This window comes from Phlebotomus papatasi, chromosome 3 (assembly GCF_024763615.1).
Source record: "Phlebotomus papatasi isolate M1 chromosome 3, Ppap_2.1, whole genome shotgun sequence".
Taxonomy (NCBI): Eukaryota; Metazoa; Arthropoda; class Insecta; order Diptera; family Psychodidae; genus Phlebotomus; species Phlebotomus papatasi.
In genome coordinates this window covers 72866342-73010520 of record NC_077224.1, presented here as the reverse complement: position 1 = coordinate 73010520, position 144179 = coordinate 72866342, and the positions used below count along the sequence as shown (strand labels likewise).

At 33.7% G+C, this 144179-nt stretch overlaps 3 protein-coding genes across 11 annotated transcripts in view; 2 read left to right on the top strand and 1 right to left on the bottom strand.

Annotated features, from left to right (window-relative positions):
• Positions 1–35015, top strand: part of LOC129807309 (uncharacterized) — a 352121-nt gene extending 317106 nt beyond the window's left edge. For both annotated transcript variants that reach the window (XM_055856497.1, XM_055856496.1), the window contains 2 exons: positions 27857–29620; positions 32124–35015. In XM_055856497.1, coding sequence (XP_055712472.1) covers positions 27996–29620; positions 32124–33135 — 2637 coding nt within the window. In that variant the 5' untranslated portion in view covers positions 27857–27995 and the 3' untranslated portion in view covers positions 33136–35015. The remainder of the gene's footprint in view (positions 1–27856; positions 29621–32123) is intronic.
• A 53997-nt stretch (positions 35016–89012) lies between these two features.
• LOC129807307 (synaptotagmin 1) lies at positions 89013–133544 on the top strand. 8 transcript variants are annotated; one of them, XM_055856491.1, is made up of 10 exons: positions 89013–89294; positions 89426–89585; positions 103263–103413; positions 107258–107538; positions 107773–107871; positions 112072–112266; positions 112336–112512; positions 122591–122699; positions 122881–123014; positions 129424–133544. In XM_055856491.1, exons 3-10 carry the CDS (start codon positions 103272–103274, stop codon positions 129619–129621), a joined length of 1335 nt encoding a protein of 444 aa, XP_055712466.1. In that variant the 5' UTR covers positions 89013–89294; positions 89426–89585; positions 103263–103271; the 3' UTR covers positions 129622–133544. The 8 variants fall into 8 exon arrangements, with proteins under 8 accessions (XP_055712466.1, XP_055712462.1, XP_055712464.1 ...); XM_055856489.1 differs by having other exon boundaries at positions 89179–89294; positions 107779–107871; positions 122582–122699; positions 129424–129903; XM_055856486.1 differs by having other exon boundaries at positions 89195–89294; positions 122582–122699.
• LOC129807308 (electron transfer flavoprotein regulatory factor 1) lies at positions 132866–134078 on the bottom strand. Its single transcript, XM_055856495.1, has 2 exons — positions 133870–134078; positions 132866–133803 (listed from the first exon to the last, which is right to left on the bottom strand). Exons 1-2 carry the CDS (start codon positions 133912–133914, stop codon positions 133594–133596), a joined length of 255 nt encoding a protein of 84 aa, XP_055712470.1. The 5' UTR covers positions 133915–134078; the 3' UTR covers positions 132866–133593.
• Positions 134079–144179: the final 10101 nt, after the last annotated feature.

The following is a 144179-nucleotide window of genomic DNA, read 5'->3' as shown; positions in this document are numbered from 1 at the left end:
CACAGTCACAGAGCCACTGCTCTATCCACTGATCCACTGAAGCCCCGTGTATCATGGTTAATATTGGCTAAATACAAAAAAAAAGACGTATTTAACAAAAGGTTCCTAAAATATGTTTCTGTTTTGTTTTTCTAGAAATATTTGTTTCTGGATTAAAAACATTGAAATACTTGCGGTTTGTATTCGAAACATCAAATTTCCGAGGCTTTTGAAAGAAAGTGAGGGCTTGTTTTAATATTGTTCAACTAATAATGGTGCTATTTCAAAAAATGAATAGGGGAAATCGTTCTCCTGAACATTTTTTTTTTGTACATGACTGTTCTCACTGTTTATTTTGGTTGCTGCCACAAATGTTTGGTGGTTTTGGATCATAACAAAGACTTGGGAAAACAGCCGTGGCAGGAATCTTCGCAAAGTCGTTATAGGTTTTACTTTGTGATGGTGTCTGTCACGACGAGTAATCGTCGTATTCAAGAAGCACCAAACAGTCGTGATAGGAACGATTCCAAAGAGAAGTCGATAACGCAGAAGCACATGAGAACAGTCATATACTAGAATATGTTTAGAAGACAGATTTCTCCTTTTCATTTCTCAATGGTATAGCATCGTCATAAACTTTGATTCTATTCTTTATTCTGGCCTCAAAATTGAATTCACTCTGAGATATTAAATGGGATTGTAAAAAATCTTAGCTAAAAGAGTAGGTCAAACCTATCAAAAAAAGTTTGGTTTGTGTCTTTGCTAAACGGTACAGATTTTCTCAGCATTTTTTTTTAAAGTTTTCTTTTATAATAATTATCAATTATTATCTTAAAAAAAACCCAAAATTTGCAGACATTTTAAAATAATTATAATAGTAAATTGAAAAATAATTAGACATTATGTATTGTTTAATATATTGTTGGGTTACATCGTCGAAACGGATTGAGATTGAATTGTCCCAAAATCCAAATATAGTCTTGTATTTAAAAGCGTTAAATTGAATTATTATTTAATTTACAGTTAGTAAAAAAATTTCAGGTAAATTATTACCATTTAGTAATACAAATGCTTCCGGATTCTTTTATATAATCTAAACAGTCTATCATCAGAAATATTTCATTTATGCAAACTTCATTTTAGCCTTTTCGGTTCTTATTGTTTTTTAAAGCTAAGAAAAGTCATAAGTTATTTCTATCGCTTTGCTACCAACAGCACTTTATAAACTTTTTAGCACTTTCAAACAGCCTAATGACTTCTCTAAATTACTTTTTTTCTGTGTTAATACAAATATTTATATTCCTTATTCTACCCAGAATAAGATTCTTATGCCCAACGCACAATAACTTTTGTTTAGTAAACATGTTTTTGACATTTCAGTGAGAGTGAGTGAGATCTAGATCTAGTCATCTCACTCATTCTCATAGGCAATTTTGAAAACATGTTTACAAACAAAAGTTATTGTGCGCTAGTCATTATCGAAAAATGTTGAAAATGCATAATTTTTTATTCAAAATAGCAAAAAATGTAAAGAAGTAAGAATATGGTGTATTTCGGGGCAATTGGGTATTTCGTGACAGACAAAAATCGCTATTAAACAAATAAATATCACTGAGCCGACAGAAAACAGCTAATAAAGCCAAAAGTTTTTTCGGCGCACTAGAAACATATGCGAAACAGGAAATGTCATACCCCTGACTGAGCCTGACTATTTACCTTTAAGTAGAAGGTCTAAACTTCACTCTTTCATTTTTTTTTTTTTTTGAATTTCACTTGTGAAGTGGCTTAAATCGAAGAAAAACTCAGCACTGTTTCTGATACTCACAATTCACTCTAAATTAAATAAAATTTCAGAAGTTTTATGTTTGTCTGATACGTAAAGAGCCTAATATTTCATATAGAACTTAAAAATAATAAGAAAACAAATATTTAGAGGATTTTTGATGTGTCCAGAAAGACCCATATTATGTCCCAAAAAGCACCTTGTCCAGAAAAACCACACATTACCCTATACAAAGAATCTCTTTTCGCGCGCTCTGATTTTTTTTTGGGACGAATGTGACAGTTTGTGTCCAGTAAAGTTTGATACGAACGAGAGATGATAATGGATTTACGGTTTACTTTGACGAAATCAAAGTAAATCTCAATCTAACTCAATTGTCCAAATATCGAATTTTGGGACAATTTATTCTTAATCCAATTCAGTAGTCTAACTTGCTTCAATATGAATGGCCTCATTTTAATCTTTCCAAAACTGTCCCAAAATTAGTGCTGCGCGCAGCGAAGTTTTCTGACAGCTTTCTTCAGTCGTAACATTACATTTTATTTTATGTTTAAGACATGTTCAATTAATAACTCTACCCAAAATGGAAAGCACAATATTCAGAACTTTAGTAACTATAACAGAGACGTCACAAAAAATTCACACCGCACTTAAGTGAAATTTTGGGACAGTTAATAAAGAATTTGTAACCTAAACGACCCTCATAGCCATTATATGCAAACTTTAAAGAGTGTTAGTGAAAGAATCCACGTTGGAAAAATAATTTTCTAAATTTCTGGTTATTTGGTGTTTTTCTGCAAGTGCAAACACTTTCATTTGTGTAATGACAAACACTGAAGAAGTCATTTAAATAAGCGCTTAATGTCCAAATAAAAAAAAGAATGAGCAAATGAAGGGCAATAGAACCAACACTCAACCAACTATTATATGTTATTAATTTGCATTCTTTATGGGAGCTTTTATTTGCAAACAGAATTTCATTGTTTGTATTTTTTTGCAAGAGTTGACTGTAATTTTTTTGTAAAGCTGTTGACCTGAATTATAGCACAAACTTTAATTAACTTTTTGTCAAGAATGATGGAGAAACCTAGGGTATAATTTTGAATTCTTTTTTTATAAAAGGACGCGTTTTTACGGGCCTTTAAAATCTCATAAAATATTTGCTGGAGAAAGAGCTCCAATTAAGGTGAAAAGTTAATTTGAGATTAAGACATAAGCGAGAAAGTGATTCACTTTCTTTACTTTTCAAACTTAACGTTCTGAATTGAAATATAAGAAAGCGTTTTACAACGAAAGAAATTACTTTCTTTTTTGTTTTGTCCTTTTCTCGTATTTAATTGACGCATTGTTTTTCTATCCCGCTATTCAATATGCAAATTATTGTGTAGGACATTCATTGTGGCAATTGTGATTGTGCATTGAACAATGAATTAATTTAACATTCCCTGTTAGGGGTGAATTTATTGCCAAAAAAATTGGGTGATTTGTGACAATAAAATCAATGTACTTAAAACCTCAACGAAACCCCAAAAGCCTCTAAATGACATTGAATCCCATGAAGGAAATCCAATTAAATTCCAATGAATGATATTTTCAGAGAATTATCCTCATAGGGTGGAATCACCACTTCTCGCCAGTGCCCCACTTCTCGCCACTTATATTAAAAATCGCTTATTTTCACAATTTATGAAATAAATGAGCCGCAAAGTTATTTGTATTTTTATTATTGCTACGTATAGAGTCGAAAAACAATAATTATTCGTTTTGGATTTCAAATTTTGAACATTTTTTAGAGCAATATTTTAAGCAAGTGCATCGAATCCAATATTTTTTACCAAATACAACAAGTACCATCAAATTTTCATCAAATAATATTTGCGTTTTTGGATAAATAATCTGCCTGTTGAATATTTAATTACATTCGTACACTGAGAAAAAAAACGGGGGTGCGATTAACTTTTTGTCCTCATAAATTTAACACTTTTTAGGTGTAAAAATATTTCAACATTTTTTAATGTTAATTTTACACCTGTTCAAGGGTAAAATTAACATGGAAAAGGGTAACTTTAACCCCTAATACACCTGAAAAGCATAATATTTACACCGATTTCGGATCAATACTGCAGGGTAAAAGAAACATTTCCAGAATGTTATTTTAACTTTTTCGGATTTCTCTCAGTGTACAATACATAAAATTTGCATCTAAGTTATTAATATTTCATTAAATATTATTTTTATGTAAAAATGTGGCATGGCGGAAAGTGGTAATGTTTTGAATTGATTTTACCACCTGTCGCCATTGCTTTTTAATAGGCGACGCTAACTTCACTTCGTAGATTCTCAGTTGTCAAATCTGCTTTTTTTTATTTTCTGCAACAGTCTAATAATTTAATTTCCGAAGTAAAACTGAAGAAAATTCATTTAAAGTGAGTAATACTAATGTGGTCATGAGGAAAAAGAAATGCTGAACGTATTCTTTGTATAATGTTGCCCAAAATAATCGAGTTTGGACGTTTATAAGAGGGTGGCGAGAAGTGGTTACAAAACTGGCGAAAAGTGGTAAAAGGTGACGACGAAGTAGTTATTTTTGCATTGTTAATAAAAATCAGTTTTTTTAAGTAGTCCAGCATTAAATTGGAGTACTACTTTTATGACGAATCTAGAGTCAATACATCCCAGTACCTTTATGCCAAATTTGAGATATCTTACAATAAGGGGTCAAAAGTAATAATCAAATTAATTTTACATTTTTCTAAAAGTGGCGATAAGTGGTTACACCACCCTAACGCTGATGTAGGAATATTCTTTAGATAATTATTCGAAAAATATGCCCTGCTAAAATGTAGAATATTCTTTTTGTATTTTTTGCTGTAGTTGTTCGTCAAAAAGAATTTGCATTATTTCTCATTGTGTAATTTAGAGAATCCAAATTAAAAATGTATCTCAACGTGAAAATATTCCTGCATTCGATTTGACCTGGTTTTTTCCAGTTCCATGGATTTCCATTCCCAAGCCCCCGGAAAACCAATATTGCCGTCGTGACTTCCCATTCTGAACTTCAATGTCAAATTTCTGGGTGGAGAGAAAGCAATATTGAATTTAATTTTGAACTACAAGAATTAAAGTTTAAAAAAAATTAAATTGTAGAATTTAAGCTTTAAATTGACTAAATTCTTGAGCAAATACTTTGCAGATTTATTGTAAATTCTTAAATGCATTCCGATAAGAACTACACGTCTTATATGCTTCAAAATGTATCGCATGAGAACAATTTCTTTGCAAAAATAATCACGCAGCCTATTAAAGTGTAAATATTATACGGTAAGTCTTTGAGGTTTCGAACATACTCTTTAAGGTTCGAACGGTTCGACCACTTTATATTTTCCTATACACACAATGGAAATGTGTTTCATTAGCTAGTTTTAAGTCACACATTTCGTAAAAAAATAAGTCAGATTCCTTAAAAGAACAATGGAAAAATTTGAAGTGTTCGAAACCAGAGTGTGTACGAAGCCTCAAAGTCTTCCTCTACCTATTTTGTTTCCACCAAAGTTTAGGCTTAAAAGGAATCTAGCAATTCTATTTCCCTTTAATTGAATCAATAATTTTTTAAATCTGTTTTATATTACGTTTTTATTTTTTTTCATTTATTATAATTTTTGACTTAAAGCTCAAGTTGCACGGCAAGTCTAAGGACGTAGCATTAAGTCCTGGATACGATGTTGAAACGCCTTCAATTTTACGTCAATAGAATGACTGAAATTATACTATTTTAACGGTATTTAAAATGGATGTAAGTTTAGTATCGAAATAAATATAAATTTCCAAATAGGAATAAGTCCATTTTGATTATATCGCACTTTGGGAGTTCAAGAGGCATTTGAGGATTTTTCAAAAAAAACTTAGGGAGATAACCTTCTTCTGGATGCATCAATATGGTGTTTCCCTTTTCAAGAACAAGAAAAAGCCAAAGCTTTCGGCACTGCAGTGCGGTTTCTTCAGTGGTCAAATTGTGATATTGTCTTTGAAAATTGTTCAAATACCCAAAATACAGGAAATTTTGCTCTGCAGGAGCACTACACTGGACATCGGTCAGATCAACCAACATTTCGATATCGAGTTTTCGAAGGTCAAAGTTTAACCACTTTGGAGGGCATATTTTTCATCCGTTTTGCTTAAATTTGGATTTTTTTTAAAAATCTTCAAATTTCCAACCCAGTCGCATCGGGCTTAGTCGGTAGTGAATCGCTATATACCCGGAAATTACTTATTTTTCTCGATTTTTTTTTTATTTTTTGGTATGCTTATTACTCTTGCTAAAATATTCTAAAAGCTACTTTTTTATCAATGTCTTGTTTTGGAAAAGTTTTTTTTTTAAATTTGTCAATCAATTAAATCGGTAAAGTGGTATGTAACCAAAAACCATGCGAGAAGATAATACACGCATAGTTCTTTATCGTGAGTTCGAGCACTCCGCTAGACTGAGTTACTTTGTCATTTCTTTTTATTTAAATAATTTGAATACAATTCTCACTTAAAATAATTTTACTAAAAAAAAAGACAAAATAAAATAAATTAGAAGAATATTCCAACAGACTTTGCTTGACAATTTTTTATTTGACAATATGTAAATCTTCGGTAGGGATTGGTTAGAATTTGGAATTAAGGTGCCAAATATACTTAAACAGCTCGTCGAGATGGTTGTCTGATACTTTAGTGTTGAAACGGACCCAGAAGGCTTGAAATATTTCTGGTTCATTCAGGAATTTTGTCCATTGTTGTACAATTTAAATTTAACACTAAACCTTACCAACCGTTTTTTTGTCGTTTTTCGGTCAAATGACAAACCACGGTAGGGTAGGATGTTCAAGAGATAAGATAAGATAAGAGATTCATAAAGTTTGACAGTGACATTGTACTATTTAAACATGTGTTAATTTTAAACCGGTCAATTTGACCGGGTTTTGCTAGGTTTAGTGTTAATGGCACAGCAATTGTGAACTATACCAAGTCCTATACACATCTTCAAAGCGGTGGCAGCCAATATCCCGAAAGCCAAAATCCCGAACGCCAAAATCCCGAAAAGGCCAAAATCCCGAAAGCCAAAATCCCGAAAGCCAAAATCCTGATAGGAATGAAATTATATGGAGGAAAATGTTTAGAATAATTTCCCAAGACACAGAAGATTTCCTTTTGCCTCCAGCAAGCTCGGGTACAATCGTGGGAGTAGCTATAACACTTTTAAGAATTCGGGATTTTGGCTTTCGGGATTTTGGCCCTTCTGGGATTTTGGTTTTCGGGATTTTGGCGTTCGGGATTTTGGCTTTCGGGATTTTGACCGGAACCCCTTCAAAGATATCTGATCTGTCAAATTTGGCAATAAAAGGTTAAGGTGAAGGAAATTTATACAAGAGATCTCTAAGCAATGATCCTTATGGCCTAGACCGACTTACAGCTTAAGCCGAGAGGCAGCTTAATGGGAAATTGATGTTAATGAGGTTTAATCATTATTCTGGTTGTAATTACGTTAAATTATCTATCGGTTTAAGTCCTAAGTGTGTTCAGATAGGTCTATCAGTTAGTGTCCCTGAAGACTAAATACCAGAAGGTGTAGTAATTTGTTGCCTTAGGGGAGCTTGTGATCCTATTAGTTGGGCTGATCTTCGACAGTACATGTCGTCGGCACGGCTCCAAAGAAGACAATTCTTGGTCTACTTACAACCTATAGAAAACTTTTAGAAAACTTCTCTGTAAAAACTTATAATAGTGAAAAAAAAATGTAGCTTGGATTGTATATTGCATGGCTACAAAATAATATTTTAAAATAAAATTTAGTTATTTCTTATTTTTTCAATATCATTTAAATAAAAAACATTGACTGTGAGAAAAAGAATTTCTTCTTCATTTGCATTCCTAATTGGTCTGAATGATCTATACCAATTATGCAATATCACTTTTAGTACAGGGGTTTAGCAGTAAAGTTTCGATTTGGAGCATTCAAGTTATATCTTTTTGACCGAACTTTTTTCAAGACTCTTACACAAAACATCTGTTGCACTTACTTTCAAACAATTATTTAGCTTCAAGGTGGGTTTGTTTAAAAATGTTATAGCTTTATTGAGGTTTAAAACTTTTACAATATTTGAGGGGTATTCTGGGTATATTCTAATAAATTGTCTGGAAAGAATAATTTTAGTATAATTTTAGTTCGTGATGTATGATTTGTAGTTTCATGCAAATTGGTTTTATTACTATTTCTGCTGACATTAGGCACCGTTTCGACTTTTTCTTTTCTTGAATAAATCTCCTGTAACCACGAAGCTCCATGAATGAATAAAAGCGTAATGAATCAATAGACCATACAAGACAATGAAATATCTAAAAACAAATCGTTGCACACTATTGAATTTCTTCAAGGATGAAAAATATTACATTTTTGTTAAGGTTTTGCATGCAAAACCTTAGCATAACAATTTTGGAATATACTTAGAAAATCATACTCCTTGTAGGGTAAGTGTGCCAAATTTCGGCATAGTTGCATGCAAGTGGCAAAGTCTCAAATTTGAAATGTAATATTTTTAATACAAATTGATTTTTTTATTCCTTTTTCTTAAAGAGTGTTGCTTGGAACCTTGTAGATAATTTATCGTCTTTATTTACTCTAAAATCATTCTTGATACATTTTAAAATGAATAAAAATTTAAACATAACTTTCGTGCCCTATTTCGGCCACCTTCATTCTCATAGTTCCTTGCCCTTCGAGAATTCTTCCAATGTTTTTCTCGCGTCATCTCGCTTGTCCAAGCTACATTTTTGTTATTCTTTTGCATTTTATAATCTTAAGAGTTAGTAAAAACTTGAAATTCATGGAAATTAGAGAAACAAAAAAGGTGGCCGGAATTGCAAACTGGCCGGAATTTGGCACACTTACCCTATAGCTTTTTCTACATTTTCTATTTTAGAATTCTCATGACAAAGTTTTCAGATAAAATATAGGGAACATCCTTTTTAAATCAATATCAATTACAAGTTCCATAAGTTATAATGTAAATAATCTGCCACTTCTTCCGAGTGACTTGACATTGTTGCTTTAATTTTGTATAAACTTTATCAACATGGATATCAATTATGCAAAGTGAGCAGCAACGACAAAAGCTGAGAATGATGCAATTCTCTGTGTGAAAATGAATTGACAAGGAACATGACTAGAAGGAATGCTAAAATTCTCCCGGATTTTCTTTTCCATCCTGTCAGATTCTATTGAATTCAATTAACATGAGACAGCATGAGCTAGATTCCCATTCAATTTCTAAGGCACATATCCAGAGTGGATGAACGAAAATTCTCATATTCACAAACAATGTACATATGTGGGTATAGTATAATAATAAATGTCATGTCGAATAGGATGTCCACATCTCTGCACATTCAACAACATCACAGGATTTTGGAGATTATTGTTGTTGCTCTTGTATCTCTCACAACCACCCGCTAGTTTTGATCGGCCATAGATTGTGTCTGGGGGGAGGCGATAGATGGGCCAGCGACCACCAACGGTGCTTCATACAAAAGCACGCAGAGTTCACATAACTTCTCATACCTTTCCAACACCATCCCAATGATGTACTTAAACACACCCCATCTTCTGCTATTTAAATGTGATTATTGATGTTAATCAATGATTTGATTTGAGGTCAATTTATCCCAACACTAATTGTTTGAGTTCAAGATAATAAAACACACACCGTTATTTTTAAACCAGTATTAAGCTTAAATTAGTCTGTTGTAGGTGATATTTTTATTGTGAACTTACTCGAAATGGATGCAAATTATATTTGAAGATGAAGTTGAAGAATGTTATGAATTAATCCTTAGTCAATTCCATTTAAAAGTTGATAGGGGAAAGTGGGGCAAATGGAAGAACCTCAAGATTCTTTTAACCCTTTAAGTACGAGAAGGTCAAAAATTGGGGGTTGGAAAAAAACTATTTTTTTCTGACTTTTTAGAGCAAAACACAACCTTAAAAGTCCGTAGAAAAAATTTCATTTTTGGGTCACCAGTGACCCAATCGTCCTTAAAGGGTTAAGGAAACATTTATAGGAAAAGTTTATGACTTTTAATCAATGATGATGGACTGGCGTAATGTACTTTGAGAGGGACTTTCCGGTGTTCGCCAGTGAAAAAGGTCACCCTAAGATGAAAACACTTTTTTCGTCTTGCCCAGAGCTTTCGGTTCCGATGTGGACCTTCTTCAGTGGCTAAAATTTGTAATTTTTAAAAATAATCTGTTGTAAAATAAAAACTATGGGAAATGAAATTCATGTTAAGGAATTTAAAAAGTTTAGGGAACACATTGCAAGCTAGAACTCTGTATTATGGGCGGTAGCAACTCAAGCTAAAAATTGTACATATAGTTTTAAGGAAGGGTCGTTGGATCCAAAAAGCAGGAAATAAAGTGAAATCTAATCTAAAATAAAAATTCATGCCCTTTTTTAGCCACTGAAGAAGGTCCACATCGGGACCGAAAGCTCTGGGCAAGACGAAAAAAGTGTTTTCCTCTTAGGGTGACATTTTCACTGGCGAACACAGGAAAGTCCCTCCTTTATGACTTTTATTCATACTAACTAATAAAACGATAGACACTTTTCAAATACTAAAACTTTCTAATTTCCACTCACTAAAAAAGACCCACTCAAGGATTGAAAGCTTGAGAGAAAAAATTAAACTTTTATTTTGAGAGGAATAAATTGTAACGACCACAGGAAGATTAGACTGACCATAGAGTTTCCGTCAGATCTCAGAAACAGAACAGACTAATTCAGTTTAATAAATTTCCCTTGGATGTTGACTTCTTTAGGAATCTACAATACATTTCTTATAAAAGAAATATTACCATTCATCTTATAATTTTCAAAATCGTTCGAATGTAAAACTACCCAGCCTTTTAAAAAGTAATGCTGGCCTGAATATCTTTTACAATTCAGCTTTATGACTTGATCTGGCTGGTTTTTTTTTAGAAACTGGGTAGTTTCATGCATGAATTGCAAATTTGATGTAAAATGCAAATTTTACAAATCCCCACCTGCCGATCCTCCACCACTTCAGGGTGGCGTTCGCGGTCAATCCCAAGGCGTTGCCATGCAAGATCCTCAATTTGATTCAATACCTTGTCCTAAGTCTGCCCCGAGGTCGACGCTTGTTCAAAATGGCTTGCATAACTTTTCTAAGGAAGCTTTTTCAAATTAAGAATATTTTGATTTTAATTTGGAAACCCTAGCGATGGTTTTACTAATATTATTTGTTCAAGGAAGTTGAGATATTTCATGAAAGCTTTTATTAAGGGGGTAAACGGGTTTGAAGGCTTCAAAAAATCGATTTTTTTATTTGCTTATTAAATAGGATAATAAAAACGTTTTCTGAAAATCTCAAGTCAATCGAAGTAAAACTCTTGGAGGTAGAGCAGTTTTAGTTACGCATTACGCCCACGCGCGGATTTTGTTGTAAAACTTTAAACACATTTTTCTCAAAACACCTTTTTTTCTCAAAATCGATTGTCAAGGTATATCGATAACGCCTGAGCCGATTTTTCTGAAACGTTGCACACTTTTTTCTAGATATACTTGGCTCGTGCTTAACAAGAGGGTTTTTAGAAATTGATCTTGACGTATTTTATAGTATAAATAAAACATGTTAAAAAGCGGCTGAAAATAATCATTTTTTTTAAGTTGTGCCAAAAATCGAAAAAAGAAAATACTAGTTTTTTGGATTTAAGATTAAGCTGCTAGAAAAAAGTAACAACGGAAAAAGTGAGGATGTGATCATACCATTTCTCAAAAGTTCAATTTTAAAAATTTTCCAAAAATTTTTCGGTGAAATTATCTGTCAAGTCCTACTCTATCAAATAGACGAAAATCTGAATTTAAGAAATTTAATAGTTCAAAAATAAAATATGGACAAAATTATAATTTTTTCCTATGTCAAACTCGCTGACCCCTTCAAGGGGTTACATGGGTCTATCAAGTCAAAAAATCATTTTTTTTTTTATTTTATAGTATAAAATTTTAAAAATATTTTCTGAAAATTTCAAGTCAATTGGAGTAAAACTCTCAGAGGTAAAGGAGTTTTAGTTATGCATTCCGCCCGCGCGCGCATATTTACAACGCGGTTTACAATGCGGTTTTACGATGCGGTGGTCAAGATTACTCAGAGTCTACTGAACCGATATTTCTAAAATTTTGCATACATGTTTTGAGAAGTATTATCTAGTGTTTGAACGAAGAATTTTTACGTCCTTTAATCAGAACCATTTTTACAATACAAAATGTGTTGAAAAATTGGTAATTTTTTATAAAAACTTTTGCCAAAAATCCAAATTTTGTTTTTTTTTTCAAAAATCCTTCGTTCATCCACTGGTCCAACTAATCCTCTAACAGAGTATGTTCGGTTTTTTGATTTCAGATGAACCTACCGGGAGAAGTTTTGTCTACCGCAAGGTCTGCTTTTCGAGGAATGGTTCCGAAAATCAGCTACCAAACAGTCGAATTTTCAAAATTTTTCTATTTCTTTTTAAATTTTGTTCTAAACTTAATCTTTGATATCAGAAAAGTTGGAATTTCTAGAATATTTTCGACACAATAAATTGTAATCAGAAAAAGGCCTATTTTTTGACCTGAGAGACCCATGTAACCCCTTAATTTGTGCCAGAAAATTTTCTGCCTTTTGTCTCTGGCCAGGAGGGTCCGGATGGGTTAAATATTTTTGACTGATAGTTTAATTTAAAGATCAAGCTTTAACAAATTAAAATTTAAGTTCAATATTTATTATTATTAATCGTGTCGAGGCCTATAATTAAGTTTGTCTTGCCCAAAAACGGGCTAAGTAAATGGCAAGCGGACTTGCTGACATAAAATCCTCTGTTCCGCATAATGGCCTCTACACATTGGGAGAAATTTTTGTCAAAAATTGCTTTTTTGAAGAGAATTCCCTGCAGCGTTTTAGGGGGAAACGTCAAATTTTTGTCAAAAACGCAATTTTTGACGAAAATTGCTCCCAATGTGTAGACGCCTTAAGGCAGGGGACAACGGACAAACTCACAAGTGGGGAGGGGGTGTTTCGGATCACTCCACAGTACACAAACATCACAAAGAAGATCTTCTTTGCTCCTCGACAGGCCCTCAATAGTCATTGAAATGATACTAAGGGCCAATGGTGAAAAAGACCTTTTTGTGTTAAGTCATTACCGCAAGATCGAATCCGCGATTTTTCACTCGCTTTGTGGTCGAGGTATTCGCGTGTTCTTTCGACACTCAATTTAAACCTCATGGTCAAAGGATCAGTCAGTCCCCGGGGACGCCGGAGACTGTCCAAGAGGGGAATTCTGTAACGCTCTGGCAATGCCATATGGCAAATTGGGTTCGAATCTTAGGAGAACTTTATCGAAAATGCGATTCTGTAGCCGTGACATTGCCATTTCAGCTCACATGGCATTGTCGTCAGAAGTCACATATTTGAGATTTCTGGCATTCAAATGACAATGAATTTTGTTAAACAAATCAACCAAGACGTACTGTATTTTCATAAAATCATCAAGTAAAGGGATTTCATTAAAAATTCAATTGCATTTTCGAACTCATATGATATGACAAAAAAAGCTCGAATGGCATTGTAAGGTGTCGAATTTTTCGGATTTCTCTCAGTGTGACTAAAAATATATTATATTTAATAAAATTCTATAACCTTAGCAACATATATATAAGTCAACACTTAAGAATACCATAACGTATTGGAGTTTTCAAGATTTTCGAGTTATTGCACTTCAGCTATTTCTTTGAATTGCTTTATGCAACTTGAATGTTTCCCTGAAAACTCCATAAAGCATCGAAAAGCATGGTACATGCTAAAATTGGCTGCTTTTTCCTGCGGCCACAAAATGAGTTTTGGAGTGCACCATTGTTTTCCTCCAAGTTTCTTTTGTGATTGCCACCGTGAGGGTTCCGCACCTTCAAAAGAGTGATGAAAATTTCACGTATTTTTACTGTGAAAAAAAGACTGCAAAGATCTAAACTGGAACTTTCAGTCAAGGACCCCATCTATAGCTCAATGAAATCCATCCCATATGGAAACAATTGGGAAAATTCCCGTGGAAATAGTCTATAAATTGAAAATTTCACAAAAGGGCTGAGAAGTGCTGGGGATTTATTGGCAAAGAGTATGGGAGAAGTGAAAGAAGAACTTGTGGGATTTTTGGTGAATTCATCTTAAATAAAGTGACGGCATGTTGGGAGAGCTTTTTATTGTGGCGATGTATATAAAAGTTTTACGGTGAAAATTCTATTATACTTTTTAGGGGAGTTGAAAAGCGGGGATTCTTGTTGCTTGCCAGAAGTCAAACAGAGAAAGAGGTTGAACGCGGGGTGTAAAAAGATTGGTCTTTCCCAGAAATGTTTGTCATGATGTGATGCTAAAATACATATAATTGTTTACATTATTTTTAAAAACACACATTGACATGTGGATGTGATCTCTGTTATATATTAAATATTATTTGATTATAACAATTATTAAATATTTATAACATCCTTTCAACAAAGAGTTTTTTTTGTTGAATATTCATTTTTTAACCAACCTTCACAAAGTTTTACAAACTACTTTTTCATGGTTATTTTTGTACAAAATTAAACTATCATTCATATTTATTTAAAAAAAAACATAAACCACGTAATCCAACATAGGTGCAAGGAAGAAAAATATTCAATAAAGTTCAGTGAGCTTTTTAGAGGGGAATGGAGCTTTTGTCTGGTGTCTAGAGGTGAGTGGGTTGAGATTTTTCAAAGGACCAGGCTCTGAGGTGGAGTGTGCATTGTGTTCTAAGAATTTGTGGGTGAGACTGGGAATCTTGTGTGTGTGTAGTTGAAATAACAGAGATTAATGTTCATGAATGCTAATGGGAAGTTGATACCACTGCAGCCGGAAAGATAAATGTCTGAAGATGGCAGAATCTCCCAACGTCTTTAGTCAGTGGACGGAAATGGATATATAAACTAAATGAAATCTATGCATGAATGAGTTAAAAGCAGCCAATCCTAAATCCACCGAAACCCTCTCAACTCTGAATAAATAACAAAGATAAGTCATTCACGGACTTGAAGTTACATCTATAAGACCAAAACAACTTTATGCTCATGATCTCCACACCCTTGCCTCTAAAACAATAAGTCAGGGAGTCGAATTTTCATCACGATGGCAGGCCATTTGGAGCTCAAGATCTGTGTTTTAGAACCACATGAAAAATCACACAAATGCCTCACCCAACCATTAGAATGGGGTAAAAGAAGAACATTATGCTAATTCTTGTGAGATTTCAACATATTTCTCTGCACAAGCAGAAAAAAATGTTACATATGACCTAAATAGACTTCTAAGAATTTTCTCAAGTAAAGTGTTTTATTATCTAGGTCAGAAATATTACAATGTAGAATCAATAGTCAATATTAGTTTGCTTTTAACATTATGCATACGAACTGATAAAATATGCATCTGAACATCGGGAACTTTTTAGAGCAGTAAAGGGCAAAATATTTGAGAAGATTTTTTTTTTTAATTTGACTTACTAGAATACCATTACACTAATAAAGAGACGGCTTTCAGGCTTCCCTTATGGCCTCTACACATTGGGAGCAATTTCTGTCAAAAATTGCTTTTTTGAAGGAAATTCCCTGCAGCGTTGTAGGGGGAAAAGTCAAATTTCTGTCAAAAACGCAATTTTTGACGAAAATTGCTCCCAATGTGTAGACGCCTTTAGGGGGAAACGTCAAATTTCTGTCAAAAACGCAATTTTTGACGAAAATTGCTCCCACTGTGTAGACGCCTTTATATAAAGCGTGTGCACGACAAGATTGTTCCAAATGATTTGATATTTTTATGACAGATGTCACTAGCTCCGCATTTTCGTTGTTTGTAAACATTGTAACATGTGTTTTTACCTTTCTTTTAGTGAAACTCTCATTAAATTCTGTTCATTTTTCACTGAGATACGAAATAATAATGGAAAAGAGAAGGGAACTGATCGTGTACACGTATCTAAAAAATCCTGGAATCAATTACGCGGATCTTGGAATACTCACACATACCTCACGCCAAACCGTCCGGAAGGTGATTCTTTGATTCCTCGACAGTAAAACCACTACCCAGAAACCTGGGTGTGGAAAAAATCGGGGTAATGAAGATCGAGATTTGGAGAAAAAGGGTGATCATGCATGCGCTACAAAAACAATCCTTCGACATCTGTGAGGGATATGGGTAAAAAACTTAAATGTTCTCCCAGTCTTGTGCACAAAATCAAACAGAGGAGTGGACTAAAGACTTTTAAGGCCCAAGCAGCCCTCATCGCACGGATGCACAAAGTCAGTCAGCTAAAACACGATCTCGAAGTCTGCACGATAAGATGATGTCTGGCTTTACTGGGTGCATCTTGATGGATGATGAAACATACGTCAAAGGAGATTCAAACAATTACCAGGCAGGAAGAAGAAGCACAGGAACAAAAATTATGAAAAGTTTCCAAAAAAAATACATGTTTTGGATGGTGATCTGCTCATGTGGACGTCACAGCAAGGCGTTCTTCATGCAGGGCAACATGAACTCGTCAATTTACATCACGGAGTGCCTCCAAAAACGCCTGTTGCCTCTGTACAGATGCCATGAAATACCTCCGATCTTCTGGTCAGATTTGGCGTAGTGCCATTACTCAAAAGCAACCAAAGAATGGTACGAGGAGAACGACGTCCGTTATGTACCCATCAAGGAGATGAATCCACCAAACACTCCAAATCTCCGTCCAGTTGAAACATATTGGGCTATTATCAAATACGATCTGAAGAAGAAGGCTAAACGCGTCGAGAACATCGAGGACTTCAAGAAAAAATGGAATGAAACAACCCAATAACCACGGTGATGATCTTGTACAGACCTTGATGGGAGAACTCAAGAAGAAGGTTCGAGATTTCGCCAATCAAATACTTGAATAAAAAAAACTAATATATCTAATAAATCTACAATGAATTAATTAAAAAAAATATTTTTCTTTTCTTCATTTTCAAAGCATTATTCTTGGGAACAATCTTATCGTGCACACGCTTTACTTTAACTGAAATTAAAAAGATGTAAAGTGTTTATCGTCGAAGTTTTACAATTAACTGGAATCTTCTCCTTGTAAAATTGAGGGGGAAATGGGGCATATTTGAAATTGGGGCACCTTTAAAATTGGGATTTTTCACCTATTTTTAAATAAAATTGAGCCTTATCGATGATATAATTTAGCTGTACAAACAAATTAAGAAACTAAATTATATCACGATAATGCTCAATTTTATTAAAAAAATATGTGAAGAATCCCAATTTCAAAGGGGCCCAATTTTCAAGTGTGCCCCATTTCCCCCTAATCCTTTATCCTAATCACATTTTACGTTTCTGTTCTTCATTAGATAACATATTCATTACTGTAGTTTAATTTTCCTAATGTCTGTGCTGTCTTGTTCAAATACTTCTAATTGTAGACACTATTAAATGAACCTTAATGCCACCAAAGTAATCAAAGATTTTATTTTACACCATGGTACCACTTAATTTACTTGGGTACTATGAAGAAAACCGCAACGTTCTGAAATACACCTACAAAAGATAAAGAACCCTATGAGAGATCTTCGTCAGAATGTGTCATTTTGAAATAAATTGCTCGCTTGTGCATGTCAATATTGTGAAAATGATCTATTTTGAAAAAAAATTTCATAGCTATGCATCGTGTAAGTAAACGTACTTTCAATGAATTGTATACGTTTGTAATCGGAAAAGGAACATCATCTCTACGAACGAGATGTAATGAGAAAAGCCTTGAAAGGCTCCCGGAAAGGCCAGGGAATGAGCGAATCCGCACGTACTTGGAGTACCGAAGTCAACTCACTTTATTGAATGATATGGAAAGTTTCCGGGCTTCTTGTCACATTCTACGTTTCCCTTAGGCCCTTAACACACTTACGACTTAAGCCTAGATATAGCTTAGTGGAAAATGATAGAAATGTTGTTTAATCATTATTTACAATATAATTACACTAAGCCGTCTCTCGGCTAACTAATCCTCGGTCAGTCAAGGCCCTTACATAAACAGGGAGAGGACTTGGTAAGATTGGTTCATGAAATGAAGAACAATGGGCATCCTGTTGAGGCGGATTAGCTGTCCAAATTTACAGCCAAGTTGTCCAAATTAATAACAAAGTTGTCCAAAATTCGAGACAAATTCACCTCTACATATCAATTCATTTTTAAACGTATTAAGACTAATTTTAGTAAAAACAAAGACAATAAACCCTTGCCAAGTTTCTGAACAACCAATTCAATTGGTCAATTTGTATTGAAAATATCGCACTTAAAACTTGGAATATCGATGCTTATAAGCAGATTGTACAAAATTATGAGCCCTTATCCTATATATTATAAAATTGTAATTATTAAATGATTACAAGATTATCAAAATTCAAACTTCCAAATTATTTTGTCTAGAATTTCACATTGTCCAGTATTTCATATTCCACCTCAATGAATATCGTGTTTTAATTATTTTTCTTTCATAAAATAATTTATAGTGCAAGTTTTGATTTTTCCACTCACGCATATTATGCTAAAGGGTTAATTGTTGCAAGAAACTTTGGATCCTAGAGTTTATTAACCATAAAATCTACGTGAAAGTATGGCGACAATTTATATCTCAATTTTACAATCCTTACAACTCTCTTTCTGAATGACTTCTGTTTGAATGAACAAGAATCGGCCACGTGGAAAATCAGCCTTAGAATGATTATCTACACTTCCCTTCAAAAAATCCGTGCAAATGCTGCAAAATAGAATCTAGGGTATACTTTTTCATCAAAATCCGCATTTTCCGCCCACAAATATCACGAAAATTTAAATCCCTGCGTGAATAAATGCTTCTTCTTGGCTCGGCATTTTTCTTTTCTCAAGAGAAGATTCGTTATATTTAACTTAATCAGCATAACTGTGACGGTTTGTTTGCCAATTTTGATCATTTATTCTCTTCTTCTTTAGAGCAATGCTCTTTTGCTTCGTAGAACCTGTCATAACGAAAAAAATGTATTCTGTGGGAATTTCACTTAAAAAAAGAAGCCACTACTATGGGGACGAGGAAGAAAAAAAATTTAATAAGAAGGGCAAACAAAAGTTATAAATTTATAATTTTAGAGTGCAGAGAGATTCTTCTTGTCTTTTTGTTCTATGGCTCTTTATGAATTCTTTCCTGAAGAATGTCTCTAAAGTTTTTTTTGTCTTCCCCTGAAAATTAAATGAAAATTCTGCAATTTTAAAAATTGTCACATCTCTGAAAATTTTTCAGCTGTATTCACCTCTATCAATAAATTTTCACACAAGAAGAGGTCACACTGTGAGTTTGAGGAGGAAATTGAGAATCCCTCGGAAAAGCCATTGAGTCCAGGAAATAAACATAAAGTCTGAAATGTGGTTTGATCACTGAAGCGATGATGGTTTTGCTAACCGCAACTGCCTTGTATTCTATTCTTAGATTTCATCCTTGGGTCTGTTTGTCAGAATATTTCAGTCAATTTTGAGGGGGAATCAGTGCCAAACCCTCTGGCCAATTTCAGAGTAAAACTTATTCATAAAGCCATCCCCCCTTATCCCACTCAAAAACATACACCGGAGACCAAGTGAAAATTTAGTGCATTTGCATTTGGAGTGCAAGTGGAAATTTTGGGGGTAGTTTGTAGGTGCTTTTCCAGGGAGGATGCATGAGATGACCATTAATTCTAATTGGATCTCTAAATACGAATTTCGTACAAACTGTAATTCACCCGTAATTACATGAATAATTAAAATGAGCCATAAATGAAATTGCCAAAAGAGCAAATTAGTTTATATACTGAATGTGTTGAACTTACTCATTCCCTCAAGCATGATATTCCTCCTACGATATTTTCATCATGAGAAAATTCATTTGGTGTTTATTAATGTTGTCGGTTGGATGAACACGTTTTCTAACATTCACAGGTGGAAAATTTAAATAAGATGTGCAAATTTTGCTAAGCAAAGTCATAAGCCTACGTCTGCATATGGTAGGTAAGATTCGAGATTATCAATCTGATTTAAATTAAAAAAGAACGTTTTTAGGGGAAAGTGTCCATACTTTGTACGATCTCAAGTTTCGTGTAATGACTAAATGATTCCCTTAACTCTTTAACGACGAGACAGTTTTCGCTGACCGAAAATCAGCAATAAAAATTAAACCAATAAACAGAACTTGTAATGCCCAACGCACAATAACTTTTGTTTAGTAAACATGTTTTTGACATTTCAATGAGAGTGAATGAAATTTAGATCTAGTCATCTCGCTCATTCTCATGGGAAATTTTGAAAACATGTTTACAAACAAAAGTTATTGTGCGTTGGGCGTAAAACGTCTTACATCTATACTTCGAAAAGCAAACAGAGTGTGATTTGGTGTATTTTTTGTCTCTATGAACGATAGGGACAAAAATAGCCCAAAAAATTAAATAATTTTTTCTGACGATACCTATGACTGATAATTTTCACAATGACGAAAATTTTTATGTTTGAGTATTGTAGTTTCCTTTTCCAAAACAGTTCTGCTTAAAAAAAAACTGGAAGTATAAAAAGTAATTAAAATTAAATTTTCAATATGAGAATTTAAAAATTTGTCATTTTTTGAGCTTAAATATTTATCATATAGCAAATAGGTGGAGACTTGCAAAAAATATCCTAGATTCCTTCAACCTTCTATTTTGCAATTACATATAAATACAAGAAAAAAATAACTTTAGGTAGTCAGGAAAAATTATTTTCTTTATGGGACATCGGTGTTCCAATAGTCCTTAAAGGGTTAACCGTCAGGAGCAAGACAGTATTAATTAAATATTGAAAGTAAATTCCTTAATTTTAATCAATTTATTCGTAGTGTCCAAATTTACCCTCAAAGTGTCCAAAATTAGAAATTGTCCCAAATTATGAGCGCTTCCCTATGCATAAATCCTCCATATTCTTAAAATTTATCTCATCAAACTTTGCTGATATTCAACCTCGAATATGTAGTTTGCTGTTACAAATCTTAATGAAAAGTTAAAGAATTCCGATCATGAAATATCCTTTTATCAAATTGAGAAAAAGCAAAATTTCAGGAACTACTCAGACGCTTTCAGACACAAAAATCCTGAGAGCTTTTCTACACTCAAAAGCTTTCAGTAAGAATTTTTAAAATACCTTCCACATCTCCCCCTTTGGAGTGCTCTTTTCTAGGAATGACTTGAAGGTGTTTGCGGTCTGAGTTTCGTACATTCCATGGTTTTCTTCATCATTTCCCACTTGAGCATTCCTTTTTCTCCCAGTGTCTCATCTTATGTCACATCATAGCCATTTACCTCGCCAACAACGTCACAGAGCGGAAATTGAGGGTGTCTCGATGCATTTCAATTGAGAGCTCCCTGTCCTGTATAAGAGTGAAAATTGAAATGGTTCTCTGGATAAATTCATTTCTTGGGAAATCCATGAAATTTTCTCTTTGTTATTCAAATACTCAACTTCACCAATAATTTGGTCTCCTTCGTTATTCTTCTTAATTAACATTGTTTGTATTTACTTATAATTATGCAAAGTCAACTCCAATTGTGAAAATTATTATCCAAAATCAGGTACAATTTTTGGAATAAGTTCTCTACACTGAGAAAAAAGGGGGTGCGATTAACTTTTCTTCCTCGTAACTTTAACACTTTTTAGGTGTAGAAATATATCAACATTTTTTAATGTTAATTTTACACCTTTCTAAGTGTAAAATTAACATGAATAAGAGTAACTTTAAACCATAATACACCTAAATAGCATAATATTTACACCAATTTCGGATCAATAATACAGGGTAAAATAAACATTTCCGGAATGTTATTTTAACTTTTTCGGATTTCTCTCAGTGTAAGAGTGGTGGAAAAATTTAACTTCGGTGACGTGGTAAAGTAAATTGGGATAGATCTGCTTAGGGACAATTTCGAACACTGCTATTTTTTTCATGTGATGTAATACTATAATTTTAAAAGCTCTAAAATTAATCAAGGGCAATGTATAGTGTCTATACCCCAAAATGTAAAGACAAGATTGCAAAAGACAAAACTGCTCCTTTTCGAACTGCCCCACTTGTCGCTATTAGCTGTTAGTACACTGAGAAAAACAGGAGGTGCGATTAACTTTTTTTCCTCGTAATTTTAACACTTTTTAGGTGTAAAATTATATTAATATTTTTATATTAATTTTACACCTTTTTAAGTGTAAAATTAACATGAAAAAGGGTAACTTCAACCCACACACAGAAAAATGAAAAATTCTTAAACAGAAACACCCAGGAATTTAATTTCAAATCCCATCGAATGAATGCCAATGCCCTAATTCTAAATCCTTGATCATTTAGTTTTAATTGCAATTTGCAAATCTGTAGACATTTTTCATTTTCCAGCTAATGCTGAACTTAAGTTCCCAATCTCTTAATTTGAAAGAGCTAGGGATTCTAGCTCATTTCTTTCGCTCAGAGCTTCTAAACTTAAACACCTCGGGGATTCACGTCCAATTTAAGTTCCCAGGATCTTATATATTCTTAAATTTAGAGTCAAAATTTTTCTGTGTGCATAATACACCTAAAAAGCATAATATTAACACCAATTTCGGATCAATAATGCAGGGTAAAATTAACATTTCCGGAATGTTATTTTAACTTTTTCGGATTTCTCTCAGTGTATCATTCCTTGGAAATAATTTTTAGGAAAAAACTGCAAATATTAATTAGTCGAATGTATGTAAATTTCTGAAGCACCTCAGTTTCGCTTTACCGATTTGGCATTTGCAATGGAAAATTGTTGAAATGAGAGGCAGAATTTCGAAAATGAATTCATTTGCTAAAATGATCAAAAGTGTCCCAACCACAAATTTTCCAACTATTCCCATTTGGATTTTTGCTCACCAAATGAGCTTTCTTCGTATCCCACGAGCCGTGAATTTTCCAATGCTAAAACTGATGCAAAACCTGCAAAACACGTGCTCTATTGTGTGGTTTTTGGATTAACTCCGAAAGCTCACCCATACCATCACAAAAATTTGCAAATGATCTACCCGTTTTTGGGGTTTTCCTCTATCTGAAAATGTGTAATATAATTTCAGCAGGGTGCACTCCAATTACACCACAAATGAAATCACATTCCATTGATGGACACTCTCTCTCCATGTCAACAAACATTCACAAAATATTGCAATGGAATTTGTCAAAAAGGAAAATTTCAGCAAAATACTAAAAAACCGCATTTTAATCTTTTGGTACATTCAATGGCCAATTCTGAGCTGAAAAACTGTGAGAAAAATTAAACTCTGGAGGTTATTAAAATGTCATCCCAATATCTCTGTTTGCCTTTGGAAGAGCTGATGAAGCCACAAAATGCGTAAACAACCTAATCCTATGCATAATCCTGAATTTATTGAATATTTATAATCAATATCTCCGTGATTGAGCTGGAGAAAATATGGAAAAGACTCTGTCAACAGAATAATATGCGGGGAGAGTGATTCATGGCATCCGAAAGAATCTCTTTAAACTGAGGGAGGCATGCTCAAGAGGACGGAGAAGCCACAATGAACTAGAGCAAGGAAGGATAAGGGAAGGCTTTGGATACGAAATTAAATTTAATTAGTTTTCCATTTGTTCTGACAAGACTTTAATTAGTGGAAAAATGGAGGGAAAACTATTAAAAACTGTGTGCATACGAAATCCCCAGAGACTCAGGAAAAAAACTCCATGTGAATAAAATGGAGAGATCCTTCAATGTGGTACCCATTTTGGAATGTAATTTGTGTTACACGTCGAAGGACCAGGGAGAAATTGAGAATGATAGAGTTGCTAAAGTTATAGATTCTGGGCATTCCCAGCTCAAATTTATCTAAGAGAAAAGAAAATCGAAGATCGGTTTTGAAAAAAAAAAGAAAATATATTTTACTTCTCGTTTCATCCATAGGGGAAAGGCTCATAATTTTGTCCAGTTTCTTATTTTGGACACTTTGAGGATAAAATTGGACACTAAAAATAAATTGATTAAAATTATGGATTTTTATTCCAATATTTGATGAATAATGAATTCTATCTAAATATTTGTTCTTTTTGGAAGATTTTGACACTAAATACGTTAAATTTTGAATATGATTTGAGTTGAAATTGCTTTGTTGAAAATTCAGTGTGAGCAATTGCTTACGAGAAATATGACAGAACTTCGTGTTTACTTCAGATCTTATTTAGCTGTGGTAAAGTACTAACAATGTTTCTTCGTTTTTTTTTTTTGAGAGATATTATTGAATATTCATTGAATCTTGTGTTGATTCACGTTAGTGGTGATTTGTACATTTGATCTGAAGTGAGATTTGCCTTGTGAATTAGATTTTTCGTGTGAAAAATGGGAAATGTTTTAAGACATTTACCAGTGAGGTGATGGCTCTTATTTTGGACAGGTGTTTTTCTCACGAAATTTCGTGAAGTTTTGGCTTTTGTGATGACTAGGTTGGACAAATGCCTGGAAAAACAAGGGAGCATGATCTCTACGAACGAGATGTAGCAAGAAAAACCTTGAAAGTCTCCCGAAAAGGCCAGGGAATGAGCGAATCCGCAAGTACTTGGAGTACCGAAGTCAACTCACTTTAGTGAATGATATGGAAAGTTTCCGGGCTTCTGTGACATTCTACGTTTCCCTTACATGAACAGGAAGAGGACTTGGTAAGATTGGTTCATAAAATGAAGAACAATGGGCATCCTGTTGAGGCGGATTATCTGTCCAAATTTACAGACAAGTTGGCCAAATTAATAAACAAGTTGTCCAAAATTCGAGTCAAATTCACCTCTACATATCAATTCATTTTTAAACGTATTAAAACTAATTTTAGTAAAAATAAGACGATAAATAGCATGCTAAGTTTCTAAACAACCCTTCTGAAAAGAGAGTAACAAAAAAAGTAAATTAGTATTGAAAATATCGCACTTCAAACTTGGAACATCGATGCTTATAAGCAGACTGTCCAAAATTATGAGCCCTTACCCTATGGTGGCTAAAGTACTTCCTTTTCGATTTTCAAAGTGTTTTGAGTGTCTGTTTAGTTTTTTTTTATGTGTGCAAGCGAAGCTTCTAATATATCTATTCCATTATAATTCCCATTGAAATAGCTGAACAACATTTTAACAGCTTCTTAGCATAGTAGGGGAATCCTTGCGACTTTGCACATACTCTGGCTTTGAGCAATTCATATACAGTAGGTGTCAAAAGTTTGTTGCCTCATGTATGTTCGGGAAATCAGGTGCAAAAAAATGATAGACAAACTTAAGGCACTTTTTAAAATTTTTCCTTTTGCGAATTAGTTGTCTGTAATCCGTAGATCTTATTTATGTATTTCGAAAAAAATATTTCATTTTATTTCATATAAAAAAAATTTTGTTTTTTAAAATTTGTTCATTTTTCGTGCGTCCATAGTTTGTTACCTCATTTGAAAATTTACTCAACATAGTTAAAAACATGCAACTAACTTAAAATAAACCGGCTATATTTTATGCTAATGTCATTTAAGAGGCTAATGGTGGATTTAGACATTTCTAAAGTTACATGTGTATAAGAGTGATGATAAATAACAAGAAATAATCTCTTTTTTTTTGATAATTCATAATTTAGGTTAAAATGGCATGTTAGAAGGAGTTAAAAGGTGGGAAATCGTACAGAGATACTGCCGGAATGAATCTGCGTCGTTAATTGCCAAATTGTATAGAAAATCACTAAAGGTTATACATAAAATATTCAAATATTATATACTTAGGAGAAAAATTCCAATTTCAAAGCTGCCCTCCATTCAAATGTGTCCCACTTCCCCTTATGGGAAAAATAAGAAATGTTCGAAGCCAGACTATGTTAGAAGCCAGAATGTGTTCGAAGCCTAAAAGCCTTGCCCTATTTCGTAGGTTTTTCTAATTTTTGTGTAAAAGTTTTGTTTCAAAATTTGATTTTGTTTCAAAGATATTTCGTTCAAATAAAGTTCCATTTACTTTGTATTGAATACACTGTTGGAGAATAGTACTATAGCTGTGAATGGTCAAATTGAGTGGTTATCGGTTTAAAACTGAGAATCAAAACTGTTTGAAAATCTCGTAAATGTGTAATAAATCTATCGCTTTATGATCCATATCTCCTGAGTTAAAATAAAAGACGGTTTCTGAATGTTCTGAATTCTGAATTCTGAAATTAATATACCAACATTACAATTAAAAAGAAAACTAATTTTCCTATTTTTGCCTAGTGTTTTGAATTTTTCTGGACTTTACAAACTGGAAATAAGTTTTTTAAGTAACTGGAATAAGTTTTTTTTTCCATATTTTAAAGGCCGAGTTAAATATCAAAAGCATAAATATTTATCTGAAAGTTAATAAAACATCCTGAATTTTCGATCAAATAAAAAAAGGAAAAATTGAAAATTTTATTTTTCAACAAGGGCTCAGCAATTTTGAAAAACGGTTGATTTTTAAGTACTTGGAATATTATAAATCTTAATATCAAAAAATTGATAAGCCGTAACACAACCCAAATAGTTATAAAAGTTACAGTCACTCTTATAAATTCTTTTTTAATTTCTTAACACGTAAAAAGAAAATTACAAACTGTTGTGAAATTTTAGTTCTTTCAAATCAATGGAAAATGCTTATTGATGGCGAGAATTCACTGATGTGCTAATGTCCTAAAAGTCTTAATTCTAAGCGCTACTGTTTTATTCGTTTTATTAAATCTGAGTGCTCACAGGCGCAGTTTTCCCAAATGAAAAGGCCTTCGGAGATTATTTTCGAAAGTCAAATAAAAGATATTTTTACCTTACATTCGGTCTGTGTGATGGCAGAATTATTTTTCATTCGAATTTCGGAATGTTTCGAGCGTAAACGTGTCAGTTTCCTCAGCAGTTAATTCTTTTAAAAATTCCGCATTTGAGCACATTTATTGAGCCATTTTCTCACCATATTATTTTGTTGTTATTTAGTATTTTACTGTTTGATCACTTGTAACCCTTCTGAAGCTTAAACTGTAAGAGATATAAATTTCCGGTCTTTATGGACCCCCCAAAAGAAACATTATCTAGAGACGCTTTTTCCGTTTTTATCGAACAGAATAATAAATTGTTAATTTTTTTGTAAATTATAAAAAGTAATTTTTTATTAACTTCAGATAAACTTTTCAACTGAAAGCTTACCCAAGAAGCAACACAGCTTATAGAAAGCTGCCTTATAGAACCAAGTATTAGACAAGTCTTTTTGTACAGTTTTAAAAGGCTTTAAGTGAGAATTTTCTGTTGAAATTCCTATAGAAGTTCTTAAGATCCTTAAGAGTGCGTCACTTTACTTATAGTAATCTCAGTGATGGAACCAAGAGCGTTATAAGTGAATAAAAAGATTTTTGGTTCTATAATGCGTTACTTAGGGAATTCTACAAGACTGTATTAAAAAAATATTGCTTCTTGGGTATGAAGTGAAAATTAAGAACATTTGCCAACGTCACTAGTGAGAGAATAAAGTGCCCTCATGCGGAGAAAATGGTTTCTAGCTTAGTGTTCGATTCTCGCAATATTTCTAACTAGCATTATTTCTAACTCTGATTTGAGTATTTTAAAAATAACAAATAATTAAAAAGAAAAACTATCACTCTAAGATTCTTCAACTCTGCTGAACCTGCTCAAAGTTCCTGAATAGTAAAGAGTGAATGAGTCAATGAAAAAAGGGATAAAATGAGGAACTTGATGTTACATACGAGATATACATGACACATCCAAATTTGCATGAAAATAGGCGAAGCAGGAGGCATTCTATGTCCTTTTCGTATAGAGTATGAACTACTTCCTGACCAAAAGATAATTAGATTTTTTTCACCAAATTTTTCTGTGTTCGATTTGTTAACAGCAATTACACTCTTAATTTTGGAGGCAACCTCTAACTATTCCTCTTTCTGCTCGTTGCAGATATGTGTCCAGCCTGGCGAGTCTGACTGAGAATGATCCTGAGATGATCAGTGTGGCCAGGTATGAAGTGGCTGGCGTCTTCCTGGTACCGAGTGTCTTGAATGCATCGTGGTGAAGAAGCTGAGAGACATCTTTGGGAATGGACCCGGCTCACCTGGCGACACCAATTGTCCTGATTATCATCCTGCTGGGCGGCACAGCCGGCGATTGTCCCCACTTGTGCGAGTGCAAGTGGAAGAGCGGCAAGGAGTCGGTGTCCTGTATCAATGCCAATCTCACGTTTATCCCTGCAAAGCTGGACGCTGGGACTCAGGTGTTGGATCTCACAGGCAATGAAATCACTTCCATTGAGCGGGATGCCTTTAGTCGGGTCAATTTGCTCAATCTGCAGCGGTTGTTTGTGGTGAAGTGTCGTCTGAAGACATTGGATAAGCATGCCTTTCGGGATATCATCAATCTCGTGGAACTAGACATGAGCCATAACGCTCTTACGAGTGTACCGTCGCATGTATTTAGTGGGATTCCAGAACTCCGGGAGCTTAAACTCAATGGAAATCCCATACAAAGGGTAGCTGTGGATGCTTTTAGTAGTCTCAAACAACTGGTCAGGCTGGAACTATCTGATTGTCGGATCAGCAATATTGATCCTAAGGCTTTTCTGAGTCTGGAGAGTACGCTGGAGTGGCTGCATTTAGATGGGAATCGCCTGGCGGACGTTCGATCTTCCACCTTTACAATTCTGTTAAATCTGCATGGCCTGGAACTGGGTAGGAATTCATGGAACTGCTCATGTTCACTCAGACCGCTAAGGGAGTGGATGTTGCGCCAAAAAGTCCCCTCAGCCGTTGTGCCTATTTGTCGGCATCCGCCGCGGCTGACGGGAAAGCCGTGGGATCGCCTAGACCTAGATGACTTTGCCTGCACACCAAACATCGTGGCCACCAGAACCAGCGCCGATGCCACTGAGGGCAAGAATATCACAATGAGCTGTTACGTTGATGGAATCCCCGAACCCAGTGTTAAATGGATCTTGAGGAATCGAGTGCTAGGGAATGCCACAGGTGGACTGCCATTGGCACCACCTACTCGGAGAATGTATGTCTTGCAGGGCAGAAAGAATGTCAGCAATCTAACAATCATGTCCACGGAGATTCAGGATGCTGGGACGTATGTCTGCATGGCTGAAAATAAGGCTGGCAGAGCTGAAGCCTCGGTAACTCTGACAGTCACCCGCCGGCCGCCGGAGAATTCCCTCTCAGGGAAAATTCTTCTGGCCAGTGTAGTGGTAGCTATTCTCTTTGTGATCACCTCCCTACTATTGGCTGTGTGTCTATTTGCTGTTCGTCGCAGTCGCAAATTAAAATCCTGGGGCCATCATTCCGCCGGCCGCCGTGAAAGTTACGAGAAAATTGAGATGAAGGCCAAAACCTCCAATCTCAACAATCCCAGTCAGCACAAAAGCCCTCGCGCTGGGGAGACTCTCAATATGATGGCGGCTAAACTTACAGGGGCTGAAAATGGCATAGCCTTCGTGGGAACTGCCACCGCGGCGGCTCAGAGGCGTCATGGAGATTATCGGAATGTGCCGAGCGAAGACGATGGCACAGGATATGAAGATAATTGTGACATCCCAACGCGGAGGGAGATGCACGCGGCGCCAAAATGGAAAATTATCAGTCAGCACGATGCTCCGCCACTTTCAGCCGCCTTTTCTGCGGCTGGCGCAGATGACACCGACTTGCACATACCACGAATTGACTGTCGGTAAATACACAGAAAAATTCCAACAAGATCAAAATTAATAGATAACTTGAGATTTTTGTTGACCGGTAGATTCTTTTGGCTATTTACACATTTTTTCAAATTTATTTATTTAATTTGTTTTTTTTTTGTAATTTTTTAAGGGTGCACTTTAGAGATTTTTCTTCTTCGTCAAGTTGCATTTTGCACGTATTCTATTGCAGTATAAAATTTTATTGGCAAATTTTAAAAATTTTACTCAATTTTAAGGACTTTTTTGCATTAAGGTTTTTCCTGTGGAAGTTCTGTTGTAATAGCAATAACTTAAGGTGCTTGAAAGTAATGCTTTTGTTGCGAAATTTATAGCAATACAAAGTTGCAATATTTCATCCTCAGGTAGGTTTACCTTGTACAAAAAAAAAGAACAGGGCGTAATCAATACAGATCTACGAAAGAGTAGATTAGGGGTTCTACAATTGAATTTCGAATAAAAATTATTTATCGGTTTATTACCGATTCATAACTGATTGGAACCAGTTTAGGCATATCTGAGATTCAAAGACCTTTCCAACAAACCCAAATATGAATCAATTTGGTTGACAAATAGGCTCTTCAGACCTGTTTTAACTTAGGAACTTGGAAAATTTTTAAGAACGATTTTTTAAATCTGTATGAAATATCCACTAAGGCAACCTCTAAAAGATAACCAAATGTGAAAAATATGGTTTGGAAACAGAAAGGGAGATGTGGGAGAAAACGGAAGTTTGATTGTAATTATCAGAAACGTGTAATGAAGGGTGACCAATTGATGACCAATTGATGTAGCCATTATATTTGTAACGCAATTCAGAGAACAAAATTGTTTCAGTCAGTAAGTGTACAAAAATTTGCTCACCTCGATTTTTCATTTTTTTTGTACAATGTAATTTATGTAATAAAAATCCCCTCTGTAGCCACTGAGGAAGGCGTTCAGTACGCCGAAAGCTTTGGGAAACTGAGTATTTTTACACTGAATGGAATCCATTACCACTGACGCTTCCGGAAGGAACATTTGTGTCCTGCTTTCAAGTTTAATTTACTACATGACTTTTCATACTTCATCGTAATGAAGGGGGTTCTCGAAAACCCTAAATTGCTATCTCCGCCCCGTATTATTTTGGGTAACTATTTCTTCATTTGGCATACAGTGCGTCAATTGTAACAATTAAAAAAATATTCAAATTCTGTAGCAAATTCTGAATATCGTTATTTTGATCAACAATTGTCGTAACTTTTCCGATATCTACCTCGGCAATTCTAATAATACTATTGAGATTAGATTTGACAATCTTATTCTCTTTTTTTGACTAACCTAGCCCTATTGCAATGTAAAAAATATTTTAAGTCCACAACATATAGCTACAAAATGGATATTTCCACCGTTTGGTCCTGGAGTTGCAAACAACGCTGAGACGGCAATGGACCCATGAGAAATGGGGAAAAACTAAAATGAGATAAAAATAATTTGAAGTACAAGTTCTAGTTCTTGTAACAGTATGGGAATGCACACACTAAGTATACACTCGCTGCTGATTTAATTGACAAGTCAGTTATGACAATTGCTCATCCTACAAACGACATGATGAAAATCGGTAATTTATCGTAATAAATTCATTTGTCATTAAAAATTGTTTAACGCCAATCTTTAATCAAGTGTAATATCGATACACTTGATTAAAGTCTCCTTTTGTTGAAAGTAAATATAGGAAAATCCTGTCCTGAGAATAGACCACTCCTTTTTTCTAGAATACTTAATAAATATGGGAAAGCATTTTAATGCTTTTCTGTTGCATTGTGAAGCCCTGCCACTTAAATCTATTTTACAAGAAAGCGAGTTAAATTTAAAGGGCGTGGTTTTGGTAAATAAACAAAACTATTGGGCGTGACTTTGATGGGACGTGGCCCTCGTGACATTCACTACATTCTTTTTCGACCAGAACTTTTGACAATCTTACGAGAATATGTATTTGAAGATAAAAACCAAAATGTTAAACATTAAATTACCGGAATTATTCTAAAGGCGCGTAATTAGTTTAAAATAGACACGTCTTTTAGGCTCCTCCCACCAATGTAGTATGGAATATTCTTGTTTATATGATAATGTGTTCCATTATCGACAGGATGTCAACTTGAAAAAAAAAGTTTATTTTACCATATCTCTACAAGGAAGTCTTTTAGTAGAATTTTTGTGGGCGGGGCTTATCCTGCAATCAAAACAATGCCTTCTGTATTTCTCAACCAATTTTTTACCACAATTTATCGAAGAGTTCTTATCTCTAAACTCATCCAGAACAGCACACCAATTATCACCTCACAAGACATCTCACAAAACACAATTCTTTTTTAATTCGTTTAATTTTGCTACTGAACTGCATCTGCATCATTATTTACGAGCAAGCACTGTAGTTAGAACGTGAGAAGCACGATTCCCAAGTGCAAGAGAACACTACAGTCTACATGATTTTCATTGTTGTCTCTCCCTCCGCAGGAATGATGGACAATTTTCCGGCGGTGCTACGAGTACCGCTTCCGGATCTGCCTCTCACATGATCCCCTATGGGAATGTTCCGGCACCCGGGAATAGCTTTAAGCCCACGTGGTCGCAGCACGTGATGAAAAAGCAACAGCTGTTTCCGGATCCTCAGCACCGGAGGAGTCCGTCGGGGGCAGAGAATGTGGAGATTGAGGTTGAAAAGGGCTATCCGGACTTATTGGACATCACGAGATCCAAGAGTCCATCCTCTTCCACCAATTTCTGTACTCTTCCACGAAAAAGATTGAGTGGGAATGCGAAATATTTCCCACGGAATTCCTCCACGGACAGTCAATCACCGCTCCTTCCGGAGTGTCCAAGTCGATATGGGAGTGAGACTCTGGATGATGCTGCGATGCCTGGGAGTAGGAGACTTTCGGCGGAATACCAACAGATTGGGGGACGATATCCCCAACAGAGATCTAGCAGTTTTCTGAATTTGGTATCTCCAGGAACAGCCAAACAGTACCCGAGTTTGCCCACATCTCCCGCCAAGGAAGCCACCAAGCGAATGCTGTCTCCAGTAGCCACTCCATTGCTGGACTTCTCTGCCTTACCGGCCAGAAGTCCTCTTGTTCAGACTCCTTCATCCTCCTCCACAGCTGCCACTTCCAGCGCCTATGACTACCATGCAGCCCAGCTGGAGCGTTTCCTGGAGGAGTATCGGAATCTTCAAGAGCAACTGTGCAAGATGAAAGAAACTTGTGAGACAATTCGTCGGAAGGAGATGCCCCCAAAAGCTGCTGCTGCAAAATTGGCCGATCCACTGATGTACAATGCAGCTGTTCTCCATCAAAATGCCCCAAGTAATCTCCTGGGCGAAGAAACATCCACCAAAAGCATCCTCAAGAATAAATCGCTGCTGCCTGGACAACCACCTGAACCACCACCATACTGGCTACATCGCAACGCCCTCCTCAAAAAGCTCAATGATCCCAATGCAGATCAGCACCTTTTCAAGAGCTGAACATCATCAGCTCCTGGACTGAAGTCCCAGCGGCACGAGGAGAGATACTAGGCTTAAGTTTTCGAAGGACAAAACACAATTTACTAAATTAAAATAATTCCCTATCTTCGTAAATTAAGTCATTTAGAACAATTTTATATCCACCTGATATCCAATGTTATTTAATATCAATTGACACATATTTTCTTCAAGTCTGTGAATTTTTGGAACTTCTTGAGATGACAAGAGAGGTAAGTGGCATGTTCTTTTTAATGAGAATTGTCTTCTGAAAAATTTATATACTAGGGTTCTCTAAAAGCCTTTGCTGAGGTTTCTTGCAAGAAGGACCTTAAAGAAAATTTATAATTTTAACAGTGCTCTTTATATCTTTTTCTATTCTTATATAAATTTTTTTTACATAAATAATCAGGTTTACTAAAACGTAATGCAGTTGTAGAAGCCTCGCATATGTAAAAATAGACCACGCCCCTTGTAGAATTCACATAACTTCTGAGCAATATTTCCAAGATTCCCAATATCTCCTAAATGGGAGGATCTTTCAAATAGGCGTGGCACCACTATACTTTCCCTTAATCCTTTAACGACGAGACACTTTTCACGGACTGAAAATCAACAAACAAAAATTAAACTGAGAAACATAATTAATGATAATTCTTACATCTAACCTTGGAAAGTCCAACAGAGTCTGATTTGGTGTATTTTGTGCTTCTATGAACGATAGGGACAAAAATAGCCCAAAAATTTGAGTAATTTTTGTGACAATACCAATAAATAATATTTTTCGCTTTAATGAAAAATATTACGTATGAGTATATTGTAATTTTTAATGTCATAAAAAAAATTGGAAATATAAAAAATAAATAAAATCAATTATGAATTTGAAAATTTAAAAACTCGTCATTTTTCGATCTTAAATATTTACTACATAGCAAATAGCTAGAGACTTGCAAAAAATATTCTAGATTTCTTCAATCTTCTACTTTACAATTATGTACAGACATAAAAAAAAATTAGATAGTCAGGAAAAATTATTTTCTTTATGGGACAGCGGTGTTCTAATCGTCATTAAAGGGTTAATCCAAAAGTACCTAATAAATTATTTGATATAAAAATTGTTTTCTTTGACTCGAAAAAAGAAGAAATTGTTTTATTTTAATAAGATCTTATCGAGGGTGTGGTTTATTTTTCCATGGGGGAGCTTTATTGACAATTCAATTAAGCAAAGTATTACATCTATTTATTGAATATTGGAATTTTGACATCAATTGGTCTTAGGTCTTGAAGGAAGCATGTTGATCTAAAAGGAGGAAATAACCATATTATTTTTTTTTAATAAAATTAGAATTAATTTGGAACTTTCCAAATTATTCGCAGTATTAAGTATTCAAGTAATATCTCGATATATTTTATTAAAATCTCGATATTAAAACTTTATTGATATACAACTTTTTTCCATTTTGTTTTAAAAACAACAGCAGAATAATTTCTCTAAAAAAGAACATCCCCAAATACCTCTACTACTGCTTAATTTAAAACTGCCCTCCCCTTACAAAGCAACTTTAAAATGTACACAATAATTCCTTTAGTTTTTTATACACATTCTAATATTTAGAAAAAAAGGTAAAGGGAATTTTTTCTGCAATTATGTATATTCAGAGGAAGGAGAAAAAAAATTATTTAAAGTGAAAGAAAATGTATCAGAATGAAGAAAATATCATGTATAAAATTAAGGATAATATAGTGATTAAGTGATGCAAAAGGCATTGAAATGTAAGTGAACAATTGGTTGAAAAAAAATATGAAACTGATAGTGAAATGGAAGTAATTGTCCTGAATAACGTTGTTAATAAATCATGAGAAGATGAAAAATGACAAGAAAATAGTTTTATTCTAAGTTGGTCTTTTGAAAATTCTTGAAAGGATAAATTGAGCTGCAGTGTAGCAAGGAATCACAGAGTCTCATTCCCTCGAGATATGCTTGGCCAATCTTTCATGCTAGCAATGTCAACAAAAAACACGGTAGGTACTCATCAGTCTGGCGTCTTAATTGAATTTAAACATTTATGAAATTGTTTTATTTTTATCACAAGGCAGAATAAATACTCTTATTAATTAGGTTTTTCTTGCATCAGTGAAAATGTTTAATTATGGAAATTATTCTTTTGAAGTATCCTCACTTATCTGATAAATTCTCGTTCTTCACTTTAATCATTTTCTTTCTCTCTTACATAAGCAATGAGAAAATGAATGATAAGATTGTAGCTTATGTAATATCTGTGATTCTTTCAATTAGAATTTGGTTTAACTCTTTCGCGTCTTTAGGGTCATATATGACCCGGAGAAAAAAGTTTCTTTTTGGCTATTTACATTAATTGAAATCTAACTGGAGTCTTGAGAAAATGAGCCAAGAATCTTACATCCTTCTATTATGATGTCGTGCACGAACAGATAGATTTCAATTAATGTAAATACCAAAAAAAAACTTTTTTCCCCGAGTCATGACATTACCCTAAAGACGCGAAAGAGTTAATATGTTAATTGAAAATTTATTTATATTTCAAAAATCAACTGATGAAAATTTAAAAAAAATTTTTAGAAATACATAGGGTAAGTGTGCCAAATTTCGGCATAGTTGCATGCAAGCGCCAAAGTCTCAAGTTTGAAATGTAATATCTTTAATAGAAATTGATTTTTTTCATTCCTTCTACTTTAGGAGTGTTGCTTAGAACCTTGAAGACAGTATATCGTCTTTATTTACTTTAAAATTGTTCTTAATACATTTTAAAATGAATAAAAATGTAGACATGGCTTTGGTGCCCTATTCCGGCCACCTTCATTCTCATAGTTCCTTGCCCTTCGGGAATTCTTCCAATATCTTTTCACGTCATCTCGTTTGTCAAAGGTACATTTTTTGTTATTCTTTTGCATTGTATAATCTCTAGAGTACGTAAAATCTAAAAGTTCATGGAAATTCGAGGAACAAAAAAGGTGGCCGAAATTGCAAGCTGGACGGACTTTGGCACACTTACTCTAGTATATGCATATACAAATCCATATATTCCTTTCTACACAACAATACCAAAATTTTTGCCACGAGGATTTAGATGCTAAAAAGCATAGTTCTTATTTTTTCTTTATTTGTTTTTTTTTAATTAATTTAGCTAATTACTTAACGTCAAGTTTAAAGACCAACATTTAAAGAAATGCATACATTTTTCAAAATTTACATAGTGGATTTTAGGAAATTCCCTCGAAAAACTGAGAATTTCAATTGAATCCTGTTGCAGGACGAGATGTAGAAACTTTTAGACGGACTTGTAAAAAAAATAAATTTTCTAATTAAATTTTGTATAGATTGAAAAAAGGAATATTGACGAGATATAACCCTCAATGTTTTATATAATCTTATCATAAGGGACTTTGTTTGATCCGATTGGTGAATAAACGAGCTATTTCCAATTACAGACGAACCTCTATTGATCATTAACCGAACCTGCAATATTTAGAAGAATTATTAAATTTTGTGAGAACTTATTTGACTTAAGAAGAATTATTGAATTTTGTAATAGGGAGTGTATCCGGTGTTCGCCAGTGAAAAGTGGTCACCCCAAAAAGAAAACATTTTTTGGTCTTGCCCAGACCTTTCGGTCCCGATATAGACCTTCTTCAGTGGTCGAATAAATTGTATTTTCGCAGCTTTTCTCAGGGATCGGTCAATTTTTGTTGGTCAGGAAGATCATCACCAGCAAATCGACAAATCGCTGACTGTGAAAACATGATTTAGGTGAGTGGGTGTTGAAATTATCCAAAATTGACCTTTGTAAAAACAAGAAAATGACAAAAAAATTTGCAAAATAAATTTTGATGCCCTTCCAGCCACTGAAAAAGGTCCATGTCGGGACCGAAAGCTCTGGACAAGACCAAAAAAGTATTTTCCTCTTAGGGTGATCACTTTTCCACTGGCGAACACAGGATACACTCCCTATCAAGATAATCGCGCCAGTTCCCATTATTAGATTGAACTTTCTTCTGGTTGTCCCCTCACCGTAGAGTAGAAACTCTACGTGAGTAGAAACTCACGAGTCCTTTAAGAAAAATACTATAAATGAATCCACCATTTCCAGATGGCCCACACTACGAATCCCACCTACAATAAGCTAATTTAGACGAATCGCTGTTTTTTTTTTACCCACAGAAACTGCTCAAGAATTCCACAAATAACCCCCAAGTGTAAGATTATCCTCGAAAAAAGTGTGATCAAAAGAATACTTTAGAGTTAAAGTAAAATCCATGAAGAATTGTCGTTGCGCGGATTGTTAGAATAAAATATTATTCCCCAAATGTTCATATTATTCTGGTATATTTTTTGGTGTGTCATTCTTCATGGATTTTACTTTTTTTCCACCAACAGACAGGAATGCTTTTTCTCCAGAAAAAAAAACCTCAGCATCAACTTTCACCAGCGACAAGACACAATTTCACTTTTGCTGGAAAAATACCAAAGGGACAGAGATTGAAGATGGGAGATGGATGTAATAAAAAGAGAGAGAAAGTAAGCGTAAAAGAATTTTCATCGTTGATGTTGTGTGAATTTATTTGAAAATTATTCAAACTGCTTTTCACCCTCCAAAGAGCCCTCTGGCAGCAAGAAAAAAATCACCCAAAAGATGATGATTCCTGGGAAAAAAAACAGGAGGCAGAAATCTCTGCCAGTTATTTTTGATGATTTTTCCCAAACCCCTTTCCCATTTTTATTTCTTTTTCATGAAGAAAAGCACCATATCGACCCTTGAGGCCGCAATCCATATCATAAAGCTAAAGGATGGTAAAGTTAAAACACTTTTCACCATGACTTTCATGAATCATCAAGCACTTTTCATTAATACGCGCCAACGACCTCTTGGCCTTTTTCCTTCTAGGAAACTCTTCAACTTTGACACCATTTTCTTCTATTGATACTTCAGCAGCTTTTTGCGGAAATTAATTTGAGACAACAACAACTTATTCTTCAGCAATATTCATTACCCTTTCTCTTGCAATATAATGCTACAATATGTTGCTTTCATAAATTTAGAAAGAAAATATTTATAATATCAAGGGCTTAGGACCTATGACAAAACAGAGTTACGGTCTATAATATCAAATAAAGTTACTTCTTTTATTAATAAATCTATTTTTGAGGATATTCCTAAAATATAGTAATGTAATTTAGGTGCTATTCTCAAGTTTTAGCAAATTTTTAGTTAAGGAAACTTTTTCAATACAATCATTAATCTGGTAAAAAAGTAAACAAGAATATATAAGATTTGGAGCCCTTCCAAATTCAATGGGAATTGCAGAAAAATATTAGTAATATTTCAAAAAATCAAAATCCTATTTTTCCCAAAATGAAATATTTACAAAAAGAATGATGGCATCTCTTAATTCACCCCACTTGATGGATTTCTTAAGTCACAAAGACTAGAAAAGAGTATACCTTTTGTTACTCAAACTCAAAGAGAAAGCATTTATATAAGGTAAAGTACCCTTACTCGACCGGGTTCCTCTATTCGACCGGTGGGTCAATTTTTGAATATTTGATGGTGAATTTCATCAATTTCTATGAATTTGTCACTGATTCGTATTATTTAAAGAATAATTGACCTATTAATGTTAGATCATACACAAAATATTATAGCAAATATAATTAAATTGAATAAATAAATCTACCGGTCGAATAGAGGAACCGGTCGAATTAAGGGTACTTTACCTTAATCCACTTTTTTTTGAACGTGTGACACGGCTAGAGACCAAGCACTAAAAGATATAGACTTCCAGTCTCCGACGACCCCCCTATAAGTTAACATTGTCTAAGACACTTTTTTTTTCTTTCCCCCCGCACCCTCCCTCCACCGCAAAACTATGTTATTGATTTACTTCGAAAACGGTTCCTGCGATTTCTTTTATTTTTGAATATGTTTTAGAGGTAGTCAAGGCGAATACTACATCCTAAGACACCTATGTTCGAAAACCATTTCGATATAGAATTTTCGAAGATCAAAATTTAACCACATTCACAGGAAATAGACTGGGCTTTTTGCTCTTTTTATCGTTTTTCGAAGAAGCAGTGGAAAAGTCAATCGACGCCTTCATTGCTTTCGAATCCATCACTCACTGAGTACAGCACCCTCTAATGTAAGCAAAACGTCGAAAGCAGGAAATATTTTCAGGTCTTCAAAAGCAATGTAGTTCACTTCACGTGTATTTTATACTAAACTTTAATTTCACTAATGCCTAGACTCATTTTAAATATATTTTAAAAGTTATCACAAGAGTTTTACGAGTAAAAATTCCTTTGTTTTGATTTTTCCTGGCATCAGCTGATTTCGATGGTGGTTGATGAAATTTCGAACTTTCTTCGAACACTGAACTGTCAAGAAAAGAACAATAAGAAAGAAGCCTTAGAAGCCACAATAGTGAGAACTTAAAAAAAAATTAAATTGTGGAAACTGCTATCTTGTGGAGTTCGAGCAGTTGAAATTATGATTCCGTTGAAATCCGATACAGTCAGATAAGATCCAAACCCTTTATCTTCTGTACACGTTTCGTTAGTCATAAATCACCAATGATACTCGCTAAAAATCAATTTTCGAAGCCGAATGTTCCATCTGTTCAATTTTTAATTGATTTATTTAAATATAAGTAGAGACTTGTATAAATAATATAGTTTAAAAAAATCTATTTTAATAGCTGAGAAAGTAACATTTAATTGTCAATGTCATCTCGAGGGGAAAATAAGCCACACCCACTCTAAAATCATGCCACTTCTGAACAATTTAATCACATATAGGTTTTAATTTTGATTTGCTATTCAGCTAAATTTGTAAATAGACCTACAAAATTTTAAATATTTTACAAAGTTTTTTTTCTTTCTGGGCGTGGTGTATCATCTTCCTTGATGAAAATTGGTAGTGATACTTAGGACTTTTCTGAGGCGATGGTATTCTCCTGTCTTTAATCTAATGTTTACTAAATTGTTCAGGTAAGAAGTAGGTCTCACAAATTGCTAGATATATGACCATGATCCTTCTATAGAGGATCTAATCTAATTGGAGCATAAGCAAAAAAATATACTCATTGTCCTGTCAAATATGAAAATTTTCCATAAAATATCAGTCAATTTTTATTATGCTAATTTTCCCAAATTTTGCAATTATTTTAAGATCCTTTAAATGTCTACTCAAATTTAATTAAATTTTTCAAATTACAAAAAATATGGTTTTTAATGTATATCTTATGGTAGATGCAGGTGAATTGTTCTCCGTGATTGACTTTGATTTCCTCCTGTTCGTAAGCTTTTCTTTAATTCTAGCACTTAATGATGGTCTTTACCGATCCAATCTACCATGTCTAATCGGTGAGGACCATTCTTAAACATTAGGATTAGAATTAAAGAAAAGCTTACAAACAGTAGGGGGTCAAACTCATTCTCACCTTACGGTACCCGTGATAGAGAAGATTCAGATACAAGTTACCTATCACAATTAATGACTTTGAGTTATTTTTATAGTGATTTGCTAAGGTTAAATGTTATAAATTAACACATTAGAGAAAATTATGGCATTACTGAAGATTAGGTGGAACGGAACATTTATTATTTATATTTAAATTACTCAAGCTATGACGATAATTTTTTTAGTGGACAAGTATCTCTAAAGTTTCTATGAATTCATACAGATCTCTTTCTCTAAAGTCTAACATATAATTTAAAATTCGCAGTGTTCGGTACAACCCCGTGTTGGGTAGTGTCCCAGTTTCCCCTATGTGTTTCTAAACTAATTCCTTAAGATCTATTTGAAAGGTTTCCTGTAGGGTAATTCTGTAATTTTCGTGGCATTGTCACGCGTGAGTTCGAAACCTGACAATGCCATTCGATATTTTTTGTCATATCATATGAGTTCGAAAATACAATTCATTGAATTTTAAATGAAATCCCTTTCCGTGATAATTTTATGAAAATACAGTACGTCTTGGTTGATTTATTTAACAAAATTCATTGACATTTGAGTTGCCAGAAATCTCAAATATGTGACTTCTGGCAATGCCACTTGAGCTGAAATGGCAATGTCACGGCTACAGAATCGCATTTTCGAAAAAGCTCTCCTGAGATTCAAACCCAATTTGTTATATGGCATTGCCAGAGCGTTTCAGAATTCCCCTCTTGATCTAGTTTTAATCAGTTTAAATAAGTAAACTCTTAAATAAAATTCATTACTTGAATCAACAATTTTAGTAACTTTCTCAGTATTCAAATCAGCAATTCTTATAACAACATGCAATGAATTCTAGCTTAGGAGAAATTTTTATGAAGCTGTTTAAATCTGTTATAAAATGATAAACGTAACATGAACACTTTGACAGGTTCTCAAAATCATGACTTTACTCTAATTTATCACAAGTTGTAGATACACTGTGTATTAGTTTCTCAAGAGCAAAATGATCAAACTAACCTTATGACAAAGACTTAGTTAGTCAATAGAACCCTAAGAAGATTTCACACCATCAATAGAGCTAATCACATGGTGTTTTTGTCAAAGAGAATTAACACTTGAGACTCCACCACAGACTCGAGAAATTTCCATTGGAAGAGCTTCCCAGTAAACAACAGAGTCACCTGAATTGACAATCAGACAGATGTGTATGCTCCAGTAAATTATCATCAGCATTTAATTTAATTAAGCAATTAGTATAATTATTCCCTGGAAGTGATGAATGTGTGAAACCCACGGGATGATGCTCAAAACTCCTTAAGCGCCACCCACGTTAGTATCTTCCATCGGAGTATTTTACCCCAAAGTGGGAGCAAACTTAATAACTCCTGAATTGACTTCCAATGCTTTTCTTGCACTTTTCCCCATAGCCACAATTTTCCACCATGGAAATTACTTACAAACATCCATCGCTTAAAAAAATAAATTTCCCACTTCATAGTGCGATCCGATACCTTCGTCGGGAGCTTTTGGAGCTTTCACGAGGGGTGGTAAACTTTAGCCATTTGAGAAGTACTTTCACTGTGAACATTCTCAGCATTATTCTCCCATTACACCTCATTATCGGTTGTGAATTTTCACGAGTTTTGAATTTGCAGACACATAAAAATAAATATTCCTGAACTTTCCGGGCACAACTCCAAAGACGAATTTACTTAATGGAGCGATATTTGCTAGAGAGGTGTTTATAGTAAATTTTCAGATGTGCCATAAATTGTATGTAGTTTTTCGAGTTTTTCTCATAAATTTTCTATTTCAGAGAGAAAATTCCTAAAATAGTACATACATTGCTTTGTATATTTATTTTGCATGTCATATTTTCTTTTTAGAAAAATCTATCTTTATAGTTTTTTATGGTAGTTTATTAGTTATTAAGTTTATTGGACAGTTATTTGAAAATATCACACTACATAATTATATTTAATAACTGGTTACTTGGAATAGAAAATATCATAAAAGTTTTAGCAAACACTTCGCCTAAAGTACTTAAAATTTTAAACAATAAAACAAAAAAGCGGCGACACAATAATATCTTTTTGCTAAAAATTGAGAATAAAATTTAAAAATATAAAATTGATTATTCAAAATGATCAATATAATTATAATTTAGACAGTAATACCAGAGGCCTCTCGACATTTTTGCATAGAGGCACTAAAGACTATTGGCAAGTTTTTTCCTAAAGAGAATTGACTTATTAAGTCTGATATCTTTCGAAATCTATCTTCGAAAGCTATCTAAAAATACATATTTCATAATGTTCACCGAAATAATACAAGGACTACGAGCAAATTTGTTTAAGTCGTGGTGCAATATCTGCAACATTTTTACAAGGAAAACTGAAAAATAGCTTCACTTTTTATTAGGCTTGATGGGTCCCTGGTAATACCTTCGACACTTCTTTTATATCAGAAAATTTGGCACTCAAAAATGAATTCAACCAAAATTGAATTTGTTGTGATAATCAATAGAAGAAGACGCAAGAAGCAAAACAGCTGCCTTATAGAACCAAGTATTAAACAAGTCTTTTAGTGCACTTTTAAAAGACTTAAAGTGAGAATTTTCTGTAGAAATTTCTATAGGAGCTCTTAAGGTCCTAAAGAGTGCGCCACTTTACTTATAGTAATCTCAGTAATGGGACCAAGAGAGTTATAAGCAAATAAAAAGATTTATGGTTCTACAGTGCCTTTTAAGGAATTCTACAAGACTGTATTAAGAAAAACTTGTTTCTTGGGGTAGAGTCTAAAAAATGTAAAGTATTCGAAAACTAAACGGTAGTGAATTTTGATCTCATGAACTTTTCCTGATCTAAATCTAAAGTGTGGAAAAGCAATAAAAAATTAAAAAAGTTTTTATTTCGCTCAGTAAGAAAGTCAGTCAGAAAATTAACTAACTTACTGACCAAATCCGATTATATAACTGGACAAATTTAAATTGTGTACTTGTCAAATTCCATTTTTCCTATTGATCAAAATTGATTTTCTATAGAACTAGCACACTTTTTAGATTATTAAAATTTCATGAAATCAAAATTCATATATTTTTCTTTCTCAAACAATTTGCATATGTCTAACCCATTCTTTCATACTCAAAAATAGATTGAACTAATTTCAATTTGCTGTGATGTTTCAAAAGAAGAAGAAGAAAGAGATGTGTTCGAAAAAGTTAGACAGACATATGCAAAACCTTTAAAACAGAAAGGGATGTGAATTTTGATTTAATGAATTCTTCCTAACCTAAAAGATCTACTGGAAGCATTACAGATCAAATCAATTTTTTTTAATATCTTCGCTAGATAATTTAGATCAGGAAAATTTCATGAAGAAAATCACATCCTCTTCTTCTCTATCGTTTTGTATATGTTAATCCACTCCTTCGCACTCTTCTTCTTTTACTTCATTTGAACACCACAATAAAATTGAATTTTAGTTTAGTGGAATAGATGTAAAACCGATGACGGCCAAAATCCAATTTTTGACTTTCTAGATTTTGGCTTTCGGAATTTCGGTTATTTGGGATATCGTCCCATTCAGGATTTTGACTTTTGGGATTTTGTTTCTTTGGATTTCAGCCGGTATACATTCATAAAATTTCAGGAAAAAGAATTTGAATTTCGATTTCGAAAAATTTCCTGATTTAAAGGATATGTCACTTTCCGAAAGAAAATTCAATTTTTACTGACCGAAATTCAGTTTAATAGTAATTGTGATTTTCTTTTGATAAAATTTTTAACAATACACATTTAAAAAAATTGTTTTTAATAATTAAAAGAAAGCATGTACCGTCGTTGCGGGTGACTTTGCACGTTTTTTCGCTGTTTTTCAACTTTACCCTCTAAAAGTGGACAGTTAAAGTGAAGGGAGGGGGGTGAATGGGTAAAATTATTTGTATTCAATTGTTAATGAATGGATTTTGTGCCACTAACATTAATTTTATAAAATTTTACTATGTTTAAAAAAATCAAGAAAAAAGGCTTGCACTGGGGATAAGGTGCGGGTGACTTTGCACTTTTTAATAAATACTAAAAAATCATCAATTTCTGATAATAAACGACAATGAAGATCTTCAGTTCTAAGGGTAAGATGCACGAGATCTACAAGATGACGTAGTCGCCATCTTGATTTGACGTTTCTGTCCGCCATTTTGAATAACTATCAAAACCTAAAACTAGTCCGATTGGGTTGAAATTTTAGTATGTTGTAGCTGACATCAAGACTTTTTCAAAACGTATCTATGTTCCAGTCTACGTCAAGTATTTACCTAGATACAGAGGCTCAAAGTTTAAAATTTTGTAATACTCATATTTGGCGGTCTTTATTTTTTAATATTCAATATTTGAAACCTAAACGAAATGCCTCAGTAACTATTAAAAATGGTTGAGACTTTTATTTTATATATTTATTTACTCTAACATAATTGAAAAAAATAAACGAAAAGCGCATTTAATTAATTTTTTATTTTTCATCTTTGCGAAAACAGTTTTTAAGATTCTCAAATAATGCACTGTTATAAACAAAAACATTACTTTTCTTTTTGTTTGTTTGTTAGATCTCATTGCCTAACGATAGCGCTGTCTTTTTTGTGATGGTTTTGATAAAAGAAGCTCCCTGTAGTTCTGTATTCATGAAAATGTCAAAATTTTGAACTTGGAGCCCCTATATCCAGACAATCACTTGACCTAGGTCGGATTTTATATATGTTCTGAAAAGGCCTTGACATCAGCTAGAACATACTAAAATTGCAGCTCAATCGGATGAGATTTTTGTTTTGACAGTTATTCAAAATGGCGGACAGAAACGTCAAATCAAGATGGCGACCATACCATCTTGTAGATCTCGGTCACTTTATATTAAATTCCCACAAAATTGGATAATTTTTAACCAAATACTTCTATAATAAAGCTTAAGAAAGACCATTACATGCAATTTTATAACATAAATCATGCGTTCTTAGGAAGATAATAGAGAAAAAAAATATTTTAATAGAAATAATCAACAAAATCGAAGTGGATTATTCTAGCCAGATAAATTTAGATTGGATTTGGGCAATTTACTATTCTGAAATCGATTTCGGAATTGCACCTTCAGATAACTTTTTCACGGAGCCGTTTTTTGACAAAATTCCTATATTTGCATTTCATTGACTATTACTGAAACTACAAGAATCCTTTTGAGGATCATTGTACCTTATTTGGTACATAACATATCACTATATAGTTTGACATGGTAGACCGGATCGGCGAAGACCATCAGTAAGTGCTAGAATTTGTGAAAGTCTTACGGACAGCAGAGTGCAAAGTCACCCCCCGAGTGCAAAGTCACCCGCAACGACGGTACTACAAAATCCTTAAGTAAATATCAATATACACATTAACATGTCAAGCTCTACCGTTTAGCTGTTTCAATCGCGAGAAGAAACCCCTCGGAAAATTCCGCGAAAATGTTTGTTGAATGTGTCTGCGATAAATAATAAAAAGAGAGACGCCCACAAATCGAATAGAAATGAGGGATTAAAGTGCTTCCCAGTCTCCTTGAAGATTTGAATTAAATTCTGAAATGCATTCCCAGCAAATTTTCTTCAACACTTTTCCCATCGTGGAATTTTCTTACACCATGAGTAGCAAGGGTAATTGAATAAGGCACCATACGATATTGAAATTTAATAAGAAATTCGTTTTTTTTTTCTTTCCATGGCAATTCAATAAGAAATTCGCTGAAACACAACAGCAAAGTATTGGTTGTCATCATAAAGTATAGCATTTGAATAAATCTCTCAGGCCTGTCTCATTTCTCTAAATTGGACAGAAATTCTCTTCCTCTTGAAAATGCAATAATTTAAAATGCTGGCACCAAAACGCGCCAGATATCAGTAAATCTCTGCTGTTGCACAGAAAGAATTGTGTCTGACCAAGAGTAATTTATATCACTTCTTGTACACTCGTCTTTAGTCCTTTTTACCGTGGAAAACAATTGAATAAAAGGTTCTCAATGAACGCTATTTCTGAGGTATATTTTTTACAAGGTCGTTGTTTTAAATTACTATTTTGTCTGTAAAAAATATTTCATGGTGTAAAAAATATAATAAAACATAAAATAAAACTAAACAAAAAATGCTCGTCAAGTGATCATCTTACAAACAATGTTTGTGGAAAAGCAAAAACTTTTACGAACTTGTTTGTCGATTTATACAATTTACGAACATTTTGTAAGTGTCCGAAAGGAATTCAAAAACATTTACGAACGATTTCAAAAATTACTTTCTTCAATGTAGGAATTTAAATTAATCAAAGTGCAGCTTATCTTAGGTCAAATATTTTTTGTAAATTCTGCATAGTAAGATGGCTCTTAGAAAAGCCAAAAAATACTACGTTAATAAAAGAACTGTACTAAATTTCGTAGTTTCAGTTGTAGGTCTTCCTCAGGGTCGAAAGCTTTGGCAAAAATTCGAAGTTTTTCATTTTGAAAAGAAACGAATTCTCTGGCAAACACCGGAAGAGTTACAACTACATAGAACTCGTTAGATACATATTGAATAGAATGCACTAAATTTCGGACATGCTGCATATTAATCTGAAAGGCCTAATCTTGTATATTTTAAAATAAATTGGAATTATTAGTTTCTCTTTTTCTAGGAGAGTTCTTTAGAACCTAGGGAAGTAGTATATTGTCGGTTGCATCGACCGTTGGCCTATCTGCATTTATTTTGTGTAAGCGTTTCACGCAAGAGGCAAAGTAATGTATCGTATCTTGCGCTAAATGCAAGTGCAAGACAGATACAGATACGACAACGATCGTTACTACCGACGACGATATATTCTTTGCTTTCTCCTAAAATTATTCTAACAATAAATTGGAACTGATACAGACATTGTTTTGTATGCAATATCGTACACAAAGTTTTTCGATATTTCTTTTTTCACCCAAAGCCTTCCAATGCTTTTTTACAGCATCTTCTTTCATAGAGGCTACGCTTTTCTGTATCATTCACATTGTACAAACTCTAGAAAATGGAATTTCAAGAAGCAAAAGCATTGTCCAATAATGCAAGCTGCCCAAAAATATGGCACAGTGCATTTCTGAACCTTACTTAAAGAAAGTAAAAAAAAAACCTAAAAATTTATAGAATGTTGAGAAACAAAGGACATATTCGATATTGGCAGCTGTCCGAAATTTGGCACATTTCCCTTAACCCAATCTTTTAATATAGAAAGTATAAAAATTTTCAAAATCTGCAATTTTTTGGACGTCTCAAATAATTCACGATTCAAGTTCCAGTTTTGCTTAGGCGAAAGTGCTCTCCCTTCGAACGTTCATGCCTTCGAATAATGTGAATTTCTTTTGTTTTTTGTAAGAGATTTTTACTAAATTATCATGGCATTATCAACGATTAATGATAATCCAACTACTATTTAATGGAAATGTGTGAGTATCTTAGGAAAACCAAAAGAAAATTCACATTATTCGAAGGCATGAACGTTCGAAGGAAGAGTAACTTTCCCCTATTTGTTTAAATTCGTACATTATATAAATTAAGGTTTATAAAAAGTATAAATTATAGTTTAAATTCGTATACATAAAAACTTTACCGAAAATTTGATCCATTCTGACTTAGTTCTCCAAAATTTCTTCAACTTTGTTCTCCAAATGTGACAGACCTAGCTCATTCTTCTCGCCCAGATAGAGGCCTCAATGTCAGTCTCCCGATAAAGCTTCTCCAGTTTGTGGGTCATACTTTTTTGGAATTCCCCTGTAGTTTCCACATGGAAAGGCCCATAAATTCGTTGTAGGACCCGTCGCTCAAAGATCATCAATTTTCTTTCTTCTGCACGGGTCAATGGTACTGTTTCCAGTAAGGGAATTCTGTATTTTCTGGCAATGTCACACATGATTCCGAAACCTGACAATGACAATCTAGCTTCTATCATCATCACATGAGATCGAAAATGCGATTTATTGATATTTTAATGAAATTACGTATGTAACTGTGATATTTTCCAAATACAGTCCATCTTGATTGATTTATTTTATAAAATTCATTTTGAATTGCCAGAAATCCCAAATATGTGACTTCTGACTGTCACGGTTACATAATCTCATTTTCGAAAAAGCTCTCCTGAAATTCGAAAATAAGGAAAATTCAAGGGAAAATTGTATTGGGTCTAATGGTGGAGCAAGATACACCAGATAATGGAAGTTTAAGTAAGGTATTTTTGATTTTTTCCTGATAGTAACGACTACAATCTGTAACAAACATTTTCAAATACTTTAATTTGAGACACTTTGGAACAATTTAATTGTGAGATTTTTCTCTTACTTAACACAAAATCAGATTACTTTCAGATTTAAGTATTTTAATACCACTGCTGTGCTGAAAGAATAAATTCTCCCGCACTTGCAGTCTAAGCAGAATCGCACTTTTTTGGCACCATATCCAAAACCATTTTTCTTATCCTCTTTTGGTTCCATTTGTCGTTCACGTCTTCCGTTTTTGGACTTCAATTGACAATAATGGTGGCAATAGAATGGAAATTGTTGGAAATTGACAGAGAAGGAGATTGTTCCAATGGACAAATGCTCCCCAAATCGACATATTATATGGAATTTCCTTTTCCAATTGCCACACACGAGAACATATCATCATCATCGTGACGGTCTGTTGCTCTTGCTCCTTCCTGGATCGCATACACGGTGCTCAAGAGGACTCCATTTCATTTATATTGAACGGGAGAATTTTCCTCTTTTTATTGTTATTCACTCTTGCTGTTTCACTGAACATCTTATACCAAAATCGATGAAGAAGTAGTGTATTGGAATTATTCTAAAAAAGTCCAAAATGCATCTCCAAATGGTCAATCTTGACTGTGTTGTTGTTCTCAATGGATATCATAGTCAATTGTACTGTCTCAGAATTCTTGATAGGATGCATCAGCAATTCAGACGATTGTTGAATAAATAAGATTCTCTGTCACTGAGAGATGAGGAATATTGCTTATGAAAGACACTGAGAGAAAATTAAGTTTTTGATTGTATTAAGAAGGGATAGGTAAGTGTTTCAGTTTCGATAAGTACTCGAACTTGTGACATAATATAGATGATTACTTCAAAAGTGATCCAGTATTGATTATTTAGATAGATAGACTTGTTGTGCGGTCCAACACTCATAGCAGAAGCATTGTACTCACGAATCCGTATTTCGAAAACTGCATCAATTTTGTGATTAATGGTTTCTTATCTGTTAGCCGTTTTATAATAGAAAACTTGAAAAGTTCTCTAAAATTGCGTAGCAGTAATGTGTTTCTGTGTATAACTTCATAAACGGAACTAAGCGGGTTCTTTACCGATTCATAAACTATTAGAGTCAGTTATGAATTATTTTAGACTTTAACGAACTTAAATTTGCCGCAATCGGTTAAGAAATATAGTTTCAAATTTTTTTTCAAACTGTGATATAGTAAAGAGAGGTAATCCGGATACTTTTCATAGAGTGCGACTTTAATGCTTGTTTTTGGACTGATGAAATATTTTTTTCGCCATTCCAAATCAATAGAATTATTCTTTGTTTAATTTAGAATCATAATAGAAATAGAATTTTAGCAATAATATTGATGAAAATTAATAAAATTACGATAATATTAATATATGCGCAAGAATGTTACTGCGATGCTTTTTTGTAACTCCGTTGAATTCGATGAAACTCGGATGCTCATTTTAAGGAAAAGTTTAATGCATAAAAATGAGAAAATATTATTTCAAAAACATTTTTTTAGAGTTTTATTCCATCAATTTATTTCATTAATTTATTATTTAATTATATATATTTTTATTTATTTTAAGATTGCACTCAATTCTTTGATTTTTCCTCGGTTTTCTTGGCTGACTTCCTTCCACGTTTTTTCTTTTCAGCTTCAATTGGCATTTGAGCCTTTTCCTTTACCATGTGTTTCTCCTTTAGTTTTATCTCCTTTTCTTCTGCCCTTATTTTTTTGTTCCTCTCTCTGGTCAACTTCCGTTCAGCAATTTCTTTCTTTTTTTGTAAATCCTGCCTCAATTTTTCCTCCTGTTCCGCGATAATTTCCTCGGAAGATACAATATACTGGTGTTTCACATTGCTGGCTCTGACCCTCTTCTTCTGACGACGTTTTGGAATTTCTCCTGGCCAGAAATAGCATTGTTTTAGTGTGTCGAAGATCGGTTGAGTCTCAGAAGTTGCAGAGAGTTGGTTTCCAGGGATGACTGGATCATTTGAAGGATTATTGTCGGTGGCCTGATCGTGCTGGTTATTGATAATGGACTCCTCTGAATGTTGGAAAACAATTTTCGGGAAATAAAGACCAGCATAGAAAAGTGGCCCATCCATCCAGCCACTCTGTGGTGACGTTCCCATTTTCCATCCTTCTGCGTTGTGAATGGCAATTTTTGGAGTAATGTCAGTTTTATGAACAGCCATTGGAGGAGCAAGTTCGCCAGTAGCTGACATCATGAAGAGTACTGTGATACATTGCTTTGGTCCTGAATTTTTAAGAGATGGAACTACACGTGAACCTCTCCTGGACAGGACATTTCCATCTTCCGGTGTCAAAAAGAAGGCACTTTCGTTGCAATTAAAAACACGGTCTGGTGAAATGCTCAGAAGGTTGTGTTCTGTGAAATATCCAAGACAATTCTGAAACCATTCCGTGAGGTCTTCAGCAGTAACAGTAGCTCTTTCCAATGAGAAGGATTTTGGCTTGCGCATGCTGAGCTCTGGATGACGCTTAAGAAAATTCCTGAACTAAACGTCTCCGGGTCTTCCAGCTGTAAAATGGTTTGGAATTTTGTAGACCTCACAGATGAGTTTAACGCTGTCCAGAACTTGTTCCTTCCCGATGGGATGCCAGCCATCCGCACATCCCAGGATCCATTTGACAAGCTCTTCTTCTTGTTCTTTTGTAAGCGTCGTTTGGCCTGCCATTGGGGCACTCTTCCGGGTATCTGCCAGTCAATTTGTTGTGCAGTGTTGTTCTTGGGACATTAAATGTTTTGGATGCATATGCTATGGTAGAACCATCTCGTACACACTGCAAGGCATTCCTAAGACCTTCCTTAGAGTAGGGCTTGTCCTTATAGGTCTTTTCTTTTGTTCCCTTTGGCATATGAAACAGAAAAAAGAGTCCTGAACAATGCAAATTCTGAACCAAAACATTGACTTTCACCGCATCCGACTTGCATCGAAATGTAAACATTCACAAAAATCACTTATTTCTGTATGAATTATTAATATATTATCAATAAACTCTTACTCACCTTGTAGATCAATAACTACACTAACTTTTATTAATAATTTTGATTGCAAATAATGTTTTATTATATAGAAAAAACACTAAACTTTTTCCAGCGACGAGCTGTCAACAGCAAAATTTTCTCAGAAATTAAATTTTTAGTACACAACCCAGCTGACCCGAGCTTAAAAAATATTTCTTTTACCCACTTATTAAACCGATAAAAATATAATTTTTGGTTTTTCTTAAAGTAGAATAGTTATATTATGATACTTCAGTAATTAATTACAGAAATAAAAATATAAATTATATTTTAAGTGGATGTATCCGAGTTAAATCGGTCGCGGCATCCGAGTTTTGCAATCGTCGGAGTTACATGGCCTTACTATATATTTAAAATATCCATTATTGAGAATGATGCTACCATATTTTCGTATTTGGACGAAGTGTCAGCTTAGACAATTTATAAAAAATATCCAAATTTAAAAAAAGGGTGGCAAAGTGTCCCAGACTTTGCTAAGTGCTCAAACTCGTGACTTAGATGCTATACTTCAAGAGCACTTTCGCATCATTTACCACTTACCGGTTTTCAACCAATTTAAATCGATTTGTAAATCACCCGAAAGATCCCCCAAAATAATTTTAAGAGTAATAAAATTAATTTTCGACCAAAAATTACTTATCGGTTCATAACTGGTTCATTACTGGTTCAAAACTAATTGGAACTGGTTCGGTTTTGTCGGAAATCCCAAGATCTTTCCAACAAGCCCAAACATGATTCCATTCGCTTGATAAATGCGATCTCTAAAGCCTTAACCTTTGACCTTGAGAAACCGTTATTAGGAATGATTCAGCGAAAGCCAGACAGAACGAGAAAGAGGGGCGTCCCGGACGTGGTGGAAAAATATAATGGACGATATCCTCAAAACCCTGGGGATATTGAAAAGGGACATAAGAGCAACCTCTAAAAAGTAAGTAAATAATTAAGAAAACTACTTGATTCAGAAACAATAGTCATTCTACATAAGTCCGTTATTTAAAAAATCGGTATTATTCACAAATAGTTCTCATATGACGAAACTCACTCTGTATAACTCGCCTCTTGGTTACAGGATTAAATGTCATTACCTGAATATTATTTCATTGCGATGTTACAAACCCATGTAATTTCCGTGTAGTATCAAATAGGTCATAAAAACGTAGAGCTACAAAATATTATTTTTGAAAGCCATCACATCATCCCAACTACATAATCCTTACGTTCAGTAATAACCTTCCCGATTTGAAAGCTGTTTCTGGTTCAAAGTTATACTGTACCGATTCGAAGGTCAGAGAGAGCTTACCTAAATAACCGTTGGGAATTCGAGAATTTAAACCAGAGTTACACAAAATTGCATAAGTTCATGAAAAGCACGTTCATATTAGTGAAATTGAAATCCAAACGATCTGCTATCTTGAAATTTCACAAAATTGCGCAAAAATCACTTTTTGCAATAAAGATTCGCTGACCGTTGTTAACGATTGAAGTGTCAAGAATTCCGAAAATTTGAAATTGATAAACAGCCAGCGCTAAAGTGGCGAATATGCGAACATGCAGTTTTCACTTCCGGTAGATTGCCGAATTGGCTTGTCTTTGCAGTAGCTTTGTCTCTTTGAAGGGTTATTACTCGACAGAACCATTGCATCTTATCGTTCTGAATTACTTACAAGGAAAGTGTCTTCAAAAATCATCATTACCTTTTAAAATTTTTAAAAGGTAATTCTTAAATTTATAAGCGCATAGACCGCATAAAAAAAATAATAATACCAAAAGAGAAAGCAGTAGGGGAAAGTACTCTCCCTTCGAACGTTCATGCCTTTGAATAATGTGAATTTCTTTTAGTTTTCCAAAGAGATTTACAAAAAGTTATCACGTAGGGTAAGTGTGCCAAATTTCGGCATAGTTGCATGCAAGCGTCAAAGTCTCATGTTTGAAATGTAATATTTTAAATACAAATTGATTATTTTTATTCTTTTTTTATGTAAGAGTGTTTCTTGGAACCCTTTGTAAAGAGTTTACCGTCTTTATTTATTCTGAAATCATTCTTAATACATTTTAAAATGAATAAAAATATAGACATAGCTTTGGTGCCCTATTTCGACCACCCGCATTCTCATAGTTCCTTGCCCTTCGGGAATTCTTCCAATATCTTTTTCACGTCATCTTGTTTGTCGAAGCTACATTTTTTTGTTATTCTTTTTCATTGTATAATCTCTAGAGTATGTAAAAACTAAAAATTCATGGAAATTCGAGGAACAAAAAAGGTGGCCGGAATTTCAAACTGGTCGGAATTTGGTACACTTACCCTAATTGTCAATAATTGATGATAGTCTAACTAATATTTAATAGAAATATGTAAGTCTCTTAGGGAAAGTGAAAGAAAATTTTGATTATTCGAAGGCATAAACGTTCCAAGGGAGAGTATTTTCCCCTACATTTCGCTAAAAATGACTAAATTCGTAAAGCAAATAAATTAAAATATCAAACAACACTCTGAATGAATTTCACATGTAGAAACAATTTTATTTTGAATTTCTAATTAAATTCCCTCTGTGACACTTAATTAAATTGAAAATAAATTCTTTAAATTGGTATCTCTAAAAGTTATCTATCAATATGAAAAAAGTCTTAATTAAAATTGTTTGTATTTAACGATCAGACAGAGGATAAAATATAAATTAAATTGGTGTTGAAAACCCTTGAAAATGATGAAACATTTTTGGTGACTATTGATTTTTGTGGTAATATAAGCAATTCAATAATCCAATATTGTATCCGGAAGTAATTCTGCATGTTGAAATTCAATTTATCTGTCCAATTGAGTGATAGGGACTCTTGTTTGTCCTGTTCAATTTATGTAAATTGAATGTGTTTTTACTGACGGTCACTTGTTGAGAATCCTAACGTTGATAGTCACTTAAGAGCTGACTTACGTATTCCGAATATTAACCAATCAATGTTGAATTTGAAGAGAATTCACCCTAAAGCACCTTTCACCCCTGAATATCAATTGAAATTCTTTGAGAATAAACTTTTAGAAATATGTACACCTTCTGAATCCACAGTTAAATAAAAAGGTGCTCTTGAAAGATGCTAAGTTTACTCAATAAGAAAGTCAATTAATCAAAATTTAATTAAAATGAGAAAATGGCATATGCACAAGGGTCTCTTGGCGAAATATAACCAACTCCTGTCATTATGCAAGTGACTTCTTTGGCATCAATTGGCCAAACCATTCAACTTTCATGACAACTTTTCCCCAGGAAAAACCCTTTTTCCTCAGTAACTTTTTTCCGCAAATGAATGGAAAAAGCAACGTGAAAAGAAGTCAGAAAACTTATATGGCAGTCTTTTACACAGCATTTATAGAAAATTTTATTCACAACAAGTTCCTCACAATTTTCCATACTCCTGAAAACTTTTCCACATACACAATATTCTTCCTGGTATTGTAAGTAATACTATCGGTTCTCCCCTTTAATAGCAATATATTCGAGTGTTGCGAATAAAGGTAAGGAAAAAGGAAACTTTTCTCCAAGTATTTATTTGTATAGGACGTTCAATTGCAATCAAATTGGTTGTTTTGTAGCATTGTAGATAAATACCAAGCCTCAAATCATCAAATATTATGTGCAGAGTTAATTTCCTTGTCACATCAGATTGTACTTAAAGCTTCGTTTACATCCAACATCATGATACATGCGTCGTTCTGCACTCAGTACATCTGATTTGTGGTGACAATCATTCAGAGTATGACTAATTTCTCTACAACACAAACACTCAAAATTATATTTTTCTTAGAGCGGAAAATTATCAACTCTGGAGTACGGATCTCATTCGCACCCCCTAGGTGTTTTCCAGCGATGATTTGTTGAGTGAATGAAACGGTTTTCTACTCCTTCCCTGTATGCGAAGAGCTTATAAAAGGCTCTTAACATTACACATATTTTCTCAACCAAGAAAACCTTCAAAAATAGGAGGAAACCCAAGCAACATTCTTTACTTCTCATAGTGTAGATTCGAGCCCTGACCGGTTCTAAGAATGGCAAATCTGGAAAGAAATATTTTTTATATAAACGTATTAAAAAATCGTCTTTGCTCAAAAAGCATCCGGAAGCATTGAAGAAACATCGAATTTGTCGAAAAGTGGTCCTGGCAGGACTGTGTATGAATAGCAGATAATTTTAATACAGGAACAGTTTAATAATGCAGGATTCAGAGAAAAGCGCGTTACGTTCGGACAGCTAAACCTTCGGACAACTCAATTTTTGTAAGTTTCTAATGGATTTAACCCAAGGCTCTTTTCAGGGAACTTGAGGTATTAGACTAGCTTAATTACAATATTAGAATGGGTCAAACTAATTCAAAACATAATGAAAAAAATAGTTCATGAAAACTTTAGTCGTTCGAAGGTAATAGCCAGAGCACAATAACTTTTGTTTTGTAAACATGTTTTTGACATTTCAATGAGAGTGAGCGAGATCTAGATCTAGTCATCTCGCTCACTCTTATATAAAATTTTGAAAACATGTTTACAAACAAAAGTTATTGTGCGGTGGTCATAACGCACTTTCTTCTAATACACGATCGATAAAAACAATCCTCTAGCGAAATCTCTTGAACAATGGGTGACATCCATAAAATTCTCTAATAGAATTTTCGACAAAGTAGTCAAAGCATTATACAGAATAAATAAATAAATATTAAAAAATGCATTTCCTTAAGCACAAAAAAGACTGCACTCATCCAAACTGATGAATTCTATTTGTGAATTTCAAGGCCTTTTCATAAAATTTAAAGGAGAATGGTCAAAACTATATGGACGCTGGTCCCGGAATCGCCACAAACGAGAGTAGGCGCATTTTGTAGGTACTGATATAAGATTTAAAAATTGCCGGGACCCAGGACGGTAAACGCTGGGAGTCCTTGTAAAAATGCCTTTATCCTTTCGATAAATCGCTGTTTTGACAACGAATTACGCAAGAACGGATAAAGTGATCTTGATGAAATTCGGTATAGGGTAAGTGTATGACTTAAAGTTTTTATCCATGCATACCACCCCCTCCCCCCACCCTCCATTCTGATAGCCCCCATACAAAATGGGGGCACTTTACCTTATAACTCCTTCCTAAGAGGAGGTAGAAAGCTGAAATTCGACAAGGGAACAAAGCTTAGGGAAGACTTTTAAACCATGTATAATATCTCCCTCCTCTGTCCCCCTTTCTGGTAGCCCTCATACAAAATGAGAGCATTTCACCTTATAACTCCTTTCTGAGTAAAGATAGAAAGTTGAAATACAGCATAGTAACAAGGCTTAAAGAAGACTTTTTAACCATACTGTCCAAACTCTTCCTCCATCACCCCTTCTGGTAGCCCCCATACAAATATAGACTATTTTACCTTCTAACTCCTTTCTAAGAGGAGGCAGAAAGCTGTAATTCGACTAGATGTCTATAAATGCATATAAAATCTAGAAAATTATTGTTAACGTTATTAGTTATTCATTTTTTTTTTCATTCTTTTACCAACAAACTACTTCTTCTCAGAAAAGAGGTCAAAATGTTCTCATTTTGTATAGGATTACTAGAAAGGGTGGTGGAGGAGGGGATTAACATGCATGGTTGAAGTGTCTTCCATAAGCTTTTGTTCCCTGTCAGCTTTCTACATCCTCTTAGAAAGGAGTTATAAGGTAAAGTGCCCCCATTTTGTATGAGGGCTATCAGAACGGAGGGTGGAGGGAGGGGGTGGTATGCATAAATAAAAAGTTTAAAACATACACTGACCCTATACCGAATTTCATTAAGATCATTTTAGCGGTTCTTGTATAATTCGTAGTCAAAACAACAGTTTTTCGGAAGGATAAATGCCTTTTTTACAAGGACTCTCAGCATTTATCGTCCTGGGTCCCGGCATTTTTCTCAACCTTATATCAATATCTTCAAAATGCGTCTACTCTAATCTTTGTATGAGATGAACCAACGTCCATATTCTTTTGATCATTCTTCATCATTCTAAGAAATAGTTTTTATGCTCTAGAACTGTTCCTCCATGGTTTAGAACATTGATCACAGAACAAAAGTTGTTACCTATACTAATGTCTATCCAATTAAATAAGTACCATTCGTGGCGATTCCGGGACCGGATTTGACCATTCTCCTTTGACCAAATCGGTTAAGAAAATAATCCCTCTATAGTGGTTAAGTTTGATTTCTAAATATTCAAAATAGCGATTTTTAAAACGTAGAAACAATGGACGAAATGTTAGACCGATTTTTTCCAAAACATAGCTAAATATAAAAGAAATCAAATTTCACAAAAAAACACTGTTTTAGTTTGGTAAGTTGGGAAGGGGGAGAGAAAAAAGAAAAATACTTCTTGATGAAACTTTTATGACCAACGCACAATAACTTTTGTTTGTAAACATTTTTTCAAAATTTTCTATGGGAATGAGCGAGACGACTAGATCTAGATCTCACTCACTCTCATTGAAAAGACAAAAATATGTTTACTATAGAAAAGTTATTGTGCGCTGGGCATTAGGAGGGTTTACCGAAGACCGGTAAATGTATATCTGATATAGTTTTATTTCTATACGGTCAAAAAAGGAATTTTTCCCTAATATATTTTTGTAGAATTCTCTAAATAAGACTGTTTTTAAGGATGTTAAGGTGATCCCAAAGCACGCTCAGGCATTGCAATTGTAACCATCATTCTTTATTTGTTATTAGAGCTTTCTTTTAGAATACTCAAGAAATTTACGTCATGACAACTAGTCTGTGCTACTTGGGTTTGCTTCCTGAACCAGAAAGAAGCTGTAGAGGAAAGTACTCTGTCTTCGAACGTTCATGCCTTCGAATAATATGAATTTTCTTTTATTTTCTTAAGAGATTTACACATAATTATCTTGTAATTATCAATATAATAATCTAATTAATATTTAATAGAAATGTGTAAGTCTTTTAGGAAAAAACAAAAGAAAATTCACATTATTCGAAGGCATATAAATCATATAATAATAATAATTGAGTTAAAATAAAATAAAAGTAAATTTAATCAAAATAACCATATAATAGCTTATTTTCCTTATAGAAAATATAAATATTGACCATCTTGATGAAAGCACATACATATCTCACTGATATAGAAAAACATAAAATAAGGGAATAATTTTTTTATCAAAATTTGTCATTACTCCAAGTCTCGCAAACTCCGCTCAAGTATGTTTGTGAATCTTCACAAAATCTACCCTTAGAAAATCACTCGGAAAGTACATTTTCTTTCGAGAAACCGGAATATAATCTTTAGAAGAGTTAAAGAGCGGTATTTTTTTTATAAAAATGCACGCTAGTCATAAATTTATGCAGTTTTCGACAAGCTCATACAAAATTAAAATATTCGTTTTGACAAATCCTCAAAAGTCTTGTACTATTATTGTCTTTTTGAGTTCGATCAGTAAAAGACGTACTTATAATTTTTCACCTTCAAGTCGTCACTAATCATCAAATTTTAATCCTTATTCCATGGTCCATTTAAACCAGGGTATTTAGGCTCAAAATCTGCTTTTGAAACTAAAAATCTTCCACTGAACTATAACCTGATTAAATTTGGTTGTTTTTTTGCACATAAAAACTCCTTTGCAAAAGCTCATTATTGGAAATAATTTTGAAAATTGTAAAATGATACATTTTCAACAAAATAAATGGAAAATTCGTGGTGTCACAATGTGTGATATGGCAATGATTTCATTATTTTATGTGTAAAATTATTGCCTCTGTGGGTATATTTCCTGCTTATTTATGTAATAATAAAGTACAAATGATGCAAAGAATATTTAATTCGGGTATTCAATCAATTTAATTTGGTGATTGTAGGTTGTGATGGTGTGAAAAGTAGAGCAGTGCATTCATTAATGGGAAAATTTTTCATGCTTACCGATGTGATTGATTTAGAATGTTTTGATAAAAATAGTAGTTTATCCAAAAACAAAAGTCATAAAATCTTTCTATTTTAGCCGAGACATTATTGGAAAAATTAAGGCAAATGAAAAATATTTAGCTGAGAAACGAACCACTGAGGGAGATTTTCCAAGACGCATCAATTGACAGCCAATGAGATCGATCGTGGTAAGTCAGAGGCAACGAGGCAGTAGATGAGATAAAATAAAATTGAATAAAATTTGTAGTTCAATAAAACTTCTTGTTTCTTGGGTACCTTGTAAATGTCTGATTCTCTTCGTTTTATTGGCTACATACTCAATATATTGACAGATTGAGGTGGTTCTCAAGATTGTTTCCAATCTTTCCCATTTAGCTATTTCTGGTGGTTCTTCATGAAGTGAAATCCTTTCGGATGGAAATGGAAGACCTTTTGCTTATTGCTTGACCACACACTATAAACCATTGTTGGAGACATCCAACTAACACGCCAAGTGAGCTCTCAGGAGATACAAGGCAGAAAGGAATTAGAGGTAGAAATTGAAACCAAGGGATATTTGGAAAAGCTCGAGGGGGTTTCATCTTACAAAAGCCCTTTGTCACACATACACATAAATCAACCTACAAAATCTCATGAAACATTTAAAGTTTCCAAACACCATATTCTTCGTCTTATGAGAACTTCTCAAGTTTCTAAATAGTAATTTGAATTTGATTAAATCATGTGACTTTGCCTCGAATTTCATCTAAAATTTAATTTAACATTCAAACACGCGTTAAAGTGTCATCAAAGTGTTTAATTATCATGTAACCTCAAATAACACATCGCTTAGTTTTTTTTCTTAAGTATTTTACAATCAAACTTATCTCAATTTAAAATAATAGTACGCACTAGAGCTACCGAAAGAACGCAATGGAAAGATCAAAAATTGCCTTAATTTTTGCGCAAATTGAGCAATTTGTTTTCCTCACAAAGGTTCACAATAAAAAATAATGAGTCTAAAAGATGCGAAAGGAGACTCTCAATTAATAAAGAAATTAATTAAATGCGAAATTAATTTTTGAACATGAAAACAAATCTACTGAAGATTTTTCTCATCTTTGTTGTGACTAAACAAAAAATCTATGTGAATTGCTGGAGGGTGGAAAAAAAATCTTGATTAAGCTGCTTCCCTTTTGGGAAAGACAGTTTAATTCTAATATCATCAACAATTGTCATTTAAAAAAAAATCAAGAGGGTCTATTTTATAAGCCTCAGTGATTGATAATTGAAGTCAAGGTTTATGAGTTGATAGTCTCAATATGAAATATTTAAAATAAAACAATAATTTAATATACAGCGGAACTTTCACAATATCCTAATAATTTTAAAATTTATTTGCGATAATCATAATAATATGATACAGCATCTCTTTCCAAATAATCGTAATACTCACTACTTCTTGAATATTTCTTAAACTCATTTGCAAAGTATTCGCAGAATATTCGCACAATATTCTTTCAGTATTTCCTTAGTAATTCTCTTAATATTCGTATAATATTTTTTTCAGTATTTGCTAAATGTTCTTAGAATATTTTTCATTATCTTCTCAATATTTGCTCAATAGTCGCACAATATTCTTCCAGTATTTGATCAATATTCGCACAATATTCTTTCAATATTCGCACATTTTTTTCCAATATTTGCTCATTGTTGAAATGATATTCGAACATTATTCGTCCAGTTATTACTCAATATTCGCACAATATTTTTTCAATATTTGTTCAATATATGCGATATTCGCACAGTATTTTTACAAAGTTTGTTCAATATTCGCGCAATATTCTTCCCACATTTGCTCAGTATTTGATTGATATTCGAACAATATTCTTTCAGTATTCGCTCTATAATCGCAGAATAGTCTATTATTATTTCTTAAATAGTCACACAATATTCTTCCAGTATTTGCTCAATATTCGCACAATATTCTTTCAATATTTCCTCAATATTAGCACATAATTCTTACAGTATTCACTCAATATTCGTTCAATATTCTTTCTATATTTGCTTAATATTCGTACAATATTCTTCCAGTATTTGCTCAATATTCGAACAATATTCTTTTAATATTTGCTCAATATTCGCACATTTTTTTCCAATATTTGCTCAGTATTCAAATGATATTCGAACAAGGCTCGTCCAGTTATTACTCAATATTCGCACAATATTCTTTCAATATTGTTCAATATTCGCGATATTCGTACAGAATTTTTACAGAGTTTGTTCAATATTCGCGCAATATTCTTCCCATATTTGCTCAGTATTTGATTGAAATTCGAACAATATTCTTTCAGTATTTGCTCAATAGTCACACAATATTCTTCCAGTATTTGCTAAGTATATTCTATTGATATTCGAACAATATGCATTCAGTATTTACTCAATATTCTCAGAATATTTGAACAATAATATCAAAAGTAATTACAATGACTATTTTTTCGGTGGTAGATGTAATATAACATACCTGTTTCCTATTCAAATAGATCATAAACAAATATTAATACATTTTTATATTTTTAATTCGTTAATCTGCTGGATCTTATGACCATGAATAGTGCTTTCAGGCCAAAAGGCGGTCAGGTTCTATTCAAAACATAATATATGATATCTAACGAAAAATCACACCCCCTTGCCGACTGCCGTGAAATGTGGAAATCCCCGTAAAATGAACAATCTGCAAATATTATTCAAGGCACGAACATATTCGCTTGAATGCGCCAACTTTTTGAGCTCTTTCTCTTACAATCGCTAAGAATTTTGTATCCTGCAGGAATCAACAAGAGCTAAAGAGAGGGTAGAATCTCAAGAAAGACACAGTTTTCGGCGTGTGAAAGTTATATTTAAGAAGTTAGAGTTTAGCGAGAAATCGAACGACTTACAAACACAAGCCCTAGAGGGAGATTCACTTTTCCAAACTCTCCTGTTTACCGGAAGAACGTTTAGGACAAGACGCTCTCACACACATATGAGCTTCTGGGGGATGAATCTCGATGAGTTCTTGGAAGACCATTCAGCATTAAAGACTCAATTGTGAGCGATGAGTCTCAAGGATGCTTTTTTTGTAGAATTCTTTATAAACCCAGCTTTTGCAGTCTAAGGCAAAGCCTAGTACCAACCAGGCGACATAAAATTTAACAGGGCTGCGCTTTTATACTTGCAGATTACTAATATTTGTTAGATCCTTCATGGAATCTGTAAGAGCGGAGCCCTTAACCCTTTAAGGACGACTGGGTCACCCGTGACCCATATAATTTTTCCTGACTATCTGAAATTATTTGTATCTAATGTTTGTACCTAATCACAAAGTAGAAAGATGTAGGAATCTAGAATATTTTTTGCAAATCTCTAGCTACTTGCTATATAAAAAATATTTAAGCTCAAAAATGACGAATTTTCAAATTTTCACATTGGTGCTTGAATTTTAATATTTTTAATATTTCTAATTTTTTTAAGCAAAAACCTCTTGGGACTAGAAACTATAATAACTATACATAATATTCCTCAACAAAGTAAAAATTAGAGTTTATTGGTATTTTCAGGACAGCTTTATAATTTTTATGGGTCATATATGACCCAATCGTCCATAAAGGTAAAAAAATACCGAATGGATTTTCCAAGTTTTGAGGTCAGAATGTTTCATGTTTTTGTTTATGTGTGCGCAAAATAGTCAATTATTCGTGTAATATTGTGTGATAATATCACTTAGCTGAGATTTCCCAGTGAAATACTGACTGAAGCAAGTAATATTATATTTTGATAATTTATAAAATACTTCTATGTAAATGTTGTAAATTCATAACTTTTTACTCTTGTAGATGACTTCAAAAATGGAAAAAAAATTTCAAGATCAATAACCACGAAATCATCCACATAATGCACAGACAACAATTTTATTTTGAACGAAAGCGACAAAATATACTTGGAACAAGACGTGGATGAAGTGGACTTTGAAGTTTCATCGAGAACGTATCAACGCCAGAAGAACTCCCAGATTCACAGCAATATGCAACTACGTCTAAAATTCGCAAAGACAACTAACATTGCACCTACCTATTACCATGAAACATGTTTTGAAGAAAACTGAAGAAAGGCGCAGGTGCGCATAATACTATTAGAAAAAAAGGATTATAAGACCAATTGTATTTGCGAGGCATACATTTATCTCTGTGTTACCAGTACTCGAAATTGTTTTGATTAATATCATAAAAATAAAAAATTAAGCAAACATTAATACATTTTTTATGATAAAAATTATTGTTTTTGTGTACCACTCTTCAAGATTCTTTGAGACCAAAAATTGAATGAGATATTTTTTTAATTAATTTTTGATCGTTTTAATTTTTACTCGTACTCTAAAATAACTCTTTTTATTATCACAAAAATATTCAATTATTCCACCTACAAAAATAACAGAGCGAACGAGTAAACAAGTCGTCTGAAAAATTTTGTGTTTTTTTACCTTTATGGACGATTGGGTCATATATGACCCATAGTTTTCCAGGATTTCTAGGTATAGGAAAATTTTTTTCTAACCATAAATCTGTTATTTAGGCTAAAATATCGAGAGAAAATTGATTTCATTGAATTTCGCTCAGCGGAAAGCTTCTTGTCCTTAAAGGGTTAAAGTGAAAACGTTAAATTCTAAACAACTGGTTTAAAATCTTATGGCATCTTCGGAATTCCCCTCCATTTCGAATTGTATTACATAACCTATACTTTGTGTTTCACTATGTAATTTTCAGATGTCTCAGGGTTCGCGAAGCGTTACCTAGACAATTGACAAGGGTTTATTAGTTCTCTTCTAAGAATCCCATCTGTCCTAAGCTTTTCATGACTTTTCTGACTGGACTATTTGAAAGTGTTTCGAGGGGTGCTGTGCGAAAAAAGTTTCATGTGTACTTTGGAGAATGGGATTTCTACTTTGCAGACACCACCCTCAAAAAGTAGCCAACAATCACCGTGGGGGGATTTGCAGAAACCGAGAAAACGTGGTGGATTGAATTTCTCACTTGGCTTCTCAGCATCAAATAGTTTTACTGAGGTTTTTGCTCCTGAAGGAAAATCGATTTCAATAGTTGAAGTATATTGCAGAAATTTCTCATTAAAGGCCCCAAGAAGAAGTTTCTGATTGAAAATATACACGATTAGGAAAACAATAGCATTGACATAGGCACTTACCGTCGCCATCGAAAAACCCCACACTTTTCTTTAATTAACGCATTGTTTATCGTAATTAACAGACGAATAGATAAACCTAAAAATTGACATTTATCAAGAAATTATGATAAAATTGCATGAATCTTGAGGAAAGTTGTGTAGTCTTTATCGGAAAGAATTTGACGGTTAATGTGATTCTACTCTTAATAGAAAACGTCCTTTTTTTCAAAGGATAAATACTTTTAAATGCAATTTTAAAAATTGTTGGAAATATTAATAGAGATTAAGAAAATATTATAAAATTCATAAGAAATTTATCTACAACCTTTTTCTATTCGCAGTAGAGTAATACCGTAAATGCAGATGATTTCTCACCTAAAAAAATGTATTTGAATCTTTGAAGAAAGTGTAGAGAAATTTTCAAAAATCAAACAACTGAAACGTAAAGAATAAAAAACGAAGCTTTCAACTCTTTGTTTTTTTTTCAATATATTTTTTAAAGACTATACGTTGTAAGAAATTTATGTTAAATAATGGCATTTTTTTTAATAAATTTTGTTTTAATACCAAACTTAAGGTCCCCCGACCCTCCTGACCCGAGCTATAAGGGTCCAAAAAAAATTCTTAAAATGGCCATAACTCCGGTTCTAATTGTCAGAATTTAAAAAGTGAGGGCTTTTTGGAAAGCTCTCGTGAAATGCCACTTCCCCTTCTAACATCGCAAGTTCATAAAACCACCGCTAGGGGCGCTTTTTTTAAAAAGAAAATTTTTAAATCTTAAAAGTTAAATAACTCAAAAATTCCATTGTGCATCGGGCTGAAAATTTAGTATGTTGTAGCCGTTGATTATACCTATCAAACAAAAAAAACCTTAAGTCGATCCATAACCCCTGACCCGAGCTATAAGGAGTCAAAGTTCGAACATTGACCGGCCTCTATCTCCGGTTCTAATTAACATAGCGACCTAAATTTTACCTTTTTGGTTTCGTCTCGATGAGCACTTTCAGATGGAAGTTCAAAAAGTCACCACAGGTGGCGCTGTGATAGCGTCAAAATTCATCGAAATTCAAAGTAATTTTTCTCAAAAACGGCATTGTGCAAGTTAATGAAATTTTAGTATGTTGTAGTCCAGTCTAGGACGTTTCCAAAATGGTGCGTATGTGCGCTGTGGTTTCAATAGAACCGGAGATATGAGGGGTCAAAGTTCACGAAATTCAAAAAATCATATCTCCGGTTCTATGTGACCGATTTTGATGAGTGAGGGCTTAAACGAAAGATCTCACCAAATTCTACAACTTTCTAGAATATTTGAACTTTGTGGGACCAACACCAGGGGCGCCACAGTCGAAAAACCAATTTCAATATCACATAACCTCAATTATCTCGACTGTCGCTGAACCGATTTTGATGATACTTCAACATAATTATAGAGCACATTTGTTTCTACATTTCGTCCATACATCATTTTCCGCTCAGACTACGCTATCACTCCGATTTTGCCGTTTAAGTGTGAAAAAATTGATTTTTCCCATAATAACGCTTTGAAATCACTCAGATGCCAATTTGACTGCCTCTACTCCACCAAGACACTTAAAATAGGGTTTTAAATGGAAAGTCCCGCAAAATACAACAATTCTTTGATATAGTTGAAGTTCAACAAATGAACACTTGGGGCACTCTGGATGAAAAAACGAGTTAAGAAACAAAAAACCTCGCTTATCTTGGCTTCTGAGTAGTCGATGAGTTCAAGTTCTACGGCAAAATTATAGAGAACATTCTAGTCTACATTTCACCCATATAACACTTTTCTGTCAGTTCATCCAAAACCTTGACATTTTGGTTCAAATACAAAACTTGTATAATTTCACGAATTTGATTCAAGATAACTGAATGGCGTCTCCCAACTTCAGCTCTGAATCGAATTTGCATGCACTCCGAGTTAGCTCACGTTAAGAATCTCACCTACATAAGCCGGTTAGGATTATCTGTCCCTTTTTCAACTGAATTGAGTCATGTTTGGGCTCGTTGGAAAGGTCTTAGAATACGTGAAAATCAAAATCGGTTTAAACCGTTAAGCTTAATACTGGAATTGTACTAACTTTGAGAAATCTTTCAATTTGAGAGACTTGTAATGTTTCTCAAAATTTCGTACATGTTTAGGTTTTTTTTTTTATTTTCTTCAGATTGTCCAGAAAAGTTTAGCCACTCAAACGAGATGCTGTGAAAAATGCTTTGAAAGATTTCTAGAAATTTTGAAAAACTTCAACCAACAGTACTGATAAAAATGTAATTAAAAATTTCAATTTGAATTAAAAATATGACTTTTCGAACTTCGAACATGAGTGCTGAAACGCAACCTGTCCCGAATTTGGTACAAAGTCTTCTATACCTTCGTAATTTCAAGATGATTTTAAAGCCTTTATAAATCGATTCCAATATCGGTTTTAAACTGATAAACATTAAATAAGTGGTGGCAGTGGTGGAATAAAAAAGAACCTTGCAAAGCACCTAAACTTATTTAGATGTATTGAGCTTTTTCTCATAAGTCTGGTTGATAAACTATTTTATTAATTTAAACAAATAATAGCAAACGATAATACTCTTAGAATAGAAGATCTTTGTTTATTGAGTCTGCATTGCTGGGATGTTTTTTTCTGATCGGTAAAACTTTTTATTTCCTCAAATACATTGAATTTGTTCAGTTTTCTTTAATAGCCTCAGCCAGTAATAAAAATGCGGAAAAAAAGCTTTTAGTTGCAGCTACTTTCACGCTCTCCACCAATTAGTTTATTGATTTTTATATTGCGCTTTTAAATGGTTTCTATCCAAATTAAAAAAAAAGACTGCCAGAACAAGTGCATCGCACAGACTTTCAATATGGCAGAGATATTAAAAGTTTAGAAAGTAGAATGAGAGTATGAAAATGGGTTTGGGATGAGATCTGCTATATCCTCCGTTCAAATTTTTCCACAAAACCCCTAGGATTTTTTTTACCAGTTCCACCAGAGGGAAAACTCACCCCTTTTTTTCGAAAGCTCACGAAGCTACCCCTTGAATGTGGCACTTATTCAAACAACTCCAATAATTAAACCACTTGGCACTGGCACTCTGGGGCTTGTTAGCTTTTCAACTCTCCTCATCCTCGATTCCCCATTTGGGGCTCCTTTTTGTCTTTATAGTTGAGTATTGAACCACCCTCAAGGCAGACCGCCTCCCGAACAGACGACACCACGCAGCAATAATGTCAAGATTCTTAATTATGATAGTGGAATAAATTTAATTAACTCTGGAGCAAATGACGAAGAAATCAACGACAAAAAGGATTACTTCTTCTTCTTTGGCCTGTTTAAACAGCATCAACCCTTTTCTTATGGAAGAATTTTTATAAGGCAAAGTTTGGGAAGTATTTTTCCTCTCTTAATTTTGTCCTCCCCAAAAACCCATTAGAATTCAATATGAGAGTCCCCCCAAATGGTGCCCATTTAAATGTTGCCCCCGCTAAATCACCACAAATGACTCAAGCCATTTCACAATTTCTCCTTCATTTTCCAACGATAATTTTCTCGTGAGATGCTTCATTCACCCCCGCAGTAAGTGAATTTCAATTTGGGCAACGTGATTCACTTTCCCCAACTACCATTTTGGAGTCAGTTACGAGCTAGAATCATTGAGTTGTTGATTATATTCTCAAGGCATAAATCATCCAAGAACGACAAGATTTTTAGGGAATTACATTGAATGGTTTCTGAAGAGGTCGAACTTAAGAACGTGCTATTTTTTGATAATTAAATCTAAGAATATGGTGAAATTACGTTTTTGGAAATATACTTTAAATAAATCCTTTACAGAAAAACTATGCTAGCCGTTGTGAGGAGGCTTCGGCTTCGAACTGACCAAGGTGTGCGAACTAAGTTCATGATCCTGCGTTGGAGCCTCTTGGGATTAACCGGAGGATCGGCAGGCTTGGGCCGCTAACCTGGATATCCTTGGTCCGCTACCCCGATAAGGGCAAGCGGCAGAAGATAATGATGATGATGATGAAAAATATAAAGAACACAATCAAATTTGTCTACTATCTCAGTATTATGGAGCTTCCCTGAATCTAGCCGAAAGGATACTTGTATTTCAAAATACAATATTTTCTGTGGACCCTTAGAGTTGTCAATAGGATTGGCAATGACTTTAAAAAGAAATTATATTTTTTTCATATAAAGTTAAAAAAATATATGGGCCATAAATTGTCACCCTAAAATAAAATGGTTTTTTAATGATTCGTTGCTTTTTATTGTTACTTTTTTCAAAATGTATTGCAGTAGTTAATTATGGAGCATGTTGCTTAGGATAATGCATTAAAAGCGACGCATGATTTTCAAAAAAATAAATTAATTAATTAATTAAATAAAATATTTTGAGGTGACTGACGATTCAACCTGGTCAATACATGCTTCACGTACCTTACAACCACTACAATTTCTGAAATTTATCATAAACTGGCTTAAAGTTAATAGCCGAATGTGATTTTGTATGTAATAGACAAATATTTAGTACAATATGATAGTGTTCAAGGGTATTTTTCTGAATTAAGAAGCAAATAATTACAGGGGGTGCCGGGATTATGCACATTTTTTGGACTGAAGAAACCCGTATGAAATAAACGTTATGCGTAGAGAGAACTTGTGCAGCTTCGTACGCAAAATGGTATCAAAGATCCAGATTTTTTTTTAGGAAAATTAAAATTTAGTGGAGATTTTTGAACAGTTACCCTGGCTTGCACAGCCATGTACAAAATTTTTTCACTTATGTGCGCCTCATTTTCTCCGGGAACGTTACACGTGACACAAAAATTTGCACATCACTGTTTAGATGGAACTTTCATCTACTTCTTTCAACCATTTGTAGGAGGTATTATGCGTTTTAACACCACTTTTATGCATATTTTCTGACAGATATTTTTGTGATACTCGAAAAACGTTTTTTCACAACATTCTAACAGTCAGTTAGGTTTGATTCTTTCATAATCACACTTATTGTAATCCTCGAATTTTCTCTAACGCCTCCAATTCGTCTTACAGAACATATATCAGACATCAAAGACTCTGAAAATTACCAGTGCAGTGACCAATTTAAAGTAAAATGTGGAAAATTCCGTTTTAAAATAAGGCAAATTGGATGAGAAATGTTTAAAATGCACGTAAATGTATTTAAGAGAACCACATATCGATTGTGCAGCTCGTATCGTCGAATTTACAGAGTGGATTGTCTCCCAAGATAAAATGGTTTTTTTTTAAATTAATAAATGTATTACCATTATCTTGCCTAAAATATGCTAAATTTGTTCATATTCAGCCTACATAATTAATTTTGTCGTCGACTTTTACAATTTTTATTAAACTCCCATTTACTATTTTCACTCCCGAATGGTCAATTCTTTTACCTTAATTAATATGAACGATGCGACGTTAACAGTAAGGGTTCAGACGGTTCAGAGTTCGTACACACTCTGGCTTAGAATACTTCATATTAGGCGAAATTATGAATACTCTCACTTATTTCCCATATTTCCCATACCTATTTTTTTCAGGAAATGTGTTGCTGAAGTGGTCTTAAGACTCTAACTATTAAAATATACCGCCATCGGTGGCAGCCAAAATCCCGAAAGCCAAAATCCCGAACCCCAAAATCCCGAAAAGGCCAAAATCCCGAAAGTTCAAAATCGCGAAATGGATAAAATTATATGGAGGAAAATGTTCAGGATAATTTCCCAAGACACAGAAAATTTCCCTTTGTCTCCAGCAAGCGCGGATGCAATTGTGGGAGTAGCTATGACACTTTTAAAAATTCGGGATTTTGCCTTTGGTAATTTCGTTCGGGATTTTGGCTTTCAGGATTTTGTCTTTCGGTATTTTGACCGGGACCCACTGCTATAGATAGGGTAACGTGTGGTATTTCGGGACACTTTTTAGCACTTTCAAGTTTCAAACAGCTTAACGACTTCTCAAATTATTTTTTTCTTTGTTGATATTTATGTTCCTTATGCTATCCAGAATAAGATTCTGATAGAAAAATGTTGAAAAATTCATCATTTTTTTTTAATAGAAAATAGCAAAAATGTAAAGAAGTAAGAGTGATATTTTAGTAAAATTGGTCAAATATAAATACCTTGAACAAAAAGCAAAAATCAATTGCCCGGTCAATTGTTCTTTGCTTGACAGTTCCGTATCACATAGTCCGTTAACATTCTCTATTTAAATTCTGTGTTCGAACAAAGTTCGAAATTTCATCTACCACCATCGAAATCAGCTGATGCCAAGAAAAATCGAAAACAAAAGAATTTTTATTTATAAAACTCCTGTGAAAATTTTTGAAATATATTTAAAATGAGTCTAGGCATTAGTTCAATTAAAGTTTTGTATAAAATACATATCGTCAGTTAAATCAGCATTTGTCGTAACTTCCTTTTGACAACTTTTCAGGAGACGAAATTTTCAGTTCAATATTATTTTTCTTAAAAATGAGCCCCGAATGAGATACTTTTGAGTCAAAATAATGAAAGTGGCACTAATAAATTGTAAGTTAACTCGAGAAAATCTTTATAAAATTATTTAAAAGCTGCAATATTGAGAAATATGTTATAAGAAACACAATAATATTTTATCGTAACTTCCATCATTTACAAAGCCGTAACTTCCAATGTATGGAGATTCTGGAAGTTACGACAATTTTCAAAAATGCATTGTAACAATTTCAATGACTCAAGTGATAATAAGCGCCTTTATTTGACTAAATTAGTCAATAATACTGTTATCCCTGTCCCTAATAGCTTTTATTTCATAAGTTTTATTGAATAAATTTTGTGCGCCACGTCGCTTGTTTTGTTTTGAATTAATGACAGATGAGTAGGGATTTTTTCTCACTTTTTTCTCGCAAATATTGAATTAAAATGATTTCATGTTACAATATTCGCACTGTCTTTGGATATTTGGAAGAGTTTATAAACGTTTTATTGAGAAATATTGCAATTTTGCTGCAAATTACAAGCCACGCAAGTAAGCAAAAGAAGTTACGGCAAATGCTGATTATTGAAAATTTTGTATGGAAATTTGTCGTAACTTCCCCAAAAATGGAAGTTACGACAAATTCTGATAAATTTTTGTTAATTAAGGGCACTTACGATAATTTTTATTTAAAATAATTTTTATTGGGCTTATAAAAGTTTCTTTTTCACAAGTGCGTTTAATAAACAAAATTACGCTGATTCCAAATATGTATATATCGCAAAATGGCAAAAATGAAGTTACGACAAATGCTGATTTAACTGACGATATGAATAACGTGAACTACATTGCTTTTGAAGATCTGAAAATATTTCCCGCTTTCGACATTTTTTTTTACACAAGGGAGTGCTGTGTTCAGTGAGTCATGGATTCGAAAGCAATGAAGGTGTCGATTGACTTTTCCATTGCTTCTTTGAAAAACGATGAAAAGAGCAAAAAGCCCAGTCTGTTTCCTGTGAATGATGGGCTTTAACGATCCGATCTACCGTGTCGAATCGGTGAGGAACATTTTTAAATATTAGGATTAAAGAAAAGCTTACGAACAGTAGGGGGTCAAAGTCACCCATGGAGGAAAATTCACCCGTATCTACGGTACCTTAAGCAAAATACGGAGCATTTTTGTTAACCGGACGATTTCTACTCTCTTACCTTACGTGCACTTAAAGTTTTTTTTATGTTTTATCAAATTCAAAAATTTGTATCTTAAATCCTAAATATCAAATCTAATTAATCCTGAGATTCAAAAAAATGATTGATTTCATTCTTTACAACTTTTTAAGGACCTATAAAAAATTAGGGGTGCGGAATTGGAGAACAGTGGCGCGTAACAGGCTCGAGTGACGACGGGTCCTGAGTCAGGCCAAGATCAGTAATTGGTTATAGCGCCGGATAAGTAAGTAAGTATTATAAAAAAATAGAAAGACTCTTTCTTTAAAGACCTTTCGAATGTTTAACATTGCCAATAAAATGCAGATTCTTAAGTATATGAACCTCAGGGATTAAATGTTCAAAGTACCTGATATTGTTTCTCTCATAGATAATGTTTTGTTGTCCAAATCATCATGGATGTTCCATTGGAATTCCCGGAATTCCCTTGAGCAATATAATCTTACAAATTATAGGTACCTTATGAATAGTGCAATGTTCTGGTCCTTTGTTCAGGGGCCTGATTCTCGATACCTATCGTAATACGCGGAAGGGTATATTGAACAGTGCAAATGGTGAAACAGAGTGCCAAATCAACCTCAATTCTGTGGACTCAGTTGCGTTCAGGAGGGTCAACGGATCTCTGGGGGCTTGTCACCTTTTGCCACCCACCCTGGAACAACACCACAGTTCTCCAGAGTCATCATAATCGCACCCAAATAGCCATGTGATTGCAAATGATGTGCTTGCTGTCCAATATTGTGTGTGTCCCCCATTCTCATTTGTCCATCGCGAGCCACCCACAATTGCCCATTCAAATACCCTATATAGCCCAGGGTGAGGGTATATGGCTCAGTTGCAATGGGCAATTTAGTGGTGACACCAATGGGGGCTGAAATGAAATAATATGAGTTGGAGAGTGTGTATAATGAATTTATGACAAATGAATTTGATTATATTTAGATCTTTGGTAGCATACGAGACTTCCTATTCTGAGTGACATAAACGAATATGACTTGATGCAGTAATTGACGTGCTGTAAATGCTTGTAATCGAAACCCAATTTAAGCGGTGATTCATGTGGGAAGATGTAAATTCAATTTTTACATCAGTTGCGAAACACAGAAAAAATTTATGGGATTTTCCGAAAAATGTGACAAGTGCTAAATGGTAGAAATTTTTGGGGAGTTGATGATTTTATTAATCGATGATATGGATGACTGTCTCTATAAGCCTCCAATGGTTTAGAAATTAATCCCTTCTAGGATGCTTGTGTACTTCATCAATCATTCTCGATAGCTTTGTCCATGAGAGCTCTCTTGTCTTTTTTGCCACAGCAGCAAGATTGAGAACACATTGGAGGCATCATGGATAAATTGAGATGAACTTTGAGGGATAAATTTGGCTTCTATCTTTATTTACTAATAAATCAAGAACAATCGGTTAAAGAAATTGATACACTACTTTAAAAAAGCTTAGCAACAGCATTTAGAATAACACTCAATTAAAGTTTTTTTTTAACGCAAGGAATTAAAATTGAATATTTTATCCAATTTTTTAAATTCAGATTTTTAATGCTAAAACATTTATGTTTAGTTGAAGATAATCAGTATAGGATGTGTTCTATTTTTGAAGGAAATTGATAGTTCTCAAGCATAAAAGGGCACCTTTGTGCTTACAAAGTTACGTAAAAAGTTAAAATAAATATTTTATACAAAATTAATGCAATTTTTTAATGGTAAAATAGTAAGACTAAGATAATTTGCTGAAGATTATTAGTACAGGATCTGTTCTGGGTTATTAAGACTACTACTACTTCTCAAGAATAAGTAAGCACTTTAGTGCAAAAAAAAGTTACACAGGGAATTAAAATAAAATATTTTATCCAATTTTTTATCTTGTATTTTTAATTATAAAATTCCGATAATTTGTTGATGATAATTAGTACAGGTTGCTTTTTAATTTATTAGACCATTACTACTTCTCTGTAAGTATGCACTTTAGTGCAAAGTTATCCAAAAAATTAAAGCGACATTCTTTATCCAATTTTTATCTAAATTTCTTAATGGCAATATCTAATATATTGTCACATTGCTAAAGATATTTAGAATAAAGTATGTTCAGATTTTTTAGGACAATTGTTTCTCATCAAGAATGAGTAAGCACTTAAGCACTTTATTGCAAATCAAGTTACGTAAGAATTAAAATGTAATATTTAATCCAATTTTTAATCAGTTTTCTTAATAGTAGGACCTTGATATTTTGCTGAAATTACAGCAAAATATCAGAATTATCAGGTACAGGATGTGTTCTAATTTTCTATAATCAATTGTTGAAAATTTTATTGGTTCTTAAGAATTTACTTTTGGTCAATTGCTATCAACAAGTGATTATTTAGTTGGTTTTTATAATTGATAAATTTTATAAACAATTTTATCAGTAAGTTGGTTTCGATATTTACTAATCAATAGTTGATAGAAATGCATGTAAAACAGATCAACTGTTGATCAAAAAATCGGAAAATCAACATTTTTACCAGCTTAGTTGATCAAACTATCAACTGTTGATATAAATTACCAACCTTTCTATCGGATTATTGATAAATTGTCAGATTAATCAACTATTTTGTTCAACACGGTCGATCTGATTTATCAACTATTTTTCTCTGTGTAAGACCATTGCATTGCTTCTTTTCAAGAACAAGTAAGCGCTTTAGTTCAAATAGGTATGATTATGAAGGAATCACATCTAAAAAGAAAATTGAGGAGAAATGAAATGAGGTATTTTATCCAACTATTTATCCGACTTTATAAATGGGAAGACTCCGATGTTTTGTAGAAGAAAATTAATATAGAATGTATTCTAATTTTCTAAGACCTGCTACTTCTTAAGAAAAAGTCAGCTGCGAACAAACATAGACAAAAAATTAAAATGAAATATTTTATCCAATATTTTATCCGGCTTTCTTAACGGTACTTAATAAACATTGAAATTTTTCTGAATGTAAAATAAAATTTCAAGATTATTAGGTACAGGATGTGTTCTAAGTTTCTAAGGCCTTTACTACTTTTCAAGAATAAGTAAACACGTGTAAACGATAAAAACGCAAAAAGTTATAATGAAGTATCTTATCCAATTTTTTATCCGATTTTGGTAATGATAAGACTCCGATTTTTTTGTTAAAGATAGTTAGTGTATGATTCTCGCAGTCCTCGCCTTATTTATATTAATTAATTTTTAATTACGTATTTTTGGGATACTTAAAAATTATAGATTTAATCCATTAAAAACTGCAACTACTAATTTTCTTCATCTTTTAAGGAAAAGTCTTTAAACTTTTTCCAGCGACTGTACCCAACGATATATTTTGAGAAATTTTCTGATAATAGATTGAATCGAGATAATACTTGAAGGGGTTCATTCACCGTCACATGCGTGATTGTTATAGGTTTATTTGAGAGAAGATGAGTCTCTTAAAATTCTACTCAAAATTTTAACTTTGCCAAAATTTATCTTGAGATTTACCATCAAAGATTGTTATGTAGAGAATTTTGGGTGCGAGTGAACGATAATACCCATTCCCAAATATAATCATAAATTTTATGTATCACCCCAAAAACTAATTTACTGATTGTATCAATGTTTGAATATTATTCACTATATGATTCCTTCCTTTGCCTTAGGTGATATACAGGCTCCAAGGACTTTAACTTAATCGGTTCCGCAAGAAGTGCTCAATTGAAGTTGTTGGATGCCAGGGGAGGATTTAGCGGATTTTTTTCACTGTCAACACTCAATTTGTCACAATTTACTGCAACATGTCTCCAGCTGGGCTTGTTACACAAATGACAGCGGATGTCTTAAGATGAAATAATTACTCTAACATCTCATAATTCACCACTAAATGCGTCATCATTCATTTTCCATTTCCAGGAGTGTGAATATTAAATACGTGGGATTGATGATGATGTGGGTAGATTTAAAGGCTCTGCTGTAGAGCAAATTCAAAAATGTTTAATAAAATTATAAATCAGAAATTTAAATTAGACCTTAAAATAATCATCATTTTATTAAATTTATTTAAATAAATTAAAACAAGCATTAAATATTCAATATTCATGTTTTATTGGGTATTTACGAGGTTAAAATAAAACAGAATACCTAAATTACAAGAAAATTTATATAAAATCCCTCTCTTTTGATTCACCTCCCGTGCGACCATTGCCGTCGTAACGTCGAGATCAAACTTCATCAGCATCAGCTACGCAGGGTTGACAAAAAAGGAACTGCTTTTTGGTTTCTATCATAAGAAAACAATGTGAATTGTGCATCCACACAAGTATTATCTGTAAATCAAACACTGCAAGATAGTCACACTGGACTTACTAGGGCACCCCTTTTTTCAATTCAATTTTTATTATTATTTATTTATTTATTTTTTTTGAGAAGTCAAACTTTCGATTTTCTAAACGCTTCTTGTCCAAAAAAATATTTCTGTATTTATTTGTTAATTATAGTGTTATAGGACATGGATCTCTTAAATTATAATATTCGTGAATAATAAAAGTTGTTTATTAATATTCTAAAACTGAAAAAGAAGACAATGAATCTTTTTGTTTAGTAATCTATTTATAATAGGTCTAATATCAATTAGTTAAGGAAACAGATCACTTAGCGTTAGTGACTAACTGAAAGAGCATCATGAACCGACCTTTCGGACCGACCTTTTGGAATTAATTGCACAACATTAATCGACAAAACGGCAAGTTTTATTTTACACTATTGAAAGTTTTCTAAGTAATAAGAATTTATTTTGGGAACCATCAGTAGCCCAGTATACCCATTGAGCAGGAATAGGCGCTTAGGTAGGGAACCTAGGTATCCGGGCATCTCTAGTTAAATCTTGAATAGTGCTTGGAATTCTTCGTGTCTCTGGTAGCTCTTCTAATGCCCTAGACACACTTACGACATAAGCCGAGAGAAGGCTTATCGTAATTATAATCAAAATATTGATTTGACTAAATTCCCATCACTTTCCCACTAACTAAACCGTTTTACGAGTCATGTCCAGAGATAGATTAGTCAAAAACTGATGAAAATATAATGTGATCATTACCTTGATTACAATTAAGTTAAGCCGTTTGTCGGATTAATTAAGATCGCGCGATCAGTCAACGAAATCGCACTGATCGCCGATCAGTCTCCAAGATCGCGCTGATTGCACTGAAAGTGTACCGTGAGTGGAAGACTTATTTACCCCCTGGATTAATTCGTAAGTGTGTCTAAGCAGGGCATAAACTAGTTCTAATTGAGTTGTGTTATGGTGCTATTCCAATGAAAAAAATGAACATGTTTTTTTTAGAACATTACTGTTCTAAAGTAATAAAAAGACCATGACTGTTCCCACATGTTATTTCAATTAATGTCAGGTGACATTATGATCGAGTGAAAGCTTGCTCGGCAGGAATATTCGAATTCGGATTTCGGTTGAGAAATCGACAAGATTAATTTAATGTTTTCACTTTCATAGTATTTTCTACATTTTCTTTATCATGATTGACAAGATGTAAGGTTCTTCTCTCTACACAAAAACTTCATATTTTCTCCAGTTCTCGTCGCATTTCAAAATCACCAAATAGTCATGACATGAATTCGAATATTCCCTCCGAGCAATTTTTAACCCGATCACAATGCCATCTGACATTTAGTTAGTGTGGAGTAACCTGCCATGTCAACTTGGTGGCGTGATGTAGTTGTCAACTTTAGCCTCAACCGCGGATTTTCCCAGGTTTTCCATGAGTTTTCCCGTGAGTTCTCAATGGTGAAAAGTCGGCGAGCAGCATTAATATTCTCTACTCATTATTTTTCTTGAAATGACGTACGGGAACAGACATGGTCTTTTTTAGTACTTTAGAACAGTAATGTGCTAAAAAAAAACATGGTCAATTTTTCATTAGAGTAGCACCATTAGCCCTTTTTCTTAAGTTGCATGAAAAACATCGTACAAAAATTAAATTTCCGTATCATAAGATGCTCCATCTCCCCTATATCAATTTTCCACTTAATATCAGTCCCTTAATTCACTATTTCGACTCTGGATGCACATTTAGTAGACAAAATGTGAATTGTATCGAAGAGGATGCTTCCAACTGGGTGAGTGGTTTGGAGGGGAAATGTTGGTGAAATTTATAAATTTCTTCCATTCTGCCTCAGAGATGGAATAGGAGAGTGCAAGACCTTCTAACATTTTGCCAAAGAGTGAGAATGGAGAAAATGGTCCCTTGGGGTATCAAATTTGCAAACATCACAGCATTGTAAACAAGCCCTAGCAACACTCCAACATCTCTATATATAAATGATTGTGGAGAGAAATATGGATGGTACCATCGTTCACAGAATGCCACCCTTCTCTGATCATCACCTCCAGGGAGATTTCTCTGTATCACAACCTACACCCTCAAAATTTTCCGCACACTCACCCTCATCTCCAGGGGCAGAAAATCTCTTTGGACTGCCGTATCCCGCATCGAAAGTGTCTATTGATGGCTGTGGCTGGGAAATTGCCTCACTTTCTCTGCTTTGGCTATAACTTTTTGGGGGTTGCCTGATTTCGAGGTATGGTCTGTTTGTTGTTTCAAGCCGTGTCACCACCTGAATTGTTTTTCATCGTCTCCCTTTACCAGATTTCCATTCGCATATCCCCCTTGTATTCAGATCTGAATTGAAAATGATAATTCCACGTGACTCCATGAGAGTTACCTCCATCCAATTATTTTCCCGTGAAGGTAATTTTGCCAATATAGGGGGTACTAAAGTCTTTAGAGCTGTGCCTTTGTCAATTGTGGTTTTGTCCCGATTTTGGGATGTTTTTGGGAAGTTTAAATCTGTTTCAAAATTTAAAAAAAAATACAGAAATATCGTACATAAAAAAATAAAGTCAAAAATAAAACGAAAGTTTTTTGATTCTGGGAAATTAGATTGAAAAAAAAATGTCGTTTCTAATAGGGCAAGTGGAAGAATACTGGCTCTATGAAGGAAGTGCTCCGGGTTTGAATCCCCTTTAGGCCAAGTGAGCTTCACTGCACTTAAGTTCCTCGGGGCATAAAAAGAAGAAGAAAAGATAATAATTCATGTTCCGAACTCCCATCGTGGGAAAGCCTAGGTTCTCTATGCAATGTTGTACCACCATTTACGATTGTGGGTTTTTCCGTTCACTTTTGAGTCACCTATCACAACTGATAGAAGCATATCAACCAAAATTCTTGTACGGTTAGTAAAAGGTAACGGAGTTTACCTTTGTCTCTAACTAAGACGTATTTCAATTCAGATAATTGAGCATGAAATCATAACTCATGCCCTAGACAGACTTACGGCTTAAACCGAGAGACTGCTTAGTGGGAAACTGATGCGAATTCATTCTTTCATTCATTTTCTTTCAACCGCTTATCCCTATTGGGGTTGCGGGCCCATGACATCCAAATTAGCAGCCCACGTTTGTCGATCCTCCGCCACTTCAGGAAGATGTTCGGGTTCGATCCCGAGGCGCTCCCACGCAAGATCCTGAATTTTATTCAGCCACCTTGTCCTAGGTCTGCCTCGAGGTCGAGGTCTCCTCACAATGGCTTGCATAGCTTTTCTGGGGACTAATGCGAATGTAGTCTAATAATTATTTAGACCAAATACGTTTATACGTCTCTCGGTTTAAGCCGTAAGTGTATCCAATACGTCCATCACCACATTACTTTACTGGATTACGCTCTTATGTGTTTCCACGTATTCGTCCTAAACATGAAAAAAAACCGCAACCGACGACATGGTCTGGGACGTCGCGTCGGTTAAAGGTTGCTGAACTGTGGAATTGTGATGCGTAATTGGCTCAAGACTCATTTCCAAATCAGACCAAGACTTCTAGAAGCGTATAAAGCCGGTTAAGCAAGTAAATTGGAAACAAGGTTTGGCTCTCAGTTGAAACTGATTTGGTAAAATAGTTGACTTATTGAAATTGAGCTATAAATCAAAATCATCATAAAAATTAATCGATGGGATATCTTATGGCCTCTATAAGAAGGATTTTAACCTCTGTTGAGCGAATTCAATGAGGGACCTTGGCACTGAACTTGATAAACTTCAAGAATTTTACGTAATCCAGGGATCTTGTGGAGTAATAGGTAAGACGAACATTAGTCAGCCCTTTGGTTCCAAAATTCCTGAATTCCTGGCTCAAATCTCGCAGTTATGACTTATGAGTTCTAAGTTTTGTCCGGGCAAAGAACTGGATATCTGGAAAGAAGACATTTTCACATGTAATAAAACGTAATGAAGCGCACTTCTTATGGCTCAAAAAATTTTAAAGGTCGGGACAAGTTTGCGTGCATTGCGGGAAACAGCTTTCAAATGATTTACAACATTGGACTTAACCGATTCTTCCACTACGGGATACGATTATTGTAAATACGGTTAACCTCGGTTTTTGTTATGACCTCCTTAACTAGCGTAGAAGTTATCGTCGACCCAAACATTGCACATCGATTGGGTTGACCCTTGCGATTATACCTAATGTACCGACACTGTTCCAATTTTTTTCTTATCACAGTTCTACATGGAAAAGACTTTCCTCTTTAGTTTCTTCTGCAAGTCTGAAGCCTATAACCTTATTTAGACGGAAAACCGAAATTAAAACGACTTAAATAAATTGACCAATCTTGAAGTAAATACATAGCTGAAACTAAACACTTACAACACACATTTATAAGCTAGCTTACGAGATTACCTTGTAATACAAATATTCTTGATAAAATTTACAATTATTTATTCGATTTTTTTTTATTTTCAAATGTCATGAATGTCTGAAATTGCTCCTTCTCTTTTCCATGTACAACATTATGATTCAATAGGAGTGATTGGAATAGTCCACTAAGGCCAAACTGATCGAGTGTGAGTTGCTTAACAACCTCCTTTTCAGTTTAATTTTGACTTTTCTCAGAGAGAGGGTGATACTAGTCTCATGGCGTTGCTCGCATGAAGTTTATTTCTGTGGTAAAATATCTTATTTCGTATTTTTCTCTTGGATTTTCTCAAGCAAATTTTGGTAATGATCATTGGAGAAAATCTACAACAGAAAAGAAATGTTGAACGAAATATATTAATTTAAATTAGAGATATAATCCGATCAATTTTGACCGTTTGAAATCCGGTCAAAGCACAGTGAAAAAGAGTTTAACGATTTTATCCTATATTTTGGAACATTGTAATCTCTATTTTAACCTAGTAATATTTGATATGGTAACTATTTTATTGAAATTCCTAAGGCTATTTCTAAGTTACTGCGGTCTCATTACAGAGAGTCTATTATCCTAAAGTTGGGGAGCCGAGAAAAGCTGCTACTTATGTTAATTATTTGATATTAGATAGCTAATTTGATGCATTTCTATTCTATTGTTTATAGATAGGTTTAAGATAATAACAATTCACAATTCAATCGACGTATATTGTTGTTATACATTTTTTTTACAATGCAATATCAAAGGAAAATGAATAAAATACCTATTGACGTTATTATAATTTTATTTCACATTTCACTGAGTCAATGGGTCATTAGGTATCTAACTGAATGTTGAATTGCGAGACCTTGTAATTATAACAATATGCAACAGTTTTTAGAGAACATTCTCTGACAGACATTTAAAAAAAAATAGTCCTTCATGGAGAAAATAAGAATGGTAAAAACTTTATTGGAATCACGGCATAAGATATATTCATATGAATTTCACTAACACCAAAGAGATTATTGCCAAATTCACCCAAATATATTCTCTGGCTGAATTTGCCTCTGGGCACCAAAAACAGCCACAACAACATATTACAACAATGCACAAAAGTCCATAAAGTTCACAGAGGGTCAGAGGAAACTACCCTCAGTGTGTTCTCCTCCAACGCACACCAAATGTGTGATGTGACTGTCAAATTGAATTCAGGCACTCGACACTAAATCTAGATGAGATTGTACCACACCATATCCGGCTGTTACTTCACTTCATCCCCCAGTGGGGACTCCCTCTGCATGGGAATTTCTCACACACCATCAACTGACATCCAGATGCAGCATCACCCAAACCCATCCACAAAAAGTAACCGTATGTAATTGTGCATTTTCCGGCCGGGAACACTGCATGAACACAATGTGCCCTCTATTTTACACAACCCCAATATTCTATTCCCCACTACCCTTGAAGTTGAATTTAGCTTTGGGGGAGAGACTGGAGATAATCAACTGAATAGGGTGTTGGAATCCTCTATACTGACACTTTAGGATGCAGAAAAAAAAACTTCACGAAATACTGCCAATTTTAGAAAATTGGAAGCTACTGCGTGGGCTCAAATTTAAGAGTTTAATCCCGAACACGAATAGCTTCTAGACCAATTTTGTCGGGGTGCAAAAAAATATTGCGTGAATTGCCCAGAGCATGGTCACACTGCTAACACTTGCAACTACAGAGCTCGATTAAAAAAAATGCACAAATAATTTACATAAAGAAAACATCTGCACAGAAGACAAATATATGGAAATTTAATCAATTTTCTGAAGAAATTCTGATCAAATCCAAATAGTTGTCCTCTCTCCACATTCAATGGAATAAAGAAAAAATAACACATATATTATATTTTTTTTCATAAATGTGTGCTTTCATCCAGAGACAATTATGATGCAAACGCTCGCATTGGATTGAATTGCATACTAATCGCTTTGGTGGAAAATGATTGTTGCTGCAGGGAAATGAATTTCCACAAGGGGTTAGTTTTAGGGCTGGAGAAGTTGGATTCATGGAGATTTTCAGCAAATCGGTTCCCCTATTTTGCATATTGCATGGTTAAACATATTTTTTTATGCTACCCAATTTGCTCTTCGGCCTTCAGTAATTTTTGACGAGTATCTCAGTATCTCGTCACATTTTCTGATTTGTTACGGTCACCATCCACCGAAAGCTCTCGAAAGAGCTTTTGTGTTTGAATATTGGATGCGAGAACTTTCTCACAGAAGCTCAAATACAACACTGTGAAAAATCGGAATGCAAAAAATTTACTTAGTCATTTTACCTTATCAAATAGAAAATTTAGAAGTTTGAGTTTCTCTTTAAGTTTCTGTATAAAAACGGCTTGTACTACTTCAAGCATTGATAAATATTTTTAAAAAAAATCAAAATGCACTGAATTTGACTATAAAAATCTAAATAATCATAAATTGCTTTTGTTATAGTTTTTTAGAATCCGAGCAGTAAAATAGAATTAAAAATTAGTCTAACCAGTTTTTAACCCTTTAAGGACGATAGGAAAACCGGTTTCCCATAGAGGAAATTATTTTTCCTGGCTATTTAAAGTTACTTTTTTCCAATATTTGTGCATAATCACAATGTAGAAGGATGTAGGAATCTAGGATATTTTTTGCAAATCTCCAGCTATTTGCTAAATATTAAATATTGAAGCTCAAAAATGTGGAATTTTCAAATTCTCGCATTTGTCAATGAATTTTATTTTTTTTTATATTTAGAATTTTTTTAAAGCAAAACCCTCTTGGAACTAGAAACTACAATAACTGTATATAATATTTTTATTCAGAATGAAAATTATCATGCATTAGTATTTTCAAAAAAACTTCTTATATTTTATGGAAAATATATTTTCCAATCGTCCATAAAGATAAAAAACACCGAATTCGCCTCTGTTGGATTTTCCAAGGTTTGAGGTTAGGATACTTTATTGTTTTCTTTTATTGGTGCACACAATAATCAATTATTTGTGAAAATTTGTGTTATAATATCAATTTCCCGAGTGTAATATTAGTTGAAAAAGGTAATATTGCAATAATTTATAAAATATTTCTTCGTAAAAGTTAAAATTCTTATGTATTTATCTTTTAGATGACTTCGCGGAGAGAAAGGATTTTTGTGATCAACGAGAATGAAGTGATCCACATTTTATGTCCTGAAGACAGCGATGAGGAGGACAATATTGTTCTAGATGAGAATAATATTATAATTTTGGAATAAAACGCTGATGAAATGGACTGTGAAGTCCTCCTACAAAGTTCCTCCTCGCCGGTGCAACTCACGGTTCCAGAGGGATGTTCATCTGGTTCTGAGGCTTGCAATCGCAAGGGCATGAAGCGGAAGGCAACAAGCGCCAATGCTGTTGAAAACATTTGTACAAAAGCACAAAGGATTGACCATGATGTTGTGGCCGATACAATGAAGAATGAACCTCGCCTGAGATGGTCTAAAGATTTCACCCCAATTGAGCAGGAGGAATCTAGGTATCCTTTCGGAGATGTGAAAGCTAAGTTCGATGATGTAGAATTGACGCCTTACAACGTTATTCTTGAGACCATTTACTTCTCGGAGCTTTCTGCAATAATCCTTGAACAGACACATATTTACACCAGTTTTGGGATAAACTTGATAATGGGATACCACATTTTACCCCATATTTGCGACTACTGGTCCACTTCTCCTGACATGGGCGTCCCTTTCATCTCATCGACCATGACTAGGGACAGATTTGAAAGCATTAGAAGTGCTCTCCATTTCAGCAACAATGCCACGGCAGATAAAAACGATCGAGCTCGCAAAGTACGCTCTTTGATTTCCCATTTCAATAAAAGTTTCCAAGACGCCCGTGAACCTTCGAAGAGGCAATCTTCTGATTTTTTATATTTATTTATATTATATTTATATTATTTACAAAAAATAATAAAGAAAAATAGTAATTTAAGTATTTGGAAAATTTTGTGTTCTTTTACCTTTATGGACGATTGGAAAATATATTTCCCATAGTTTTCCAGGACTCCTAGGTATTGGAAAATTTTTTTCTAAACATGAATTTCTTATTTAGGGCAAAATATTAGGGGAAACTCGATTTCACTGAATTTGGCCCAGCGGAACGCTTCTCGTCCTTAAAGGGTTAACCAAGGTGTAGTACTATCACTTGTCAAATGTTGACAAATGTGTTGTTAACTAATGCGGATAGAGGCGCTAGTAACTCCATCTTCGGCTCGCCGAAAACTTTCTGAGCACCTCTCGCTCATTCACTGTCAGTTGGCTTTCAGCAGCCAAGCGAGCGATGTTTACTCTTGTTTTGCTTATCTCAAGATGAAGGAATGCTCCTCTATTTGGCCTGCCTTGGTTGCAACTAAGGGCCAATACCCGAAAACTACCTATTAAAGCCAAGTGACAGTGAGTGAGTAAGAGGTGCTCAGAAAATTTTCGGCTCGTCGAAAATTTTCTGAGCACCTCTCGCTCAGTCACTGTCAGTTCGCTTTCGCCAGCCAAGCGAGCAAAATTTACTCCTGTTTTACTCCTTTACTCCTATCTACGCTCCTCTATGAGCCCCCAATTCATTCTGGGGTTCCATGTCATCAAAATAAAGAAAAATTGGCAATATATATGCTTGTCTTTAAAATGATTTTCTACTTTACAAAGTTTCCTTTAAACAAAAAGTTGAACGATGAAAAAGACACGAATTGACCTTACTGCTTTTCACTCCTTTACTTTCCTTACAACGTTTCGGAGGCTTGTTTCCTTCTTCCTCAAGTATGGAAGGAATTCATATGGAAGGAGGAAGCAAGCCTCCGAATCCGAAACGTTGTAAGGAAGGTAAAGGAGTGAAAAGCAGTAAGGTCAATCCGTGTCTTTTTCATCGTTTACAACCCAAAGTGACCGAATTTCCCCAATTAAAAAGTTGAACTACTTGATTTAAAAGTTTCTCTGCGTGATTCGAAACGTCATCTAATAGACCAGGTAGACTAAACAACTTCTTTAAGGTTTCTTTCATTGGGATAAATTGAAAATTTACATCTCTAATTTCTTTTACCATACTTGACTTTCTAACGATACTGTCCACTCTTGATCCAATTACATATACTTTTCATTTTTGATCAATAAATCTTTCTTTTTTAACATTTTAGTAAATTTATATTCATTATTAATTTCTTCAAACGACTCATTCACATAGTTTAACTTTTCGGTTATAGTGCTAATAGAATTTTCAGACAATAATGTTGAGAAAGTGTTTCTATTCCATTAATGATGTCCCCTTCCATGGCTTCTTGGAAATTTTCTTTCTCCTTACAGCGTTGTGCAAAATAATAAAATAAATTGTTTTACTAATCCCAAGATGCGGAACGCGTTTCTGTTTGGGCTACCTTGGTTGCAGCTAAGGGCCAATACCTGAAAACCTAACCTATTGAAGCCAAGCGTGCAAAGTTTACTCCAGTTTTGCTTATCCCAAGATGCGGAATGCGTTTTTGTGCCCAACGCACAATAACATTTGTTTGTAAACATGTTTTCAAAATTTCTCATGAGAATGAGCGAGTTGACTAGATCTAGATCCCACTCACTCTCATTGAAATGTCAAAAACATATTTACTGAACAAAAGTTATTGTGCATTGGGCATTATTCGGGCTGCCTTGGTTAAGGTAAGGGCCAATACCCGAAAACCTATTACCTAGTGAAGCCAAGCGTTTTGCTCCTATTTTGCTTATACCAGGATGCGAAATGCGCTCCTATTTGGGCTGCCTTGGTTGCAGCTAAGGGCCGATACATGAAAACCTAGCCTAGGTCTTAAGGACAACCAAGGTTATAATGCGAAGGCTTGTTTATAATATTTCTGTACTCCTGATCTCGTGTACTGAAAATCATTCCGTAATCTGAAATTGCGTTTCGCATTCCAAGTTCGCCTAAATCCGTGTAGCCATGGATGAACTTATCTTAGTTATGCTGAGTCAACTTCATCTCATCGAATATGACAATGCACTTCTTATCCATTTCTGAAAGTTCTCTGCACTTTTGTTTATAGGCCTCTTCATATTGGAAACAATTTTCGTCAAAAATTGCATTTTTGACGTTTCCACTTATAGCAGTGCAGGGATTTCCCTCAAAAAGCAGTTTTTAACGAAAATTGTTCCCAATTTATTGAAGCCATATGTTCTTTCTTTTTCATTTCTTCTGAAAAAACGATTGGTAAGCGAAATTCGGAATGCCACTTGTAAATATTATTAGACTCTGAAGAGAACCTAAATCTCCTTCGTTATTTATACCAAAAATTTTAGAGCAATACCTCTCACATGTTTCCAATGTTGATTTTTTGTGGAATACTTGAGAACAGATAAAAGTTGACACTTCAACATTTTTTTCGGTCAACTTTTCCTTAAGGCGTTTTTTGAAACACTAGGAGGAAGTGGAACACCTTTAAATTGGGATACCTTTGAAATTGGACTTTTTTCTCCTATTTTTAAATGGGATTGAAGCTTTTCGTAATGTTCAAATTTTAAACTTTATTTTTGATTTTTCTCTATTGTGCTAAATTATTAATTTATATGAAAATTTTGTAATTAATTTAGTACATGTTCTAAATTTTTAAATCTACCTCAATTTTTTTGACTCAATTTTGACAAGTGATTAAAAAATAATTGCTCTGTAACATCGGTAGTTTTTTTTTGTTAACCCTTCAAAAACGATTGGGTCATCGGTGACCTAAAAATGAAATTTTTCCTACAATCATCTAGAGTTGTGTATTTCTCTAAAAAGTCAGAAAAAGTGATTTTTTCTTACCCTCGATTTTTGACTCCGTCCTTAAAGGGTTAATGAAATTTTAGATGAGCAAAAAACAAGATTCGGTTTGAGGAAGTGTACTTGAAATGTAATATTCCGCATTTTCTGTTCTAAAATACAGAACGCTAACGCGAAAGATGGTAAGGATTCGTAGCACGTGGAGGGATTATTGCCATCATTCTCTAATTTATTTAATCTGATCTAATCTAAAACATAGAAAAAAAGAACTAAGAACTCAGGTTATCATTGCGTTGTTTTGTTCAACAAAAGATAACAATTGTAGACAATGGTTTGGGAAACCCTTTGACCGATTTTTAGCCAGACCCCCTGATAAGATTACCATTTCTCATCAGAGTTTATCGAAATGGTTGAGCCACATGGAATACGCTAAAATTAATTAAATAATGCTCAATTCATGATAAATCCTCCATCAACGATCAAATCTTATCATTTTTCCATTTCTCTGTTCCACAATCTAAAGCATTAACTGGAGGAAATGATAAGGAATATCGACTGATTTCACATTTAGACTTCTGTTGTGGGAATTGCGATAACGATTAAATGGAAAATAGAAGCCCCAAAATTTCTTAGCAGTAAGACAAAGGTTTGCGATTTGGATGCTTTTGGGGTTATAATTGGTGCTTGATGGTTGGGTTCAGTGGTCAATTTTCCCGGCGAAGTGCTGGCTGGAGCTTTTGGGAGCTTTTGCGTGCGCATAAAGCTCGTCAGGACCATGTTCTCAGCGCTAAAAGGGCGCATGCTATACATTTTTTTCCATCATCGTCAGTGAATCGATTTTGTGGCTCTACACCATTTTGTGTGATATTGTGGATGGTGTTTGGTGTTACTGCTTTATGGAGCAGCAGAAAATTCTGCTGGAAAAGTCCTTAAGTACACAAATGTACGTGATTTTGTGCTAAAAGTGCTCCCAAGTGTCCCAAGCATCCACTGAACTATGAATATTCTGTGATTTGTGCTGGGATTAACCACAGAATAGAAAGAAAATTTTGACTAGTGAATTTTCCTCTGCAGAAGAACGAAGGGTATCGGAAAAGCTCCCAATTCTTTCAACCCTCAAGGAGACCCTCACCATCCCAAAGGAAAACGTCTCAGAAATTGTTCTTGCAAGGGATAAGTGCAAAAGAACCAGAAGGAACTTGAGACTCCAGCAGAAATTTTTGGAATAGAAGAGGTGAGTTTCTGCACGAAAAGTCCTTTTGCCCCTAAAGTCCATTTTGTAGTGGAAAATTATGCGCCGAGAATTTGCTTCAATTATTTGTTCATTGAGACGGAGTGTTCTCTTTTTTTTTCTGCCCTCGAAGCACATGAACCCTCCCTGGCTATTCTACAAGAAGTTCTTGGCTCCCTCGAAGTCCACCCTTACCCCCAGAGGCATCAAATGACCTTAAACGGAGTCTAGAGCTCTCCCATCGCATTCCTCAAGAGTCACACAACGCCTCAAATTTCAATGCTCAAATCAATATTTTATTTGAACTCCAACCATCTCCTTATTTTCTCATCCCTTACACACGCACTTCTTGGAGAAATTGCTGGAATAAAAAAATAAATAAAAGAAAATCGAACCACCCCTCAATGCTTCTCAATGAAACCATCCCTCCTGGACCACTCCTAATAAAATCGCAAACCCTTTTGTATTGAAATTCCATTGATGAATGGTATGTCTGAGTTCAATTGACCTCAATGGGTGAACATTAAAATCCAGACGCCCCCGCAACGCAATTTAATGCGTATCTCATGACCATTCTATCGTCATATTTATTAATTGAATGAATTGCACGTCATTCGCGTACTTTTACCCAAAAAAAGACCTTTTCTATCTTCCCAAAAAAAAAAGCCATAAATGTTACAAAAAAAGACTCGATAAAATCAGAAAAATGTCCTCACATGACATTATCCTTTTTCCACTGATTTTTCATTCACATTCAGCACTTTTTCTCTCCATCTTTTGTGTGTCTCCTTCTGGTAACTTCTCTCGTGGCACGGTAATGTGGATAATTCGATTGTGGAGGCGGTGAGACATTGTGAAATTGCCACCCTTACAGAGAAAACACAAACAATTCGAGGGAAAGTTGGGAGTAGCAGAAAAAAAAAGATTCTCAGGATGAGTAGGAGATACTGAAGGGAGTGGTGTACTGGGAATAGAAAGTTGTGGTCAATGGAGTTCTAAACACAAACCACAAAGAGCAAATAACTAAAGGGTAGTGAACGTTTAAATTTAACTGAAATTTAAAGTCGTGATTTTCGAGGAGAATGCTCGTAAATTTGATTCTACGGCTTCAGGGGCTTCAGGATTGGCTGCGCATTATTTATTTCGATGAATAAAGTAGTTGAACGATCCAACTCACGAGGAAAGCTTTTCGATAATTTCTTTTACATTGAAGTTTTGTTTTTACTGATTGATAATCGATTTCACCCTTTAAGGACCAAGGGTCACCGACCGAAAAAAAATTCTTCCTGACTCAGACGATAAGATAACTGTCTATAGTTATAATAAGAGTTAAATCGGTTGTGAATCGTTTGTGAACTTATCGAACGTTCGAATTCGTAAGCAGAGTTAACCCTTTAAGGACGATTGGGTCACCGGTGACCTAAAAATGAAATTTTTCTTACGGTCATCTAAAGTTGTATTTTGCTCTAAAAAGTCAGAAAAAGTGATTTTTTTCTGACCTCCGATTTTTGATGCTCTCGTCCTTAAATGGTTAAACCTTTAAGGAAGGAAGGATAGGATATCTGTGTTCCAAAAACAAAAACAATTTCGTCTGATTATTTAGAGAGCAACTCTCAGGAGCAATTGGCGGGCCCTTTAATTATTGCTTTAATAGCAATGACCAACGTTAGAATATAACTAATATTGATAGATTTTTTTATTAAGGATATTTACTTAATTTCAAACTATTAAATATTTCTGTTAGTAATGGAGTATTGGTCATTATAAGCAGATAGGCTTCAGATCTATATCAAAGGTAAGGGTTGGATAAAAAAAGAGGAAATGGTTTTTTTTTATGGGAAGAGTGTTCCACTCGCCCTGAAGGGGTTCTGTAAACCACAAAGAGTAAAAAAATCATATTTCTTCAATATATTTCAACAGAATAAAAAAACATATTTAATTCATTCAGCATACTAATGCCTAGCGCACAATAACATTTGTTTGTCAACATGTTTTCATAATTTCCTATGAGAGAGCGAGATAAGTAGATGTCTGTTTCATTCACTCTGGAACCTCAGTGGATCAGTTGGTTGAGTAGTGTCTCTATGACTGTGAGGTCTCGGGTTCGAAACTCGGCAGCTGAAGATTCTTCAGCAGCCGTATCGAATTAGTCCAGTGAATGGATGGAAAAGTAATGCCTAATGTCGACTTCAGACCTGAGGTTTAGCCCAGTTCTCGAAAGTCTCAAATTTCAAAATAGTAACTAAATTTTATTGATTTTTCAGAATTAACCAGATCATTTATCCATAATATTCAAACCTAAGTCATATTTTCTCAAAAAATCTTGACTGATAAGAAATAAGAGGCTAAGAGAAATAATAAGGCTAAGCCTTAAGTCTGAAGCCCGTATAATGCATTGACAATAACCCGTCTAAACAAGAGAGGCTGGTGCAGAAACGAATTCGGCGTAAAGAGATCTGTCGATACAAGTACACATTCACTGCAACTGATCCAGCTAAAGCTGGTCTACCGCAATTAGAAGCGGCACTGCGTGTGTACCTCAAGCATACAAAAGCCGAGATATGGAGCTTGAGGACCGCCTTGGGGGTTAAGATAGAATGGAGTAATGGAGAGTACATAATATGCCCAAATAACTAGCCTAGATGCAGCGGAACCGATAAAGGTTTAATTAAGCCGACCCATAGACAAATCTTAATCTTCATTCACTCTCATTAATATGTCAAAAATATGTTTATAAGCCAAAGTTATTGTGCGTTCTGTATACAGTCCAATATTTTAGCTACATTTTCCAAAACTTTTATTAAAATAAATTTTAAAATTCAGCCGTTGAGATCTGACTTACGGAGACCTTTTTTGAAATAAAAAAAGCTAAAACGAATTGTCAGTGTATAACGGAATTAATACCGGCTCAATAGCCGTTGGACTCAGTTCTACTTGTCTGAAGGTCAAAAACCTTTTAAAAAGCTTCAGAAGTGCCTCAATCTGTTCATAAACAATTTTCCATTCTTTAAAGTAACTTCTTAATTTGAAAACATGTTGAATGAAAATCGACTAGAATTTCTTGCGAGACTTTTTATAGCATTCAAATGCACAAGTTAAATATTTAAGAATTTTAATCACAAGAATATTATTTGAGTAAACTATGTTTGAAAAATTATTTTACTTTGGAGCTTGGAATACGGTAAATATCTTTTTTTATTAAAAAAAAAAAAAACAAATTTGGAAAATTACTAAATTTGCTAAATTTGACTTTTGAAGTGAAATACTTTAGTTATGTCATGTCATTATTTCTTTAATTCTATGCACGGATGCTTTCAATATCAAGTTCAGAATTACTAAAACTATTATAATATTATACGTTATAATTATGACTAATTTTTAAAACATAATTTGTTCAATCCAACGCAACATTAAACCTTTTAATGTTCCCATTATAAATGTTTTATTAAGAGGGAATTTTGAAATTATTTTCAAACTATTATATTTTTTTGAATAATTTTTAAAATATTACCCAAAACTGTCTATTAAGTCCACCATGTCTAACACTTATTCCGTAACAATTCTTATGGTATTGTAAAGCCACAGTTGAGTAACTAAAGTTTAGTTTTGAATTTAATTAATTATTTAAAGCATTTTTTGTCCCTCAGTAAAATTAATAAAAAATTAAAGATTTAAGATAATTTCTATGTTCCTTAGTACACTATAATGCAACTATTTAGCATCTTTAATTATAGATTATTTACCGCTCTACAACTATGCTGCAAATCATTTTCTTTTAACTCTAAAATCAAGTTTAAGAAGTTGGATAAATTTTGGCAAACAATGGAAAATTTTTGAAATTTTATTCATTTTATTATGGACTGGCGTAAAGATAAGAAATATCCAATTGACATACTATTATAGGAAATTTATGCTTTAACAACTTTACCTTTAGAATCTTGTAGTTTTATGGTAGTGTAGAAAAAGCGAACAATTACTTGAGTAATTGTCATTTTGTTTTGGATTTTCTCCGGTTCATACTACTAAAAATAACTTTAAAAATCAATAGAGAACATAGAATTTGTATTCAGAGAATTCAGGCTATTCTTAAGCTGCTTACCAATTCACAATGTTTACATTTTCGAAAATAAGTTTATCACAATTGATATCTTCAGCAGAGAAAATATTTTAAAGTGAGAGTTAAAAATTTCGAAAATTTTAATACTTTTTCATTCCATATTCCTTGTTCTAATCTTGCAAAATTTTAGTTGTATAAGAAGGTTCGTGGAGATTGTTTTAGTCTCTCTTTTAGTTTAGGCGTGTGGTAGCTCCCCCGCCACCTAAAGCTTAAAATCACCCGCTTGTGGCATTCTTCTCTTTTGTGATGTTATCATCACCGGCTAGCGCCGCTTGCTCGGTTTGATCCTCGCTCACCCTTAGGCAGTCGGTCTTTAGACAGTGAAAGAAGAAGACACTCTCTCACAAGAAGTGGTAGAAAGAAATTCTATTACTGTCCCTTCAGTCATATTAGTTCCGGGAACAAGCGAGGTGGGGTTGCGAGCGAGTGAGAGCAAGCCCTAAGCCCACCTCCACGGAGGGCAAAGTGGAACATATCTCCACATATCAGAAGTGGGATTCGCCCATATCCCCAAAAGTGGATTGTGAGTAAAAGGGAAAAGTCAATAAAGTGAAAAAGTGCGCGAATTTATCTACGCATTAAGTGATAAGAGGTGGCATCATGCTCCGACGGAAGCCCAACGATAGGGAAGAAGCATCGTAGTGCAGAGCAATTTGAGTTGGAGCCCAGGAGGATCACAAAAAAAGGGAATGCTTAACCAGGAGAGATGGTTTAAAAGGAGATCAACGGATATACAGATAAGTTGTAAATTAACGATAGATCAAATAAATTAACAATACAATTAGGTCGGAAAGAAAGGGGCATTCCCAATAGGATAAAAAGAAGAGATTTTTATGAAATAAATAACTTATTTCCTGATTAATCATTCCGCAATAGAGGCAAACAGTGGGAGAAAAATGCGAACAATATAAAACAAGATCATGTGAAAACAATTATCTTGTCGCGACGGTTCAAAGAATCCTCGGTAGGTCCTAACCCAAGCAATTAGTAGCATTAGCATTTATGGCTGGGCAAGAATGTATTACTCATAGGACTAATGGAATGTACATCCTCAATAAAACGGGTGTATCATTGTCGGCAGAACCTTAGGAATTGGATGGGTAATGTTTAACAACCTTAAAAAAAAATCCTCCAAAGTAAAGAAAAGAATAGCAATATAATTTATCCTTTCGAGTGGGTATGAAAATCTTTAAAATTTCAGTGTACTCCTAATGTGGTAGACAAGCTTTGTGGGTTACAAAGAGTACGCAGTAAACTTTGCATTTTTACCAGCTTTCTTTATGAGGATCGCATTTACTCGAGCTCATTATCGGTAAAAAATTCTCAGTGGACTAACATCTGACAAACACATGGTTGGAATGAAGGGAAATTCCGAATGAAATGCTTAGGTAGATCTCAGTAAGGCAATTATGAATGAAGATAAGGATAGTTGAAAAGTATTAACAGAAAGTGTTAGGAAAAGAAAACCATAAATTCCTGAAAAATAAAAACAAACGGAGGTATCTGACCATGAAAAACAATTTGTCTAAATAACCGGGGAAAGCCCAACATTAGAAGCCAGTCAGACATTATGTCTATTGCAATCTTAGGTAAATTTAAGGAAAAGGGTAAAAAAAAAAATGCTAAGTTCGCAGAAGACGAATGAACACGAATGATTATCACAGGGGTTAAAAAGAGGAGGAGCAAATGTTATAGAATGACATAGGAAAGAAAAGAAGTGGGCCAAGAGAAAAAAAAATGAAAGAGCCCCCCTGACCAAATATATTATAAAGAATACCCGGGGAGGGGAATAAGAAAATACTTATAATGGAAAATAATACACCTCAATACCTTATTATACTGACTTATTATACTGACATTATAGAAGGAATACGATATCTTGATCCAGCAACAAATAAGACTTTCAAAGCTACTGAAGTTTCAAGGGAAGATTCCCAGGGCAGGAAGGACAGATGGCGCAGAAAGAATCAGCAGGAATCCAAATTCGGACGCAAAGATTTCCGCAATGGATCCAAGAGGAATAGAGAGGATGGAGAAAATCAGGAGAAAAACGAGGACACGGATGAAAAGCCACGTGGGAAAAAAGGAAAATATGACAAGGACTCCAAATTTCCACCAAGAAAGGATCGTCGGTGTTTCGTGTGTCATGCGAAAGATCATCTGGCTGCCGAATGCCCCAAGAAGAAAAAGGATTTTCGGACTAGACTGGTGGAGCAACCCACCAGTCGTAAAATAAATAAAACGTTGCAAACAACAGCGTACATCAACAGCATCCCCATTTTGGCAATGGTAGACACAGGAAGTGATCTTTCTCTCATCCAGGAGACACAGGCTAGAAAATGCAATTTGAAGGAAAATGGTAAGGGGATCAAGCTAAAAACTTATGGGGGGTATTCAAGTTATACTTTAGGATCGGTAAAAAAATAACATAACTATAGACAATGTAACTTGTAACGTAAGGTAAAGTACCCTTTATTCGACCGGTTCCTCTATTCGACCGGTAGATTTATTTATTCAATTTAATTATATTTGCTATAATATTTTGTGTATGATCTAACATTAATAGATCAATTATTCTTTAAATAATACGAATCAGTGACAAATTCATAGAAATTGATGAAATTGACCATCAAATATTCAAAAATTGACCCACCGGTCGAATAGAGGAACCCGGTCGAGTAAGGGTACTTTACCTTAGAATTGCAAATTGTGCCAGATTACTTTCAAGATTGCCCATTGCTGATAGGTAAAGATTTTTTGGAAAAGGAGGGAGTTATTGGGGTGATCTCAAGCGGAAACATTACCATACAGGAAATTCCAAATCGAAAATCTAACGTCATGATGGTCGAGATACCCTCTCAAAATTCAGTTCGGAAAATGCTTTACGAATCAGATGTAAATATCGGGGACAAAGCAACAAATCACGACAAGAAAAGCCTTTTATCGATACTTAATAAATTTCGTGAAAGCGTCGCGATCGACGCATCCGAATTGGGAAGAACGAATACAGTGACCATGGAAATAGAATTGAGAGAAGATAAAGCTATTCGTTATGCTCCATATCGCATACCATATCACTATAAGAATCTAGTAAAATCAGAAATTCAATCCCTCTTAAATCAAGACATTATCGAAGAATCTACATCTGAGTATTCGAGTCCAATGATAGTTCAAAAGAAAAAGGGGGGTGAACTCAGGATCTGTGTCGATTATCGGTTATTAAATTCCATAGTCAAGAAAGAGTATCATCCGGTTCCCAATATTGAAGAAGAACTGCACAAAATTCAGAAAAGTAAAGTTTTCACTTCACTGGATCTGATGATGGGTTATCATCAGATTCCTGTGCATCCGGATTCTCGAAAGTACACTTCCTTCGTGACTCCGGATCCGGATGCTCAGTATCAGTATAAAAGAGTGCCGTTTGGACTAGCAAATTCCCCGGCTCTCTTCATGAGACTAATGGATAAAGTCATAGGTCCTATTAAAGATGATAGAATTTCATGTTTCGTAGATGACATCCTCATAGCCACCGAAAGCACGGATGATAATCTGCATGTGTTAGAAAAACTCCTAGAGGAACTAATAAAGCACAATCTGACATTGAAAATAAAGAAATGTAAGTTTCTCTATTCTACGGTATCATATTTGGGACATGAAATATCGGAAGGAAAAATGAGTCCCGGATCGTTCAAAATTGAAGCCGTAGCTCAATTCCCTCGCCCAAAAGATCTTAAGGGGGTACGTCAGTTCTTAGGACTTACTGGGTATTTCCGGCAATTCGTTCCCGGGTATGCTAATATATCATTGCCACTACGAAAATTAATGAGGAAAAATATAGACTTTGAATGGAAGGAAGAGCAACAGGTAGCTTTTAACAAGTTGAAATCTCATTTAACTGAACGGCCTTTTCTCAAAATATACGATCCCAATGCTGAATCTGAATTACATTGCGATGCTTGTAAATTGGGACTAGCTGCGGTATTGATGCAAAGGGACACAAAAGGGAAATTACATCCTATTGCATATTTCAGTCGAGCTACTACAGATACCGAAGCACGATATGATAGTTACGAATTGGAAACTCTAGCAGTAGTTGAAGCTATGGCAAGGTTTAAATATTTTTTTAATGGGAAAACATTTCACAGTGGTAACAGATTGTCATTCATTAAAACATTCGTTGACTACTAAACACCTAATTTCGCGTATAGCTAGATGGTGGATGAGAATGTTGCCCTTTGATTTCAACATTGAGCATAGAGTGGGATCCAAAATGGCTCACGCTGATAGCCTTAGTAGGAATCCTGTCGGACCGCCCGTTCATCGACACATACCAAACGTGCTCACGATAGGAATCGCAGATGAAGATTGGGTAGCCGCCCTTCAAAGTGGGGACGAAACTATACAGAGGATTCGTACGGTTCTGGAGGAAAATGCCAAAGGACATCCAGATTTATAGTCTTTCCGCAAGTGTTATGACGTCAAAGATGACCGAGTATACCGAAAAACGGATAAAGGAAACAAATTCGTAGTGCTTAGGGGATTAAGATCCTACATCTTATGTAATGCACATGATGAAATGGGTCATCCAGGACTTAACAGGACAATAGAAAATATCGAGAGGGAATACTGGTTTCCTAGGATAAGACCTATGGTCAAGAAATATGTTGAAGCGTGCGTGAGATGTTTAATGCACGAAGGTGCAAAAGACAAATACCATCATACGTGGTAGGTAACCGAGAAGAAGCATATTCCATTTTTCGTAGTTCATATCGATTTCTATGGGCCTTTTCCGATGGCTGCAGGACGGAAAGAATATATAATGGGGTTGCTAGATGCTTTTACTCGGTTTACAATATTACGTGGAGTTACTGGGCCAACTTCTAAAAATGCTATTAAAGTTATAACGGAAGTCTCGCAGTTTTTCGGACTTCCGGCTGTAGTAGTCAGTGATAATAGCACTGCATTCAGTTCTAAAGAGTTTCAAAATTTTTGTAATGACAATGGAATCCGTCATTCCCCGGTAGCTGTAGCAACTCCCCGTGCAAATGGGCAGATCGAGAAAGTATTTAAGATTGTTAAAGATTCTCTGAAATGCTTATCTAACTCTGAAAATGGAGGGGATTGGGACAAAATTCTCCCAACAGTCCAGTGGGCAATTAATTCTAGTGAAAATAGGGTCACTAACGAAACACCCCATAAGTTATTGATGAGCTATGATCCTCGAAATGCAATAGTAAATGTCTTAGTGAATGTCGTGTCATCCGCTATAGAAACGGAGATCGAAGATATAATATAATTCCTCTACCAGATATACGAGAAGCAGCAGCCAGGAGAATGAAAGGCCATCAAGAAACACAGGCCGCTGCTCATAATAACAGGGCCATAGCACCTCATAAATTTAAGGTGGAAGACCTCGTCCTCATACGTTCTAATCCTCCGGCTACAGAGGGAGTGAAGAAATTGATGCCCAAATACATAGGTCCCTATATAATAGACGAGATCAAAGGTCATGACCGATATCTTGTGAAGAGCGTTTCTTCATATCAAATTAGCCGGAAACCATTCAGAGCAATATATGCAGCCGACAATTTGAAGAGTTGTGCAGTAAACGAAGCTCTCGGGGAACTCGAAAGATGTTAATGGAAAAAGACGAGGTTGCTGATTGATGCCTAGATGGGAAGATGTATCACTTAAGAGTCGTAGGACGTTGAAGACTTAAATAGAACAGTATATTGATGTTCTCGTACTACAATTTCAGTTGGGGCTCCAGACTTGTTTTCTTCAACCCTGCGGGCAGGAGAACCCTATGGGAGTCCACGGATGATGCATACTCTGGGAAAAGAAAAGTACGAGAGTGAAAACGTTCTGGGAAATTTTAGTACAAGAACGGTGCATCTCCTGGTAAATCACCTTGTACGAGTGACCTAAGGACGATGGATACCCCGGGAAGGGTAAGGATGATGCATACTCTGGAAAAAGGAAAAGTACGAGAGTGAAAACGTTCTGGGAAATTACAGTACAAGAACGGTGCATCTCCCTACAAATCAACTTACACAAAGGACCAGAGGATCATGGATCCTCTGGGGCATTCGAGGATGATGCATACTCTGGGAAAAGGAAAGTACAAGAGTGAAAACGTTCTGGGAAATTACAGTACAAGAACGGTGCATCTCCCTACAAATCAACTTACACAAAGGACCAGAGGATCATGGATCCTCTGGGGCATTCGAGGATGATGCATACTCTGGGAAAAGGAAAGTACAAGAGTGAAAACGTTCTGGGAAATTACAGTACAAGAACGGTGCATCTCCCTACAAATCAACTTACACAAAGGACCAGAGGATTATGGATCCTTTGGGGCGTTCGAGGATGATGTATACTCTGGGAAAAGGAAAGTACAAGAGTGAAAACGTTCTGGGAAATTCTAGTACAAGAACGGTACATCTCCTGAACGTGCAAGAAATTTCAGTCTGCAGGAATGCTTGCATGTCTGATTTTCATGTTCCCCGTCTTGGTAAGGGCAATAGAATAAATTTTCAGGAAAACAATCTACTATAAGAAAATTAGAACAAGAATCCAACTAGAAAACTGGGCTTTGGAAATCTATTTTTCCCTATTTGACACCAGGTAATAAGATCTGGTTAGGAGTTCATTTACAAGAACGGTAGTCATACTCGGCAAATATTTGGTTCAACTTTAGCCAATAATGCACTTGGAATCATGATCTTAATCGTGAGCAATCTCCCAATCAGGCTGCAGACTGCTTGGGTAGAGAAGTTTGCTTTTAGGGACCATGAATATCTTGCGTGCTCTTTGCCTAAAACTGTGGTATGATAACCTTAACTTTCAAATAGTAGTTGGTTTCTTTTTCTTTGATTTTCCTGAAATTCAATCTTAAAACGGCCAGTGGATGTGAAAGAAAAGAAGCATGAACAGGTTCTCATGACCTCTTTCGCACCCTTCCAATTTAACTCTGTCTCCGCCGAGGACGACGGAATGTCAGGATTGGCCGCATGTGGTAGCTCCCCCGCCACCTAAAGCTTAAAATCACCCGCTTGTGGCATTCTTCTCTTTTGTGATGTTATCATCACCGGCTAGCGCCGCTTGCTCGGTTTGATCCTCGCTCACCCTTAGGCAGTCGGTCTTTAGACAGTGAAAGAAGAAGACACTCTCTCACAAGAAGTGGTAGAAAGAAATTCTATTACTGTCCCTTCAGTCATATTAGTTCCGGGAACAAGCGAGGTGGGGTTGCGAGCGAGTGAGAGCAAGCCCTAAGCCCACCTCCACGGAGGGCAAAGTGGAACATATCTCCACAGGCGCTAGGTGAGAAAATATAAAAAAAAAATTTTGAAAGTCTGTTGGTTTCTAAAATTCACATTTTAACTTTTTTCAAACTTTTTAAATAAAATACACAAAGTAGAACGACATATTTTTTCAGTAAAAAAAAAATTTATTTGAGTCAGATAACTTTAAATCGGTATTTTTCTTGAAACTGGAAATGAGTTTTTTTTGCACAAATATTTTTTGTTGCCTTTTCTCTAACCTGTCACACAAAACTGGGTATAGAAATTAAACGAAGAGTCATAATGAGTTCAAACTTTCTAAAGATGTTAGTAAGACTATTACCGTGGACACTATAATACTTTTAAATAAACAAAAAATTTTGTAATCGCAGTAAATGTGATTTTTGTGAAGACCGTTTTGAGATGGTCTTATCTAATAAAGGGTTAAAAAATATATATAGGAGAAACTGAGGCACTATCAAACACGGTTTAGCACCAGAGGACAAGACTTATAGAAATTTATAGGCATTATTGGGATGATTGTTAAGTAGTTTAGAAATAAAAATTAGTGTTTGGTGCTACCCGGTATTTGGTGGTACCCATGCCCAGTTTCCCTTATTGCCATTGATGCGGGTGACCTTACACTCCTGCTCTTTACAAGCTTTTTTAATTCTGGCTCGTAAGATTATCTTTAGACCATCTGTACGAGTCCCTATGGTCACTGGACCATCTTTAAGTTCTAAAATTAAAGCAAAGTTTGCAAAGCAGGGGTGTAGCGTCTCCAGCATCTGCGGTTTGTTAGGATAAGAAGTAGCATAGGGGAAGTCTTTCAGGATTCTTACATAGTCTGTCATCAAACATTTAATATTTTTCTAAATTCTTTTAATAAATCTGACCTAGAAGAAATATATTTAATTAAATATATATTTTGAAAACTTTTGAAAAATACAAATACGATTAAAATTGGAACGTGAAAAAATAATGTTTGAAGCCAGAGTATGTGCAAATTCTGAAAGCTGTCCCTTATATAGGAAATTGTATAAGTGTAATTAGCTAGACTTAGTTTTCTTCCAGATAGTTCATAAAGATCTGGTAAATGAGACTCAAAAAAAAAACTTTAACTGCTTAAACTACCCCTTCTTGCTCCATTCCTATTGCTAACATTAAAAATCAATAATTTGTTTTAAATGGAACATTAAAGCATCTCTCATTTGGATTAAGTTATAAACTTGAATGCATAATTATTGATTATTTAATTCAGTAAGCTTTACTTGTTTGTGTTTAGTTTATTGCACCTTGTTTTTCACCTTCAATTCAACTTTAACTTAAATTCTCATGCATATTCGTGCTATTGAATCGTCATTGACGCCGAAAATGAGCAACAGGATTGATATTGAATCCTTCAGGCTTCAGTTTGGAAAAGGTCACACAATTGCTGATGGAGCAGCAAAATATACATGGCTGACAAATAATACAGTTCCTAGTAAATCTCTATGCCTGGAATTCTAGGAAAACCCTTTGAAAATGCCACAGTGTTCGACCTTGATTTTCATAAAGCTCCCTCAAAGGCTTGACACAATGTGGGAAAATTCAATTAATGCTCTTATTAAAAGCGAATTGCAATACTAATTAACTGGGAATTTACTGGTGAATTGTTTGGGTGGAATTAACCCTGAAATTCTGTACAAATCACTGAGAAAAATCCCTGCTTTATCAATCAATTTAGGGGATGGAAAATGACACAGAACGGAAGGAATTTCTCAGAGCATTAGTCAGAAGAAATGTGAGAAGAAGTGGGCTAAGAAGTGGGTGGGCGTTGGAAGCGCAGAAAAAAAGGCTAGGAGCTAAAGAAAATGCTCGTAGATATAATTTTTTGCTCCCTGTCTCTCTTAAAGGAAAATCCATTGAGTGCCAAAGAGAATCCGAGTGAGAGAGGAAGAAAATTCAATTGATGCGCGTAAATGTGTTGAGCTGTTCCTTTCCTCTAAATTTCCTCCATGTGGGATGCTGAAATGAAAGGGAATTTCTCTCTTATCACTTACACATTGAGATTTCCATTGAGCAGGTTGGATAAAAATAGCCCTCATCTCTAGCGCATTGTCTTCTGAAATCAATTGTCTAATTCCGTACAAACCCAAATCACTCCAATTCCTACCCTTCAGAATATATTTCCAGCATTTTAACTCTGACATTTAATCGATAGGAATTAATTTTCTTGAGTTGCTATGCGTTTAAGAGAATCACAAACTGATGATAATTTTTCTGCATTTGCATTTATAGCTTTGAATTATGGCGCCAAAGGCACAAATGTGGAAGAGGGAGGCTGCAGCTGAAGAAGCTGCAGAAGCAGCCCCGGAATTGACTACCCTCGCAACTCACATCTTTGGACACAAACACCATAAGCACACAACCACGACGGAGGCGGATTTTGGTGAGTTAAACAGCAAAATTCGACGCAATTCAAAGAGAGATATTTTTTAGTCGCCAAAGGGAAGCTTTTTCAACACGCTCGATAGCAGAGTTGATCTGTGCTACTTTGGATTTTTTATAGATTAAAGATAAAGAAAAATCAATATTAAGAAATGATAGAATCCTCTTGTTCAGTACTAATCTTCCCGATTTGAGAGCCATATCCGGTGGAGATTTTTTTTTACCAATTCGAAAGTAGAGAGAACTTACCTAAAAACCTGTTGGAAGTTTGACCATGTAAACAGTTTAAACCGACGTGTTACACAAAAGTGAGCAAATTCACCAAAAGACATTTATTTTAATAAAATTGCAAATGTTCTGCCATCTTAAAATTCCACAAAACTACACAAAAACTCACGTTTTCTTCAAACTGTTTGCTGCAAACTGTTTTGCTCAAACTTTGCTCAAATTGTTGCTGACATAGTTAACGATTGAAGTGTCAGGAATACCGAAATTTGAAATTGCAGATATTTTAAAAACCATTCCGGATTCAGATTACTTTGCTTTATACTTGAAATAAACAATGTGGATATCATTTTTATTGTTCTAAGTAATGTCAAAATTCTAAAAATTATCGATCGATATTTCGTGCAATTAGGTAATTAAACAAAATTTATTGATTTCTATTTAGATCATATTTCTATATACGTCACAAAAGGTAATTCATTCTAAAGGCCTCCAAACAATAAGAGCAAATTTTTTAAAAAGTTCTTTTTTAAAAGAAAATATTCCTTATCTTTATAGGCAAAAACGTTAAAAAATTTTAGAAAAGCAATTATATTTGTCGAAAATTACTTCTAATTTGTAGACTCCATAAGTGTAGGTGGTTTATTTAACGATTATTGCTATTTAAAACATAGAAAAGTTTCATGCATTGCAATCTTTAATGATAAATGACAAAATCGATATTCTGATAGAATGTAGACTAGGGCGTTTCAACTAGGAAAAAAAATTTTTGGCACTATTCTGAGGGTGCTCTACATGATGAGACAAGAAAGTTTTTCTTCTACGACCATATGATCAGACGCTGTTTAGAGGTGGCTGAACGAACCTCTCTGTAGAACAAATTTCTGATTTTACCGGATTTTACACTACAGAGAGGGTCGTTCAGCCACCTCTAAACAGCGTCTGATCATATGGTCGTAGAAGAAAAACTTTCTTGTCTCATCATGTAGAGCACCCTCAGAATAGTGCCAAAAAATTTTTTCCTAGTTGAAACGCCCTAATGTAGACCCACATATAGTAGACGCAGTAGACTAAAGTTATCAATTAGGCGTATGCTCGAATGGCTCACAGCTCAGTTTGAGCTAGCCATTCTCATTTTCTCTCACAATGCTTAAAACCGCGCAAGTTAGACAGATCAGTGTTTTTCCTGTTTCTTTTTCTTTACGACTTTATGTGAAAAGATTTTTTTACAAGGTGTTTTTTATCATACATTTGATGAATAATTTACCATGGCATATACAACCTACGAAAGAGCCTTTCCACCGTTTTGCTCTGGAGGTTGGGCACCAACACTAAGACGGCGGTGGATGCAAACTCACAAACATCTCACAAAAATCGTATTGTAACGCACTATTAAGACATTGTTGATGAAATAAATTATCTATCTAACATTTTAAGGACCAAACATTTTTCACAGATCGAAAATTAACATAAAAATGAAAACGAATAGCAAAATCAATGAAAAGGCTAACATTTAATCTTGGAAAATCCAACAAAGTCGGATTTTGTGTACATTTTACCTGTATGGACGATTGACCAAGAATTTATCTCAAAAGAAGAAGAATTTTTCCCAAGATTATCAATGAATGATAACTTTTGTTTTTAGGGAAAATATTATATATAGGTTTTGTAGTTCTAGTTCCAAGATATGTCTGTTTTAAAATTTAAAAATTCAAAAAAAATATTAAAATTAATTGGTCAATGCGGTAATTGAAAATTCCTCTCTCTTGAGCTTAAATACTTACTGTGATACCTGTTCCAAATTCAATTTTTTGGGTTTAAATTGAATTTATTATTTTTTAACACAAATATAATTTTTTGTTACTTTTTGAAGGAGTGTTGCTTACCTTATAGATAGTTTATCGTTCTTGTCTACAATCTTTTACGTTGTGATTACTTAAGAACTTTAGGAGAAATTCACTTAATCTTAAATAGAGAATTACTTTATATAAAAAAATACATACAAAAAAATTGAACTCTGTTTTAAACTTCCCAACCGATCTTGAACATTACTAATTATAAAGCCGTAATCTTTAATTAAAATTAAATTTCCGGACTTTGAGAGTTAAAGAAAACTATGAATATTGAAATTTTAAACATTTAAATTAAAGAATGAATTTCTAATATCTTTTTTCTTAAATCTATATAAAATTGGCCGTTTAAATTCTTTTTTAAAATTTCAGTATTTATGCTTGCACATTTGACAAAAATTTGTTGGATACCAAACTTCATACATTTTAGTAATTTTATTTCAAATAAAATTGTTTTACAGAGTAATGTTTTTTTTTAAAATGAAATATGCTCATGTCTTTTTTGAAACTTCTCTGTTCTCAAATGCTTCTGCATTATCGACTTCTCTACAAGTCGGTTCCTGTTTCGACTGCTTTCCCCAGTCCTACTCACGCTCTAACACGGAGACTAGACACAGAGACTTCGAATCTTACATTTTCAATATGAATTTTACTGACATCTCTGTTTTATATTTTATGGACTACACATTGGGAGCAATTTTTGTCAAAAATTGCTTTTTTGAAGGAAATTCCCTGCAGCGTTGTAGGAGGAAACGTCAAATTTCTGTCAAAAACGCAATTTTTGACGAAAATAGCTCCCAATGTGTAGACGCCTTTAAGCCGATACTCAGGCAGAAGGAAGCAGTTTTGAAATGATAGTTCTCTCATTTTAAGCCATGTACACTCTTAGAAAAAATTAGTTAGGAGAAGCTCATATGCAGTTATTAGAACTATAAAATATAGTAAATATAGACCCAACTTTATATGTAGTTCGGGTAACTAAATGAAATAGTTGACCAGAATTAGTTGAATAACCCTGCGTAACTCTTGCAAAAGTTGACAGAACTATATAAAAATATAGGCTCATGTATTTATATTGGTAGTTATGACTAAATGAAATTCGTTACTGATATTAGTTGCAATTATCAATTTCATTTAATTAACACAACCATGTAATATTTTGTGAAATCTATATGAAATAATTGCTATAACTTATCTACCTAAATATTGCCTTTCGTGCTTATTACTAATAAAATTGTTATGAAAAAAATATTTTATGATTATTGTAATCATTTTAAATTAATATGGCAATAATATCCCATTCTACTATTATACATTAGTAATCATGTCTAAACTTTTCTAGGAGTGTATATGTAATATAAAAATCGATAAATATAACTAATTTTGCACATGATACCATGTCTAAAGCAAGGAAATAGACTCCATTTTAAGCATTTCATTCTTAATTTGCTTGACATCATGCATAGGGGAAACTGGGGCACCATTAAACTCGAGGTAGCACCAAACACTGCGATTTTTTAATCAGATATTCGACCTCAGAGGACAAGACTAGTGTTACTAGTCTTGTCCTCTAGTGACTGGATTAGTGTTTGGTGCTACCCCGTGATTGGTGGTGCCCCAATTTCCCCTATATGTGTACCTTTAGTCTTTGTAAATTTAAATGATCTCTATCTACCAATAAATAGACGCATCAACTCTGTTCTGATGAAAGTGGTTTGAGTTGGAAAATGAGGAGTAAAATAACAGAGAAAATTTGCTAAATACTTACAGAGGTTGAAGACACCAGCACAGCCCCGACTCCTACGAAAGGTGAGGCCGAGAAAATGGGCGAGCAAGCGGTTGAGATGGCAACGAAATTTGCTCATGACATGGGAATTCCGACGTGGGGTCTTGTGGCAATCCTCATTGGCGTTGGCGTAGTGATTCTGGGCATCTGCTTTTGCTGCATCCGCCGGTGCTTCCGGAAGCGCCGCTCCAAGGATGGCAAGAAGGGCATGAAGGGTGTCGATCTAAAATCTGTCCAACTTCTTGGGTCCGCCTACAAAGAAAAGGTAATGCTACTCGGTGTCATGCTCAAAATTACTGTAAGATGTGTGGGCAGAAAGAACTTCAGCCCGAGAATCTGGGAGACATTTGACACAGCCTCAAGATCATTTTCTTGTTTTTTTCTTCTTTCTTTTTAACCAAAAAAAAACATTGGCCTTGTTCAACAAAAAAAACTCCATCTTTGTCTCATACTCCCATCATCATCTATCCGTTGGATATTTACTCTGACGCAAATGTAGGTACAGCCTGACATGGAAGAGCTGACTGAAAACGCTGAAGAACCCGACGAAGGTGAAAGTAAACAGAGTGAACAGAAGCTCGGAAAGCTCAACTACAAAGTGAGTTAAAAGGAGTTCTTATTTTTCCTACCACCCCCCTTAAGAGTATTTTCTCAATCAACCAATTACTTTTGCGGGCGGGAAATAAAAATGGCTTAAGTAAGCACTTTAAAGGTCAGATAGCATCTCAATTCAGTAGAAATCATTGAGATAGATTGAAAAAGATAGGGTTGGAAAAGCTCTTCATCGAGAAATATAATCTCTCTAAAGAAAATACTGAAGTACCTTACTTGGAAAATAAATTACCTGAAAGTTTACAGAGCAATTTTATTTGTTCTGCGTTGCATCGGTATCGACTGTCGCCACAATCGTTCTTTTAGAAAGTTATAATAATAAATTGTAGTGAATTTTCTTTTATCAATCTGTTGCTAACTTTGCTATCAATCTTTCCTCAGAACAACGGAAAACTAGAGAAATTAACTCAAATGTTTATAATCAAGCAACTATCTTTGCGATATTTATTAGAATAACTCATGACCAAGAAAACAACCAAATTCGAAAATTCTAAGAATTCGAAATATATATATGTGCTTTTCTTAAAAACTAAACGCGGTATTCCGTAATTTCCGAATATTGCATTTATGATTTTCTTTATTCCCGTGTTCGAAGTTCGAATACTCGATCGTCAATAACTGATCGGTAGTAGGGGGCTCTACCGTTCCATTAAAAAGTCTATAAGAATCCTTCAAATGATTCCATTGATTTTGAAAGAGAAATTAGTCAGTATTCCTAACTTCGATAATCCCTTTCCTACCATGGACTTTCATTTAGGTCATGACCAAAGAGTTATCAAATTTATGGAATTGCAACAGATATTTCTGTTTTAGAATCCAATTTACGTCACACAGCCATACATAGTGCTAGAATTGCCTACGGTTATCCATGGTTCCGATTTGGCTGTTCATAAATGGTGACATCATTCCAAAAAGTGATGTATAAAGTCCAAATGTTTGTCCAAGTAATCTCCTAAAAACCTAACAAGAATATCCCCATACCTGTCCTGATTTCAAAAGAGTTTCTGTAACGGATATTCGCCAATCCAACCGCGATCCCCTTCATAAACTGAAAATCTTCTACAACTGCGATAAACTGCAAAACCGGTGGAGCTCAAGGTGAGTCTCTTATACTTACGGTGATTCCAAATCGTTTATAGGGGTCGTCAACGCTCAGAATTTACGTCTTGAATGGCCAGAACTGAAACTGCTCCACAAGGAGTAAAACACTTTTAGTCTGCTCCAATTATATTTAATGCTTATTCATTAAAGGACTGATCCAAACTCGTCCGAATTTGGTTATAATTCCCGAAATCCTGGAAGCCCTTACTTTGAAATCAAAATTGATCTTTGTCGGTCCAAGAGACCATACACCATCGTTCTCCTTAAACGGTTTTCGCACCTAAATTTTAGCCTTAAGACTGAACTTATCTAATAATCTTAGTTTAACTCACAGCTATAATATCAAACACAGTTGTTCTAAATAGTTTTGAAAAACGGAGTATTGCAATTTTCTGCCATTTACGCATTTGAGATCTTCAAGCTAAATATCGAGCATTAAATCCGTGTTTAAAGAAATAATTTGATTTGAAAAAAATAAAAATGAGTTTGTTGAGTTTTTTATGATAGAGACCAAACGGTTATAGATATCAACTTTATATCTTCCTTAGCTTTCCCATAAATTCGTGATGTATATTTTGCTATGCATCTAACAATTTTCCAAAACTAAAGAACTAAGCAAAAAGGAGTTGGGAAAGTGTACCAGCTTTGTGAAGTGTTCGAACCCACAAGATAGAACTCTTCATGAATTACATTTTTCACATAATTTTTTTGTCTATAGAGATTGACTATCGATTTAAACTGGGCCATAATTTGCCTAAAAATCATCTCAGAATTGTCGATTGATAATGAATAGCAGTTTTTGGTTTGGAATTTCACTTCAAGCAAGTAACTTTAATCTTTACTGAGTTATGAAACAATTTTGCAATATTTCAACATTTAGCTTTCGAAAATTCGGTTCCGGAACCTTTTTCGGTCACAGATAAGGGTCATGGCAAAATTAGCCATCGAATGAAATTTGTTTTTGCTTTTCTTTCGAAAAGGGCACGCAATGGGTCTGGTGGTAGAGCACTCGCTCTATAATAATGCAAGTGTCTGGCGTTAAAGGTGTTCGGATTGCATCCAGTGAGCTTCACTGCATTTAATAAAAATTAATTAGTAAAAAAATAAAAACGCATGTCTAGAAATCCCCTTTCGGGAAGGCCTTGTTCCTTCATGGAATGTTGTGCAAGCAATATTATTATAATTATTATTATTTCTTTCGAAAAACTTGTTTTAATTATACTCATAACAATTTCAATCGGGAGACAAGGTGTTAATTACTTTGAATAGTTGATCTACTTTTTCTCTAACAAAAACTATGACACTTCTGTACCTAATTTTACTCCTGGTTAATGCTACCCCGGTGTCCCTTATATATAGTTGAAATGTTCACTTAGACTACCTTCACAACATTTCCGAAAATAAAAGAAATACTAAGAGTCGTATTCGATATAAAACAAAAAAAACTTGGTTTGGTTTTAGGAAAAAGAGGAAAAAACGTCTCGAGGAAATAATTTACTTATGTGGTGAGGGTCAACGAAGACCGAGAGTTGATATATGTTACCGTTTGAGTTCAAGCTCAATAATAAACTTTCGGACAAGTAATTATAAAATATTTAAAAAGGGGTGACAAAGCGTCTGAATCCTTGCAAGCTGCTCGAACTCCCGAGAAGGAGCTCTGCCTTATATTCCTTTTCGCAAATTTTTCTGGTGTATATAAAATTATTGTCGAATTAAATTTGTCTATAAATCACCACAAAACCATCTTGAAGTTGAAAATTGTTCAAAAGAAGAGTTTCAGATAATCATTAACCTTATTAATTAATTAATTGAACAAATCCGGTGAAAAATATGCTTTTGACCTTAAATAATTCAGGATGGCGATTTAACCAGTGAAAGGTGTCTAAGGACAAAATGTTTAGCTGGAGTAACTACAAAACATATCCGAAAATTATTGAAATCGCTAGGGCCAATTTTTTGCAATGCGGGAAAAACCTAATGTTTTTTTTCAAAAATCATGTTTTTGGAGGGGATGAAAGGGTGGAGGGTGATTTGGGTAAGTTAGTTCGCTAGAGAATGTTACCTTAAGACCAGAAGTCAATATCTCTTATCGTTTAGCAGCCATGATGGTAAGAATTAAAAAAAAATGGATTGTGAAAACTGCTCTCTCTTGGAGTTCGAGCAGTTAAAAAAGACACATCAATTAGCACTTAATTGATTAATTTCCTATTAAAACCGATATAACAGTTGGACTGGAAATTTCAAAACCTTTCTAAATAATTAAAGTTTGAGCAAATCGGTTGAAAATGGGCTTCCCGGACTGGTTAAACTTTAACCCTCAAAATTCGATGTCGAATATTTTTTCGGTCATAGGTTTGTATGGATGAAATGTTCCACCTAGGCTACCTCCAAAATGTACCACAAAATAAAAGAAAAGTGGATCACTGAAAGAAATCCGAAAAAGTTAAAATAACATTCCGGAAATGTTAATTTTACCCTGCATCTTTGATCCGAAATCGGTGTAAATATTATACTTTTTAGGTGTATTATGGGTTAAAGTTACCTTTTTTCATGTTAATTTTACACTTAAAAAGGTGTAAAATTAACATTAAAAAATGTTGATATATTTTTACACCTTTTAAAGTGTTAAAGTTATGAGGAAAAAAAGTTAATCGCACCCTCTTTTTTCTCAATGATTGTATACTGCTACCTTTTTAAATTTGACCAGTAAAATAATGTATTAAAGAGCCTTCATTTATAAAAAAACTCAAAAGCTTTTTTAAATGGATAATTCTAGAGTATATTCAAGATAATGTCTGTTCATTATTCGTCAGCCAGGCAGTTTGGAATATAATGCTATTGTTTTAAACCTAAACATTCTTTTCTTCATGCGGTTTGTATACTATACGTTATTAATGTATAGTAGGCATCAAATACCCATTTACAAAAATCAATATTGTGGAAAGTACAACAATAATAAAACTATAGTATAAAGTTTAATATTCTTAAGACTATTAAAAATCTTCTCAAGCATTTAAATAAAATATTTATTTTAAAATGTTGAAATTTATTTCCCTCTAATTTAAATTTTTACTGCTATTTCCAGCTCGAATACGACTTCAACTCCAACAGTTTGGCCGTTACTGTGAACCAAGCTGAGGAATTGCCTGCTCTGGACATGGGCGGAACTTCTGATCCCTACGTCAAGGTTTACCTATTGCCAGACAAGAAGAAGAAGTTCGAGACCAAAGTGCACCGAAAGACTCTCAATCCTGTCTTCAATGAGACTTTTGTCTTCAAAGTAAGTTGTAGGAATAGGATCGTGGTTTAAAAGGTATCTTGAAGGAATAATACTATTTCTCATCCATAGAGTCTCCCTTATGCTGATGCCATGAATAAGACCCTCGTGTTTGCCATATTTGATTTCGATCGCTTCTCGAAGCACGATCAAATTGGTGAGGTCAAAGTGCCTCTATGCCAAATTGATCTGGCGCAAACCATTGAGGAATGGCGAGAATTGCAGAGCGTCGAAGGTGAAGGTGGTCAGGTATGAAAGCCCAAAGCAAACATAATTCCACAGAAAAGCCATCCCAGAATGAACGTCTTTTCTCTAGCTCCAACGTCAAAAAAACCACCCTCACTGGCTTTTTTGCCATATTTTCCTGTCCTCGCAAATAGAGAAAATTCTTTTCCAGGGGCAAAATACAAGCTTAGGAAGTGTTGAAAAAACAGTTTATATACATTTTGTGGCAGGAAAACTTTTTACACCCAGTTCAAAAAGCTCCATGGTTTTTTTTTGCGATAGTACAAAAATATAACCCAGAATAATCTATCCCAAACCTCCTGAAACTCTGTATAGAAGTATACCATTAAACACATCACAATTTTTCGATGAAGGAAAAATTTATTTAGTGCCATTGAGATGAGCTTTTGGTTGTCTCTATTCCCCTATATCACAGCTAATTAGGTACGATAAGATAAAATCATTAATTGCTAGTTAACCAATATGTCATTGTTTAGGAAATTTGTAGTAGTCTCAAGGGTACATAGAACACTAAATGTTTTAGCTTTCACCGTTTTTTACCAAGTGGCGCTAGTGTATGAACAGAAAACTATGTCTTCCATTCAAATTCTGATATTCAATAGATAATTTTTCTCTCAATATTTAAAGACATCAACGTTACTTACTCGAAGAAATGGTGCAAATGCAAAACATTTCTCAACATTTGAGACTATTATAGAAATTTTCCAGACAATATCATTTGGCTCAGAGGAAGTGTTTACATTTTAATATATCATTCTCATCACAAATTTTGTATTACGAGTTACTTTTCATGATATTTATTGAGAAACTTTTCAATTTATATACTGTTGAAAGTTTTTTATGATACAATGAGTTTATCTTTTTGGAATGGAATGTCTTTTATCAAAGTTTCATATTTGATTGTTTATTTACGTTTTATTCACTTCCGTTTTCTGTTTATTTTTATTAAATTGAAAATCCCTTTTTAATATTGATTGAGTCTCTTTGACAAAAAGAACACAGAGCAGAATAAATCGATTCTTCTGCTGAATTACAGGTGAATTTTTATAAAAACCATTCTACACTGTTTAATTCCTCTTTTAATTATCAGTTTGACTATTTATTTTTGTGTACAGAGGCAGCAGTGCTGAAAGAAAATATTTATCTTAAATTTTATTTGTTTATAAGAAAATCCTCGATATTTTATTAGTTCCAAAAAAAAGACACAAAAAATTCTTTGAGAAAAAGTATTCTTTCAATATATTTCCGCTTATCAATTTTCTTAATCCACTGTTCAACCGACAATTGTAATTAATTATTTTACTTTTAAATTCGTTATTTAACGTTATTTAGTTTCAAGAAATTTGCTAAATCTCTTACCAGAAAAAAAAAGATACCTTTGCCTCATTCTCACATCAATTTATTTCTTACATTTTTATATCTTCTTTTGAATTTCACGTTTAAGTCTCTTTTCTTCTTAAAATTTGTTTAACAAAAAATTTTTCAAACACAATTGGTCTCTGAAAATTTCGAAAAAAAACACAAATATTTTTGTTATCTCAATCTGCAAAAGCCAAAAAACCAAAAGAAACGAGCGAAATTGATTACAAATTTTACAATTAATTTCCATTACAGTTATTGACGTAAATTATTTTTCTCTTTTTTCCTCATATTTTCTCTGCTGTGCTTACGCCTGTGAATGGTTGTGTCTTCAACAAAAAAATTTGCATGTCTCGCTTCAAAAACCAAAATACCAAATCAATTCTCATTCACGTAAGTATTTTAATTATAAACAAGAAAAAAATCCGTCACAGAGAAATTCAAAAAAACAAGAAAAAATCTGTCGCAACATTGAGTTTTTCTGTTTCACTTTTTTCTATTGAGTTTTGGGGAGATTTAATTGAAAATATCAAATTGATTTTTGGATATTATTTGTTTGAAAAGAAGAACAAAATTTTGCAATTGAGTCAATTAAATCTCCCTTTAGATATGGAGCAATTTTATTTTTTGAACAAATCGACTAACAATTTTGGAACAAAATATGTGAAAGAATTTTGACAATTGGCTACTGCATCAAAAAAAATCCATCCTCAAAATTCAAATTTCCTTTTTGATTTTATTTTTTTTAAAGCTGGATTGAGATTTATTGAGCATTGGGGTGAAGAAACTTAAGAAAGTACCGGCCCCAAGCAGCACATCTTTGTTATTTAACTGTTGTATAACGTTTTTGCAACTTATGTGGTTAAAATAACCGTATTTTAACGTTGGCACAACGATAATTTGTGGTTAAGTTATTTTGTGCTGCTTGGGGCTGTAGCCAATCAGAAGCTAGCATTCGGGATGACATCTTACTACGTCATCCAATGCTAGTTTCCTATTGGCTGTATAAATTTGTTTCCGATGGGGCATGCACATTAATTTTGTCCTCTCAATACACTGTGTAAATGACACTGTACTGTACCCATAATCAATTGTGCTCTGCAAACATGTTTGAGAGACTACCTGTGAGAGTGAGCGAGATAACTAGAACTAGGTTTCATTCCCTCTCATCCAAATGTCAAAAACGTTTACAACGCAAAAAGTATTATGCTGAGAATAAAGGTGTCTACACATATGAGCATTTTTTAAAAAAATTCTTTAAAAAAAATTTTAAAAAATAAAAATGGGTCGGTTTTTTTTACAAAATTGCTTACATAAGGTAAAGTACCCTTTATTCGACCGGTTCTTCTATTCGACCGGTAGATTTATTTATTCAATTTAATTATATTTGCTATAATATTTTGTGTATGATCTAACATTAATAGGTCAATTATTCTTTAAATAATACGAATCAGTGACAAATTCATAGAAATTGATGAAATTCACCATCAAATATTCAAAAATTGACCCACCGGTCGAATAGAGGAACCCGGTCGAGTAAGGGTACTTTACCTTACTAGGCAAATTTCTGTAAAAAATCCATTTTTTTACAAAAATTTTCACTAGTGTAGAGCCGATTCTTTTCAAAAACCTTTTTAGGGTTATTTTTTAAAGAATTTTTTTAAAAAATGCTCATAGTGTGTAGACAGCCTAATGCACAACGCACAATGCCGTTTGTTTGATAGTGTTTCCAAAATAGCATAGCGTGAGCAAGATGACTATTGAGATAAGAGATATTGGTTTCTCTCCTTCTCATTGGAATGACAACTACCATGCCCGAAAAGCAAAATTTACTATACATGAAATTATTATAAATATCATTGAAGAAACAAATAAATATTTACAAAACAAAAATAATGCCTATCGTACAATGATTTTTGTTTTGTAAATATGTTTTAGAAACTGTCTATGAGAGTGAGCGAGATAACTAGATCTATATTTCATTCACTGAATTGCCAAAACTATGTTCACAAAACAAAAGTTATTGTACGTTGGGCATAATTCTGTAAAGTTCATTATGACTAGTGAGCAATAACTTGTGTTTGGACACATGTTTATTACGCTTGAGTGAGAGTGAATGAAACCTAAAGCTAGGTATCTCATTCACTTTCACAGGCTGTTTTGGAAACATGTTTACAAAACAAAAGTTACTGTGCGCTAGGCATTATGGCGTCTAACCAATAACTTCGGTTTAAACACCTCTCGCAGAAATGGATAATGAACTTTGTTTTGTAAATATTTGTTTGACATTTGATTGAGAGAGGAATGAAATGTAGATCTAGTCCTCTCGCTCTATCTCATTGAAAATTTTGAAAACATGTTTACAAGCAAGTTATGCCCAGCACACAATACCTTCTGTTTAGTAAACATGTTTTTGACATTTCAATGAGAGTGAGTGAGATCTAGATCTAGTCATCTTACTCAATCTGATGGGAAATTTTGAAAACATGTTTACAAACAGGGGCTTCTCGATATTTCAGTTTCCATACATTTTTGTATAGATGCACTGAAGACTATTGGCAAGATTTTTCCTAAAGAGAATTGACTTATCAGTCTGATATATTTCGAAATCGTGCATTAGAAGCTATCTAAAAATACATAATTCATAATATTATACAAAATTATACAAAAACTACGAGCAAATTTGTTTAAGTCGCGGTGCAATAGCTGCAAAATTTTTACAAGGAAAAGTGAAAAATAGCTTCACTTTTTATTAGGCTTGATGGGCACCTGTTTACAAACAAGAATTATTGTGCGCTGGTCATTATTGTACGTTGGACATTACAGGGATTTTCGAAAACGTCTTTACAAAATGAAATTTATTGTGCACATGGCATTATAGGCTATGCACAATTCGTTTTGTTTTGATAAAATATATGTGACAATTTCCAAGGAGTAAGTGAACTTCGTTTAAGATTTAAAATTTTCAAAACTGTGTTTACATAATAAAAAGGATTTGTGCATACCGCATAACATTCTGCCCACAATACTTGATAACTTCAGTCCAAGCTTTTGTCCTGTCTCCTGAAATTTGTTGTTTTATTTAAAATAAGTTCCTTGTTTACCTATTTTTATTCCCACATTTTTTTTTCTTTTATTTCTGAAAGAAATACCAAGGAAATTTGTTGTGGCATGTGAAGAAAAGCCAACACACGTGGGAAGCTTTAGAATTTTCTTTTTTGTTATATAAAAGTTTTCTTTTATTATCTGTGTGTGGTGCAATCGTCAACACAATTAATTTTCTCCTCCCTCTCTTCGTCTTGTAACACGTGATTGGAGTAAGTTTTGGTGAATGCTTTTCTTCATTTTCTTTAATGTCTCTCTTTAATTTAATTTCAAAATAAAAAAAAAAATAAATAAAACCAACCATTTTCACTAAACATTTTTTATTCTCTATCTTTCTATCTATCTATCTCTCTCTCAAAATTGTTAATGTATTTTTGAAACTATAAAAGAGCTTACACCGCCCACAAATTTTCTCTTTTTAACAATTTTAATTTATTTTTTCTTCATAGTAAGGAGAAAGTCACTGAATTCGTCTTGTGTTAATAGCACTGGGTTTTCTCTTTTGTCTCCTTGAGAAGTTGTTTTTTTGGTTTGACGTTTATCTTGTAAAATAAAAAGAAATCTTCTTTATAACACTGAGAAAAATACTCACTTTGTATATGTAGATCCAACATGTATATTTGTTTCCCCTTTTCTTTTGGTCTTTTCCGAAGTATTTTATTGAAGGATAATATTTTTTTTTAAATTAGAAAGCACTTTTGATACGAGCATGTCTTCTTCATCATAATTTATTTTTTTGATATCTCTGAGTTCGAAAAAAAGGAACGTTTGTAATATAACAAGAACAATTTATCATTCATTTTCGCCATAAATAGCTATCATAATCATGGAAAAAAATCAGTCAAATCACTCTACAACTTAAAAAAGAAGTTAATTTGAATGTTTGAATTGCTCTTGCAAAAGCCTTATCAGAGTCCAGTCTCACATTGGAAAATTGCAAAAGTTTTCCCTTGTATAACTTTCCCAGGACATTTTCATTCTAAAATTGAAGAACAATAGAAAGATTGTGCAAGATGTTTAATTTCTTTCTTTTTTTAGTCTTATTTCTCTCTAATTACTTCAAATACATTTTCCACCTCAGCTTTTGAGCTTCAAGACATCACACAATTGGTACAATCCATTCAAAATTATCAAAAAAAAAGGCAAAAAAATGTTTTGTCACAAGTTTTATTCACATTTCACTTAACAATTTTATCCAATTACACTTTTGCTATTTCTTTGTTTTAAAGTGGATAAACTTAGTGTTTTTTGTATTAGATAAGACAACTCTCTCAACACTCAACAGGCCGGTATTGGATGACACACACTAAACAGACTATAAGTATGATCAAAATAATACTTTTCTCACTCTTTTCTTTCCAGTAATCATTTTGAGCTTTTCCATTTTCAATTTTTCTTTTAAAACACTTTTTGAACACGTTTTTTCCGTAGATTTTCAACACGAATAATTGTTTTGAAATGTTTACAGAAAATATTTTCTAGCACATGTAGCTGATAAGCAAGTCACTTCACGTCATCAAATTATCTAAAAGCGTGTTTGAGCTGGGTGTTCAAATAGCAATTTTGAAAATCACACTTTGGTACTTAAATTCAATGGCAATGGACGAAATTTTCATTTTTTAAATCAAAAGTTTAAACTCCTTATCTCAATTTATGCTTAAAGAAATTTTATTTGAATTTCAAGACCTAAGATTGGTTGGCAAATGAATCTAATGAATCTTGAGTTAAAATTTAGTAAAAATAATTGAAATATGTTTAATATAAACTTGAGAATCCTATTTTGAATTATACAAAGAAATTTAAATTTTTACTCAAATAACCCAAAAATTGGAGAAAAAACAGAACTTAGGATTAAAAAACTAAAAATTGATTTGAATAGAAACCAACACATTTTTATCGGTGTGTTTGATAAGAGTGGCCAAAAGTGTTAGAGGGTTCTTTAATGCCCTAGACACACTGACGACTTAAGCCAAGAGACAGCTTGACGTAATTATAATCAGAATAATCATCATATCACAGTTCCATCAGTTTCTGACTAATCCGTCTCTCGGGTTAAGCCCAGAAATTGCATAGTTAGTTCGAAACTGATAGAAATTAAGTGAAATTATTATTTTGATTATAATTCCGTTAAGCCGTCTTTCGACTTAAGTCGTATGTGTGTCTAGGACATAAAGATATCTAACCTAGAATCCGTTCGTCACGATCTCGTTTGGGTTTTAATTATTATTAAGTATTTTAAATTGTCCAATTTAAATAGGTTGGAGCTTAAACGACTTGCCTGCAACAACTCTAAACATGCTTAAGACCTACAATTAAATTATAGGCGCTTTTCCTAAAACTTGAAGTATTATTTATTATCATAAAAAACAATATTCCGGTGATCGTTGGTCGGAGGGGAAAGTTCAGCTCAGGAAAAAAACGAAAGCTCTTGGAAGAAAAGTTTTTTGATTTTGGTTTGAACTTTCTCATCCAAGAATCACCAAATTATTGTTTTTTGATAAATTGTTACTTTGTCGGCGTCGGTGCCGTATACGCGCTTCAAACCTTAGGCTAAGTCATATAGCTTATCTCCTTCAATTTCTTACCAGACAAGATTTTTTGGAATAACTTAACTTATGATTGGATTATTAACGATAAATGATCAATAATAATCTGATAAACTCGAGATTGCTTTTAATTTAGGATATTGAAACCTTCGAGAACTGTTCTAAGTGTCTAGTTTGAGGACCGCCTTTTCATTATTATTATTACTCGTATCGCATCTTATCGTATCGTATCGTATCGACATATTTCTATTACAAGGTAATTATTGTTTTACAATCAATGTCATATCCCTTGCTGGAAGAATATGTACTAGACCATACAGAAGCGTCTTCCTGTATTTTTTCCGTGCTCCCAGAGTTGTAGAACAAGGACGGTGCGTTATATTACGGTTTTGTTACATGTGAAAGATGTCTAAATCAGACATTCAGATCTTTGCAATAGGATAGAATCGAGCTCACAACTATAACACAAGTCGTGATCTAGCGCTCAAAAGTCGACGGTCTTGCCTGTTATGCCATTGAGATCCCCTTGAAGAACTTATTAATATCATCCAAAGGGAAAATCCGGTAATATTTGAGCAGGAGAAGGTTTACCCTAGAATAAAAATTCTTTTCTTCCCAAAAAGAAGACGACAAGGATTTTTATTCTTAGCTGAACCCTTCCGCATCCCACAAATATCGGACTATACTTTTAAATTAAATCTTACGTCGGTTTTGATACTTTTTGATTAATTTAATCATAGCTTAATGGCATGATTAAGATTAGGAAGGTTGCATAGAATGGAGTTATATAACTTCTAAGCTCAAAACAACTGTAATGGAAGAATTAAAACGAGGGATATAAATTTTACTATTTAAACTGTTTTAATTTTACTTAAAAAAATAAAAACAATAAATTTTTGAAAAAAATAATAAAGAAAACTTAAACAAAACATTATTTATTAAACTCGAATTCTTTTAAGATGATTTAAATTGTGAATTCTAGAATTCAGATGAAAAATCCAGGTAGGTTCTAAAAAATTTAGAGTCAACATGAAAATTTTAAACTCAGTTGAACAAACTTCAGACTCACCCTTATAACTAAAATCTTCAGATGAAACTTTAGATTGGTCTTCTGGATTTTAATTGATATTTGATAATATCATCGGGCTTCAGACTAACGGTTTAGGTCAGTTCCCAAAGGTCTCAATATCCTGAACAGCGAGCAATCTTATTGCTTTTTGTGAACCAAATAGGTCACTCATCTTTAATAATCCAATCCTAAGTTAAATTTTTTTCCAAAAAATTATGATTGATAAGAAATTAGAACAGTTAAACCATATGGCTAAGTTTCTATTTAAGATTCAAATTTGGTTTCTTAAAGTTAAGGTTTGTAAACCTTATTAGAGACCAAACTGAAATTGTTGTTAAAGAATCTTTAATTGAACTTGAAAAAATAAAGAATTCAATCTCAATTTGCGTACTTAGTTCTAACATTTTTAGTAGATGAACACCAATTAATTTTAAGAAATTAAAATAGGGGGAAGTGGGGAACCTTTGAAAGTGGGGCATCTTTGAAATTGGAATTTTTGACCTATTTTTAAATAAAATTGAGCCTTATCGTGATATACTTTAGCTGCACAAACAGATTGAGAAGCAAAGTTACATTATGATACGGCTCAGTTCTACTTAAACATAGGAGAAAAATCCCAATTTAAAACGTGCCCTACTTCCCCATATTGCTTTTTTTCTATATTTTCTAAATTTTACTTGTTATTTTATGACCATTTCAACCTAAAAATTGACAAAAAACAATATTCAAAATATTTTTAGAGTCTATAAGATTTATTACATCATTATTAATAAGACCTCTATATTCTAAAACTGAGCTAATAAACGCAGTTTTAGATTAAATAAGAAAATTATTATTTATTGTAAATTATTTAATAGATAAATTACATTTCTAAATAAATATCAACAATTTTCTACTTAAAATAGGATTTCTCAGAATGAAATTTAAACTCCACTTTCGCGTATCCTTCTTTAGAAAATTTCGTCCAATTTGTTACTTTACGTTCACAGACTTCAATGAAAAAATATTTTCAAATTGTTTGTTTTTTGCATAGTCATTTGACTTTTTTCTAATATTTTACGTTCTATTCATTTTGGTTTAACATTTTACATCTCTTTCGATAATATATTAAAAGGAAACAAGTAAAAAATGGCGCTGCAATACTGGTTTAAAATTAAACCTTTAGAGTTTAACTATTCAGAATCATAATTTATAATAAATTTGCATTTCAAACAAAAGCAAATTATCTTTGGTAATACATGCAAAGGGGGTTGAGCTTTAAACCAGCCATTTGTGAAGTCAGTCTTCGCCACTGAATATTGATTTTCTCATGGAATAATCGTTGGAAGAGCAAAAAGAAACACAATTTGTGTACTGATGTGTGAAAACACAAAAGATATATATAATATATTTTCCAACATTGAGACTCTCTGTTTTACTGTGTGATATTCCAACAAGAAGAAAATGTTCTTCGAGGCATCCAAAATATTAAATGCTATTAATTGCGAGACAGAGAATATATATTTATTATTTATCGATGTTTTTGTAACATTTGTTTGTCCTCCATGAAAGCCAAAGTACAGAAGGACCACATTTTCTTTGAATGATTGTGAGTGTCCCCCAAAGCCTCTATAGTGCACTTTATTCCTCCCATGTGACCCCACCCCCCTCAAAGCTCTCCAGATCTTCTCTAGATTGATGTGTAAACCTATAATGGGTTTAATCGTGCTTTTAACAGTGTTCTGTCAATCCATTTCATTTTTAGCATCTGTCCCACAATTGAATTTTTATCTCTCTGTTTCCCAAACAAAACCCGCCCTTAAGAAAAAAACAACAACAAAAAAATAACACTCAACGCCAATTGTTGTAAATTTTCAGTAACAACTCTCGAAATTCGCGATATAGATGTTTATCTAATAAAATATTTAACTTGTGTATAGTTTAACAAAAAGTGTCGTAGTGTTTGACAGATGATAAGGCACAGCATCACAATTTTCATATTTTCTAATTGTAGGAAAATAAGTTGGGAGACATTTGCTTCTCATTGCGATATGTTCCGACAGCTGGGAAATTGACTGTGGTTATCTTGGAAGCGAAGAATCTCAAGAAAATGGACGTTGGAGGACTTTCAGGTTTTTTAAACTTTACAATCATATTTTAATCAACAATTTATAGAGTCATAATTTTGTACATTAATGATGATATATCATAAAACTTTTGTACTATGAAAATATCTTTAAGGTCCTAATGTTTGCAATAACTAACTTTATTATATAATATAATAATTATTATTGTTTCTTTGGTGCTTTTCAGATCCTTACGTGAAAATTGCTTTAATGCAGAACGGCAAGAGATTGAAGAAGAAAAAGACAAGCATTAAGAAGTGCACTCTTAATCCTTACTACAATGAGTCGTTCTCCTTCGAGGTTCCTTTCGAGCAGATTCAGGTAAGAACTTCTGAGAATTCTTCATTATATAAGACTTTAAAGCTTAGAAAAATCGATTTAATCCGAACGCTCAGAACTGGAATTTTCCTAGAACAAAAAGCATTCAAAAATCGGTCGTGTGTGGGCTGAGACATTTTCCTGTTAGAATTTCAGGAATGTCTCTCCAATTATTTAATCACTTTATTATCACTGATTAATTCCTATGATAACTTCTTATTAGTACGGTGATTCAAAAAGTTTTAGTATGAAAGATCAAAAATTCTTTGGGTTTTTCGAATATGAACGACATTTTGCGAAAATAGAAAGCTATTTACCTTTTAACTAAGACACTTTTTGTAGGGTGAAAGGAACGTCTATTGACACTTTAAGAACTCGTGTCAGCACCTATTGACACCCTACTCTGTACCATTTGGGATATGAAATTTGAACATCTCTTTTTAGTAAAGATATAAAACGGAAAAAACGTTATATTACTTATATTTTACTAGATACATTAAATAATTTTCAACATTTTGACAAAAGTGTCAATAGAGGTTCCCTGTCAAACAGACGTTCCTCCGACCCTAAATCAAACTCTGTTTTTAAGCACAATTAATACATGAGTTAAACGATCTGACGAAGTCGAATTTAACACCGGAACACAGTAACTGAGATTATAAAGAATCTCAGTTAAAAGTTTATTAACTGTCGAAGTTCTGAACTCAATCGCCTAGTTATTAATAGTTCTAAAAGAAATATTTAATACTAACTTCTGGATTTCAACCATAAAAGTTATGTAACTAAATTCAGGGCGAGATTTTCAGTTTAATTATCTATTTCACAACTTAATTTTCTTTCAATCCTTGACGGGGTCTTCCTAAAGGCATTGAAGCACTGAGGAGAAGAAATGTAAATGACAAAACGCTTCTTTTACCATAAGAGAGACATAGTGTTCAGAATTGATGTAAGGAAATTTGAAATGAATAAGTCTTAAGAAGTGAAACTATGAGCTTCTTAACTCTTTAAGGACGAATGGAACACCGGGTGTTCTAAAAACAAAAACATTTTTTGACTATAGAAAGTTATTAATGTCCTTTAAATAGTCGAAAAAAATAGTTTTTCTTTTTTAGACACCGGTGTCCCACTTGTTTTTAAAGGGTTAAAGCAAAATAATAATTGTTTTAAAACTTTATAGATTTTAGATCGATGAAGTTTTTAGATACTGAAATTTTGACAATTAAATAAAATATAAATAATATTAATTTCAAAAATATGACAACATTGGGCTCAAATGTGCTTAAAATTGTTAAATTAATTCATGTAGAAACCTTGAAAAATAATATTACATAATTCATGATATGAAAACTTATTTCTTGGATTAGATTTTTGAGATTCATACGAGTTCTTAAATTTTTAATAGAAAAAAATTCTATTCTTTTCTGTGTTACTGTAAAATAATGTTTTTATTATACAAAATCTTCTCTTTATTGACTACGTTAGCACTATAATTGAGATTTGACGCTTTTATCTTATCACAATATAGGGGAGACTGGGGCACATGTAACCATTTTCGATAGATGCGAATTTGAGGTGATTTTCCAAGGACACCGTGATTTTTTGAAAAATATTTCTTAGCTCATGTTTTACCCTTGGGTATAGGCAATTCGTCGAGGGTAATGCGGATGCTGGAAAACAATTGAGTTTTCCATAAAAATAAAATTTGTGTCACTGTGAATTTTTCTCTTTTCACAAAATACCTGGGGTAGAAGTAACCACTTTCTGGGGAGGATGTAAACACCTTTTTTCCCACCCTTGAAATTAACTTTGCACCACTCTCGATTATTTTAATTACTTAAGAGATATATAAAGACTGTATATTTTTCAAAAAATCATGACACTTTTTACAAAGATTAATTAAAATAGCAAAAAAACTAAAAGCATGCATGTCAAAGACATTTTTCAATGGATTTTCCCCATATTTTGACATCATGTGACTTTTTATTGAACACAGCACCACCAATTTTTTTCGTAATCTATGAATTATAGATATTTCGCATGAAGGTCAATTTCCCGCTCTTTTACCTACTCATTTTGTGTAATTGAAATTGCCTGATTACATCTACCCCAAATGCTGTTTTCTGACCAATTATTAATTCTTTTGAAAAAATGAGAATCTCAATTTGTCTAGTAAATGCATAAATATAATCCCAAAAGATGTAGGAAAGAATTGGTATTGCTACATTTCGATTATTTTACACAGTTTTCAATTTCCAGGTGGAAATCCAAATGACCAAAATAATCGAAATATCAACATTTTCGGGAAAAATGATTTTTATTTTTAAAGTATTAGGATTTTATTGACCAATTCATCTGTGGACATACATCTCCATGGTATCTATGAATGCTTATGGGTTTTATCCTCTGGAGTCTTAAAATTAATGAAAAAAATTACAGTGTTTACATCTACCCCAGTTTACTACTGCCCCAGTTCCCCCTAGTTCCCATTTTCGCCGCATCAGTTCCCAATTAAAGTTAAAGTAAGGCTTGTTTTGTATACTTCGTGAAATTACTTGAATTAATCTATTCGTAACTAATATTGAAATGATAGGACATTCCTTGTAGTCATAGGTCATAGTATCTTAAAATAATATAGTGGTCCTAATTAGACTTAGGTAGGATCAAGACTTACTAAGTTTACTAACCGTTTATACATCTATCCTAGCCTTAAAGGCATGAGTAATGTAACCCCTTACGAATTGTAGATAAAGCTGAATTTGTTCAACTTTAATGTTGCTCTATTCGCATCCTTTATAGATGTTAGGAAGTAGGAGAGATATCTTGGCAATTTAACTATTCAAAATTATTCTGATATGAATTCAAACACATTTTCATCCTTTTTTAAAGAGTAAAAATTTCTAATTTCAAAATTATTTGTATAAACATGCACATTCATTTTGTACATAGGCAAAGAGGAAAAGAAGACCGCGAAATAGTAGAATTAGTAGGATAAAAAGAGAAGCAATAAGAAAAGGTTTAGTATTTCTTCGTGAATTTTCTTACGCAAATCTAAAATAGTAGGGAAATCTCAAAGTTTTAAATTGGAAATGATTCCCAGCTATCCTATTTGATCCTAATGTACAGATTTTAGCAAATGATATCTCTCATTCTTGACTTTTGCAAATTCAACTCCAAATGTCCAAATACTTCCTCATCCTTGTAATAAAACTGTATTAAAGAAGAAAAAAGGGTTGACGTGGTTGAAGCTTTTCCTTTGAGTTCGAGAAATAAGAAAGGAAACTTATTAATAGATTGGAACCTGTATATTTCAAAATTTTGATTTAGGGTCGAAGGACCACCTCTTCGTCAGGAACATTTATCGGTAGTTTCGTTAAAATATTTAAATTTATTTAACTGTTTATCTGAATTATATCAGGGACACAATGGCGTACAATTTTTAATATAAGCTTAGCTGTATATCAAACATATCTATTTGCTTAAAACCTTAACGTAGTAGGTATACACAGGAAAAGCGAGTTTTCAAAATAAAACCGACTTTTTGATAGGATGAAATGACACCTATTGATAAGTGTGTCATGACCTACAGTAGACTTTCACTCAATCGGCTCTTTTTCAATCGGGCGAAAAATTTTGTTGACAATCTTCACATTTAATTATGAAGCTAATTTGTTACAAATTTACTGTAGTTCTTCCTATTTTATCGTGATTCTTTATAATTAAGCGCTTTTTGTGGAATTTACAAAGGCTTTGACGCTCAAATCTATCGATAAACCGGATGACATTTCGCCTCAAATGCCCATTTGAGAGAGAGTCTACTGTATTAACATCCTTCAAGTAACAATTAAGATATGAAATTTGTACATTTCTCTTTATAGGAATAGGTAAAATAGAGAAAAACCGTTATAGTGTACTTAGGGGAGAGCCTGCATGTTTGAAACGCAGTGGATTATTCTATGATTATTCAAATAAATGTGATAAAAAGACTAAATTCTTTCGTTCAGTACTAATCTTCCCGATTTGAGAGCTCTCTCCGGTTGAGGTTTTTCCTTTACCGAATCGAAGGTTTATCACGGAAAACTTACCTAAGCACCCGTAAGAAGTTCGAACGTTTGAATTAACAAGTTTCACAAAATTAAGCAAGTTAAGGAAAAGGGCATTTTTTGAATGAAATTGCAATTAAAACGTTTTGTAATCCTGAAATCCCACAAAATTACACAAAAATGCAAAATTCACATTTTGCAGCAAACATTTCGCTCCTTGGAAATTACAAGGGGCCAACTCAATCTGAGCCATTTTTCAGGAGACAGCATGAAAGATTCAACTTTGTATAAATAATTATCTCAATTAAGTATGTTAATAAAAACAATTTAATTCTTTTCTATTTGTATGAGCATATTATAAACATCAAAACATACATATTTTTACCTTTCAAAATATGTTTTTTTATGAGTTAGCTCTTTGTCATTCTAAATGATGCGCAAATTTTTATGAAATTAGAATGACACGGAATCAACTTGCTTAATTTAGTCCCTTGTTCCACAAAAATTTGAACGATAAATCTATTTTGTGCCCCTTGACTTCACACAAAACCGCACAAGCAATCATACACACAGAAAAATTTTAACTCTAAATTTAAGAATATATAAGATCCTGGGAACTTAAATTGGACGTGAATCCCCAAGGCGTTTAAGTTTAGAAGCTCTGAGCGAAAGAAATGAGCTAGAATCCCTAGCTCTTTCAAATTAAGAGATCGGGAAATTAAGTTCAGCATTGGCTGGAAAATGAAAAATGTCTACAGATTTGCAACTAAAACTAAATGATCAAAGGATTTAGAATTAGGGCATTGGCATTCATTGGATGGGATTTGAAATTAAATTCCTGGGTGTTTCTATTTAAGAATTTTCCATTTTTCTGTGTGATTTTTAATAATTTTTGACCATTGTTTGAGGGCTTGGGGCCCTCCCTGGATGATATTCTCTGTATTTCAAAGCCATTTGGTGCGTGAAAATCTTTTTCCAACATTTAAGCCTGCGCCGAGATTTGAACACGCGACCTTTGTGATGACAGTCGAGTATCTTCCAGCTGCGCCACGAACTCCTATAATGTATTCAAAGCATATCGGGAACCGTTGCATCGGCACACACGATATTCCAAAATAACATTCTAACAGCAGGATGGCAAATTTTACTGGCTTGGATAGTAATTTCAATCGAAATTACTATCCTCCGTTAAAATTTACTGTCTTCCAGTTAAATTCTAATATCTAATATGCGGCCAGTAAAATTTACTACCCGGATATTAGAAAATCCCCGAGGCGTTTAAGTTTAGAAGCTTTGAGCCAAAGAAATGGGCTAGAATCCTTAGCTCTTTCAAGTTAAGAGATCGGGAAATTAAGTTCAGCATTAGCGGGAAAATGAAAAATGTCTACAGATTTGCAAATTGCAACTAAAACTAAATGATCAAGGATTTAGAATTAGGGCATTGGCATTCATTCGATGGGATTTGAAATTAAATTCCTGGGTGTTTCTGTTTAAGAATTTTTCATTTTTCTGTGTGTAAGAGTAAAATTTTGAAAAACTTTTCTAATAACGAAATTTATTGACTCATATCATCTGAAATTTTATTAAATTCTCTGTCTGAGTGCATTGAAACCTCAAAATCGCCAAAAAGTGAGTTGGCCCCTTGTAATTTCCAAGGAGCGATTTGTTCAATTTTAATGTTGCATTATAACACTATGCAACACGGTTTTTGTCTCAGAGGTCTCACATGGTACGTTTGATAGAGTCGAGTCCCCTGATTAAGAATATCGTTTTGGTTTTGCTCAATCACGTCTCAATATTTTTTAATTAATACTTTTATATTTTTTCTGCTTTACCTTACATTATTCGTTATATCTCAGGTTCTGGTGAACGGAACTTAAAAAATGTGAGTCGGTTGGAAAGGTCATTAGTCATTAGGTTATTCAATTTTTATACTAACAAAAACTTTGTAGAACCACTCCTTCTGGGTGTAAAGTTGGAGTTTCTCTAAAACTTACCAAAAAAATGGTTTTAAGAGGTTGTAAAAAATTGTATAAAATAAACTAAACAAAATATTAAAAATACATTGATACCAGACGATAGACACCACTTAGTACTACAATTTTGCTCAGTTAAGACATCGCGCTCCGATCACTCTAAATGCCTCATTTATTGGTTTTTGTCATTTTCCAAAAATTTGAAATACCTATTTCAGAGCAAATTACCTAAAGATAACTGAGAAAATATCTTTTAAAATTTGTGTGAAACATACATAAATACTGAGATTCTTCTTTAATTCGATCGGGGGACCATCAACATAATTTTCATTTACATTTCCAATCAACATTCAGCCGTGAGAAGCAACCCCTAAACCCCCTTTTAAATCTTTACAGAAAGTACAACTAGTCGTAACTGTTGTGGACTACGATCGTATCGGAACATCTGAGCCTATTGGAAAGGTAGTCCTTGGCTACAACGCCTCAGGAACCGAATTGCGCCATTGGTCTGACATGCTGGCATCCCCCAGGAGACCCATCGCTCAATGGCATACCCTGAAGGATCCAGAAGATGGCGAAGGGAAGAAGGACTAAATTACAGGAGATTGAGATAAATTTATCTTTTGATTGTAGCTGTTTGAGACAAATATTTTAATGATCCCCCTCTCTTAATAAAAAAAAACAACTACATTGAGCTCCACCAAACCATCGTGGATGTTAAATTTACTCCTGGTAGTCTCATCAGAAAGGACAAATAAGTGTTTTGAACATAAAAAAAAATCTCCTCTCAAACATCTGATGAAGTTAAGAAGAACAATACAAGGAACCTAATATTTAGTATATTAGTTTACCAACAAAACAAAAAATTCTCCAAAATTCTAGGAAAAAAAATATATAGAAAAGATCTTGTTGCAAATTAAAATCAGCTCAGTTTTCAAAATTTAATACAAACCACTTACGCAAGACACCAGATGAAAAAATTAAATCTAACAACATGGAGAATAAAAGACAAGAAAACAAATGATACAGTAAAACATGTGTTAAATACTTAAGATTTATAAATTCTTCACACTTTAGTCGCATGACATTTAAAGAAAACAAATGAAGTGAAAACATTTAACCCCTGTCTTGAAACAATAATAAAAAAAAATATTTTCCAATGTTTATATAAAAAAATTCATCAAAAGTATTTATTGATGTTAATTGGAAAAAATGGACTTTAATAAACAATTTAAAATAAAAAGCTTTTGTTGGCAATTAAAGGCATTATTTTGTTTCTTTTTTTCCTTTTTTTTTAAAAAAAAGTATCCCCTAAATAAGGGTCTTTATTTTGTCTTCCGCATTTTTGAAAATTTCTTTCATAAAGTTAAAAAAAACCGAAAATAAAATTTTGTTTCTCATTTCACAAAAAATTGCTCCAAGTGAATAATTTTTTTGTGAAAATGTAAGAAAAATAGACGTTGTAAGAATTCATAAAAAAAGATACAATAAATTGTGCCCTCGAATTAATTGTAATAAATTATATTTAATCTATGAGAGTGAGAAGAAAAAAGTGTATAAAATCAATCCCAAGAGCTAGAAGACCAAAGATTGTAGTTTGTCCAAAAAAAAAGTTTCATATCATTGTACAGTTTCTCCTATTGAATGTCCTTTTGATTTACCATTATCAATCATTTCACTTAAAACCATCCCATTTGATTTTTATTTGAATGAAACAAAATAACAAATAATCCACACATCATGAAATGAAATTAAGAAAATAGAGAAAACATAGTTGAAATGCAGGCAAAAAATTAATAGAATTTTTTACAAGGATTTTCCGTTCGAAATACGAAATGAAGATGAAGAAAAAATCCTCAGAGAATTTAGAAAAAATTGTGAGGGAAAAATGTGTTGAGTAAAAACACAAGAAAAAAGTTGTAGTAAAGAGATTTGTAAGAAAGAAAAAGACTACAGAAATGTTGTTATTTAGTTCTATATTGTCGTAAACTAATAGAGGATAGAGAGTAGAGACATGATTTAATCGATATGGAAAAGAAACATTATAGGGCAAAAAAAAAAGAATGAAACCAAGAGATAACAATTTGTAAATTGCACAATATTGTTTTTTGTAAAAAAATGCAATGGAGCTATTACATTGAAAATATTGAAATATTAAAAAAATGCATTGGGGATTTTTTCTATTTGATAACATTTTGTACTTCATAAATTTTATCAACTTAGTACATGCCTGTACTAAATTGATAATAGATTTATTTTTAAATATTTGTTGTGAAATTATGTTTAGAATTTACCAAAAAAATGGCAAATAGAAACCAAAGACATTGAGCATTCCCCTCATTTTTAATATCAATTTAGTACATGTCTGAACTAAATTGATATTGGATTTATTTTTGAATATTCGTGTGAAAAATAATAATAAATCAATGGACTTGAGTACGAATAGAAAGCCAAAGCTTTCAAATAACTTTCTTCTTAAATAGAATTTTAGTACAGGTCTGTTCTAAATTGATTATTAATTTATTTTTTAACATTTGTCTAAAATATATTGAGAAATCAAACATTTTGATTACAAAAAATCCAAGGCATGTAAACTGCGTACTTCTTAAAATCATTTTAGTACATGCCTGGACTGAATTGATTTTGGATTTGTGTTTGAATATTTGTGTAAAACCAAAGATATTAATTACAAATAGAAACCAAGACATGTACTTTTTTAATGTAATTTTAGTACATGGCTGTTTTAAATTTACAAATGACTTATTTTTTAATATCTGTGAGAAATATCTTGAGATATGAAGAAAAAGTGGCAAATGGAAACTCAAAGTATGGAAATCCCCTTTTTGTAATATCTGAGGCTCTAAGAACAGAATTACCTCATTTTCTAGTCAACACCGAAGCCTCATACTTGTACTAAATCTCGGCAATGTTTTTATAAGGTCAGCCTAGGTTTTTAGTACAAATTTTAAATTACAAAGTCACAAGAGCAAATAAAAATGAAGGGGAATCTATAGAGAAGGACTCCGAATTAGTTACAATAAAAATTTTTCAATGTGATAGCTCCATAATTTCGTCAGTTTGATGCTTATAGCATTTCTCCGAGGATGGATTTCCTGCAATTTTTCTTTACCATTTGCAATCTCTTGCCTTAAGAGCTTCAAGAATTCAATTTTCTTTTGACTTCCTCTGTTCTCAAATAAATTATTATTTTTTTCACGATACGTGACATATAATAAATTCAAAATGCAAATAAGCACAGTTTTCCAAGAATCCATCCATTCTTCAGGAAATGATCGGTGAAGTTTTCAAATTTTATTTTTTACAATTCTTTTCTTTATATTATTTCTCTTGAATAAATAAGAATTTAGTGAGAAACCCCGCTCCGAAAAAAATATAGCAAAAAATCGTCATATTTGCGAAAAAACCAGATGAAAAAAAATCGTACATTAAAAGCAAAAGAGCATCATCGAATTAGCTTAAAAGCCAGCATAAAATTATTTAAAAAGAAAAAAAAAACAACATAGTGAGACAAAAATAGAAATATGGAAATGAAATCATATAGTTACAGATTAATAGTTAAAGAGAAAAAAAAAACTTTTAGATAATAACTTGTGAATTGAAAATTTACTATAGAAAAGAAAAGAAAAAAAAACCAAAAATTTCTTTTAATTTCCTTTGATGATAATAAAATCGTTGTACATAATAGAATGAAAAAAAGAAAAGATAACAATTTCGTACGTAATTGTGAGTTCGTAACCAAGAAAAAATGTATGAGAAAAGCCAGAAAAGATTGCGTGAAAATCTCTTGGGTAAAGTAAAAGCTTCTTTTTGTAAAAAAAAAAAAATACAATTACAAGTGCAAGATTATTTCCTTATCAAGCCATTTTATCTCATGCTGATATCCCGATTTTAAAATCACAATAATTCTCCATTAATTAATTAAATAAATAAGCATTAGATTTACGTGCTAAACACCACAAGAAACCCCGAAAACTCACCGTTTCTTTAAAAATCATCCCATTAAAACCAAAAAACAAAGAAACACAAAAAAGTGAACGATTTTCCCGACGAATGTGGTGCAAAAAAAATAAAGCTAAAGAGGAATGTAAAAGTATTACCAAAAAGATACAAAAAATAATGCAAAATAACCAGAAGATTGATAAAGAAAACAAACAAGAAATGAAAAATCTCACAAATATTAAATGTAGCGCAGCACAGTGATGAAGAATTTAAATGTGCAAGAAAATAAAATTAAAATGAAAAAATATATATACCAAAAATATGAATATATAACAAAAAAAACATTATGTACTTATTGAAAGAAAAAATATAAACAATAATAAATTATCATTAAAACTTATAAATTTATGATTACAAGAAATGAAGAAAAAAATTGAGGTAAGATGAAAGACATGAAAAAAAATGATGAAAACTATTACTTTGTTGATAAGTAGATTGTTTTTTCTCTGGTGTAAAATATATTATACTAAAAAGAAATATAAACATTATGACAAATATTTAACAGTTTATTTTGATTATCACATAGCCTTTTAACAAAATATTGGGTCATTTATCTTCATAATATCTCCTCTTCATAGCCCTGTACTTCCTAAGGCTGTAGAGAGCTTTAAGTTCTTCAATAACAAATTCTCCCCTCTTAATCAACTCCTCAATTTTCTGGGGATCAGTCTCTCCGGCATTCCTGGCAAAAGCTGCATGGCACCGCGTTCTAAATTTCTCAGGACCTCCTGGATACTCCCTGCCCATGTACTGCAACTGAAAAAGAAATTCATAAAATTAATTAAAATCCAATTGGTAGTTATTTGCAAACAAACCTCTTACCTTCTTGTAAATTTCAATTACTCTGGACCTTTGGCTCTGGCTCATTTTCTTTTGGACTTTCCAAACTTTCCCTCTTTTATTACTAAAAATTGCACAGAGGTAATTAGTTCTTTCTCAAATATATTACATAAACTTTCTTTTCTGTGTAGAAAACACATCAAAATAAACTAATTTCTTTTGACATTAAACTGTCAAACGTTATCACACTAATACACCTTTGAAATCATATTTACAAAGTTTACAAATGTATCTACAAATGTATTTCTAAATTTAGAGAATGTATAAGTGCACAAGTGGCAGGGCTGTATTAAGAAATTGCAACCACAGGGCGACTAAATTGAAAGTCACGACAACCACGACAACTTATCTTAGGCTGCGAAATATTGGACAGGAATCCTATACCAATTCGAATTTAAGACTCAATTAGAGTATGGAATGTCATCTACAGGACCCACTTCCTTATTAAGAAAGCTATCGAGACTGGTGTCCTAATAGTATCCCAATTTAAGAATAGAGCTCTCCGTAAAATCGTTGGTTATGAATTACCTGTTCAGAATTAATCTGCGTTAATAAAAGAATCCTGTGATACTTCCCAGAGACTATCCAACATATCTGTTTGTAAAGATAAAGAATAAATCCAGCGAAAAAGGATCCAGTTTCCTGATATCACTTCTTTATTTTATAGATAATAAAATACACTTTCTATTGCACAACTTTTAAGATTAAATAATAATTAAATTAAATGGATAATTGTAGATATGTTAATTTTCACTTCAAATGATGCTTCTCACGAGGTCTAGACCAGAATGAATGATTGATACTGACTTGACAAATTTGACAATCTCTTTAGTACACAAAAAATTATAGTTCTAAAAAATTACTTCGGAGGATTTCCACCAGAGCGTATGGTGTTCTTCACCAATCGTTTTTCGCATGAATGAACATTTTTTACATGTTTTTTTTATTAGGGGTCACCGAAAATCGGAAGTTGATATCTCTTACCGTCCAAGCTCTAGGACGGTGAAAAGTTGAAAAAAGAGTCGATTATATAACTGCTCTCTCTTTGTGTTCGAGCAGAAAAATAAAAAAAAAAATGGGATGGCAGAGCATTCTAGACTTTGTAAAGTGCTCGAACATGTAACTTAGACCACTTACCGGTAATCAGCCGATTTGAACAGATTTATAAATCACTCAAAAGATCGATTATTATAAATCGATTCATTAACAATTGTAACCGGTTCAGTTTTATCTGAAATTCCAAAACCTTTCCAATAAGCTTAAGCATGATACGATTCGGTTGAGAAATCTGTTCTCTGGAACCTTTTAAATCCCTGACCTTGAAAAAGTATTTAGGTATTATTAAACGGTGTTTTCGTGTAAGAACGAAATCTCCGGCTAGCCAGACAGGTGACATTAGCTCTGAAAAATGCAACCGGTTCTAGTGTAATTTTTTTTCCTGTTTTCGTACACATTTCACCATTTCACGAGATATCTCCAAAACTACGTAGGTTGACAATTTGTGGTTTTTGGTTGCCTTTTCAAGATTAAGTTGGCTTTCATTTTGTATTTGTATTTTTTGCTAATTTATTCTGCAATGACAGAAAACAGCTAATAAACTGAAAAGTTTTTTCGGCAGGCTAGAAACATATGGGAAACATAGGAAGCGTTATACCTCTGTCTAAAACATATCCGAAAATGGAGAAAATCGCACGAAACGTTTTCAAATAATCTCAAAAAACACGGTTTTGGAAAAGCAGAAGAGAGGGGCATGTACATTTGTACATGGGTGGAGACATTCATCGCTTCCTTCTACCGCGGCCCTATAGTCCTATTGTAGAATAGGGGCATGTTAATGGCTCCAAGATCGACTTATGGGGTGTTCCCCTTAGGTCTCAAGCCACTAACTCTAACCGTTTGGCCTGAAAACGTGGAAAATCGCCTGAAACGTGGATACATGTTGAGAAAAATAGTCCCCGGGGGTGGAAAAATTGAGGGATTTATGATTATATACTGCTCTGTCTGTAAAGTTCGAGTAGTACACTGAGAAAAAAGAGGGTGCTATTAACTTTCTTTCCTCAGAACTTTAACACTTTTTAGGTGTAAAAAAAATATCAACATTTTTAATGTTAATTTTACATCTTTTGTAAGTGTAAAATTAAAATGAAAATTGGTAACTTTAATCCCTAATACACCTAAAAGGGGTAATATTTACACCGATTTCGGATCAATACTGCAGGGCAAAATTAACATTTCCGGAATGTTATTTTAACATTTTCGGATTTCTCTTTCTATTTCTGAACTGTTGTCAACAGTTTGAATTCGCATGTTCTATTATTGTAACGGCACGACTTTAATTTCATTTAATGGCGTGCAGTTTCTTGAGGAAAACGTGCTTCATTACACCTCTTTGATTTTGATTTTAGAAGTGATCTAAAGGTAGTTTACAGAATTTATTGATGTAGATTTGAAGATCATAAAAAGTTTATTTTGTTAGACTTACAGATTTAAAAGAAAATAGGACGCTGAGACTATAAGGGAAGGAGAAGAAAATCTTACAGAAGTAAGGTTAGAAGTAGGAAATAATATTAATATTATATTTTAGCTCCCTATCGTTCTGTTCCATCTATTGTTTATTTTGTTCATCTCTCATTATAATAATGTTCCTGTTGAAATAAATGATGACTGATTCGGAACAGAGCCATTTTTGAAACTTCGACCGACAAGAACAGGTTCCTGGACGTGATTCTTTACTCCCAAAATTCAACTCACTTTCGAATTTTCACACAAGAAAAGGAATCTGTAAGAATCTCAGCTACCATAAGCTCATCTGGGCTTATCACTGTTGTACAATATACCCCGGCAGGTTTGTTGGTATTCTATAAAACCTAAATCAGAACACTGAGAGAAAAAAGAAGGTGCGATTAACATTTTTTCCTCAGAACTTTAACAGTTTTTAGATGTAAAAATGTGTCAACATTTTTAATGTTAATTTTACACCTTTTTAAGGGTAAAATTAACATGAAAAGGTTAACTTTAACCCATAATACACATAAAAAGTGTAATATTTACACCGATTTCGGATCAATATTGCAGGGTAAAATTAACTTTTCCGGTTATTTTAACTTTTTTGGATTTTTCGCACAGTGAAGAACCGCACTGAGAGAAGTCCGAAAAAATTAAAATAACATTCCAGTCCAGAAATGTTAATTTTTCCCTGCATAATTTATCCGAAATCGGTGTAAACATTATGCTTTTTAGGTGTATTATGGGATAAAGTTACTCTTTTTCATGTTGATTTTACACTTGAAAAGGTGTAAAATTAACATTAAAAATGTTGATATATTTTTACACCTAAAATGTGTTAAAGTTACAAGGAAAGAAAGTTAATCGCACCCTCTTTTTTCTCAGTGTACCCCTAAAATTCAACTCACAATCGAATTTTCACGCACTCCGAATTGTAAGCACTCCAGTGAAAATTCAGTGGAATCCAGTGAAATTCCCGTAGATTAGCCTTTAAATTATATTGCAATCAATATCATTAATAAACCATTTTTTTGTGAATAAACAGTTTCAGCGTCACGATGCCCCACATTTATTTTACGATATAAGTAAACATAAGGCACTACTAAATTTTAACAGAATTATCCATTTCTGTATTAGGAACAAAGTATTAGTAGAAATCATTTTATTAACTCACGATTTAAGAAATTCCTATGTCCAATATCCACTTAAAGCTCAATTATGCAAATCCACTAAAAATTTTATTTTCATTTTTTGACTACTTTAATTCCAGTCTCACATTTATTAGAAGGGAGCTTTACCTCCCAATACTCTCCTGGTAAGTCCGATCATCTGCCGCTGAGTAGCTAAGTTTAACCATAATTCTGCTATAATTTTCAAATAAACGAATATGTTTTTATATTCTGTTACACAATATTAATTCGTAAAATAATAAAATTGCGCACAATAAATCACCAGAATATTCTCACTGTTGCAATTAGGGAGGGACAGCATGTGAGAGTGTTTACAATACTAATTAGTTCTCGTCATAATGACATCAAGAGGCATTTGTGGAGAAAAACTACTCTGAAAGTGCCCCAAAGGCAGAACAATACGATAGTGAAAAAATCCCGCGAATCAACATTCACAATTGGCGCAGTCTGACCGAAAAAAAAAGTCGAGAAAGATGCCATCGGAGAAAAAGAAAAATCCCAAGCAAAACAACACTGAACCCTGAACCCCACATGCAAAGTTTGTAAGTGAAAAAACAACAATTAAATAACGATATTAACAATTGATTCTCAATATGCATTGTCGCAATTCTCTCCCTCATTTTCCAATTTAATTCGCCAAACAATTTTATATTCACAGCAGAACCACAGTCATAAAATGCAAATGTTGATTTTTTCGCCTTCATCGGGATTTCTTTTCCAATCCATTAACTCACTGTAGGCTCGTTTTTAGTTGCTAAATTGTGGCTTTTTAGAACAATTAACTTTGTGCCTCATTTGATCTTTCGGGGCATTTCAGTGGTTAGAATTCTTTGGATGAATTCCACAAAGTTATTTTTATTTGTTTTATTTAATTAATTAACACGTACAGAAAACGAGACTTTAAAGCTCCAACATTCAGAATTTTTCATAGAATTCTTTTAATATAATCCATGAAATAATTAGAAAAAAATTAGCAAAAAATGTTACAATGGAAATATAAAATTCAAAATTTTCATAACTTTATGAAAAATTGCGTAATGTATTTTTTGAGAGTATAAAAATTTTGAATCTTACCTCAGAGATAAATTTCTTTAAATTCCAGTCCAGGAAGTTTGTATGTTTATCATCTACGATGCATAAATTATAATGCGGTACAAGAAGCTCATTTTGCTTTAGTGCTTTTTTTTTTAAAGATTTGTTAGAAATTTCTTAAAGGTAAATTGCTTTTACATGGTCATCCTTGCAAATAATTAATTAAAACCACATTTTAAATCAGGTAGATTTTGTTATTATATTGTATGGATTTATAAAAATTGATTGTAAGGAAATAAGTCGGGCTTTGATGAACAAACAATAAAAAATAAACCTTTTAAGATTTTCTGTGTAATAAAGGAAATGTATCAAATATCGGCCAGCTCGCAATTTCGGACACTTATTTTGTTTCTCAAAAGTCATAAATTTTTATTTATGAATTTAAATTGTACTAAGCAAAAAGGGAAGAAACGTCGGCTCTATGAACGAGATAATGCGAGAAAGGTCTTAGAAGAATCCCGAAAGAGTAAGGAACTATACGAAGATTAAGCTGGCCGAAATACCACCCAGAGCAATCTTTATATTCTTTAATAATTTTAACCTTTCTGAAAGGGAAGTAACGGAAGTAACAAAAAAAATTCTGGCATCAGTTATTTAGACAAAGAATAAATTAGCAGTAATATAATTAAATTTGGTGAATAAGAATTGAAATTTATCAATAAAAAATACTCCCCCTGTTCGCAAAAAAAAAGTCGATCGTTTGGGGAAAATTCTTGCCCCGAAAACAGTTGTCGTTTGGATAAAAAAAAAACATTCTGTGAAACCATTCCTTAATCTCTAGTTTTTCCTACACGTAGGGGGTGGTGGGGCTACTTTGAGCTGTGGGCCTACATTGTTATACTATTTTTTCTATATTCTAAAAGGATGGGTTTTATCGTGATGTAATTTGGATAAACAAAATAATTGTGGATCTAAATAAAATAATTGTAAGGACCAGCATCATTTAGAAATAGGCGAAAAAATCATATAACAATCTAGCCCCACCTTCCCCTATGGCCATTTTCGGAACGGAGGGAATAGTATTTTGTCAGTACATTACTGAAATTTTTAGAAATAAGATAGATAGGGTAAGTGTGCCAAATTCCGGCCAGCTTGCAATTTCGGCCACATTTTTTTGTTCCTCGAATTTCCATGAACTTTTATATTTTACGTACTCTATAGATTATACTATTCAAAAGAATAACAAAAAATGTAACTTCGACAAACGAGATGACGTGAAAAAGATATTGGAAGAATTCTTGAAGGGCAGGGAACTATGAGAATGAAGATGGCCGAAATAGGCCACCAATGCTATGTCTACATTTTTATTCATTTTAAAATGTATTAAGAATGATTCTAGAGAAAAAAAAAGATGATAAATTGTCTGCAAGGTTCCAAGCAACATTCCTTATAAAAGAGTAACAAAAATATTCAATTTTTATTAAAAATATTACATTTCGAACTTGAGACTTTGTCGTTTGCATGCAACTATGCCGAAATTTGGCACACTTACCCTAATTAAAAGTCATTTAAAAATTCGCCCAAAATATAATAGTCCTACAATTGAATTTCGGATATAAATTAGTTATCGACTTACAACCGGGGTATTGCCCTATTATAACCGACTGACATCGATGCAGACTTGAAAGAAATTCCAAGACCTTTCCAACGAGCCCAAACATTACCCCATTCGGTTCAGAAATATGCGTTTTGGAACCTTTTTTACATTAACTTTGAAAAACCGTTCAAAGCGAAAATTTAGAGAAGTCAAGATATCGAGAAATTATTCATACTGCTCCCTCTGTGGAGTCCGAGCAATAAAAGGAATATATCATTTACAAAACAAAACATTTCTTATTCTTTACCAATTTTTTTTAGTCATTTTTACTTAGGAGAATTGTAAACAAGATTGTAAACCACAACCTCCTAATTAAGATATTAATTAGCTAAATTCGCGAAATTGTCTCAATTTGCAAACAAAATCCATTAACAATAAAAAAGGGTGGCAAAGCGTCCCCAGCTTTGCGAAATGCTTGAACTTATGACTTAGATGCTATATACCTCAAAATTACTTTCGCATCATTTACCATTCACCGGTTCTTAACCGATTTGAACCGATTCATAAATCATTCAAAAGATTCTCCAAAATTGTGTAAAAGCAATAGAATTGATTTTCGGATAAAAATTATTTATCGGCTATGAACCGGTTTAGAACCGATTGGAATCGGTTCAGTTTTAAAGGAAATTCCAAGAGATTTCCAACGATCCCAAACATGATACCATTTTGATAAATGCGCTCTCTAGTGTCTTTTTAACCTTTTAAAACCCGTTATTAGGAATGATTCAACAGTATTTTCGTCTAAGGCCGAAATGTTTGCCTAGGTAATCTCTAAAACATATACAGTAGACTCTCACTCAATCGGCTCTTTTTCAATCGGGCGTCAAATTTTGTTGACAGTTTTCACGCTTAATTATGAAGCTAATTTGCTCAAATTCGCTGTAGTTCTTCCTATTTTATCGTGATTCTTTATAATTGAGCACTTTTTGTGGAATTTACAGAGGCTTTGAAGCTAAATTCTATCGCTAAACCGGATGACATTTTGCCCCATATTCACGATTGAGAGAGAGTCTACTGTACAAAAATGAAAAAAATCGCACGACGCGTTTTCGAACATTTCCAAAAAACATGGTTTTGGCGGGGAAGGGCAGAGGTGCAGGGAAAACAAGAGGCATGAGAATGGCCCCGGGGTAGACTTACGGGGGTATTCCCCAGGACTTATTGGGTAGATTTACGAGAGGGGTTCCCCTTAGGTCCCAAGTCGCTATCTCTTACCGTTTGGCCTCTAGAACTGGCGACAGCCGGAGTGACAGACGAACAGACGGACAAACAGCGTGACAACATTTCTCAGAAATCATCTGAAACGTGAAGATTTGTTGACAAAAGTGGTCTCCGGGGAGTGGAGGGTGGAAATTTTGGGGGAGTGAAAAAATGGAGGGATTATATACTGCTCTCTCCGTGGAATTCGAGCAGTAATAAATTTGAGTAAGATTGAAAATGACAAAAAAAATTATATCGCGATTGCGCACTGCTCGTAAAATGAAATAATATAATTAGTCTAAAAACTTCTAAAAAAAAGTTTAAATTGTGTTTCATTTCCGTGATTATTTTCCCAAATATGAAGTCAAGTGCATTAATTAAACTTGATTTTGTCTGCGTAGTCAAAAGATAGTTTTGCTATGGATCGTTGTCAAGGGAGTCCACGTGAACAACGACCTCTGGCAAGGGGACCGACTCTCGTACGCTCCCTTCAAACAGACGCTGGAGAAAACAATCTGTGACTCCATCGTAAGCATGAGGGGGAGGGCATCATTCTCAATAAGTTTACGCAGCTCCTAACCTATGCTGACAATATTGATATCATGAGATGCAATCTCAAAGCTGTACAAGAGTGCTTCCTCCAGATAGAGTAAGCGGCACGAAGTTTGGTCCTATACTGATAAATGTAGGCCTAACAAAGTACATGGTGGCCTCGTCAGCAGCAACTTCGGCCTCATCTACGGAGAGTAGGGGAGACTGGGGCAAAAAGTCACAAATCGAAAAATTCAATATCTTCCTAGTTAAAAAAGATAGCGGCTCAAATTTTTTTCTATAGACAGCCTCCATAGACCTTCTTCAATGTCGTAAGTTTCTTAGAATTCGAACAAGGAATTTAGAAACCAAAAAATATCGAAATTTTTAGCCCTATTTTTAAAATATTTTCGTTGCAGAAGATAACAATTATTACCTACTCATTTTCCAAAATTGATGCACTGGTGAATATTTTCTAAATAATTTGGATTTTTTGAATAGGAATCCGCTATCTATTTTAGAATTGCACAAAAGTTCTTTTCTCCAGAAATCCTTTTATTAAAAATGGCCACTTGGGGTAAAAAGTAACAAAAGGTATAGAGCAAAAAGTAACAAAAAAGCGAAGCAATTTTTGATGTCCCACGGCGAAAAGAAACGTCATTATCATGTCTCGCCGCTTGTTGTTTGCATTGGTCAAACGATTTGCAGTCTTTTGTGTGTTTTTTTCTAAAATAGCTGGAAAAGCGCTTTTCTCGTTTTCTCACTTTTCTCGTAGAGAAAACGGTGTTTTACAAAGGTGTTGATGAATAAATTTTCTCTGAAAATATGTCCTCTAGGAACTCATTGTTATTTGAACTGTTAGATATCTGAAATAAACGATTCCTGACAATGACACATGACAATGTGTCATGGTTACAGAATCACTTTTTCTAAAAAGCTCTCCTGAGATACAAACTCAATTTGACACACATGACATATTGTCATACTTTTACAGAATTCCTCTTCAGGAGGGGAATTCTGTAACGCTCTGGCAATGCCATCTGACAAATTGGGTTTAAATCTTAGGAGAGCTTTTTCGAAAATGCGATTCTGTAACCGTGACTTTGCCATTTCAGCTCACGTGGCATTGTGGCGATTAGTTTGTCTAGCTAGTAGTTCTTGGACATTTTTTTTTGTAGTTTTTTTTAAATGTAAAACAAAACATTACCCATTACCCACTCTTCCAAAAATAGCCTTTGGCTCGGAAGTGGTCTTTCCCTCTCTCTCAATTCTGTCTGGCCTATTCCCAATGCAAATGTAACGATGATATTGTAACAAACAACATACAGCCTGCGAAGGGATATTTCCATCGTTTAGTTCTGGAGGCTGGAATCAACGCTAAGACGGCGATGGACGCATGGGAAGGGGGTAAAAAAAGACGAAATGAGATGAAAATAAATTGAATTGAATTGAATTGTCAGAAGTCACATATTTGAGATTTCCGGTAATTCAAATGACAATTAATTTTGTTAAACAAATCAACCAAGACGTACTGTATTTTCATAAAATCATCAAGTAAAGGGATTTCATTAAAAATTCAATAAATTGCATTTTCGAACTCATATGATATGGCAAAAAAAAGCTCGAATGACATTGTCAGGTTTCGAACTCACGCGTGACAATGCCACGAAAATTACAGAATTACCCTACAGGAGTTAGATTCATTAAGAACCTTTGGGGAAAATCGAATGATATAAAATAAAGCTGTACCATCCGATGCTATATAACATTTTCTTACTCTTCTTAAAATATACAAATATAGGTGTTAAAATCCTTTTATTTGGCCTAGTTCATATTCATCGCGGAATTCTCAGTAAAATTTCCGAATCATTTGAAATTTTCGATCATCAGTCAATAACCTCAATTGACTTGTTTCTGGTGATGAACCTTAGAGGAGTAAATTGGTGTTTTCAGAAAAAGACCGACTAATCAATTAGCATTTTGACTCATTCGCCCAAGAAGAAATCCCCAATTTGATGCTGCTGTTGCCAAATTAGTGGAAAAGTGAGAAAAATAGAACAATTTTCTTATTAAAGCCTATCTAATTGATAATCCCACGTGCCTTAAATTTATAAATTTTTCTGGCTTTTCAAACATTCTATGATTTGTTTATTTATTAATTTGATTTTAATGTCTAG

Bases quoted from the DNA above. Each gene is read 5' to 3' on its own strand.
- LOC129807307 (XM_055856487.1), top strand. From the start codon at position 103,272: ATGGCGCCAAAGGCACAAATGTGGAAGAGGGAGGCTGCAGCTGAAGAA. The intron at 103,414-107,257 runs GTGAGTTAAACA...AAATACTTACAG, and splicing joins CACGACGGAGGCGGATTTTG to AGGTTGAAGACACCAGCACA. The intron at 122,700-122,880 runs GTTTTTTAAACT...GGTGCTTTTCAG, and splicing joins GGACGTTGGAGGACTTTCAG to ATCCTTACGTGAAAATTGCT.
- LOC129807308 (XM_055856495.1), bottom strand. From the start codon at position 133,914: ATGAGCCAGAGCCAAAGGTCCAGAGTAATTGAAATTTACAAGAAG. The intron at 133,804-133,869 runs GTAAGAGGTTTG...TTTCTTTTTCAG, and splicing joins TAATTGAAATTTACAAGAAG to TTGCAGTACATGGGCAGGGA.